Source organism: Pseudophryne corroboree, chromosome 3, assembly GCF_028390025.1.
Source record: "Pseudophryne corroboree isolate aPseCor3 chromosome 3, aPseCor3.hap2, whole genome shotgun sequence".
Lineage (NCBI taxonomy): Eukaryota > Metazoa > Chordata > Amphibia > Anura > Myobatrachidae > Pseudophryne > Pseudophryne corroboree.
In genome coordinates this window covers 63,558,472-63,702,650 of record NC_086446.1, presented here as the reverse complement: position 1 = coordinate 63,702,650, position 144,179 = coordinate 63,558,472, and the positions used below count along the sequence as shown (strand labels likewise).

Below are 144,179 nucleotides of genomic sequence, written 5' to 3'. Positions count from 1 at the left end.
GATCCCCTCCCCTCTCCAGTCATGACTCTATTATTTCTATAGATATGTGATGTCACTGTGACACTCACAGATCCCCTCACCTCCCCAGTCATGTCCCTGTATTATTAATATAGATATAAGTGATGTCACGGTGACACTCCCAAATCCCCTCACCTCCCCAGTCATGTCCCTGTATTATTACTATAGATATAAGTGATGTCACTGTGACACTCACAGATTCCCTCCCCAATCACCAGGGCGAGATTATCCGCTATGTCTTGTGACTTGCTGCCCGTGTCCTTCCTCAGTGAAAATACGGAAAGTGTGACGTGTAATAAAGAGTCTGGATTCTCACAGCTGGAGTGTCTAGGACTAAATACAATACATATCACAGAGAACACAGAAAGGTGTAACACTGAGCAACCAGTAAGTCTCCACGCCATATTGCATAATGTTACACAAATGTTCCTCTCCTGGCCGGTTTCTTATGCCTATCGCACACATATTTGGTGCAATTCACTAAATTTGTTGAGGATTTTTTGATGTTTGTTTTAATATCATTCCACAAAATGAGAGATTTCCTGTGCCCAGATGTACATAAATGATGGGATTCCTGTGTGACAATTCAGTGTGTTGATTGATGACAGCAGACACACTCACTCCCAATCACACTGTACACCTTCTCCTGAGGAGGCAATTATGAGACCCATAGAGGCAGAATATAACCTGTGGTGCGCGCAGCGAGACCGCAATGGGCTTTCTAGTGCTCACCCCACTGCCAATATACTGACGCTCGCCCCTCTGCAGGGACCCCGGCCGCCGGTAACACATAGATTTTCCCCTTCCCTGTAATGGGCACACTTCCTCGTCTTCATGATTACCTTTTCTGCACTGGGATAGAACCCACCAGACATACACAAGTACACGCAGCCCCACGTATGTGTCTGCTGGGTGTACTACACTGTCACCCACCCGCACTGTGATGTGCCTACCGGTCACATGCCCCATTCCCATGTGGCCATCAGTGATACCCCCCTTGCCCAGTAGGTGACAGACCAGAGACACACACCTCCCCCCCAGGTCCCACGCAAATCGCTCGTGTAGGCATTGGTCACAAACTTCTCGCCCATGTAGCCACCCCTCACACACCCCTCAGCCACCCGTCACCCACTCCTCAGCCACCCGTCACCCACTCTTCACACACCCCTCACCCACCTGTCACCCACCCTTCAGCCACCCGTCACCCACCCCTCAGCCACCCGTCACCCACTCTTCACACACCCCTCACCCACCTGTCACCCACTCTTCACACACCCCTCAGCCACTGGTGACTCAATCCTCTCCCATGCAGCCATATGTCGCACACACATCATTTGTGAAGCCACTGGTCGCTTCCCAAATGTAGCTACCATTCACACACCCCTCCTCCGGCGAGAGACAGGCAGGTCACATGATCCAGCAGGTGGGGGTGGCAGCGACATTACCTGGGGCATGAGAGCGGCAAGGGGATCACATCCGGGAGATAGAAAGAGAGAGAGGACTGCAGACCAGTAGTGACGTCAGGGTGGGCGGAGCCCACAGGCCGCAGCGCCCGTCATGCGTTACTACCTGTCTGTCGCTAATTCTGTGGTGAGACCAAGCAAACATGGCGGCGCCCGCAGCGAGTCTGGAAGATGGCGCCTGCAATCTCCTGAGTCTGACTACAAATGTTTCTCTCCAGCTGATGTAATGACTGTGTGACGTGTGCTGTGCAATGACGCTGGGACTGCCCTGTGGGTGTCCAGTCGGGAGGGATCACAAAATCAACTGCGACGTTGCCTTCCTGTTTACAGTAAAAGCTCCCTCCTGGCGGAATTGTCATAGACAATTACAGAGAATTCAAATGATAATCAATAGAAATAGCAGAATTCTGCAGCCGAAAAATATTATTCCACAATCTAATCCTACAGTAGACTGTCCTGAAGGAACAACCACTGACTTGCTATCAACACATCTTGCGATTGTGCATTGTAATAAGGTTACCTCATTTACTACAGGGACACAGGTACAAGAATCAGACCTGGATCCGCTTCCATTGCAAGACGAGCTTCCAGAGAAGATTGTTTTTTCTCATACGGTGACTGACGCAGTGCAGCCTGAGACTACATCTCCAAAGGAGGTGTCCAATTTGAGTGCTTCGCAGAAGTGTAAACGTCTTTTCTCTAAATCTTCAGAGAGTCGTGAGGCTCCTTTGTCTACAGCTGATGGTTGGGATACTTTATTCCAAGTGGATACTCCCACTCCTTGTGGGAGGGATCCTCCGGCTAGTTCTAACATTGGGGTCTCTGTAACGAAGCCGTCCAGATCCAGTAGCTGCGGTTCTGACGAACCTCATGGCCCTCATAGGCCTGCAAAGACTTCTGAGTCTCGTTCTAAGAAGAAGGTTCCTTCTTCTTCAAAGTCAAGACCCAGGGCCTCGAAGGCCTTACTGCTTCTAGGTTTGATGGTATGGAGGTCAAGCGAAAGCTTTTGGCCCGGAAAGGTAATCCGAACGAGGTCATTCCTACCCTGATTCAGGCTAGAAAAGCGGTGACGTCAAAACATTACCATAGAATTTGGCGAAAGTATGTCTCTTGGTGTGAGTCCAACAAGTTCCCTACGGAAGAATTCCGTTTGGGTAGATTACTCCTTTTCCTACAGTCAGGAGTGGATGAAGGCCTAAAGTTAGGCTCTATCAAGGTCCAAATTTCGGCCTTGTCCATATTTTTCCAGAAACAATTGGCTACCCTTTCAGAGGTACTTTTATAAAAGGGGTTCTGCACATCCAACCTCCCTTTGTGCCTCTTACGGAGCCATGGGACCTTAATGTGGTGTTGCAGTTCTTGCAATCGGAGTGGTTTGAACCTTTTATGGAAGGCAGAATTAACATTTCTTACATGGAAGGTAGTCACCTTGTTGGCTTTAGCATCCGCAAGGCGGGTGTCTGAATTAGGGGCCTTGTCTCACAAGAGCCCTTACCTGATTTTTCATGAGGATCGGGCTGAGTTGAGAACGCGTCAGCAGTTGTATCATCTTTTCATATCAATCAACCAATTGTGGTACCCATAGCCACTGATGCTTCTAATACGGGGGAAGTCCTTGGACGTTGTAAGGGCTTTAAAGATATATGTCAAGAGGACTGCTCCTCTTCGAAAGTCAGAAGCTTTGTTCGGGCTTTATGATCCCAATAAAATTGGGTGTCCTGCTTCTAAGCAGACTATTAGTCGCTGGATCTGTTGTACTGTCCAGCATGCTTATTTTTCGGCGGGACTGCCGAAACCAACTTTACTCTACTCATAAAGTGGGTTCTTCCTGGGCGGCTGCCCGGGGTGTTTCGGCACTTCAACTTTGCCGAGCAGCTACATGGTCAGGATCAAACACATTTGCAAAGTTCTACAAGTTTGATACTTTGGCCTCTGATAACCTCCAGTTTGGTCAATCAGTTTTGCAAGGAGCTTCAGCACTTTCCCTCCCCTAGTGGGAGCTATGGTATTGGCCCCATGGTCTATGATGATCTCCAACATCCTCTAGGACGTAAGAGAAAATAGGATTTTAATATACCTACTGGTAAATCCTTTTCTCGTAGTCCGTAGAGGATGTTGGGTGCCCGCTCAGTGCTTCTGTTCCCTGCGCAGTTATTACTTGCTAAGTAATGGCAGCTGTTACTGCCACTCTATGGTTCATGTATATTGACATGTTTTCGTTGAGTTACATGTGGTTGCATGTTACAAGTTCAGTGTGAGTTGGTGTGAATCTCGCCACACAACATTGTAGTATCCTCTCTCGAGGTTGTCTGTCTCCTCGGACACAGTTCCTAAGCTGAGGTCTGGAGGAGGGTCATAGAGGGAGGAGCCAACCACCTCTATTCAAATTTATAGTGCCCAAGGCTCCACAGGACCTGTCTATACCCCATGGTCTATGATGCTCCCCAACATCCTCTACGGACTACGAGAAAAGGATTTACCGGTAGGTATATTAAAATCCTATTTTCAAGTCGGGTTTACCAACTCTGTTGGAGGACAGCACAGTGCTTCAAGACGCTGTCCAAAAGCTGGTTGAGGCACAGGTCATTGTGCCGGTACCACCTCACATGCTGACGAAGGGTTACCAATTCGAACCTTTTCGTAGTATCGAAACCAGATGGTTCAGTCAGTCCCATTCTGAACCTAAAATCGTTGAACCCTTTTCTAAAGGAGTTCAAGATGGAGTATCTTAGGGCGGTGATATCGGGTCTGGAAGAGGGGGAATTCCTGGTATCACTGGATATCAAGGATTCGTACCTTCACATTCCGATTTGGCTGCCGCATCAGGCTTATCTCCACTTTGCATTGCTGGACTGTCATTTTCAGTTGTAGGCCCTACCATTCGGCCTCTCCACAGCACCGAGGGTGTTTACAAAGGTGACGGTAGAAATGATGATGTTACTCCGCAAGCAGGGTGTGAACATCATTCCTTATCTGGACGATCTCCTGATAAAGGCATGGTCCAAGGAGAAGCTGCTGCAATCCATTGTTCTCACAACGCGACTGCTCCAGACTCACGGGTGGATTCTGAATTTTCCAAAGTCACATTTGGAACCAACCCAGAGATTGTCATTTCTGGGAATGATCCTGGATACGGAAGCGCAGCGGGTGTTTCTTCCGCGGGACAAAGCGTTGGTGATTCAATCCATGCTCCGGGATGTCTTGAAGCCTTCCCGGGTGTCGGTTCATCAATGCATTCCCCGATTGGGAAAGATGGTGGCCTCCTACGAGGCTCTCCAGTATGGGAGGTTCCATGCTTGGCCCTTCCAGCTGGATCTCCTGGACAAGTGGTCGGGATCTCACCTCCACATGCATCAGAGAATTCGTCTTTCGCCAAGGGCAAGGATTTCTCTCCTCTGGTGGCTCCAATTGCCTCACCTCCTAGAAGGCCGCAGGTTCGAGATTCAGGACTGGGTCCGGCTAACAACAGATGCGAGCCTCTGGGACTGGGGAGCAGTCACTCAAGGAGCAACCTTCCAAGGACGGTGGTCAAGCCTGGAAGCCGGCCTGCCCATCAACATCCTGGAACTAAGAGCCATCTACAATGGTCTTCTTCAGGCGGCCCCTCTTCTGAAAAATCGGGCCATCCAAGTGCAGTCAGACAACGTAAGAACAGTGGCTTACATAAACGGAACGAAGAGCAGAGCGGCAATGTCAGAGGTGACAAGAATACTGCTCTGGACAGAAAAACACGCGTTGGCACTGTCAGCCATCTTCATTCCGGGAGTAGATAAATGGGAAGCAGACTTCCTCAGCAGACATGATCTCCATCCAGGAGAGTGGGGACTCCATCCAGAGGTTTTTAAGGAAATAACAGATCTTTGGGGATTGCCCCAAATTGATATGATGGCCTCTCATCTCAACAAGAAGCTTCGGCGTTATTGTTCCAGGTTGAGGGACCCACAGGCAGTGGCAGTGCGACGCCCTGGTGTCTCCATGGGTGTTCCAGTCAGTGTACGTGTTTCCACCACTCCCACTCATCCCAAGAATCCTAAAGCTCATAAGGAGAACAAGGGTTCAAGCGATCCTCATTGCCCCAGATTGGCCAAGAAGGGCTTGGTACGCGGACCTACTGAATCTACTGCAAGAAGAACCAAGGCCTCTTCCTCTTCGTGAGGACCTGCTGCAGCAGGGGCCATTCGCCTATCAATACTTATCGCGGCTACGTTTGACGACATGGAAGTTGAGCCCCTGATTCTTGCTCGGAAAGGTATTCCGAAGAAAGTTATTCCTACCCTCATAAGGCTAGGAAAGGGGTAACGTCAAAACATTACCATCGTATTTGGAAGAAATATGTTTCTTGGTGTGAGTCCAAGAAGTTTCCTGTGGTGGAATTTCAACTGGGACATTTCCTCCTCTTCCTGCAGGCAAGAGTGTATATGGGTCTGAGGTTGGGACCTGTGAAGATCCAGATTTCAGCCTTATCCATTTTCTTTCAGAAGCAATGGGCTGCCCTCCCTGAGGTTCAGACCTTTTTGAAGGGAGTTCTGCATATCCAACCTCCCTTTGTACCGCCTACGGCGCCATGGGACCTTAACGTAGTGTTGCAGTTCCTCCAGTCAGATTGGTTCGAGCCTCTACAGGAGGTGGAGCTCAAATTTCTTACATGAAAGGCGGTCACTTTATTTGGCCTTAGCTTCTGCTAGACGTGTCTCCGAGCTGGGGACTTTATCATGCAAAAGCCCTTACTTGATCTTCCATGAAGATAGAGCTGAGCTCCGGACTTGTCAGCAGTTTTTTCCAAAGGTTGTGTCGGCTTTTTATATCAACCAACTTATTGTGGTGCCAGTGGCTACTGACTCCTCAATTACTTCAAAGTCCTTGGATGTCGTCAGGGCTCTGAAGATTTATGTGAAGAGAACTTCTCGTCACAGGAAGTCGGACTCTCTGTTTGTCCTATAGGATCCTAAGAAAATTGGGTGTCCCGCTACTAAGCAGTCTATTTCTCGCTGGATTAGGTTCACTATCCAGCAAGCTTATTCTACGGCAGGACTGCCGTGTCCAAAATCTGTTAAGGCTCACTCTACTTGTAAAGTGGGGTCTTCCTGGGCGGCTGCCCGTGGTGTCTCGGCAGGACAACTTTGCCGAGCTGCAACTTGGTCTGAGTCGAACACGTTTGCAAAGTTCTACAAGTTTGATACTTTGGCCTCTGATGATCTGAAGTTCAGTCAACCAGTTCTGCAGGAGCCTCCGCGCTCTCCCTCCCATTCTGGGAGCTCTGGTACATCCCCATGGTACTAACGTGGACCCCAGCATCCTCTAGGATGTAAGATAAAATAGGATTTTGGTACCTACTGTTAAATCCTTTTCTCGTAGTCCGTAGAGGATGCTGGGAGCCCGCCCAGCGCTTTGTTTTCCTGCTGTTGTTATTTGGTTCAGTACATCTTCATTTTAGTTGAGTACTGCATTGTTACTTGGTAAGTAATGTTTCAGCTGTTGCTGAGTAGTTCAAGCTAGTTGTCTTGACGTGCCTTGTATGTGTGAGCTGGTATGAATCTCTCCACTATCTGTGTTAAGTCCTTCTCTCGAAGTATGTCATCTCCTCGGGCACAGTTTCTAGACTGAGTCTGGTAGGAGGGGCATAGAGGGAGGAGCCAGCCCACACTCTCAAACTCTTAAAGTGCCAATAGCTCCTGGTGGACCCATCTATACCCCCATGGTACTAATGTGGACCCCAGCATCCTCTACGGACTACGAGAAAAGGAATTACTGGCAGGTACCAAAATCCTATTAAATGGTGCCTCAAGGGTTCCTCTGCCCTAACAAATGACATAAACAAATGAGCAAAACAAGAACACAATGATTTATAGTACAAGACACTGTAGGACAAGTACATGGTATATAAACATTGCTGCATCAGGGAACTTGACACTATAATAAGCATCAGGGTGGTAGAAACCAACTTTTAGGTGCTATTGTAGGAAGTATAGAGTAGAAGATAGTCTAAGTAAGAGAAGGAAAGGCATATGAGGGGAGAGGGCCCTGCTCATAAGAGCTTACATTCTAAAGGGTAGGGGCAGACAAATAGGGGTGACACAGATGGGGTAGACAGTGAGCATAGGACAGAGAGTTAGGATGCGCGTTTGCTGGGTTTGAGGAAAAACTGGGTCTTGAGAGCCTGTTTGAAGTTTTGTAGAGAGGTGGAGAATTCCAGAGCTAGGAAGCACTATGGCCTAAACCTTTTGAGGCAGGAATGGGAGAAGTAATCAGTTCGCAGGACAGGCGGCACATATTTGTGGAGTGAAGAGGGTGGGAGTATAAAGGGAGGTAAGATCAGATATGTATATGGGAGAGGAATGGGTGAGGGCTTGTGAGAAGCTTGAGTTGGATTCTGAATGGGAAGGGGAGCCAGTGTAGAGCTTGCAAGAGAGGGGAGGTGTAAGTAATACATTTGGAGATGAATATGAGCCGGGCAGCAGCATTGAGGATAGATTGGAGTGGAGAGAGGCATTTGTCAGGGAAGTCAGATAGAAAAAAATTACAATAGTCCAATCTGGAGATGAACAGTGAGTAGATGAGAGTTTTAGTAGCATCCAGCTAAATACAAAGCCTTTGCGCTAAATACAGATGACATGCGCTTTTTGTCCGACTAGAATGCCTCCTTGACCAATATGCTCCAAGTGGTGAACGCATGTGATATCTTTTTGGGCCTTCATATTAACTGTGATAAATCCCATATCCTTCGAGAATAGACCGGCCTGTTGCTTCAATGTGTGTCCCACTTTAAATACTTGTGCATATGGATCACTAATAACTAGTTGGACTTATATGCAAGTATGTCACTAATGGGCAGAGAAATCCTTAAGATGGTTGTTCATCCCCCAGCAATCCCTGGAGTCCCTTCTGCTACAGGTTTTCCACAAGATTGATAGTTTTGTTCATTTTTGATATGGGTGGACCAAAGTACTATGGTTAGATTAGCCTTGATCTGCAGACCCAGAGGTTGCTTGCATTACCCAATTTTTGCCTTTACTAATATGCACCACAACTAGCAGATCTGAGGACATGGTTGAGGGTTAGTGAGGGTTAGGATCTTCATGCTCTCCTGGTCACTTGTCGAGAGGGAAACTGGGTTTAGACTCCCTATCCTTCACCAGGTGGTTAGAATATGATCAGATTTGCAAGCCTTCGAATGCTAGATTTTTGTGTGGTGTGGAGTAATCTCAGTAGGGCAGTTTTATGCTGGTAGTATTCACAAGTCCTTTGATCAGTTCCGATCTGAGTTTGGGATCCCTAACAAATGTTTTTCGGTACCAGAAGATCAGACATTCCCTGCAAACGCAATTCCCTAATTTTCAGGTCTCCCCTATCAAATAACTATAGGGCCAATAAAGGAAGAGGAATGGGGGAAGATTTTGGGTAGTCCTCAGAAGACTGCAGCCTCTGTCAGATTCCTGCAGGTCCGTTTTAGTTTTATGTAATTTAATAATTTCACCCCTGAGCTTTTATGCAAAGGTGTCCTACATGTCTTGCTCCTGGGGAACAATCTGTTACCTTTAGTGGTCATGGCATTTTGGTCTGTGGTCACTAGAGTGAGCACTCCCACTGGTGTACTTCACCTAGATATCCTGGATGAGGATCTTCTGGAGAAGTACAATAGACAGTAAGTCCACACTGCTTTGTTTTGGCCAAGGTTCCCATTTCATGGGCATTGATGGCACCTCCTCGTTTTCTCTAACATCCTAGTGGATACTGGGTATCTGTACTTTCGTACCATGGGATATAGATCTTGTCCACTGGAGCCTGGCACTTTAAAACCTTTAGTGTGTATGTGTGTGCTGGCTCCTCCCCTCTATGCCCCTCCTACCAGACTCAGTTTAGAAAAATGTACCCAAGGAGCCGGGTGCATCTCTGGAGTTCCAGAGAGTTTCCTTTATTTCTCTGACGTCCTAGTGGATGCTGGGAACTCCGTAAGGACCATGGGGAATAGACGGGCTCCGCAGGAGACTGGACACTCTAAAAGAAAGATTAGGTACTATCTGGTGTGCACTGGCTCCTCCCTCTATGCCCCTCCCCCAGACCTCAGTTAGAATCTGTGCCCGGCCAGAGCTGGATGCTCCTAGTGGGCTCTCCTGAGCTTGCTAGAAAAGAAAGTATTTGTTAGGTTTTTTATTTTCAGTGAGATCTGCTGGCAACAGACTCACTGCTACGTGGAACTGAAGGGAGAGAAGCAAACCTACCTGCTTGCAGCTAGCTTGTGCTTCTTAGGCTACTGGACACCATTAGCTCCAGAGGGTTCGAACACAGGGCCTGACCTCGATCATCCGTTCCCGAAGCCGCGCCGCCGTCCCCTTGCAGAGCCAGAAGACAGAAGAACGACGAAATCGGCGGCTGAAGACTCCTGTCTTCATTAAGGTAGCGCACAGCACCGCAGCTGTAGGCCATTGCTCCCACTGCACACCACACATTCCGGTCACTGTAGGGTGCAGGGCGCTGGGGGGGGGGGGTGCCCTGGGCAGCAATTATTATACCTTTTTTGGAACTAAACATACACATAAACAGTCTAACACTGTATATGTGTAAAAAAACCCGCCATTACTACACGCAAAACGCGGGACAGAAGCCCGCCGCTGAGGGGGCGGGGCCTTCTTCCTCAGCACACCAGCGCCATTTTCCCTTCACTGCTCCGCTGGAAGCAGCTCCCCAGGCTCTCCCCTGCAGTATCCAGGTGCAAGAAGGGTAAAAAAGAGAGGGGGGCACATAAATTTAGGCGCAAATAAGATAAATTAGCAGCTATTGGGTAAATACACTTATTATAAGTGTAATCCCTGTGTTATATAGTGCTGGCATACTCTCTCTCTGTCTCCCCAAAGGACTTTGTGGGGTCCAGTCCTTAGTCTGAGCATTCCCTGTGTGTGTGCGGTGTGTCGGTACGGCTGTGTCGACATGTTTGATGAGGGTTACGTGGAGGCGGAGCAAGGGCAGATAAGTGTGGTATCGCCCCCGACGGGGCCGACACCTGATTAGATGGATATGTGGAAGGTCTTAACCGACAGTGTCAACTCCTTACATAAAAGGTTCGATGACGCAGCAGCCTTGGGACAGCCGGGGTCTCAGCCCGCGCCTGCCCAGACGACTCAGAAGCCGGCAGGGGCTCATAAACGCCCGCTAGCTCAGATGGTGGACACAGATGTCGACACGGAGTCTGACAGGTGACGATGAGACAAATGTACAGTCTTCAAAGGCCATCCGATGCATGATTACTGCAATGAAAGATGTATTGCACATTTCTGACGTGAACCCGGTTACTACCAAGAGGGGTATTATGTTTGGGGAGAAAAAGCAGCCAGTGACTTTTTCCCCATCTGATGAATTAAATGAATTGTGTGAAGAAGCGTGGTGTTCCCCTGATAAGAAACTAGTGATTTCTAAGAGGTTACTGATGGCGTACCCTTTCCCGCCAACGGATAGGTAACGTTGGGAAACATCCCCTAGGGTGGACAAGGCGCTCACACGCTTATCTAAAAGGGTGGCACTGCCGTCTCAGGATACGGCCGCCCTAAAGGAGCCTGCGGATAGAAAGCAGGAAGCTATCCTGAAGTCTGTGTATACACACTCTGGTACTCTACTGAGACCTGCTATTGCTTCAGCCTGGATGTGCAGTGCTGCAGCAGCATGGACTGATACCCTGTCAGACAACATTGATTCCCTCGACAGGGATACTATTTTGCTAACCCTGGAACATATAAAAGACGTCGTCTTATATATGCGAGATGCCCAGAGGGACATTTGCCTGCTGGCATCTAGAATTAATGCAATGTCCATTTCTGCCAGGAGAGTATTATGGACTCGGCAGTGGACGGGGGATGCTGATTCTAAAAAACACATGGAGGTTTTACCCTATAAGGGTGAGGAATTGTTTGGGGACGGTCTCTCGGACCTCGTATCCACAGCAACAGCTGGGAAGTCGACTTTTTTACTTCAGGTTCCCTCACAGCCTAAGAAAGCACCGTATTATCAAGTGCAGTCCTTTCGGCCTCAGAAAGGCAAGCGGGTCAGAGGTGCATCCTTTCTGGCCAGAGGCAGGGGTAGAGGAAAGAAGCTGCACCAGGCAGCCAGTTCCCAGGAACAAAAATCCTCCCCTGCTTCCATTAAGTCCACCGCATGTCATCTATATTCCATTTGCCCCCCTGCATAAATGGCAAAGTTTAAAATGGGTGATCCCTAAAATCCATACAGATGAAATCCTGACAAAAATGGGCCTACCACGATTTACAGAAACCACATGATTTCAAAATCGTGGTTTAGACCATGGGGTTTAAGGCTATTAAATTCATATATATTCCTCATTTCAGCTTTTGCTAACCTATGATCTCTATCCCTTGTTCTCCAATTATTTTGTATCCATTTGATTTGATCAAAAGCTCTTTAGACCCTTAACTGATTTTTCATGTTTTTCTTTAAAGTGTAAAGAAAAGGGATGATTGACATTACCATTTGATAAAGCCTAATATTTATCTTACTTAAAACCCTCTAAAAGGTCAAAGAACACAGTACGCAATTGGCGTATAGGAATGCCGTAAGAGTACGCACGTAGCGTAACAAACGCTTAGCCGTGGTCGAGACGCACGAGCGGCACGTTACGTTCACGGCTAAGAGCGTACAGGCAAGCACGCTATTGGCTGCCGACTAACGTAATGGTACGCTATCAGTGAAGCGAACGCTCGAGACCACGAGGAGATCACAAGCGATGCTGACGCTCACAGAGTTAAACCTTTATGACTATACCATAAACAATATACTTATACTGTAAACCCTTGTGCAGTGATAAGGTGTAAATGCAACACCGTGTAACCTTGTTAGTTTAAAAGCTGCATGAGCGTATGTGACGCTCTGCGAACCCCTTAGCAATATAGTCAAAAAAATGGGGTGACAATTCCTAGCGCTCTAAATAAACAGAAATATGGTGACAGCCTACAAATGACAAAAAAGATACCACCGTTCTTTCAAATACAGATTTCCAAAGATACAAATGTGTCAAATGCAAAATGGCGCTCCTTTCTGTTCAATTTGTTCCTCAAAAAGAAAAAGATAAATATATCATGGTGTAGTATATTTGAAACACTTCCACTTCTTATAACAAAAAGATGAAACGAGGCTATTTCCCAAAAGGTGATAGATCCAGAACACCCAGGTTGGTCACCTTATGGAAATATAATTACCTCTATCAGTCCCTCAAACCAATGAGGTATATACGAGTGGATTAAAATCACCCAGCAGAAAAAAGACCATACAGTTTTCCCAAGGAGTGAGTAGAAGGTGGAGGGAATCCCCTTATGGTGTTGTAATTACCTCTATGCACCCCTCAAATTAATGAGGTATATGCATGTGGTTTATTCACCCAGCAGGGATGAATCTGAAGGGTTATTTAGGATAGTGGATAGATGATAATAAATCCGTTATGCCCATGTGGGTCACCTTATTGTAGTCTAATTACCTCTATATACCCCTCCAATCAATGAGGTATATGCGTATGGATATTTCACCAAGCGAGATCGGAACACAGGAGTTTCTTAAAATCAGATTCTTTTATTAAAATCCTCCCAGTGAGCTTGTAAAAGAGAGGATACTCACATAGCATAATACTGTTTTTTAATATCCATTTTAAAAGACAGACAATAAAAATTACATTTAAAAGGGGGAATCACTGATGAGTCAGAACGCCTACCAGATGTTAAAACACACAGTGCAGGAGATAGGAAAAAACTGGAAGTCCTCTGCGAGTCCCGGTTACTCCATTTGAAAGTCCAGTTCTTTTCTCCAAAAGGTAGGTCCGTCTGAGTCCCAAACAGATAGTCCCCGCCGTCAGCAACGCGTTTCGGTTTCCCTTCCTCAGGCTTCCTGAGACCGGAATGTGTGGTGTGCAGTGGGAGCAATGGCCTACAGCTGCGGTGCTGTGCGCTACCTTAATGAAGACAGGAGTCTTCAGCCGCCGATTTCGTCGTTCTTCTGTCTTCTGGCTCTGCAAGGGGACGGCGGCGCGGCTTCGGGAACGGATGATCGAGGTCAGGCCCTGTGTTCGAACCCTCTGGAGCTAATGGTGTCCAGTAGCCTAAGAAGCACAAGCTAGCTGCAAGCAGGTAGGTTTGCTTCTCTCCCTTCAGTTCCACGTAGCAGTGAGTCTGTTGCCAGCAGATCTCACTGAAAATAAAAAACCTAACAAATACTTTCTTTTCTAGCAAGCTCAGGAGAGCCCACTAGGAGCATCCAGCTCTGGCCGGGCACAGATTCTAACTGAGGTCTGGGGGAGGGGCATAGAGGGAGGAGCCAGTGCACACCAGATAGTACCTAATCTTTCTTTTAGAGTGTCCAGTCTCCTGCGGAGCCCGTCTATTCCCCATGGTCCTTACGGCTCCTTGGGTACATTTTTCTAAACTGAGTCTGGTAGGAGGGGCATAGAGGGGAGGAGCCAGCACACACATACACACTAAAGGTTTTAAAGTGCCAGGCTCCAGTGGACAAGATCTATATCCCATGGTACGAAAGTACAGATACCCAGTATCCACTAGGATGTTAGAGAAAACGAGGAGGTGCCATCAATGCCCATGAAATGGGAACCTTGGCCAAAGCAAAGCAGTGTGGACTTACTGTCTATTGTACTTCTCCAGAAGATCCTCATCCAGGATATCTAGGTGAAGTACACCAGTGGGAGTGCTCACTCTAGTGACCACAGACCAAAATGCCATGACCACTAAAGGTAACAGATTGTTCCCCAGGAGCAAGACATGTAGGACACCTTTGCATAAAAGCTCAGGGGTGAAATTATTAAATTACATAAAACTAAAACGGACCTGCAGGAATCTGACAGAGGCTGCAGTCTTCTGAGGACTACCCAAAATCTTCCCCCATTCCTCTTCCTTTATTGGCCCTATAGTTATTTGATAGGGGAGACCTGAAAATTAGGGAATTGCGTTTGCAGGGAATGTCTGATCTTCTGGTACCGAAAAACATTTGTTAGGGATCCCAAACTCAGATCGGAACTGATCAAAGGACTTGTGAATACTACCAGCATAAAACTGCCCTACTGAGATTACTCCACACCACACAAAAATCTAGCATTCGAAGGCTTGCAAATCTGATCATATTCTAACCACCTGGTGAAGGATAGGGAGTCTAAACCCAGTTTCCCTCTCGACAAGTGACCAGGAGAGCATGAAGATCCTAACCCTCACCAACCCTCAACCATGTCCTCAGATCTGCTAGTTGTGGTGCATATTAGTAAAGGCAAAAATTGGGTAATGCAAGCAACCTCTGGGTCTGCAGATCAAGGCTAATCTAACCATAGTACTTTGGTCCACCCATATCAAAAATGAACAAAACTATCAATCTTGTGGAAAACCTGTAGCAGAAGGGACTCCAGGGATTGCTGGGGGATGAACAACCATCTTAAGGATTTCTCTGCCCATTAGTGACATACTTGCATATAAGTCCAACTAGTTATTAGTGATCCATATGCACAAGTATTTAAAGTGGGACACACATTGAAGCAACAGGCCGGTCTATTCTCGAAGGATATGGGATTTATCACAGTTAATATGAAGGCCCAAAAAGATATCACATGCGTTCACCACTTGGAGCATATTGGTCAAGGAGGCATTCTAGTCGGACAAAAAGCGCATGTCATCTGTATTTAGCGCAAAGGCTTTGTATTTAGCTGGATGCTACTAAAACTCTCATCTACTCACTGTTCATCTCCAGATTGGACTATTGTAATTTTTTTCTATCTGACTTCCCTGACAAATGCCTCTCTCCACTCCAATCTATCCTCAATGCTGCTGCCCGGCTCATATTCATCTCCAAATGTATTACTTACACCTCCCCTCTCTTGCAAGCTCTACACTGGCTCCCCTTCCCATTCAGAATCCAATTCAAGCTTCTCACAAGCCCTCACCCATTCCTCTCCCATATACATATCTGATCTTACCTCCCTTTATACTCCCACCCTCTTCACTCCACAAATATGTGCCGCCTGTCCTGCGAACTGATTACTTCTCCCATTCCTGCCTCAAAAGGTTTAGGCCATAGTGCTTCCTAGCTCTGGAATTCTCCACCTCTCTACAAAACTTCAAACAGGCTCTCAAGACCCAGTTTTTCCTCAAACCCAGCAAACGCGCATCCTAACTCTCTGTCCTATGCTCACTGTCTACCCCATCTGTGTCACCCCTATTTGTCTGCCCCTACCCTTTAGAATGTAAGCTCTTATGAGCAGGGCCCTCTCCCCTCATATGCCTTTCCTTCTCTTACTTAGACTATCTTCTACTCTATACTTCCTACAATAGCACCTAAAAGTTGGTTTCTACCACCCTGATGCTTATTATAGTGTCAAGTTCCCTGATGCAGCAATGTTTATATACCATGTACTTGTCCTACAGTGTCTTGTACTATAAATCATTGTGTTCTTGTTTTGCTCATTTGTTTATGTCATTTGTTAGGGCAGAGGAACCCTTGAGGCACCATTTAATAGGATTTTGGTACCTGCCAGTAATTCCTTTTCTCGTAGTCCGTAGAGGATGCTGGGGTCCACATTAGTACCATGGGGGTATAGATGGGTCCACCAGGAGCTATTGGCACTTTAAGAGTTTGAGAGTGTGGGCTGGCTCCTCCCTCTATGCCCCTCCTACCAGACTCAGTCTAGAAACTGTGCCCGAGGAGATGACATACTTCGAGAGAAGGACTTAACACAGATAGTGGAGAGATTCATACCAGCTCACACATACAAGGCACGTCAAGACAACTAGCTTGAACTACTCAGCAACAGCTGAAACATTACTTACCAAGTAACAATGCAGTACTCAACTAAAATGAAGATGTACTGAACCAAATAACAGCAGGAAAACAAAGCGCTGGGCGGGCTCCCAGCATCCTCTACGGACTACGAGAAAAGGATTTAACGGTAGGTACCAAAATCCTATTTTATCTTACATCCTAGAGGATGCTGGGGTCCACGTTAGTACCATGGGGATGTACCAGAGCTCCCAGAATGGGAGGGAGAGCGCGGAGGCTCCTGCAGAACTGGTTGACTGAACTTCAGATCATCAGAGGCCAAAGTATCAAACTTGTAGAACTTTGCAAACGTGTTCGACTCAGACCAAGTTGCAGCTCGGCAAAGTTGTCCTGCCGAGACACCACGGGCAGCCGCCCAGGAAGACCCCACTTTACAAGTAGAGTGAGCCTTAACAGATTTTGGACACGGCAGTCCTGCCGTAGAATAAGCTTGCTGGATAGTGAACCTAATCCAGCGAGAAATAGACTGCTTAGTAGCGGGACACCCAATTTTCTTAGGATCCTATAGGACAAACAGAGAGTCCGACTTCCTGTGACGAGAAGTTCTCTTCACATAAATCTTCAGAGCCCTGACGACATCCAAGGACTTTGAAGTAATTGAGGAGTCAGTAGCCACTGGCACCACAATAAGTTGGTTGATATAAAAAGCCGACACAACCTTTGGAAAAAACTGCTGACAAGTCCGGAGCTCAGCTCTATCTTCATGGAAGATCAAGTAAGGGCTTTTGCATGATAAAGTCCCCAGCTCGGAGACACGTCTAGCAGAAGCTAAGGCCAAATAAAGTGACCGCCTTTCATGTAAGAAATTTGAGCTCCACCTCCTGTAGAGGCTCGAACCAATCTGACTGGAGGAACTGCAACACTACGTTAAGGTCCCATGGCGCCGTAGGCGGTACAAAGGGAGGTTGGATATGCAGAACTCCCTTCAAAAAGGTCTGAACCTCAGGGAGGGCAGCCCATTGCTTCTGAAAGAAAATGGATAAGGCTGAAATCTGGATCTTCACAGGTCCCAACCTCAGACCCATATACACTCTTGCCTGCAGGAAGAGGAGGAAATGTCCCAGTTGAAATTCCACCACAGGAAACTTCTTGGACTCACACCAAGAAACATATTTCTTCCAAATACGATGGTGATGTTTTGACGTTACCCCTTTCCTAGCCTTATGAGGGTAGGAATAACTTTCTTCGGAATACCTTTCCGAGCAAGAATCAGGGGCTCAACTTCCATGTCGTCAAACGTAGCCGCGATAAGTATTGATAGGCGAATGGCCCCTGCTGCAGCAGGTCCTCACGAAGAGGAAGAGGCCTTGGTTCTTCTTGCAGTAGATTCAGTAGGTCCGCGTACCAAGCCCTTCTTGGCCAATCTGGGGCAATGAGGATCGCTTGAACCCTTGTTCTCCTTATGAGCTTTAGGATTCTTGGGATGAGTGGGAGTGGTGGAAACACGTACACTGACTGGAACACCCATGGAGACACCAGGGCGTCGCACTGCCACTGCCTGTGGGTCCCTCAACCTGGAACAATAACGCCGAAGCTTCTTGTTGAGATGAGAGGCCATCATATCAATTTGGGGCAATCCCCAAAGATCTGTTATTTCCTTAAAAACCTCTGGATGGAGTCCCCACTCTCCTGGATGGAGATCATGTCTGCTGAGGAAGTCTGCTTCCCATTTATCTACTCCCGGAATGAAGATGGCTGACAGTGCCAACGCGTGTTTTTCTGTCCAGAGCAGTATTCTTGTCACCTCTGACATTGCCGCTCTGCTCTTCGTTCCGTTTATGTAAGCCACTGTTCTTACGTTGTCTGACTGCACTTGGATGGCCCGATTTTTCAGAAGAGGGGCCGCCTGAAGAAGACCATTGTAGATGGCTCTTAGTTCCAGGATGTTGATGGGCAGGCCGGCTTCCAGGCTTGACCACCGTCCTTGGAAGGTTGCTCCTTGAGTGACTGCTCCCCAGTCCCAGAGGCTCGCATCGGTTGTTAGCCGGACCCAGTCCTGAATCTCGAACCTGCGGCCTTCTAGGAGGTGAGGCAATTGGAGCCACCAGAGGAGAGAAATCCTTGCCCTTGGCGAAAGACGAATTCTCTGATGCATGTGGAGGTGAGATCCCGACCACTTGTCCAGGAGATCCAGCTGGAAGGGCCAAGCATGGAACCTCCCATACTGGAGAGCCTCGTAGGAGGCCACCATCTTTCCCAATCGGGGAATGCATTGATGAACCGACACCCGGGATGGCTTCAAGACATCCCGGAGCATGGATTGAATCACCAACGCTTTGTCCCGCGGAAGAAACACCCGCTGCGCTTCCGTATCCAGGATCATTCCCAGAAATGACAATCTCTGGGTTGGTTCCAAATGTGACTTTGGAAAATTCAGAATCCACCCGTGAGTCTGGAGCAGTCGCGTTGTGAGAACAATGGATTGCAGCAGCTTCTCCTTGGACCATGCCTTTATCAGGAGATCGTCCAGATAAGGAATGATGTTCACACCCTGCTTGCGGAGTAACATCATCATTTCTACCGTCACCTTTGTAAACACCCTCGGTGCTGTGGAGAGGCCGAATGGTAGGGCCTACAACTGAAAATGACAGTCCAGCAATGCAAAGTGGAGATAAGCCTGATGCGGCAGCCAAATCGGAATGTGAAGGTACGAATCCTTGATATCCAGTGATACCAGGAATTCCCCCTCTTCCAGACCCGATATCACCGCCCTAAGATACTCCATCTTGAACTCCTTTAGAAAAGGGTTCAACAATTTTAGGTTCAGAATGGGACTGACTGAACCATCTGGTTTCGATACTACGAAAAGGTTCGAATTGGTAACCCTGCGTCAGCATGTGAGGTGGTACCGGCACAATGACCTGTGCCTCAACCAGCTTTTGGACAGCGTCTTGAAGCACTGTGCTGTCCTCCAACAGAGTTGGTAAACCCGACTTGAAAATAGGATTTTAATATACCTACCGGTAAATCCTTTTCTCGTAGTCCGTAGAGGATGTTGGGGAGCATCATAGACCATGGGGTATAGACAGGTCCTGTGGAGCCTTGGGCACTATAAATTTGAATAGAGGTGGTTGGCTCCTCCCTCTATGACCCTCCTCCAGACCTCAGCTTAGGAACTGTGTCCGAGGAGACAGACAACCTCGAGAGAGGATACTACAATGTTGTGTGGCGAGATTCACACCAACTCACACTGAACTTGTAACATGCAACCACATGTAACTCAACGAAAACATGTCAATATACATGAACCAAAGAGTGGCAGCAACAGCTGCCATTACTTAGCAAGTAATAACTGCGCAGGGAACAGAAGCACTGAGCGGGCACCCAACATCCTCTACGGACTACGAGAAAAGGATTTACCAGTAGGTATATTAAAATCCTATTTTCTCTTACGTCCTAGAGGATGTTGGAGATCATCATAGACCATGGGGCCAATACCATAGCTCCCACTAGGGGAGGGAAAGTGCTGAAGCTCCTTGCAAAACTGATTGACCAAACTGGAGGTTATCAGAGGCCAAAGTATCAAACTTGTAGAACTTTGCAAATGTGTTTGATCCTGACCACGTAGCTGCTCGGCAAAGTTGAAGTGCCGAAATACCCCGGGCAGCCGCCCAGGAAGAACCCACTTTATGAGTAGAGTAAAGTTGGTTTCGGCAGTCCCGCCGAAAAATAAGCATGCTGGACAGTACAACAGATCCAGCGACTAATAGTCTGCTTAGAAGCAGGACACCCAATTTTATTGGGATCATAAAGCCCGAACAAAGCTTCTGACTTTCGAAGAGGAGCAGTCCTCTTGACATATATCTTTAAAGCCCTTACAACGTCCAAGGACTTCCCCCGTATTAGAAGCATCAGTGGCTATGGGTACCACAATTGGTTGATTGATATGAAAAGATGATACAACTGCTGACGCGTTCTCAACTCAGCCCGATCCTCATGAAAAATCAGGTAAGGGCTCTTGTGAGACAAGGCCCCTAATTCAGACACCCGCCTTGCGGATGCTAAAGCCAACAAGGTGACTACCTTCCATGTAAGAAATGTTAATTCTGCCTTCCATAAAAGGTTCAAACCACTCCGATTGCAAGAACTGCAACACCACATTAAGGTCCCATGGCTCCGTAAGAGGCACAAAGGGAGGTTGGATGTGCAGAACCCCTTTTATAAAAGTACCTCTGAAAGGGTAGCCAATTGTTTCTGGAAAAATATGGACAAGGCCGAAATTTGGACCTTGATAGAGCCTAACTTTAGGCCTTCATCCACTCCTGACTGTAGGAAAAGGAGTAATCTACCCAAACGGAATTCTTCCGTAGGGAACTTGTTGGACTCACACCAAGAGACATACTTTCGCCAAATTCTATGGTAATGTTTTGACGTCACCGCTTTTCTAGCCTGAATCAGGGTAGGAATGACCTCGTTCGGATTACCTTTCCGGGCCAAAAGCTTTCGCTTGACCTCCATACCATCAAACCTAGAAGCAGTAAGGCCTTCGAGGCCTTGGGTCTTGACTTTGAAGAAGAAGGAACCTTCTTCTTAGAACGAGACTCAGAAGTCTTTGCAGGCCTATGAGGGCCATGAGGTTCGTCAGAACCGCAGCTACTGGATCTGGACGGCTTCGTTACAGAGACCCCAATGTTAGAACTAGCCGGAGGATCCCTCCCACAAGGAGTGGGAGTATCCACTTGGAATAAAGTATCCCAACCATCAGCTGTAGACAAAGGAGCCTCACGACTCTCTGAAGATTTAGAGAAAAGACGTTTACACTTCTGCGAAGCACTCAAATTGGACACCTCCTTTGGAGATGTAGTCTCAGGCTGCACTGCGTCAGTCACCGTATGAGATATGAGAAAAAACAATCTTCTCTGGAAGCTCGTCTTGCAATGGAAGCGGATCCAGGTCTGATTCTTGTACCTGTGTCCCTGTAGTAAATGAGGTAACCTTATTACAATGCACAATCGCAAGATGTGTTGATAGCAAGTCAGTGGTTGTTCCTTCAGGACAGTCTACTGTAGGATTAGATTGTGGAATAATATTTTTCGGCTGCAGAATTCTGCTATTTCTATTGATTATCATTTGAATTCTCTGTAATTGTCTATGACAATTCCGCCAGGAGGGAGCTTTTACTGTAAACAGGAAGGCAACGTCGCAGTTGATTTTGTGATCCCTCCCGACTGGACACCCACAGGGCAGTCCCAGCGTCATTGCACAGCACACGTCACACAGTCATTACATCAGCTGGAGAGAAACATTTGTAGTCAGACTCAGGAGATTGCAGGCGCCATCTTCCAGACTCGCTGCGGGCGCCGCCATGTTTGCTTGGTCTCACCACAGAATTAGCGACAGACAGGTAGTAACGCATGACGGGCGCTGCGGCCTGTGGGCTCCGCCCACCCTGACGTCACTACTGGTCTGCAGTCCTCTCTCTCTTTCTATCTCCCGGATGTGATCCCCTTGCCGCTCTCATGCCCCAGGTAATGTCGCTGCCACCCTCACCTGCTGGATCATGTGACCTGCCTGTCTCTCGCCGGAGGAGGGGTGTGTGAATGGTAGCTACATTTGGGAAGCGACCAGTGGCTTCACAAATGATGTGTGTGCGACATATGGCTGCATGGGAGAGGATTGTGTCACCAGTGGCTGAGGGGTGTGTGAAGAGTGGGTGACAGGTGGGTGAGGGGTGTGTGAAGAGTGGGTGACGGGTGGCTGAGGGGTGGGTGACGGGTGGCTGAAGGGTGGGTGACAGGTGGGTGAGGGGTGTGTGAAGAGTGGGTGACGGGTGGCTGAGGAGTGGGTGACGGGTGGCTGAGGGGCGTGTGAGGGGTGGCTACATGGGCGAGAAGTTTGTGACCAATGCCTACACGAGCGATTTGCGTGGGACCTGGGGGGAGGTGCGTGTCTCTGGTCTGTCACCTACTGGGCAAGGGGGGTATCACTGATGGCCACATGGGAATGGGGCATGTGACCGGTAGGCACATCACAGTGCGGGTGGGTGACAGTGTAGTACACCCAGCAGACACATACGTGGGGCTGCGTGTACTTGTGTATGTCTGGTGGGTTCTATCCCAGTGCAGAAAAGGTAATCATGAAGACAAGGAAGTGTGCCCATTACAGGGAAGGGGAAAATCTATGTGTTACCGGCGGCCGGGGTCCCTGCAGAGGGGCGAGCGTCAGTATATTGGCAGTGGGGTGAGCACTAGAAAGCCCATTGCGGTCTCGCTGCGCGCACCACAGGTTATATTCTGCCTCTATGGGTCTCATAATTGCCTCCTCAGGAGAAGGTGTACAGTGTGATTGGGAGTGAGTGTGTCTGCTGTCATCAATCAACACACTGAATTGTCACACAGGAATCCCATCATTTATGTACATCTGGGCACAGGAAATCTCTCATTTTGTGGAATGATATTAAAACAAACATCAAAAAATCCTCAACAAATTTAGTGAATTGCACCAAATATGTGTGCGATAGGCATAAGAAACCGGCCAGGAGAGGAACATTTGTGTAACATTATGCAATATGGCGTGGAGACTTACTGGTTGCTCAGTGTTACACCTTTCTGTGTTCTCTGTGATATGTATTGTATTTAGTCCTAGACACTCCAGCTGTGAGAATCCAGACTCTTTATTACATGTCACACTTTCCGTATTTTCACTGAGGAAGGACACGGGCAGCAAGTCACAAGACATAGCGGATAATCTCGCCCTGGTGATTGGGGAGGGAATCTGTGAGTGTCACAGTGACATCACTTATATCTATAGTAATAATACAGGGACATGACTGGGGAGGTGAGGGGATTTGGGAGTGTCACCGTGACATCACTTATATCTATATTAATAATACAGGGACATGACTGGGGAGGTGAGGGGATCTGTGAGTGTCACAGTGACATCACATATCTATAGAAATAATAGAGTCATGACTGGAGAGGGGAGGGGATCAGTAAATGTAAACAGTGATATTTAGTGTCTGCTTCAATACAAAAGAATACACAGTAGTGAAGAAGACATCCGGTGAGTATGGAGCACTCGGCAACCATCTGCATGTGTCAGAAGGACTGAGCAGGACCCAGACCCCCATCACAGTATCTCCACCTCACTCATTGCTACATGAGATAGACCGTGACCAGAAGACCCTGTAACTCACCAACAAGATCATTCAGCTGCTGACTGGAGAGGTGACTGCTGGGAATGGGACATTATACAGTAACACCAGGAGATGTGTCTGGGTGATGACTGGAGAGGTGACTGCTGGGAATGGGACATTATACAGTAACACCAGGGGATGTGTCTGGGTGATGACTGTATCATTGTGTGTGTCAGGTTCCTATAAGGTGTCAGGATGTCACTGTCTATCTCTCCATGCAGGAGGGGGAGTATATAGAGGAACACAGGGGTCTGTACAAGAACGTGATGATGGAGAATCACCGGCCCCTCACATCGCTGGGTAAGAGGAGACTGTCATGTTGGGGGCCCCTATATACACACATCATCTGATAATCACATATATACACTGTACTCAGTCACTGTGTGTCTCCTACAGATGGTCCCAGTAACAGAGATACCCCAGAGAGATGTCCCCATCCTCTGTATTCCCAGGATTGTACAGAGGAGAATCACAGGATCCCACAGGAGGATCAGGTAGGTGGGATTTAGGGTATCACTCATATACCAAAGTCACTCACTGTATGATCTGTAGAACAGCTGTGTCATTTTGTTATGATGGTTTATTAGGAGGAAGAACTGACTGATTTTATGGCAGAAGACACAGAGGGAGAAGAAGCGACGTATGTGATTGATAATGAGGCAGAAGATATAGAGGGAGAAGAGCTGTATATGTCTAATATGAAGGGAGAAGAGCAGACGTATATGACTGATATGAATGCAGATGATACAGAGGGAGAAGAAGCGACATATGTGACTGATAATGAGGCAGAAGATACAGAGGGAGAAGAAGAGACGCATGTGAGTGATCTGAAGGCAGAAGATATAGCGGGAAAAGAAGAGACACATGTTACTGATATGAAGGCAGAAGATACAGAGGGAGAAGAAGCGACGTATGTGAGTGATATGAAGGCGAAGATATAAAGGGAGAAGAAGAGACGTATGTAAGTGATATGAAGGTAGAAGATCTAGAGAGAGAAGAGACGTATGTGACTAATATGAGGGCAGGAGATACAAAGGAAGAAGAGATGTATGTGAGGGATGCTAAACAGGAAGAGGAAAAGCCTTCAGATATCAGCACAGGTGAATAATAAGCAATTATTACAGAAACGAGTCACACATTCTCCCTACTAAATTTTGTCTTGCGTCCTAGAGGATGCTGGGGACTCCGTAAGGACCATGAGGATAGACGGGCTCCGCAGGAGACATGGGCACTTTAAGAAAGACTTTAGGTATGGGTGTGCACTGGCTCCTCCCTCTGTGTCCCTCCTCCAGACCTCAGTTTGCTACTGTGCCCAGAGGAGACTGGGTGCATTACAGGGAGCTCTCCTGAGTTTCCCGTCAGAAAGTATTTTGTTAGGTTTTTTATTTTCAGGGAGCCTGCTGGCAACAGACTCCCTGCATCGAGGGACTGAGGGGAGAGAAGCAGACCTACTTCTGTGAGTTTCAAGGCTCTGCTTCTTAGGCTACTGGACACCATTAGCTCCAGAGGGATCGGTACGCAAGTCTCACCCTCGCCGTCCGTCCCAGAGCCGCGCCGCCGTCCTCCTCACAGAGCCGGAACATAGAAGCCTTCAAAGGCGGCAGAGTACTTCATGATCTTCACTGAGGTAATGCATAGCGATGAAGCTGTGCGCCATTGCTCCCATACACCTCACACACGGCAGTGACTGTAAGGGTGCAGGGCGGGCACCCTGGGCAGCATATAAACCTCTTTCTGGCAAAAATAGGTATATATACAGTTGGGCACTGTGTATATATAATGAGCCCCCGCCAGTTTTCAGTATATTTGAGCGGGACAGAAGCCCGCCGCAGAGGGGGCGGGGCTTCTCCCTCAGCACTCACTAGCGCCATTTTCTCTACAGCACAGCGCTGAGAGGAAGCTCCCCGGACTCTCCCCTGCTTAACCACGGTGAAAGAGGGTTTTGAAGAAGGGGGGGGCACATAATTTGGCGCATTTATATATGTACAAACAGCGCTACTGGGTAAACATATATTTATATAGTGTTTTTTCCTGGGTCATATAGCGCTGGGTGTGTGCTGGCATACTCTCTCTCTGTCTCTCCAAGGGCCTTGTGGGGGAACTGTCTTCAGATAAGAGGATTTCCTGAGTGTGTGGTGTGTCGGTACGCGTGTGTCGACATGTCTGAGGTAGAAGGCTTTCAGGGGGGAGGAGGAGGAGAGAATGAGTGTGGTGTCTCCGTCGACAACGCCGACACCTGACTGGATGGATATGTGGAAGGTTTTCAGTGCTAATATAAATTTATTGCACAAAAGATTAGACAAAGCTGAAGCTAAGGAACAGCCAGGGAGTCAACCCATGTCTGTCCCTATGTCGCAGGGACCTTCGGGGTCTCAAAAGCGCCCACTATCCCAAATTGTAGATACAGATACCGACACGGATTCTGACTCCAGTGTCGACTACGATGATGCAAAATTACAGCCAAAGGTGGCAAAATGTATTCGATATATGATCATTGCAATAAAAGATGTTTTGCATATCACAGAGGAACCCCCTATCCCTGACACGAGGGTACACATTTATAAGGGAAAGAAACCTGAGGTAACCTTTCCCCCCTCGAATTATGTGAAAAAGCTTGGGAATCTCCAGACAAAAAACTGCAGATTCCCAAAAGGATTCTTATGGCGTATCCTTTCCCGCCAACGGACAGGATACGGTGGGAATCCTCCCCTAGGGTGGACAAGGCATTAACACGCTTATCCAAAAAGGTAGAGCTGCCATCCCAAGATACGGCTACCCTCAGGGACCCTGCTGACCGCAAGCAGGAGGTTATCTTGAAGTCCATTTACACACATTCTGGTACCTTACTCAGACCGGCGATTGCGTCGGCCTGGGTTTGTAGCGCGGTAGCAGCATGGACAGATACCTTATCAGCGGATATTGAGACCCTAGATAAGGATACCATTTTATTGACCCTAGGGCATATAAAAGATGCGGTCTTATATATGAGAGATGCTCAAAGAGACATTAGTCTACTGGGTTCTAGAATCAACGCGATGTCCATTTCTGCTAGACGAGTCCTATAGACCCGGCAATGGACAGGTGATGCCGACTCAAAGAGGCATAGGGAGGTTTTACCTTACAAGGGTGAGGAATTGTTTGGGGAAGGTCTCTCGGACCTGGTCTCCACAGCTACAGCTGGTAAATCAAATTTTCTACCTTAAATTCCCTCACAGCCTAAGAAAGCGCCACATTATCAAATGCAGTCCTTTCGATCACAAAGAAACAAGAAAGTACGAGGTGCGTCCTTTCTTGCCAGTGTTAAGGGCAGAGGAAAAAAGCTGTACAACACAGCTAGTTCCCAGGAACAGTAGTCCTCCCCAGCCTCTACAAAATCCACCGCATGACGCTGGGGCTCCGCTACAGGAGTCCGCCCCAGTGGGGGCACGTCTTCGAGTTTTCAGCCACATCTGGGTTCACACTCAGGTGGATCCCTGGGCAATAGAAATTGTTTCCCAGGGTTACAAGCTGGAATTCGAAGAGGTGCCTCCTCGCCGGTTTTTCCAATCAGCCTACCAGCTTCTCGCCCGGAAAGGGAGAGGGTGTTAAATGCAATTCACAAATTGTATCTTCAACGGGTGGTGGTCAAGGTTCCCCTGCTTCAACAAGGGAAGGGATATTACTCAACACTATTTGTGGTCCCGAAACCGGACGGTTCGGTCAGACCCATTTTAAATTTAAAATCCCTGAACCTATACTTGAAGAGGTTCAATTTCAAGATGAAATCGCTCAGAGCGGTCATCGCCAGCCTGGAAGGGGGGGATTTTATGGTATCTCTGGACATAAAGGATGCATACCTTCATGTTCCCATTTATCCACCTCATCAGGCGTACCTGAGATTTGCGGTACAGGATTGTCATTACCAATTTCAGAAGTTGCCGTTTGGGCTTTCCACGGCCCGAGGATTTTCACCAAGGTAATGGCGCAAATGATGGTGCTCCTGCGCAAGCAAGGTGTCACAATTATCCCGTACTTGGACGATCTCCTCATAAAAGCGAGATCAAGAGAGCAGTTACTGAACAGCATGTCATTTTCACTGAAGGTGTTACAGCAACACGGCTGGATTCTTAATATCCCGAAATCGCAGTTGGTTCCTACGACTCGTCTGACTTTTTTGGGCATGATTCTGGATACAGACCAGAAAAGGGTTTATCTTCCAATAGAAAAAGCTCAGGAACTCATGACTCTAGTCAGGAACTTATTGATGCCAAAACAGGTGTCAGTGCATCACTGCACTCGAGTCCTGGGAAAGATGGTGGCATCATACGAAGCCATTCCCTTCTGCAGGTTCCATGCAAGGACTTTCCAATGGGACCTATTGGACAAGTGGTCCGTGTCACATCTACAAATGTATCGGTTGATCACCCTGTCCCCCAGACCCAGGGTATCTCTCCTGTGGTGGCTGCAGAGTGCTCACCTTCTAGAAGGCCGCAGGTTCGGCATTCAGGACTGGATCCTGGTGACCACGGATGTGAGCCTCCGAGGTTGGGGAGCAGTCACGCAGGGAAGAAACTTCCAAGGTCTTTGGTCAAGTCAAGAGACTTGTCTTCACATCAACATCCTGGAACTGAGGGCCATATACAACGCCCTACGTCAAGCGGAGACCTTACTGTGCGACTGACCAGTTCTGATCCAGTCAGACAACATCACCGCAGTGGCTCATGTAAACCGCCAAGGCGGCACAAGGAGCAGAGTGGCAATGGCGGAAGCCACCAGGATTCTTCGCTGGGCGGAAAATCATGTAAGCGCACTGTCAGCAGTGTTCATTCCGGCAGTGGACAACTGGGAAGCAGACTTTCTCAGCAGACACGACCTGCATCCAGGAGAGTGGGGACTTCATCAGGAGGTCTTCGCACAGATTGCAAGTCAGTGGGGACTGCCCCAGATAGACATGATGGTATCCCGCCTCAACAAAAAGCTGCAGAGGTATTGCGCCAGATCAAAAGACCCTCAGGCGGTAGCTGTAGACGCCTTAGTGACACCGTGGGTGTTCCAGTCGGTCTATGTGTTTCCTCCTCTTCCTCTTATCCCAAAGGTGTTGAGAATAATAAGGAAAAGAGGAGTACAGACAATTCTCATTGTTCCAGATTGGCCACGAAGGACCTGGTATCCGGATCTACTGGAAATGCTCACCGAAGATCCATGGCCTCTTCCTCTATGACAGGACCTGTTGCAACAGGGGCCCTGTCTGTTCCAAGACTTACCGCGGCTGCGTTTGACGGCATGGCGGTTGAACGCCGGATCCTAGCGGAAAAGGGCATTCCGGATGAGGTCATTCCTACTATAAAAGGCTAGGAAGGACGTGACAGCTAAACATTATCACCGTATATGGCGAAAATATGTTGCTTGGTGTGAGGCCAGGAATGCTCCTCCGGAAGAATTCCATCTGGACCGTTTCCTTCACTTCCTACAAACTGGAGTGAATTTGGGCCTAAAATTAGGCTCCATTAAGGTTCAGATTTCGGCCTTATCCATTTTCTTTCAAAAGGAATTGGCTTCTCTCCCAGAAGTACAGACTTTTGTAAAGGGAGTGCTGCATATTCAGCCTCCTTTTGTACCTCCGATGGCGCCTTGGGACCTTAACGTGGTGTTGAGTTTCCTTAAGTCGCACTGGTTTGAACCACTTAAAACAGTGAAACTAAAATATTTCACTTGGAAAATGGTCATGTTGTTAGCCTTGGCTTCGGCTAGGCGAGTGTCGGAATTGGCGGCTTTGTCTCATAAAAGCCCCTATCTAGTTTTCTATATGGATAGAGCGGAATTGCGGACCCGCCCTCAATTCTTGCCTAAGGTGGTGTCATCTTTTCATATGAACCAAGCTATTGTGGTGCCTGTGGCTACGCGCGACTTGGAGGATTCCGAGTCCCTTGATGTAGTCAGGGCTTTGAAAATTTACGTGGCCAGAACGGCTAGAGTCAGATAAACAGAAGCACTGTTTGTCCTATATGCGGCCAACAAGGTTGGCGCCCCTGCTTCAAAGCAGACTATTGCTCGCTGGATCTGTAACACGATTCAGCAGGCTCATTCTACGGCTGGATTGCAGTTACCAAAATCGGTCAAGGCCCATTCCACTAGGAAGGTGGGCTCTTCTTGGGCGGCTGCCCGAGGGGTCTCGGCACTACAGCTGTGCCGAGCTGCTTCTTGGTCGGGTTCAAACACCTTTGCAAAATTCTATAAGTTTGATACCCTGGCTGAGGAGGACCTCCTGTTTGCTCAATCGGTGCTGCAGAGTCATCCGCACTCTCCCGCCCGTTTGGGAGTTTTGGTATAATCCCCATGGTCCTTACGGAGTCCCCAGCATCCTCTAGGACGTAAGAGAAAATAAGATTTTAAACCTGCCGGTAAATCTTTTTATCGTAGTCCGTAGAGGATGCTGGGCGCCCGTCCCAAGTGCGGACTACTTCTGCAAGACTTGTATATAGTTTTGCTTAAATAAGGGTTATGTTATAGTTTTCATCGGTCTTGGACTGATGCTATGTTGTTTTCATACTGTAAACTGGTTAGTATATCACAAGTTATACGGTGTGATTGATGTGGCTGGTATGAATCTTGCCCTTGGATTAACAAAAATCCTTCCCTCGTACTGTCCGTCTCCTCTGGGTACAGTTTCTCTAACTGAGGTCTGGAGGAGGGGCATAGAGGGAGGAGCCAGTGCACACCCATACCTAAAGTCTTTCTTAAAGTGCCCATGTCTCCTGCGGAGCCCGTCTATCCCCATGATCCTTACGGAGTCCCCAGCATCCTCTACGGTCTACGAGAAAAAGATTTACCGGTAGGTTTAAAATCTTATTATTACAACAATCTTTCCTCCTTCATCCACAGGGGACACTGGAGGCTAATGACAGTGGGCTGTAGACGGGGGCATAAGTAGAGTCAGCACTTTAAATTTATAAGTGTGACTGGCTCCTCCTCCTCTATGCCCCCTCTCCAGTTATAAAATGTGCCAGAGGGAGCTGGTTGCTCTCTTGGCTTTCTCTAGATTTTTTTTTTTTTATCAAAGCTGCAATCTCAAGCAGGGGATGGGCAGACAGCACTGATCCTGTCTGCCTGCGATGTGGGAGCTGTCAGGGGAACCCGTTCCCACCTCTTGAGGTTGGTGCCCAGGTTCCCGGCTGCAGAGACATCAGTCTCTGTGTCAGTCCCAACATGGCCGCTTGCATTCGGATCACCCCCAGGCCACCGACCAGCACGGCAGCCGTGAGTATACCCAGGCTCCCTGACTAGCGGAGAGTCTAGGGGTCAGTAAACAGCCCGTTGCACGCTCTACACCATGGCACTGCTGGGCGCATACACAGATTCCTACACAGCGACAGCGCTGATATGTAAAACATTTGTTAAATGTGCCAACTTGGACATTGAAGGTGCAAAGCTTAGCTCAGTGCAGACTTAGGTACCCAGGAGGTGTCTCTGTTCTGTTACTCAAGTAAGGCTGGTATTCAGTTTCACAAGCTCCAGCAGTGTTCATGCCACAGAAATCGTGTCAGCTTTATCCTCTTGAAGGATAGAGAGGCCTCCAGATCACAGAGGGCAGCGTAGATGCCTACATCAGGACCGGCTTGGGCGCAGGCTCTGTCAGTGGCGGGTATAACCAAGATATTGGGTCCTACAGGAGAGGCCCTTTTACCGTCTGTTGTGTTATCAGATGTCTCTTTGATGGAGGAACAGTCTTCCACACTTGAGACAGGAAATCTCTGACGAAAGTCACTCCCTAGAAGCACTCGGAGGTCAATTACAAGGACATAGAGCCAATGATCCTGGCAGTGGTTCAGGCACCTGAGGTCACCAACCACGGACCTTCGCAACCTTCCCTTTTTGGGAAGAAACAAGGATCTTTGGTCATTTCCCAACAGGAATTAGATGACCAGATAACATTACCTTGGAAATATAAAAAGTTTCATGGCTTCTGCTTGCCTCTTCCTTTTTTTTTTTTCTCCCACAGAAAGCAGAGTACGGTAGGAGACTCCTCCAACAGGGGAACTATACGCGTCACGTCTGTCAAAGACAACTGTACTACCAGTTTGGTGCTACTTCCCTAAAGGAACCATCAAATTGTAAGTTGGAGACTACGCTTGAGTCTAATTTCACTGTGGGAGGGGTAATCTTTCGCCCTGCTCTTGTTGGTTCCTGGATTTACATGGCTATTGATGCCTGGGCCAAGGGGCTGTCAACAGGGTAGCAAGCTGGTCTCCCAGGAGCTGATCTTGTCACTTGCAGTACTTATTTGTTAATCTGCTCTTGGTTTAGAGGATGCTTTTAGAGATGTGCTCTCTCCTGTTCTACATTGGCAATCTCAGCCCATAGAGCCCTATGGCTTCGCCATTGGCAGACAGATGCAGAATCTGTAGAAACTCATTTTCAGGTGACTCCACAGAGAACATATTCTGACCCGTTTTTGTGGTCCTTTCATGTACCTGAGGTAGAGGTTGAACCGCAGCAGTCTCTTGAACCAGGATCTTAAGACTACCAGCAGACCAGCTGCATGACTGGCTACCCTCTCACCTGGGGAAGCCTGGTCTCCCAGGAGTACATAATAGATTTCCTTTTCCAAACCGTTCATCGTTTCTTCACCTCTGGTTGTAAGTGCAGATATCTGCTTTCTTAATGTTTTTTCCAGAGCATTCTGGTCTTAATACAGGAACTGTAGAATTTTTTTCTCAAGGCGGTGATTTGTCTTCAGCCTCCCTTTGTTCCTCCCACTGCACCTTGGGACCTAAACCTGGTTCTGTTTTTCCTCCAGTCCTCCTTCTTCGAGCTGTTGAAGACGGCTGACTTCAAATTTCTCTCCTGGAAGACTGTGATTCTTCTCGCTTTGGCTTCAGCCAGACGGGTCTTGGAACTGAGAGCTCTCTTGCGTCGCTCTGCTTATCTAATCTTCCAGAGGGTTAGCGTGAAACTCTGCACAATGCAGGAATTTCTGCCTCAGGTGTTTTCTTTCCAATTAACCAGACCATAGTGTTACCTGATCTTTTGGAGGATTCTACATCCTCACAATCCTTGGAGGTGGTACAGGCCCTGCACATCTCTGTAGACCAGACGGCTCAGCTGAGGAAATCAGAGACACTTTGTCCTCTATGTTGTTGATACGCCGTGTTGGCCTGCGTCAACGCTGACATCTCGCTGTATTTGCCTGCCTATTCAGCAGGCCTATTTGGCTTCCTCTCAAACTCCACCTTCATCCAATTCTGCACACTCCACAGGTTTGGGACCTTCAGGGGCAGCTGCCCGAGGGGTTTCAACTATGCAACCTGTGTCGTGCGGCTACCTGGTCTGGCCAAACGACTTTGGTCAGATTCTACTGGTTTGAGATCTTTGCAGCTCTATGTTGCAGGTTTCACAGCGCTCACCTACCTGTGTAGAGTGCTCTGGGGTGTCCCCAATGTCATTGGCCTCCAGTGTCCCCTAGTGGATGAAGGAGAAAATTGGATTTTGGTTCTTACCGGTAAATCCATTTCTCTGATTCCACAGAGGACACTGGATGCCTGTCCTGCGCTGCTTTTCCTGTCATTGCATGTGTGGTGTTATGTTGTGACTGCATCTGTTTATGCATATTGTTCTATGAATTATCAGATTCTGTTTCATATGTTTAACCTCCCCTAGAGTTGTGTTCTCTCTGTCTCTCCTCTGGCTCAGTTTCTCTTAACTGGTCTGGAGGGGGGCATAGAGGCGTAGGAACTAGTCACATGTATAAATTTAAAGGGCCGGCTCCACTTATTCACCCATCTATACCCCACGGTCATTAGCCTCCACTGTCCCCTGTGGAATCAGAGAAATTGATTTACCGGTAAGTACCAAAATCCTGTTTTCTCTGTCAGTCTAAACTAATGAGGGAGTTAAAAGCCATCAGCCCCTATTATACTCCGTCTCTACCCCTCACATCATGTCACTGTGTTACCAGCCCAGAGTTCTGACCAGTCTCCTCCCCACACTCTCTGGTGTATCTCATACATCAGGAGCCATCAACCGCTATTATACTCCTGCTCTCCCCCTCACATCATCTCACTCTGTGTTACCAGCCCAGAGATCTGACCAGTCTCCTCCCCACACTCTCTGGTGTATCTCGTACATCAGAATCCATCAGCCCCTATTATACTCCTGCTCTCCCCCTCACATCATGTCACTGTGTGTGTTACCAGCCCAGAGATCTGACCAGTCTCCCCACCACACTCTCTGGTGTATATCGTACATCAGGAGCCATCAGCCCCTATTATACACTCCTGCATGGGGGATTGGAACATAAAACTAAGGCATTCATTTTCCTCCATGTGATAGGGGAGCATGTGCGGGACATGTATAACAGTCATTATATATGGTCTTCCCCAGTATTATGTGGCACACTCAAAGTATTTATGGTGTACTAAGTACAAACCTATGGGAATAGGAGTGAGATTATAATAAGAATTTACTTACCGATAATTCTATTTCTCGTAGTCCGTAGTGGATGCTGGGACTCCGTCAGGACCATGGGGAATAGCGGCTCCGCAGGAGACTGGGCACAAAAGTAAAAGCTTTAGGACTACCTGGTGTGCACTGGCTCCTCCCCCTATGACCCTCCTCCAAGCCTCAGTTAAGATACTGTGCCCGGACGAGCGTACACAATAAGGAAGGATTTTTGAATCCCGGGTAAGACTCATACCAGCCACACCAATCACACCATATAACTTGTGATCTAAACCCAGTTAACAGTATGATAACATGAGGAGCCTCCAGAACAGATGGCTCACTACAACAAAACCCGAATTTTTGGCAACAATAACTATGTACAAGTATTGCAGACAATCCGCACTTGGGATGGGCGCCCAGCATCCACCACGGACTACGAGAAATAGAATTATCGGTAAGTAAATTCTTATTTTCTCTGACGTCCTTGTGGATGCTGGGACTCCGTCAGGACCATGGGGATTATACCAAAGCTCCCAAACGGGCGGGAGAGTGCGGATGACTCTGCAGCACCGAATGAGAGAACTCCAGGTCCTCCTTAGCCAGGGTATCAAATTTGTAGAATTTTACAAACGTGTTTTCCCCTGACCACGTAGCTGCTCGGCAAAGTTGTAAAGCCGAGACCCCTCGGGCAGCCGCCCAAGATGAGCCCACCTTCCTTGTGGAATGGGCATTGACAGATTTTGGCTGTGGCAGGCCTGCCACAGAATGTGCAAGCTGAATTGTACTACAAATCCAACGAGCAATAGTCTGCTTAGAAGCAGGAGCACCCAGCTTGTTGGGTGCATACAATATAAACAGCGAGTCAGATTTCCTGACTCCAGCCGTCCTGGTAACATATATTTTCAGGGCCCTGACTACATCCAGTAACTTGGAGTCCTCCAAGTCCCCAGTAGCCGCAGGCACCACAATAGGTTGGTTTAGGTGAAACGCTGAAACCACCTTAGGGAGAAATTGAGGGCGAGTCCTCAATTCCGCCCTATCCGAATGAAATATCAGGTAAGGGCTTTTATAGGATAAAGCTGCCAATTCTGATACGCGCCTGGCTGAAGCCAGGGCCAATAGCATTACCACTTTCCATGTGAGATATTTTAAATCCACTGTGGCAAGTGGTTCGAACCAATGTGATTTTAGGAATCCCAAAACCACATTTAGATCCCAGGGTGCCACTGGAGGCACAAAGGGAGGCTGTATATGCAGTACCCCCTTTACAAAAAAGTCTGGACTTCAGGAACTGAAGCCAATTCTTTCTGGAAGAAAATCGACAAGGCCGAAATTTGAACCTTAATGGATCCTAATTTTAGGCCCATGGACAGTCCTGTTTGCAGGAAATGCAGGAAACGACCTAGTTGAAATTCCTCTGTCGGGGCCTTCCTGGCCTCGCACCACGCAACATATTTCCTCCAAATACGGTGATAATGTTGTGCAGTTACATCCTTCCTGGCTTTGATCAAGGTAGGGATGACTTCATCTGGAATGCCTTTTTCCTTCAGGATCCGGCGTTCAACCGCCATGCCGTCAAACGCAGCCGCGGTAAGTCTTGGAACAGACAGGGTCCTTGCTGAAGCAGGTCCCTTCTTAGAGGTAGAGGCCACTGATCCTCCGTGAGCATCTCTTGAAGTTCCGGGTACCAAGTCCTTCTTGGCCAATCCGGAGCCACGAGTATAGTTCTTACTCCTCTCCGTTTTATAATCCTCAGTACCTTTGGTATGAGAGGCAGAGGAGGGAACACATACACTGACTGGTACACCCACGGTGTTACCAGAGCGTCCACCGCTATTGCCTGAGGGTCCCTTGACCTGGCGCAATACCTGTCTAGTTTTTGGTTGAGGCGGGACGCCATCATGTCCACCTTTGGTTTTTCCCAACGGTTTACAATCACTTGGAAGACTTCTGGATGAAGTCCCCACTCTCCCGGGTGGAGATCGTGTCTGCTGAGAAAATCTGCTTCCCAGTTGTCCACTCCGGGAATGAACACTGCTGACAGTGCTATCACATGATTTTCCGCCCAGCGAAGAATCCTTGCAGCTTCTGCCATCGCTCTCCTGCTTCTTGTGCCGCCCTGTCTGTTTACGTGGGCAACTGCCGTGATGTTGTCCGACTGGATCAACACCGGCTGACCCTGAAGCAGAGGCCTTGCTTGACTTAGGGCATTGTAAATGGCCCTTAGTTCCAGGATATTTATGTGAAAAGACGTTTCCATGCTTGACCATAAGCCTTGGAAATTTCTTCCCTGTGTGACTGCTCCCCAGCCTCTCAGGCTGGCATCCGTGGTCACCAGGACCCAGTCCTGAATGCCGAATCTGCGGCCCTCTAGAAGATGAGCACTCTGCAACCACCACAGGAGAGACACCCTTGTCCTCGGAGACAGGGTTATCTGCTGATGCATCTGAAGATGCGATCCGGACCATTTGTCCAGCAGATCCCACTGAAAAGTTCTTGCATGGAATCTGCCGAATGGAATCGCTTCGTAAGAAGCCACCATTTTTCCCAGGACCCTTGTGCATTGATGCACTGACACTTGGCCTGGTTTTAGGAGGTTCCTGACTAGCTCGGATAACTCCCTGGCTTTCTCTTCCGGGAGAAACACCTTTTTCTGGACTGTGTCCAGAATCATCCCTAGGAACAGAAGACGTGTCGTTGGAATCAGCTGCGATTTTGGAATATTTAGAATCCACCCGTGCTGTCGTAGCACTACCTGAGATAGTGCTACTCCGACCTCTAACTGTTCCCTGGACCTTGCCCTTATTAGGAGATCGTCCAAGTAAGGGATAATTAAGACGCCTTTTCTTCGAAGAAGAATCATCATTTCGGCCATTACCTTGGTAAAGACCCGGGGTGCCGTGAACAATCCAAACGGCAGCGTCTGAAACTGATAATGACAGTTCTGTACCACAAACCTGAGGTACCCTTGGTGAGAAGGGCAAATTGGGACATGGAGGTAAGCATCCTTGATGTCCAGAGACACCATATAGTCCCCTTCTTCCAGGTTCGCTATCACTGCTCTGAGTGACTCCATCTTGAATTTGAACCTTTGTATGTAAGTGTTCAAGGATTTCAGATTTAAAATAGGTCTCACCGTGCCGTCCGGCTTCGGTACCACAAACAGCGTGGAATAATACCCCTTTCCCTGTTGTAGGAGGGGTACCTTTATTATCACCTGCTGGGAATACAGCTTGTGAATGGCTTCCAATACCGCCTCCCTGTCGGAGGGAGACGTTGGTAAAGCAGACTTCAGGAACCGGCGAGGGGGAGACGTCTCGAATTCCAATTTGTACCCCTGAGATACTACCTGCAGGATCCAGGGGTCCACTTGCGAGTGAGCCCACTGCGCGCTGAAATTCTTGAGACGGCCCCCCACCGTACCTGAGTCCGCTTGTAAGGCCCCAGCGTCATGCTGAGGACTTGGCAGAAGCGGGGGAGGGCTTCTGTTCCTGGGAAGAGGCTGCCTGCTGCAGTCTTTTTCCCCTTCCTCTGCCCCGGGGCAGAAATGAGTGGCCTTTTGCCCGCTTGCCCTTATGGGGACGAAAGGACTGAGCCTGAAAAGACGGTGTCTTTTTCTGCTGAGAGGTGACCAGGGGTAAAAAGGTGGATTTCCCAGCCGTTGCCGTGGCCACCAGGTCCGATAGACCGACCCCAAATAACTCCTCCCCTTTATACGGCAATACTTCCATATGCCGTTTGGAATCCGCATCACCTGACCACTGTCGCGTCCATAACCCTCTTCTGGCAGAAATGGACAGCGCACTTACTCTTGATGCCAGGGTGCAAATATCCCTCTGTGCATCTCGCATATATAGAAATGCATCCTTTAAATGCTCTATAGTCAATAATATACTGTCCCTGTCCAGGGTATCAATATTTTCAGTCAGGGAATCCGACCAAGCCACCCCAGCACTGCACATCCAGGCTGAGGCGATTGCTGGTCGCAGTATAACACCAGTATGTGTGTATATACTTTTTAGGATATTTTCCAGCTTCCTATCAGCTGGCTCCTTGAGGGCGGCCGTATCAGGAGACGGTAACGCCACTTGTTTTGATAAGCGTGTGAGCGCCTTATCTACCCTAGGGGGTGTTTCCCAACGCGCCCTAACCTCTGGCGGGAAAGGGTATAATGCCAATAATTTTTTAGAAATTAGCAGTTTTTTATCGGGGGAAACCCACGCTTCATCACACACCTCATTTAATTTATCTGATTCAGGAAAAACTACGGGTAGTTTTTTCACACCACACATAATACCCTTTTTTGTGGTACTTGTAGTATCAGAAATGTTCAAAACCTCCTTCATTGCCGTGATCATCTAACGTGTGGCCCTACTGGAAATCACGTTTGTTTCCTCACCGTCGACACTGGAGTCAGTATCCGTGTCTGGGTCTGTGTCGACCATCTGAGGTAACGGGCGCTTTAGAGCCCCTGACGGTGTTTGAGACACCTGAACAGGCACTAACTGATTTGCCGGCTGTCTCATGTCGTCAACAGTCTTTTGTAAAGTGCTGACGCTATCACGTAATTCCTTCCATAAGACCATCCAGTCAGGTGTCGACTCCCTAGGGGGTGACATCACTATTACAGGCAATTGCTCCGCCTCCATATCATTTTCCTCCTCATACATGTCGACACAAACGTACCGACACACAGCACACACACAGGGAATGCTCTGATAGAGGACAGGACCCCACTAGCCCTTTGGGGAGACAGAGGGAGAGTTTGCCAGCACACACCAGAGCGCTATATATATACAGGGATAACCTTATATAAGTGTTTTTCCCTTATATAGCTGCTGTATAGATTAAACTGCCAATTTAGTGCCCCCCCCTCTCTCTTGTTTTACCCTGTTTCTGTAGTGCAGGACTGCAGGGGAGAGTCAGGGAGACGTCCTTCCAGCGGAGCTGTGAGGGAAAATGGCGCTTGTGTGCTGAGGAGATAGGCTCCGCCCCCTTCTCGGCGGCCTTTCTCCCGCTTTTTTAAGGAAAACTGGCAGGGGTTAAATGCATCCATATAGCCCAGGAGCTAAATGTGATGTATTTTTCGCCATCTAAGGTGTTTTTATTGCGTCTCAGGGCGCCCCCCCCCCAGCGCCCTGCACCCTCAGTGACCGGAGTGTGAAGTGTGCTGAGAGCAATGGCGCACAGCTGCGGTGCTGTGCGCTACCTTATTGAAGACAGGACGTCTTCTGCCGCCGATTTCCCGGACCTCTTCAGTCTTCTGGCTCTGTAAGGGGGCCGGCGGCGCGGCTCTGGGACCCATCCATGGCTGGGCCTGTGATCGGTCCCTCTGGAGCTAATGTCCAGTAGCCTAAGAAGCCAATCCATCCTGCACGCAGGTGAGTTCACTTCTTCTCCCCTAAGTCCCTCGTAGCAGTGAGCCTGTTGCCAGCAGGACTCACTGAAAATAAAAAACCTAACTTAAACTTTTACTCTAAGCAGCTCAGGAGAGCCACCTAGTATGCACCCTTCTCGTTCGGGCACAAAAATCTAACTGAGGCTTGGAGGAGGGTCATAGGGGGAGGAGCCAGTGCACACCAGGTAGTCCTAAAGCTTTTACTTTTGTGCCCAGTCTCCTGCGGAGCCGCTATTCCCCATGGTCCTGACGGAGTCCCAGCATCCACAAGGACGTCAGAGAAATAAAGATGAATTATGCCTTTGCTATGGGGATACTTAGTTATCTTCTTTATTTCTACCAGGTGGAAACAATACAAGGAATACCTCGGAGGGACATGTCGTTTCATTTCCAGATTTTAAATTCAAAGATGAGAACATCACACGAGGCTCTCCAGACGGAAACCTAAATATACATCCAGCATTTCACAGTGCAGATATATCTTCTGATCCCTATATTCCTGAGGAATGTTCTCCTAGTAACTCAAATATCGCTGCACATAGTACAGATCGTAACAGTGATAGAATAAACAAATATGATCGAAGTCACACAGGAAAGAAACTATTAAAGTGTTCTGAGTGTGGGGAATTGTTTACACGGAGTCACTTCTTGTTATACATCAGGGATATCACACAGGTGAGAAACCATTTCCACATTCTGAGCGTGGGAAATGTTTTACACAGAAATCACATCAAGTTAAACATAAGAGAAGTCACACAGGGGTGAATCCATTTTCGTGTTATGAGTGTGGGGAATGGTTTCCACGGAAAACACTTCTTGTTAGACATCGGGGATATCACACAGCTGAGAAACCATCTCTGTGTTACGAGCGTGGAGATTTTTTTACACAGAAATCAGATCTTGTTGCACATGAGTGAAAGTCACACAAGTGAGAATATATTTCCATGTTATGAGTGTGGGGAATTGTTTACACGAAAATCACTTCTTAATCATACTTGCCTACCTGACCCTCTCCATGAGGGAGAAAATGCTCTGTTCCTGGACTTTCCTGGTAATGTATGATTGCCATCACCTGTGTTGAGCTAGTTAATTGATAATAAAGGTGTTTCACCACAGGTGATGGCAATCATACATTACCAGGAAAGTCCAGGAACAGAGCACTTTCTCCCTCATGGAGAGGGTCAGGTAGGCAAGTATGTTCTTAATAGACATCAGAACTCACACAGGTGAGAAACCATTTCCGTGCTCTGAGTGTGGGAAATGTTTTACATGGAAATCAGGTCTGGTTACACATCAGAGAACTCACACAGATGAGAGGCCATTTTCTTGTTCTGAGTGTGAGAAATGTTATACCACGAATACACGCCTAGCTAGACATCAGAGAGCTCAGCACAGGTAAGAACCTGTGTAAGACGTCAGAAATACCCATTTGAATTTCCTCTAATTGGCAGATTGGAAATGGTTGCATAAATGTTTTGCATATTTGAAAACCAATAACATTTGTGTTTAGCCCCTTTCTCCCAGAAGGATTTAAAGCATTTTACATATTTGTATAAGGTGAGACAGCCATCTTGGTTGTGCACAATTGCTGTCCTGAGTAATAACTCACATCCTTTCGTGCTCCAATGAAGCTTTTAGTCTAATTCCGTATCGCACCCCAGGTTTCATTCTTGTCAGAACCCGCTTAATCTACCAGTCTGCTTTTGATCTTTGTGGGAGGAAAGCAGTGGAAAACCATGCAAGTGTAACGGGGGTAATCCACGCTAGATTTTGAATAACTGTATTGTGCTATTATGCTAGTGCCTCCACCCAAGCCTCAAAGGTTATGTTCCCCAGGAGTAGGCTTGGGAAAAATCCACTGAGGTCAGATAATATGCAATAACAATCGGTCTAGCAAGACTCATGTAACATCAATTACTATAGTAAAAGAATTAATCCCATATTGAAGAAAAAATTAAGTTTTATTATCTCAGGAACCCTTGTTAGTTCTTGACTCCTTTTAAATGAAATCAGAGGTTAAACAAAAAAAAAACAGTAAATGGACAATAACAGCATTTGTCAAAGAACTGACTTTTATACACAATGTAGTAATTATTCTGTTGCAGACAAACCTTCCCGATCTTTGTCCCCTTTCTGACACTGAACCATCTAGTAACCACCTTGTTCCTTTCTTGAAGGTATTTCTCTTACGGTCACTTGCAGGGCTATCTAGCTACATGGCTTCCATTTTGTAGCTTCTCTATACCTATATCACCTCCCCCAACTCTCCACTCTCACACACCCAATATTAGTTTTCTGAGAATATAATTTAACAACAGAGTAATTATATTTCAACATATTTGAGATCTCAAATTACCCCTTTTTATTTTTGTAAGAGTGCACTTTAAATGTTAACTCAAGCCCGGGCTGAGGATGTCCTGAAGGAGTTAATTCAATGGATGATGGTTATCAGTTAAATTCAAGGCAAACGATGGTTATATGTCTAGAATCCTGCTAATTAGCTGTATTTTATAGATGCTAGAAGTTTATCTCGGCTCATAGAAAGTTATCATCTGAAATTAGTACAATACATTTCTTAATGCTGGTTGCTGGTTAGATAACTTAAACAGCTGGTGAGGTATTTTATTGCCTTGTGGAGAAGGAATAGGCCATCCAGTACTTTTAGTGACAATAACCTGTATAACTCCTGTAGTTCTCAGTCTCTAACACTTAACGGGCAGATTCAAGTGATATAAAGCTGATGGCTGTAAGAATATGTATATGAGTTTCCTCCTGTCCCAGTGCTCTCTGATCAAGAACTGTCAGGGGTACTAAGGCTATGCCAGGGTTTTCATATAGAAATAATATCCAATAGTATTAACCAAATGGTTTAGGGCTGCAGAAAAGGGAGACTTTCCCTGGCAGGTAGCAGTCTTGTATAATTACTAGTTTTACACAGCTGAAGAGTTTGCCTCAGTCAGGGCGAATTGTAGAATCAGCAGTACATTATATCATCCCTTATATGCTATACTTCTTCACAGAATACACTATCCAGCATGCATATAAGCTGTGTATGGCTCTTTGTGCTAGAGGAAGCCTTTTAGTATCTCAGTTAATGAGGGGGGGGTTCATTTTAACTTAGGATCCATTCACTGGGAAAAGCTCTATATGTGAATGAACAGTCTACATAGACAGAGGGATGGCTAACAGTCTTGTTGGTAGAAGAGACTGCTGATAAAACCCTAGCCAGTGTGCTGTGTTGTGAGGGTGACCTTTAAGATCCTCTTGTCACCTCTGGAATATCTCTCTGCGGGCAGCCACACTCACAGTCTCTCCTCCAGACTCGGCCCCACAAACTCAGTCACTGTATACTGGCTCTGGTAATGATTTTAGGACTGAACAGCTGCTACAATCAGGCAGATAAAGGGTGTGGATCGGGACCTTCTCCTCAGCTGGATGCACCTCACTGCTTCCCTGTCAACCAGATGTCACTACAGCCTCCTCAGATAATGTCTCATCCTCCAAATCTGTCCTTTCACTAGTGAGAGATGGCGCTGCGTTTACCACACAGCAGCCCCTGTCAGTGCCTCACTATTCTCCTCACAGCTGTTTCTGTCAGGGCTTCCCGCCTAAGGTAAGCCCCACCCACTCTGGCTTTTCTCTGACTGACCTCCTTGATGAGGGGAGGGGCTGGGTTTGTTTGTTTTTCTACCCAGGATGTTTGCTGCCCCGCTCTCATTCTCCAACAGCTTTTTCATAGTTGCAGCTCATAAGGGGGGCCTTAAAGTTATTAAGTCAGGCACCAGTCACATAGTGACCTTTATTTCATAGGAAAAATACTATAATAATGTTAAACGGATCACATATTTTCATCTGTATCCCCCAACTTTGTATATACCTCCTTTCACATGTTTACATATGTAATGTATATATTTTTCTGACTGTAAACCAAACATTGATAAACTCATATAATAAGAATTTACTTACCGATAATTCTATTTCTCGGAGTCCGTAGTGGATGCTGGGGTTCCTGAAAGGACCATGGGGAATAGCGGCTCCGCAGGAGACAGGGCACAAAAGTAAAGCTTTCCGATCAGGTGGTGTGCACTGGCTCCTCCCCTATGACCCTCCTCCAAGCCAGTTAGGTACTGTGCCCGGACGAGCGTACACAATAAGGGAGGAATTTTGAATCCCGGGTAAGACTCATACCAGCCACACCAATCACACCGTAGAACTTGTGATCTAAACCCAGTTAACAGTATGATAACAGCGGAGCCTCTGAAAAGATGGCTCACAACAATAATAACCCGATTTTTGTAACTATGTACAAGTATTGCAGATAATCCGCACTTGGGATGGGCGCCCAGCATCCACTACGGACTCCGAGAAATAGAATTATCGGTAAGTAAATTCTTATTTTCTCTATCGTCCTAGTGGATGCTGGGGTTCCTGAAAGGACCATGGGGATTATACCAAAGCTCCCAAACGGGCGGGAGAGTGCGGATGACTCTGCAGCACCGAATGAGAGAACTCCAGGTCCTCCTTAGCCAGGGCATCAAATTTGTAGAATTTAGCAAACGTGTTTGCCCCTGACCAAGTAGCTGCTCGGCAAAGTTGTAAAGCCGAGACCCCTCGGGCAGCCGCCCAAGATGAGCCCACCTTCCTTGTGGAATGGGCATTTACATATTTTGGCTGTGGCAGGCCTGCCACAGAATGTGCAAGCTGAATTGTATTACACATCCAACTAGCAATAGTCTGCTTAGAAGCAAGAGCACCCAGTTTGTTGGGTGCATACAGGATAACAGCAAGTCAGTTTTCCTGACTCCAGCCGTCCTGGAACATATTTTCAGGGCCCTGACAACATCTAGCAACTTGGAGTCCTCCAAGTCCCTAGTAGGTGCAAGGCACCACAATAAGCTGGTTCAGGTGAAGCATTGACACCACCTTAGGGAGAGAACTGGGGACGAGTCCGCAGCTCTGCCCTGTCCGAATGGACAAACAGATATGGGCTTTTTTGAGAAAAAACCACCAATTTGACACTCGCCTGGTCCAGGCCAGGGCCAAGAGCATGGTCACTTTTCATGTGATATGCTTCAAATCCACAGATTTGACTGGTTTTAAACCAATGTGATTTGAGGAATCCCAGAACTACGTTGAGATCCCACAGTGCCACTGGAGGCACAAAAGGGGGTTGTATATGCAATACTCCCTTGACAAACTTCTGGACTTCAGGAACTGAAGCCAATTCTTTCTGGAAGAAAATCGACAGGGCCGAAATTTGAACCTTAATGGACCCCAATTTGAGGCCCATAGACACTCCTGTTTGCAGGAAATGCAGGAAACGACCGAGTTGAAATTTCTTTGTGGGGCCTTCCTGGCCTCACACCACGCAACATATTTTCGCCACATGTGGTGATAATGTTGTGCGGTCACCTCCTTTCTGGCTTTGACCAGGGTAGGAATGACCTCTTTCGGAATGCCTTTTTCCCTTAGGATCCGGCTTTCCACCGCCATGCCGACAAACGCAGCTGCGGTAAGTCTTGGAACAGATATGGTACTTGCTGAAGCAAGTCCCTTCTTAGCGGCAGAGGCCATAAGACCTCTGTAAGCATCTCTTGAAGTTCCGGGTACCAAGTCCTTCTTGGCCAATCCGGAGCCATGAGTATAGTTCTTACTCCTCTACGTCTTATAATTCTCAGCACCTTAGGTATGAGAAGCAGAGGAGGGAACACATACACCGACTGGTACACCCACGGTGTTACCAGAACGTCCACAGCTATTGCCTGAGGGTCTCTTGACCTGGCGCAATACCTGTCCCGTTTTTTTTTTTTTTTTTTTATAGACGGGACGCCATCATGTCCACCTTTGGTATTTCCCAACGGTTTACAATCATGTGGAAAAAACTTCCCGATGAAGTTTCCACTCTCCCGGGTGGAGGTCGTGCCTGCTGAGGAAGTCTGCTTCCCAGTTTCCATTCCCGGGATGAAACACTGCTGACAGTGCTATTACATGATTTTCCGCCCAGCGAAAAGTCCTTGCAGTTTTTGCCATTGCCCTCCTGCTTCTTGTGTCGCCCTGTCTGTTTACGTGGGCGACTGCCGTGATGTTTTTCCCACTGGATCAATACCGGCTGACCTTGAAGCAGAGGTCTTGCTAAGCTTAGAGCATTATAAATTTACCCTTAGCTCCAGTATATTTATGTGGAGAAAAGTCTCCAGACTTGATCACACTCCCTGGAAATTTTTTCCTTGTGTGACTGCTCCCCAGCCTCTCGGGCTGGGCTCCGTGGTCACCAACATCCAATCCTGAATGCCGAATCTGCGGCCCTCTAGAAGATGAGCACTCTATAACCACCACAGGAGAGACACCCTTGTCCTTGGATATAGGGTTATCCGCTTATGCATCTGAAGATGCGATCCGGACCATTTGTCCAGCAGATCCCACTGAAAAGTTCTTGCGTGAAATCTGCCGAATGGAATTGCTTCGTAGGAAGCCACCATTTTTACCAGGACCCTTGTGCAATGATGCACTGTTTTTAGGAGGTTCCTGACTAGCTCGGATAACTCCCTGGCTTTCTCTTCCGGGAGAAACACCTTTTTCTGGACTGTGTCCAGAATCATCCCTAGGCACAGCAGACGTGTCGTCGGGATCAGCTGCGATTTTGGAATATTTTGAATCCACCCGTGCTGTTGTAGCAGTATCCGAGATAGTGCTACTCCGACCTCCAACTGTTCCCTGGACTATGCCCTTATCAGGAGATCGTCCAAGTAAGGGATAATTAAGACGCCTTTTCTTCGAAGAAGAATCATCATTTCGGCCATTACCTTGGTAAAGACCCGGGGTGCCGTGGACAATCCAAACGGCAGCGTCTGAAACTGATAGTGACAGTTCTGCACCACGAACCTGAGGTACCCTTAGTGAGAAGGGCAAATTTGGGACATAGAGGTAAGCATCCCTGATGTCCCGGGACACTATATAGTCCCCTTCTTCCTGGTTCGTTATCACTGCTCTGAGTGACTCCATCTTGATTTGAACCTTTGTAAGTGTTCAAAAAATTTTTTAGAATAAGTCTCACCTAGCCTTCTGGCTTCAGTACCACAATATAGTGTGGAATAATACCCCTTTTCTTGTAGTAGGAGGGGTAATTTAATTATCACCTGCTGGGAATACAGCTTGTGAATTTTTTCCCATACTGCCTCCTTGTCGGAGGGAGACCTTGGTAAAGCAGACTTCAGGAGCCTGCGAAGGGGAAACGTCTCGACATTCCAATCTGTACCCCTGGGATACTACTTGTAGGATCCAGGGGTCCTGTACGGTCTCAGCGCCATGCTGAGAACTTGTCAGAAGCGGTGGAACGCTTCTGTTCCTGGGAATGGGCTGCCTGCTGCAGTCTTCTTCCCTTTCCTCTATCCCTGGGCAGATATGATCTTATAGGGACGAAAGGACTGAGGCTGAAAAGACGGTGTCTTTTTCTGCAGAGATGTGACTTAGGGTAAAAACGGCGGATTTTCCAGCAGTTGCCGTGGCCACCAGGTCCGATGGACCGACCCCAAATAACTCCTCTTCCTTTATACGGCAATACACCTTTGTGCCGTTTGGAATCTGCATCACCTGACCACTGTCGTGTCCATAACATCTTCTGGCAGATATGGACATCGCATTTACTCTTGATGCCAGAGTGCAAATATCCCTCTGTGCATCTCGCATATATAGAAATGCATCCTTTAAATGCTCTATAGTCAATAAAATACTGTCCCTGTCAAGGGTATCAATATTTTTAGTCAGGGAATCCGACCAAGCCACCCCAGCTCTGCACATCCAGGCTGAGGCGATCGCTGGTCGCAGTATAACACCAGTATGTGTGTATATACTTTTTATGATATTTTCCAGCCTCCTGTCAGCTGGTCCTTGAGGACGGCCCTATCTATAGACGGTACCGCCACTTGTTTTGATAAGCGTGTGAGCGCCTTATCCACCCTAAGGGGTGTTTCCCAACGCGCCCTAACTTCTGGCGGGAAAGGGTATACCGCCCATAATTTTCTATCGGGGGGAACCCACGCATCATCACACACTTTATTTAATTTATCTGATTCAGGAAAAACTATGGTAGTTTTTTCACATCCCACATAATACCCTCTTTTGTGGTACTTGTAGTATCAGAAATATGTAACACCTCCTTCATTGCCTTTAACGTGTGGCCCTAATAAGGAATACGTTTGTTTATTCACCGTCGACATTGGATTCAGTGTCCCTGTCTGTGTCTGTGTCGACCGACTAAAGTAAACGGGCGTTTTAAAACCCCTGACTGTGTTTTTGAGACGTCTGGACCGGTACTAATTGTTTGTCGGCCGTCTCATGTCGTCAACCGACCTTGCAGCGTGTTGACATTATCACGTAATTCCCTAAATAAGCCATCCATTCCGGTGTCGACTCCCTAGAGAGTGACATCACCATTACAGGCAATTGCTCCGCCTCCTCACCAACATCGTCCTCATACATGTCGACACACACGTACCGACACACAGCACACACACAGGGAATGCTCTGATAGAGGACAGGACCCACTAGCCCTTTGGAGAGACAGAGGGAGAGTTTACCAGCACACACCAAAAACGCTATAATTATATAGGGACAACCTTATATAAGTGTTTTCCCTTATAGCATCTTTTTTATATATTTCTAACGCCAAATTAGTGCCCCCCCTCTCTGTTTTAACCCTGTTTCTGTAGTGCAGTGCAGGGGAGAGCCTGGGAGCCTTCCCTCCAGCCTTTCTGTGAGGGAAAATGGCGCTGTGTGCTGAGGAGATAGGCCCCGCCCCTTTTTCGGCGGCCTCGTCTCCCGCTCTTAACGGATTCTGGCAGGGGTTAAATATCTCCATATAGCCTCCGGAGGCTATATGTGAGGTATTTTTAGCCAAAATAGGTATTCATTTGCCTCCCAGGGCGCCCCCCTCCCAGCGCCCTGCACCCTCAGTGACTGCCGTGTGAAGTGTGCTGAGAGGAAAATGGCGCACAGCTGCAGTGCTGTGCGCTACCTTTAGAAGACTGAGGAGTCTTCTGCCGCCGATTCTGGACCTCTTCTTACTTCAGCATCTGCAAGGGGGCCGGCGGCAAGGCTCCGGTGACCATCCAGGCTGTACCTGTGATCGTCCCTCTGGAGCTGATGTCCAGTAGCCAAGAAGCCAATCCATCCTGCACGCAGGTGAGTTCACTTCTTCTCCCCTAAGTCCCTCGTTGCAGTGATCCTGTTGCCAGCAGGACTCACTGTAAAATAAAAAACCTAAGCTAAACTTTTCTAAGCAGCTCTTTAGGAGAGCCACCTAGATTGCACCCTTCTCGTCCGGGCACAAAAATCTAACTGGCTTGGAGGAGGGTCATAGGGGGAGGAGCCAGTGCACACCACCTGATCGGAAAGCTTTACTTTTGTGCCCTGTCTCCTGCGGAGCCGCTATTCCCCATGGTCCTTTCAGGAACCCCAGCATCCACTAGGACGATAGAGAAAAGGTGTTACACAAGCATGAAGAGAACATGCAGATGCACACAATTAGCGCCTTGTGAATCATATCTGGCATCCCAGCACAGCGAGTCTGCAACACTGACCACTGTGCCACCATACATACAGACACCATCTAGTAACGTGTAGGTCCTTCCACTCAGATTACAGCAGCAGCACAACGGAGCATGGACACCACAAGCTCTCTGAAGTACTGTGTTCTGTACACCATGCCTCCTGAGGGATGCTCCGCAATTCCCTAATATTCACCAGTGATCATTCCATGCCATTGATGGCATATTGTACTGTATCCCACGTGTGTTATATTGGGTATATATCTGGGGAATGAGAGCGGCTGACTCAGGAACGCTCCACCAGCCATAATATGTTGGCTAGGGATCTGTGCGGTGGCACATTGTTGTGCCCACTCCCATCTGAGTGACTGCATGCCATGTATGGGTGTAACTGATCCACAATGATGGTTACATACAGTAGTGTCCTTCGGGCAGTGATGTCTGCAGATCTATGTGGGTCCTAATGGACAGCACAGTTGTTAAAATATTTAGCACTGCTCCCTCACATGACTGAGGTCTTAGGTTAGATTCCCTCCATGGGCCTAACTGTGGATTTTGTATATTCATCCTTGTGCCTGCATGGTTTTTGTCCAGGTACTCTGGTTTCATCCCATATTCCAAAATATACTGGTAGGTTAGATGTCTCCCAATAAAAATTGAACTGTTACATATAGGTGTTTGTACATATACAGATGAAGATGTATGAGGTTAGCTATATAGATTGTAATCTCCACAGGAGCAGGGACTGATGTGAATGGACAAGTGTCCTTTGTAATGTTCTGTGGAATATGTGTATGTTTTATAACGAACTGGTAATAAATAACAAAAGACTCCACAACGTAACAGCCATTGTCTCCCTCGAGTTTCCTTTGTTGGGATGAAGCCATCATTGCCTTGTGGGGTTTTCTCATCCATCTGCGTTAAATGTTTGAAACCTCAACTCGTCAGACCAGGCTACACGTTTCCAGTCCTCTTGTGCGCAGTGGTGGTGTTTACGAGGCCAGGCAATGCCCAGAGCATTGTGCCGTGGGTCTGCAATCGGACACGAGTGACCATTGGCTACTGTACCACAATCTGCGAGATGACACTGTCCACGATCATCCACAGTTCTCCGTTGGACACAGTGGTTACACCCTGTAGGTCTTCTTTGATTTGTAGTCGTCGTATACACTAGATATACGCGGTCGAGTCGCATTATTATGACCACCGGTCACCTGCGACCCCTGTGTCCAGTGCCCAGTCTAAGAAACAACAGGCCAGAGCCCGAAACTGGTGCCAGGGGGTCCCTTGTGGCCCCTACATCTAGTGCCCAGTCTAACAAATAATAGGCCGGAACCTGAAACTGGTGCCAGGGGGTCCTTTGTGGTCCCTAAGTCTAGTGCCCAGTCTAACAAATAATAGGCCGGAGCCTGAAACTGGTGCCAGGGGGTCACCTGCGACCCCTATGTCTAGTGCCCAGTCTAAAAAACAAAAGGCTGGAGACCGAAACTGGTGCCAGGTGGTCCCTTGTGGCCCCTACAACTAGTGACCAGTCTAACAAACAACAGGCCGGTGCCTGAAACTGGTTCAAAGGGGTCACCTGTTACCCCCGTGTCTAAAGCCCAGTCTAAAAAACAACAGGGCGGAGCCTGAAACTGGTGCCAGGGGGTCCTTTGCGGCACCTACGTCTAGTGCCCAGTCTAACAAATAATAGGCCAGAGCCTGAAACTGGTGCCAGGGGGTCACCTGTGACCCCTGCATCTAGAGCCCAGTCTAACAAACAACAGGCCGGAGCCTGAAACTGGTGCCAGGGGGTCACCTGCGACCCCTGCGTCTAGAGCCCAGTCTAACAAACAACAGGCCGGAGCCTGAAACTGGTGCCAGGAGGTCCCTTGCGACCCCTACGTCCAGTGCCCAGTCTAAGAAACAGCAGGCCGGGGTATGGAACTGGTGCCAGGGGGTCACCTTAGGCCCCTACATCTAGTGCCCAGTCTAACAAACAACAGGCCTGAGCAGGAAATTGGTGCCAGGGGGTCACATGCGACCCTGATCTCTAGTGCCCAATCTAACAAACAAAAGGCCGGAGCCTGAAACTGGTGCCATGGGGTCCCTTGCGACCTCTACGTATAGTGCCCAGTCTAACTAACAACATGCCTGAGTACGAAACTGGTGCCAGGGGGTCACCTGCGGCCCCTATATCTAGTGCCCAGTCTAACAAACAACAGGCCGGAGCCTGAAACTGGTGCCAAGGGGTCACCTGTTACCCCTGCGTCTTAAGCCCAGTCTAACAAACAACAGGCCGAAGACTGAAACTGGTGCCAGGGGGTCCCTTGTGGCCCCTACGTCTAGTTCCCAGTCTAACAAATAATAGGCCGGAGCCTGAAACTGGTGCAAGGGGGGTCACCTGTGACCCCTGTGTCTAGTGCCCAGTCTAAGAAACAACAGGTCGGGCCCAAAACTGGTGCCAGGGGGTCACCTGCGACCCCTGCTTCTAGAGCCCAGTCTAACAAACAACAGGCCGGAGCCTGAAACTGGCGCCAGGAGGTCCCTTGCGACCCCTACGTCAAGTGCCCAGTCTAAGAAACACCAGGCCGGGGTTTGTATCTATTGGCTGGTGCCCAGTCTAACAAACAACAGGCCTGAGCAGGAAATTGGTGCCAGGGGGTCACATGCGACCCTGATCTCTAGTGCCCAATCTAACAAACAAAAGGCCGGAGCCTGAAACTGGTGCCAGGGGGTCCCTTTCGACCTCTACGTATAGTGCCCAGTCTAAGAAACACCTGGCCGGTGTTTGTATCTATTGGCTGGTGCCCAGTCTAACAAATAACAGGCCTGAGCAGGAAATTGGTGCCAGGGGGTCACATGCGACCCTGATCTCTAGTGCCCAATCTAACAAACAAAAGGCCGGAGCCTGAAACTGGTGCCAGGGGGTCCCTTTCGACCTCTACGTATAGTGCCCAGTCTAACTAACAACATGCCTGAGTACGAAACTGGTGCCAGGGGGTCACCTGCGACCCCTATGTCTAGTGCCCAGTCTAAAAAACAAAAGTCTGGAGACCGAAACTGGTGCCAGGGGGTCCCTTGTGGCCCCTACGTCTAGTTCCCAGTCTAACAAATAATAGGCCGGAGCCTGAAACTGGTGCAAGGGGGTCACCTGTGACCCCTGTGTCTAGTGCCTAGTCTAACAAACAACAGGATGAAGAATGAAACTGGTGCCAGGGGTCCTTTGTGGCCCCTACTTCTAGTGCCCAGTCTAACAAATAATAGGCCGGAGCCTAAAACTGGTGCCAGGGGGTCACCTGTGACCCCTGTGCCTAGTGCCCAGTATAAGAAACAACAGGTCGGGCCCAAAACTGGTGCCAGGGGGGCACCTGCGACCCCTGCTTCTAGAGCCCAGTCTAACAAACAACAGGCTGGAGCCTGAAACTGGTGCCAGGAGGTCCCTTGCGACCCCTACGTCCACTGCCCAGTCTAAGAAACAGCAGGCCGGGGTTTGGAACTGATGCCATTTGGTCCTTTATGGCCCCTACAACTAGTGCCCAGTTTAACAAACAACAGGCCGGAGCCTGAAACTGGTTCAAAGGGGTCACCTGTTACCCCTGTGTCTAAAGCCCAGTCTAACAAACAAAAGGCCGAAGCCTGAAACTGGTGCCAGGGGGTCCTTTGTGGCCCCTACGTCTAGTGCCCACTCTAACAAATAAAAGTCCGGAGCCTGAAACTGGTGCCAGGGGGTCACCTGTGACCCCTGTGTCTAGTGCCCAGTCTAAGAAACAACAGGTCGGGCCCAAAACTGGTGCCAGGGGGTCACCTGCAACCCCTGCGTCTAGAGCCCAGTCTAACAAACAACAGGCCGGAGCCTGAAACTGGTGCCAAGAGGTCCCTTGCGAACCCTAAGTCCAGTGCCCAGTCTAAGAAACAGCAGGCCGGGGTATGGAACTGGTGCCAGGGGGTCACCGTAGGCCCCTACACATAGTGCCCAGTCTAACAAACAACCGGCCTGAGCAGGAAACTGGTGCCAGGGGGTCACATGCAAACCTGATCTCTAGTGCCCAATCTAACAAACAAAAGGCCGGAGCCTGAAACTGGTGCCAGGGGGTCCCTTTCAACCTCTACGTATAGTGCCCAGTCTAACTAACAACATGCCTGAGTATGAAACTGGTGCCAGGGGGTCACCTGCGGCCCCTATGTCTAGTGCCCAGTCTAAAAAACAAAAGGCTGGAGACCAAAACTGGTGCCAGGTGGTCCCTTGTGGCCCCTACAACTAGTGACCAGTCTAACAAACAACAGGCCGGAGCCTGAAACTGGTTCAAAGGGGTCACCTGTTACCCCTGTGTCTAAAGCCCAGTCTAACAAACAACAGGCCAGAGCCTGAAACTGGTGCCAGGGGGTCCTTTGTGGCACCTACGTCTAGTGCCCAGTCTAACAAATAATAGGCCGGAGCCTGAAACTGGTGCCAGGGGGTCCCTTGTGGCCCCTACGTCTAGTGCCCAGTCTAGCAAATAATAGGCAGAAGCCTGAAACTGGCGCCAGGGGGTCACCTGCGACCCCTGTGTCTAGTGCCCAGTCTAAGAAACAACAGGCCAGAGCCCGAAACTGGTGCCAGGGGGTCCCTTGTGGCCCCTACATCTTGTGCCCAGTCTAACAAATAATAGGCCGGAACCTGAAACTAGTGCCAGGGGGTCCCTTGTGGCCCCTAAGTCTAGTGCCCAGTCTAACAAATAATAGGCCGGAGCCTGAAACTGGTGCAAGGGGGTCACCTGTGACCCCTGTGTCTAGTGCCCAGTCTAAGAAACAACAGGTCGGGCCCAAAACTGGTGCCAGGGGGTCACCTGCGACCCCTGCGTCTAGAGCCCAGTCTAACAAACAACAGGCCGGAGCCTCAAACTGGTGCCAGGAGGTCCCTTGCGACCCCTACGTCCAGTGCCCAGTCTAAGAAACAGCAGGCCGGGGTTTGGAACTGGTGCCAGGGGGTCACCTTAGGCCCCTACATCTAGTGCCCAGTCTAACAAACAACAGGCCTGAGCAGGAAATTGATGCCAGGGGGTCACTTGCGACCCTTATCTCTAGTGCCCAATCTAACAAACAAAAGGCCGGAGCCTGAAACTGGTGCCAGGAGGTCCCTTTCGACCTCTACGTATAGTGCCCAGTCTAACTAACAACATGCCTGAGTACGAAACTGGTGCCAGGGGGTCACCTGCGGCCCCTATATCTAGTGCCCAGTCTAACAAACAACAGGCCGGAGCCTGAAACTTGTGCCAAGGGGTCACATGTGACCCCTGTGTCTAGTGCCTAGTCTAACAAATAATAGGCCGGAGCCTGAAACTGGTGCAAGGGGGTCACATGTGACCCCTGTGTCTAGTGCCTAGTCTAACAAACAACAATCCGGAGCCTGAAACTGGTGCCAGGGGGTCCCTTGTGGCCCCTACAACTAGTGCCCAGTCTAACAAACAACAGTCCAGAGCCTGAAACTGGTGCCAGGAGGTCCAGTGCGACACCTACGTCCAGTGCCCAGTCTAAAAAACAATAGGCTGGAGACCGAAACTGGTGCCAGGGGGTCCCTTGTGGCCCCTACGTCTAGTGCCCAGTCTAACAAATAATAGGCCGGAGCCTGAAACTGGTGCAAGGGGGTCACATGTGACCCCTGTGTCTAGTGCCTAGTCTAACAAACAACAATCCGGAGCCTGAAACTGGTGCCAGGGGGTCCCTTGTGGCCCCTACAACTAGTGCCCAGTCTAACAAACAACAGTCCAGAGCCTGAAACTGGTGCCAGGAGGTCCAGTGCGACACCTACGTCCAGTGCCCAGTCTAAAAAACACCAGGCCGGAGCTCGGAACTGGTGCCAGGGCGTCACCTGCGGACCCTACATCTAGTGCCCAGTCTAACAAACAATAGGCCTTAGCAAGAAATTGTTTCAAGGGGGTCACCTGCGACCCTGATGTCTAGTGCCCAGTCTATAAAACAAAAGGTTGGAGACCGAAACTGGTGCCAGGGGGTCCCTTGTGGCCCCTACATCTAGTGCCCAGTCTAACAAACAATAGGCCTTAGCAAGAAATTGTTTCAAGGGGGTCACCTGCGACCCTGATGTCTAGTGCCCAGTCTATAAAACAAAAGGTTGGAGACCGAAACTGGTGCCAGGGGGTCCCTTGTGGCCCCTACATCTAGTGCCCAGTCTAACTAATCACATGCCTGAGTACGAAACTGGTGCCAGGGGGTCACCTGCGACCCCGAGGTCTAGTGCCCAGTCTATAAAACAAAAGGTTGGAGACCGAAACCCCTACATCTAGTGCCCAGTCTAACAAATAATAGGCCGGAGACTGAAACTGGTGCCAGGGGGTCCCTTGTGGCCCCTACGTCTAGTGCCCAGTCTAACAAATAATAGGCCGGAGCGTGAAACTGGTGCAAAGGTTTCACCTGTGACCCCTGTGTCGAGAGCCCAGTCTAAGAAACAACAGGTCAGGCCCAAAACTGGTGCCAGGGGGTCACCTGTGACCTCTGCGTCTAGTGCCCAGTCTAACAAACAACAGGCCGGAGCCTGAAACTGGTGCCAGGCGGTCCCTTGCGACCCCTACGTCCAGTGCCCAGTCTAAGAAAGAGCAAGCCGGGGTTTGGAACTGGAGCCAGGGGGTCACCTTAGGCCCCTACATCTAGTGCCCAGTCTAACAAACAACAGGCCTGAGCAGGAAATTGGTGCCAGGGGGTCACGTGAACCTGATCTCTAGTGCCCAATCTAACAATCAAAAGGCCGGATCCTGAAACTGGTGCCAGGGGGTCCCTTTCGACCTCTACATATAGTGCCCAGTCTAACTAACAACATGCCTGAGTACGAAACTGGTGCCAGGGGGTCCCTTGTGGCCCCTACGTCTAGTGCCCAGTCTAACAAATTATAGGCCGGAGCCTGAAACTGGTGCAAGGGGGTCACCTGTGACCCCTGTGTCTAGTGCCTAGTCTAACAAACAACAGGACGGAGCCTGAAACTGGTGCCAGGGGGTCCTTTGTGGCCCCTACGTCTAGTGCCCAGTCTAACAAATAATAGGCCGGAGCCTGAAACTGGTGCCAGGGGTTCACCTCTGACCCCTGTGTCTAGTGCCCAGTATAAGAAACAACAGGTCGGGCCCAAAACTGGTGCCAGGGGGTCACCTGCGACCACTGCTTCTAGAGCCCAGTCTAACAAACAACAGGCTGGAGCCTGAAACTGGTGCCAGGAGGTCCCTTGCGAGTCTAATACAACGGACTCGGAGAGGACGCCAGTCACGTCCTCTCCCGATCACTCTCAATGCACGTGTGAAAATGGCGGCGACGCGCGGCTCCTTATATAGAATCCGAGTCTCGCGAGAATCCGACAGCGGGATGATGACGTTCGGGCGTGCTCGGGTTAACCGAGCAAGGCGGGAGGATCCGAGTCGCTCGGACCCGTGTAAAAAAAAGGTGAAGTTCGGGCGGGTTCGGATTCCGAGGAACCGAACCCGCTCATCACTACTTGCGACCCCTACGTACACTGCCCAGTCTAAGAAACAGCAGGCCGGGGTTTGGAACTGATGCCATTTGGTCCTTTGTGGCCCCTACAACTAGTGCCCAGTTTAACAAACAACAGGCCGGAGCCTGAAACTGGTTCAAAGGGGTCACCTGTTACCCCTGTGTCTAAAGCCCAGTCTAACAAACAACAGGCCGGAGCCTGAAACTGGTGCCAGGGGGTCCTTTGTGGCCCCTGTGTCTAGTGCCCAGTCTAAGAAACAACAGGTCGGGCCCAAAACTGGTGCCAGGGGATCACCTGCGACCCCTGCTTCTAGAGCCCAGTCTAACAAACAACAGGCTGGAGCCTGAAACTGGTGCCAGGAGGTCCCTTGCGACCCCTACGTCCACTGCCCAGTCTAAGAAACAGCAGGCCGGGGTTTGGAACTGGTGCCAGGGGGTCACCTTATGCCCCTACATCTAGTACCCAGTCTAACAAACAACAGGCCTGAGCAGGAAATTGGTGCCAGGGGGTCACATGCGACCCTGATCTCTAGTGCCCAATCTAACAAACAAAAGGCCGGAGCCTGAAACTGGTGCCAGGGGGTCCCTTTCGACCTCTACGTATAGTGCCCAGTCTAACTAACAACATGCCTGAGTACGAAACTGGTGCCAGTGGGTCACCTGCGGCCCCTATATCTAGTGCCCAGTCTAACAAACAACAGGCCAGAGCCTGAAACTGGTGTCAAGGGGTCACCTGTTACCGCTGCGTCTAAAGCCCAGTCTTACAAACAACAGGCCGAAGACTGAAACTGGTGCCAGGGGGTCCCTTGTGGCCCCTAGGTCTAGTGCCCAGTCTAACAATTAATAGGCAGAAGCCTGAAACTGGTGCCTCATCCCGGGGGCAGAGAGTCTTAACCAGGCATTCCCAACCACGGTCCTCAAGGCACACCAACCGTGCAGGTTTTAGTGATAACCAGGCTACAGCACAGATGGTTAAATCAAAATAACTGAGCTACTAATTAAGTCACCTGTGCTGAATCCTGGATATCACTAAAACCTGCACTGTTAGTGTCCCTTGAGGACCGTGGTTGGGAATGCCTGGTCTAAATGATCAATAACAGAATCAGACCACTTTACCATTGCCCTGGAAATCCACCCACAAACTATTGTGAGGAGCTGTGCTACACCCGCTGCCATATAAATTGCCTTGAGAGTGGTCTCAATTTTATGGTCAGCTGGTTCTTTTAGGGATATAGTCCCTGGCACAGGCAGTACAAAATTCTTAGACAGTCTGGACACAGATGTATCGACCAATGGGGGGAGGGAATTTCCCGGACCTTCCTGTCCTCAGCAGGGAGGGGAAAGGTAGTTAAAAACCTCTGAGGAACTTAACATTTCTTGTCCAGGTTTAACCATGCTTCCCTGGCTAGGGAGTTTAACTCTTTAGACATGGTAAAAGTTTCTAAAAGTTTCTGAGGTCTTTGCTCGAACATTAAAGTACAACTCCTCATCTGGTTCTGACTCCTGATCCGGAATGTGAAGAACCTCTCTAACAGCAAAAATGAGGGCCTCCACCCCTGGGGACAGAGAAATGTCTTAATCCATATCATCATCATCCACATCAGGCTGACCAGAATCAGACTGGAGCACCTGTGGCAGTGAGCGATTATGTGAAACCAACAGAGGGGGCTGAGAAGCCTTTCTGGTATCTGCTGCTTTAGCCATACAAACAATAGACTGCTTCAACACCTGTCTCTCCTTTTTAGCTGCAGCTAATTCTGTATTGACATTCTGAATCATGCATTTAAAATTGTCTAACCAGTCAGGTGTTTGTGAACTGTGCCCCTGTGGAGATAAGGAGCATTATTCACACATGAGGTACCCGCTGATGAAGGGGTAGAGTTACAAGCAGTACACATAACCGTGTCCACAGACATATTGACACAACTGTAATACAGCGCAGCTCCCTGGAAAACACCCCCACACAGACCCTAAAGAGCCCCTGGAGTGACACTGAGGAACAGAGACCAGCACACAAACACAGCAGCCCAATGTTGGAATGTAAGCGTATATATCTGATATAAGTGCAGCGGCGCTGTCGCTAGAGAGCTTCCCCCTGCTATGACCCTCTGGTACCAGGTCAGAAGTCTGTAACCGCGTGGGTCCCCGGAGGAGCAGCGTACATGCAGCCTTGATATGCAGCAGCAAAAAATGGCGCCTTCCCGCCTCTAATCCCACTCTGGGAAGCCCCATCTCTTGCAATGGCGCGTGGTCCCTGTGATTTGAGTTAATTATACTGGCTGTTATACAAAGTAAAAACTTTATATAAAGAACAAGCATCTGTTATGGTAACCAATTTTGCAGACAAAGGGTATAATATCTCTAAATTATCCAAAGTATCAGAAGAAGTTGGTAGTATTGATAGACTCACATTACAAAAACCTAAAGAATCCAAAAAGAATAACATCACAAACTTCAAGGTCTCTTTCCATACACAGTTCAACAAACAACATAAAAGGATAGAAGGAATAGTTAGAAAGAACTGGAACATTCTATTGAAAGATGATATCTTGAGCAAAGTGTTACCCAAAAAACCCAAATTTACATATAGGAGGGCACCAAATATCAAAAACAGCACAAGAGAACAATTCAAGAAAAAATCCACCTTCTATCCGAAATACCTGAAGGGAAGTCTCATGGACAGTTTCCACAAATCAGTCTTAGAGGATATGGAAGGACTAGACAAAGTTAAAACGAAAAAGTGGAACCTGTCGAAAAAAGAACGTCTGGCTTTAAAGGCACTTCAGAAAGATGATAATATTGTAATCAAACCATGCGACAAAGGAGGAGGAGTGGCCATACTGAATAAAGAAGATTACATGAAAGAAATTTACCGTCAATTAGAAGATGGAGGCACATATTCAAAACTGAGAAGCGATCCCACCAATAGAATGAAAAATGCCCTCAGTCAACTGCTAAAAACATACTTTGACAAAAAAACTATCACCGAGAAAGAATTTGAGTACCTTAACGTTCTAGATCCTGTTATACCAACCATCTATGTGTTACCCAAGGTACATAAGAACCCCACGGAACCACCAGGATGTTAGGCGCCGGGGTCCGCTCGGCCGTGCGGCCCGGCGCCTAGCAACCAGGGACGCCGTGCGCGTTCAGCCGCCGGCTCCCTGGCAACGCTAAGACGCCGGGCGCACGGAGCCGCTCTGACCTTAGCAACGGGGACGCCACGTTCAGCCGCGTTCCCCGTTGCTGGGTCTATTCTCATTACCCTGATTATGTGCTGGCCGTGCAGCATGCAAGCTGCACGGCATTTCTATTTGATTGTCCTGTCTGGATCCTGATTGGAGGGTGCCTGAATAAAGGCACCCTCAGGACTTCTTACAGACGCCGGTGATAGCTTCCTGTTTGCCTGTGTCTGCTGCAGAGAGTTCCCAGTCCCGGTCTTTTCGGTTGTTCCTGTCCTCAGAGATCCTGTACTCGGAAGTTACCATCTGTTCCTGGAGTCTGACCGAGCACCTTTAACATCTGGTGGTGTTCGTGAGTCGCGGCGCAGCCGTGTGTTGCGGCTTGTCCGCTTCTGTTTATTATTTTGTTTAATTGTGTTCTGGAGCTTTGCGGAGGATTCCGCTTCCACAGATCCACTCTGGTGTCCGGCGGTGCCGGATAGGAGTGTCGGATCAGTGGATCCTTGGTTGTCCTTTTTCCTGGCGGCTAGTCCGCACATACCTTTTGATTTAGTTAGTTAGCTTGTAACCCCTGGCCTGGTTGCTTAGTCAGAGGGCCCCTTGTTATCACCCTGTCTCGGACTTCCCCTTGTCTCCCATTAAGACCTGCGGGGGCATCGGGGTTGGGCAGACATAATCCGCCCTTCGAACGCGGCTGCCATGGGCTCAAGCAACCATAGTCTCGCAGGGGATTTCTGATAACACGGGCGAGACAACGGAGTTAGGGCGCCAGGGGTTACTAGGCTATCCAGCTCCCACAACCAGCTTATTTTCCTGTACTCAGATCCCTGCCATAAGATCTCCTCCGGTCTGGAGTACAGGAATCATAACATTATCACCGGCCTACAAAAAAAGATTTAACTTACAGTAAATTTTTTCACTTTTTAGTTGGGAGATTTTTGTCGGCCTTATGAATCCCACCGGTGTTGGGCCAAACCCTGGCCAGCTTCTTGTTAGTCAGATTCAGGAACTTACTCAGATGGTTCAGGATCTGTCCCTCCGGGTGAGGTCACAGGAAGATCTGTTACGGACTTCCCCGAGGGTCATCCCTGAACCAAAAATGCATCTGCCTGACCGTTTTTCTGGGGATAGAAAACTGTTTTTTAATTTTAAAGAATCTTGCAAACTGTATTTTCGTTTAAGACCAGTTACCTCAGGTACAGAGGCTCAGCGGGTTGGGATTATTATTTCTCTACTTCAGGGGGATCCTCAGACCTGGGCTTTTGGTTTAAAGACAGACGATCCGGCCTTATCGTCTGTAGACGCCTTTTTAAAATCTTTAGGGCTATTGTATGACGACCCTGATAGAGAGGCGTCCGCAGAAAGTCAGTTGCGTGCTCTTAGACAGGGTAGGAATCCCGCAGAGAATTATTGTACGGAGTTTCGCCGTTGGTCGAACGACTGTGGCTGGAATGACCCAGCCCTGCGCAGTCAGTTTCGCCTCGGCTTATCGGAATCTATAAAAGACAGTCTCCTCCAGTATCCCGCTCCTGAGACCCTCGATAACCTCATGGAGCTATCTATTAAAATAGATCGTCGGCTCAGAGAGCGGAGGGCTGAAAAAGGGGCATCTGTCGGGTCCTCTCCCTGGGTTCCTTCCATTCCTGTAGACATAGAGGAGCCTATGCAGATTGGTCTCTCCAAATTGTCTCCGGAAGAAAGAACCAGGAGGCAAAATTATGGTCTGTGTTTATACTGCGGAGGTAAGGGACATTTTGCCCGTAGTTGTCCAAACAAGTTGGGAAACTTCCTGACCAAGTGAATTGTGAGGGGGTTCACTTTGGTCTGCAGCTCATCTCCTCAAATAATTCACTGTTGGTTCCTGCTAAAGTTTCCTATGGCAGCCTCTGTTCCTCGGTCTCTGCTTTTGTGGACAGTGGAGCTGCAGGAAACTTTATGGATTTAACATGGGCCAAGGCCTTAGGTATTCCTCAGCTAACCTTAGGTAAGTGTATCACCATGCATGGTTTAGATGGGAGTCCTTTATCCAATGGGGTTATTTCTCTATGTACACCTCCTGTTTTGCTCTCGGTGGGAGCTCTGCATTCTGAAAAAATTGAGTTTTTCCTTACCCATTGTCCAGCAGTTCCTGTGGTTCTGGGTCATCCTTGGCTGGCCTTTCATAATCCCGTCATTGATTGGCAGTCTGGGGAGATCCTACAATGGGGTACCATCTGTGATAAAGAATGTATTACGCTTCCTATCCGAGTAGCTGCCGCCAGTTCCGCACATATTCCTGGGGAATACCAGGATTTTGTTGATGTGTTTTCCAAGGGCAATGCGGATATTTTGCCTCCCCATAGGCCTTATGATTGTGCCATTGAGTTAATTCCTGGTGCCACGTTGCCTAAAGGAAGGTTATATGCATTGTCTGGTCCTGAAACTGTGGCCATGAATGAGTATGTGAAAGAAAGCCTTGGGAAAGGGTTTATCAGGCCATCTAAATCCCCTTTAAGTGCAGGTTTCTTCTTCGTAGAGAAGAAGGATGGTTCACTCAGACCCTGCATTGACTTTAGAGCTTTGAATAAAATCTCAGTAAAGAATACTTACCCTCTGCCGCTGATCTCTGTCCTCTTTGATCAGCTACGTTCGGCTGTTATTTTTTCTAAGATTGATCTTAGAGGAGCATATAACCTCATCAGAATCAGGTCAGGGGATGAGTGGAAAACGGCATTTAGTACTCAGTCGGGCCACTATGAGTATCTGGTCATGCCATTCGGCCTATCTAACGCTCCGGCAGTTTTCCAGGATCTCATTAATGATGTGCTCCGTGAGTTTCTGGGAAGATTCGTCGTGGTCTATTTAGACGATATTTTGATATATTCTGACTCCGTGGAACAACATGTTACCCAGGTGCGTCAGGTGCTAAAGAGATTACGTGAAAATCACTTATATGCCAAGCTGGAGAAGTGTGAATTTCATGTCACGGAAGTATCCTTTTTAGGGTACATTATTTCCCCTCGGGGATTCCGAATGGAACCAAAAAAGCTCCAAGCCATCCTTAGTTGGGCGCAACCCACCAATTTAAAAGCAATTCAGCCCTTTTTAGGGTTTGCAAACTACTATAGAAGATTTATTCACTCTTTCTCTGACCTAGTTGCTCCCATTGTGGCACTTACTAAGAAGGGAGCAGATCCTACCAATTGGTCATGTGAAGCGGAGTTATCTTTTCAGGCCTTAAAACAAGCCTTTGTCTCAGCCCCTGTCCTTAGACATCCCAACCCAGAATTACCTTTCATTATTGAGGTGGATGCCTCGGAGGTTGGAGTAGGGGCTATCCTTTCTCAGAAGGATCCAGATTCCCTTGAGTTACATCCTTGTGCCTTTATGTCCAGGAAATTCTCATCTGCAGAATCCAACTACGATGTTGGTAACCGGGAATTGCTGGCTATTAAATGGGCTTTCGAGGAGTGGAGAAATTGGCTTGAAGGAGCTACCCACACCATTTCAGTTTTGACTGATCACAAAAATCTTCAATACATTGAATCGGCTAAACGACTGAATGCCCGACAGGCTCGTTGGGCTTTATTTTTTACTCGTTTCAAATTCATTATCACCTTCAGACCAGGTTCCAAGAATACCAAGGCAGATGCCCTGTCACGCAGTTTCCTTCCGGTTCAAGACAACAGTCCTGTTACTCCCATACTTCCGCCTTCAGTCATTCAGGCAGGTCTCACACAGGATGTATTTTCCCAATTAAAGCTGCTTCAACATCAAGCTCCGGGAAATACTCCTGCTAGTCGTCTTTTTGTTCCTGAGTTTTTGAGAGCAACTGTTTTGGCGGAATTTCATGATAGCAAAGTTGCAGGGCATCCGGGAATCGCTAAGACTTTGGAATTAGTATCCCGCTCAGTATGGTGGCCTGGTCTTTCCAAAGACATTAAAGAGTTTGTTTTTTCGTGTCAGGTCTGTGCACAGCATAAAGTTCCCCGTTCTTTGCCTATTGGTCAACTTATGCCCTTGAAAGTTCCTCTTAGGCCATGGTCGCATATCTCCATGGATTTTGTGGTGGATCTCCCTCTGTCAGCCGGATGCCGAGTCATATGGGTGGTAGTGGACCGTTTTAGCAAGATGGCCCATTTTATTGCTCTTCCCCGATTGCCATCTGCCCAGGGATTGGCAGTCTTGTTCCTCCGTCATGTTTTCAGACTCCATGGGTTACCCACTGATATTGTTTCTGACAGGGGTCCACAATTCATTGCGCAATTTTGGAAGTCTTTTTGTGCTTCATTAAAGATGAAATTATCATTAACCTCCGGCTATCATCCACAATCCAATGGACAGACTGAGCGAGTTAACCAATCTCTAAAACAATATTTGCGTTTGTACTCGGCCAAACTCCAAAATGACTGGTCTGAGTTTCTTCCATTGGCGGAGTTTGCTTATAATAATGCCTGTCATTCCTCCACCAATGTGTCTCCATTTTTTGCAGTTTCTGGTTTCCACCCCAGAGCTAATTCATTTTTTCAACATTCCTCTGTCTCCTCTCTGGCCCTGACCTCTCATCTTAAACTTATTTGGAAAAAAGTGCACCTGGCTCTCAGAAAAGCAGCTTTCCGGGAAAAAAATTTTTCTGACAGGCTCCGGCGGCCGTGCACTTTTAAAGTAGGAGACAGGGTGTGGTTGTCGACTCGCAACATCAAACTTCGACAAACCTCAGCCAGATTGGGTCCTAGATATATTGGACCATTTCTCATTATCAAAAAAGTCAATCCAGTTGCTTTCCGGTTACGTTTACCAAAAACTTTACGGATCGGAAATACCTTCCATTGCTCATTGCTTAAACCATATGTTTCGTCCAGCAGATTTCCTCGTAAAAAATCTCAGGGGAGATCACCAGTTAATGTACAGGGTCAGCAAGAGTTCTTGGTTGAGAAGGTTCTCGATTCCAAGTTGTCCCGGGGTCGGCTTTATTTTTTGGTGCATTGGAGAGGTTATGGGCCAGAGGAAAGGTCGTGGGTCCTGGATGAACACCTTCATGCCCCAAAGCTCAAAAGGGCATTTTTTCGTGAATTTCCTCGGAAACCTGGCTTTAGGGGTTCCTTGACCCCTCCTCAAGGGGGGGGTACTGTTAGGCGCCGGGGTCCGCTCGGCCGTGCGGCCCGGCGCCTAGCAACCAGGGACGCCGTGCGCGTTCAGCCGCCGGCTCCCTGGCAACGCTAAGACGCCGGGCGCACGGAGCCGCTCTGACCTTAGCAACGGGGACGCCACGTTCAGCCGCGTTCCCCGTTGCTGGGTCTATTCTCATTACCCTGATTATGTGCTGGCCGTGCAGCATGCAAGCTGCATGGCATTTCTATTTGATTGTCCTGTCTGGATCCTGATTGGAGGGTGCCTGAATAAAGGCACCCTCAGGACTTCTTACAGACGCCGGTGATAGCTTCCTGTTTGCCTGTGTCTGCTGCAGAGAGTTCCCAGTCCCGGTCTTTTCGGTTGTTCCTGTCCTCAGAGATCCTGTACTCGGAAGTTACCATCTGTTCCTGGAGTCTGACCGAGCACCTTTAACATCTGGTGGTGTTCGTGAGTCGCGGCGCAGCCGTGTGTTGCGGCTTGTCCGCTTCTGTTTATTATTTTGTTTAATTGTGTTCTGGAGCTTTGCGGAGGATTCCGCTTCCACAGATCCACTCTGGTGTCCGGCGGTGCCGGATAGGAGTGTCGGATCAGTGGATCCTTGGTTGTCCTTTTTCCTGGCGGCTAGTCCGCACATACCTTTTGATTTAGTTAGTTAGCTTGTAACCCCTGGCCTGGTTGCTTAGTCAGAGGGCCCCTTGTTATCACCCTGTCTCGGACTTCCCCTTGTCTCCCATTAAGACCTGCGGGGGCATCGGGGTTGGGCAGACATAATCCGCCCTTCGAACGCGGCTGCCATGGGCTCAAGCAACCATAGTCTCGCAGGGGATTTCTGATAACACGGGCGAGACAACGGAGTTAGGGCGCCAGGGGTTACTAGGCTATCCAGCTCCCACAACCAGCTTATTTTCCTGTACTCAGATCCCTGCCATAAGATCTCCTCCGGTCTGGAGTACAGGAATCATAACACGGGAAGACCAATTGTGGCAGGGGTGGGCAGCCTAACAGCCAACCTTTCGGAATTCATTGATGCCCACCTACAACCATTGGTAACAAAAACGGATTTTCATCTTAAGGAAACTACCGACATACTACAAAAGATCAACACGTTTAAATGGGCTGAGGGAATGTGGATGGCAACGGCCGATGTGGAAGCACTATACACTAACATACCACACGAAAAGGGATTAGAAGCCATCAAATATTATCTGGATAAGACAGACTATTCGGTGGATAAAAAAGAATTCCTTTTGGAAGGAATAAGGGCCCTCATTCCGAGTCGTTCGCTCGTTATTTTTCATCGCATCGCAGTGAAAATCCGCTTAGTACGCATGCGCAATATTCGCACTGCGACTGCGCCAAGTAATTGTACAATGAAGATAGTATTTTTACTCACGGCTTTTTCTTCGCTCCGGCGATCGTAGTGTGATTGACAGGAAATGGGTGTTACTGGGCGGAAACACAGCGTTTTATGGGCGTGTGGATGAAAACGCTACCGTTTCCGGAAAAAACGCAGGAGTGGCTGGAGAAACGGGGGAGTGTCTGGGCGAACGCTGGGTGTGTTTATGACGTCAAACCAGGAACGACAAGCACTGAACTGATCGCAGATGCCGAGTAAGTGTGGAGCTACTCTGAAACTGCTAAGTAGTTTGTAATCGCAATATTGCGAATACATCATTCGCAATTTTAAGAAGCTAAGATTCACTCCCAGTAGGCGGTGGCTTAGCGTGTGTAACTCTGCTAAAATCGCCTTGCGACCGATCAACTCGGAATGAGGGCCATGATTCATACTCAAAAACAATTACTTCTATTTTGATGGGACATACTATAACCAACTTGTCGGAACCGCAATGGGGACTAAATTTGCCCCAAGTTTTGCGAACCTATTTATGTCCCACTGGGAAGAAAAAAACATCAAAACATTTGGAAAAGATCTCGCCCTTTGGTATCGTTATATCGACGACATTATCTTTTTTTGGAAAGGCATGGAAGAAGCCCTCAAGACTTTTTCAGAAGATCTCAATTCTAATGATCTCAACATCAAACTAAGTATCACCATCAGCCGAACAGAACTAAGCTTCCTGGATTTAATGCTATATATCGAAGACGACAAATTGGAGACAAAATGCTTCAAAAAACCAACAGACGCCAATAATTATATTGCAGCTACTAGCGAACATCATTCCAACTGGCTCACCAGCATCCCGAAAAGTCAGTTTCTAAGATTGAGACGAAATTGCAGCAAGAAAACAGTATGTGAAGAACAAATTGACACCATGAAAATGGGTTTTATAAACAAAGGTTATGATGAAAATAAGCTAGAAAAATTTAAAAACGAAGCCCTCCAACAAGATCGCATGAAACTCTTGGAAGGGACTCAGAAAATAAAAGAAAAGGAGGATAAAATCCAATTTGCTTTCATTACCCAGTATAACAGCCAACATAGGAAAATGGAAGCCATTGTTCGGAGACATTGGCATCTTTTATTGAAAGACCCTGTGTTGAAAGGAGTGCTACCACAACTTCCGCGCTTTATCTACAGAAAAGCCCCCAATTTGAAAGACAAACTCCTTAGGAGTGCCTTACCATACCAGGTTCACCATCCTATAAGGAACAAAGGTTTTTTCAGATGTGGAACGTGCCAATCTTGTCGTGAGATCAAATCAAAAGAATCCAAATATGAGGAATTCACTGTGAAGGGAAATAAATACAAACTACACCAATTCATGACATGTCACACTACTAATGTGGTGTACTTAATTGAATGTAGTTGCAACCTGGTATATATAGGCCGGACCAGTAGAGCCCTGAAGACTAGGTTAAGCGAACACCTCCGTAACATTAAGAAGGGCCTAACCACACACTCCTTATCCAATCATTTCAAAGAAGTCCACAACTGCTCCACTAAGAACATCGTCCGTTTTCTAGCGATCGAGAATGTAAGGAATAACTGGAGATACAGAGACGAAGCTACGCGTCTGGCCAAAAGCGAAATGAAATGGATTCACAAAGTAAAAAGCCTCACCCCGTATGGACTCAATACAGACTTCGAGTTAAAATGGTTCCTCTAATCCCATTGTCACTTTCACCATTTCTTGTCATAACTCACGTTTCTCTTCCTTCAACCACCTATTTCTTTCATTTCCCACACTATAATAGTTCGGATATCCTTTATATTCAAATATGTTCATTTCAATATGCATTTTAATGATACAATTTATTGTCTCTAATATCAAACCAGGAGTAAGGGCAATGTTGCCCATTATCAAAATGGAGCCGTAATCCAGTAAGCATCTGATTTTAAGATCCTGACAGCATGCTTTACATAAAGGAAAGAGACAATGGTACCACCTGCGATCCTCGCTAGTGAACTGGCTGCTGGAACTTTTAAGTGACTACACCAATCACAAAAGAACAATCAAAAAAGGGGGAAAAAGTTCCTGCGCACTGGAAAGGGTATATAGCACACCTTATTTGGTGTGATAAACCTTAATCAATTTTTCTGTTTATATGCAAGTTGATATTTCTTTTCTATCAAACAATTCTCCACGGCTAATATGTATAAATACAGATGTTTCTCTTAAATTCTGGAGAAAATGTGTAGACCACCTTAATAGGGGTTTTTAAATTTTAACATTCATCTTATTTCTCTCAGTTTAGGTACATGCAAAACAAATAATAGGGAATCATGGTGCAGACTTCTACAAATTTATTCAAAAAGCAATATTTTACACTTAAAATGCGTACCACAAATGACCTTCCAGGAAGGCACAGTAAATAGCGTACAAGGGTATTTGTGAAGCTCCCCCTATAGAGCTGTACCTTCACCAGGTCCTGGGCAGCCAAGAGCACCTACCTAAACTGAGGAGCTAGACAAAGAATCATATACGGTGGGGACGATTTACTACAAACAATAAGGAGGATACCAGATAAGAGACTTATTGCTTGTTCATTGATTCGGATTATTGGACTTTGATTGGACTTTATATATTTCATGATATCATCACGAAACTTTGTTTTACTTTTTCTGTGAGAAATAAGATGAATGTTAAAATTTAAAAACCCCTATTAAGGTGGTCTACACATTTTCTCCAGAATTTAAGAGAAACATCTGTATTTATACATATTAGCCGTGGGGAATTGTTTGATAGAAATATCAACTTGCATATAAACAGAAAAATTGATTAAGGTTTATCACACCAAATAAGGTGTGCTATATACCCTTTCCAGTGCGCAGGAACTTTTTCCCCCTTTTTTGATGCTTTACATAAAGGAATGCTTCCTGTTTAGATTCACTATATTCAAAGATTTTTACATTAGTAACTGAACTAAAAAGTATTATGGACAATACGAGATTCTGCACAAGATAAGACTTTACAATTCCATTTTATCTGAATGCGGGTGACCGTGACCGGAAGTACGATACCGGAAGCGATTGTGCGCTTCAAGTGCGTCTCACTCGATGAATCACCAGAAGCTCCGCCAAAGACAGACCGGAAGAACGTCACCGGAAGTGTCTATGCGTTCCACGGGCGATCCACCTGAAAGACACGCTAAAACGCCCCGCCGTTCCACGATCAAGATCATTTTACAGTAATGTTACACAGACTGACAGGACTGTTATGCATTGCAAACGAACAGTTTAAAGGACTGGTTGGGAGAATACACGCAAACACTTATTCCAGCCGGGACCGGAAGTCATATAGATGTCACTTCCGGAAATCATGACGGGATTTTAAAATTTATAAGATGTTTATCTAAGTTGTGTTTGTATGAAATCCACCATTTAGTGGTATGTTGTCAACATTCATTTATAAGATATTTAGGTAGATTTATCACTGTTGAGACATGACCTTTGAACCGGAAGTAATGGGAATCTAAGGTTTAAAAAGGATATCCTGTTTACTTCACTCTCACTGCCTGATGAAGGGTGATTCCCGAAACGCGTAGCAGCAGGAGAGTGGTATATTCACGGTACCCCAAACAGGTGAAAGGCTAACCAGACAATTGGAACGTGGACGAGGGAACCCGGTTCCGGAGCCAGTTACCCTAAGGTTACATCTTATACGCCCACTTTACACTTTCATCTGGTAATCCTCCACCTTTTTTTTACCCCTCATTTGGGAGAAAAGAACTTTTACTAATCCAGATCTGCATTTTATGTGTGTTATTCTTGTTTTATTCTGTATTCGATCATTTATTGTATTAAAACTTCCCCTATTCAAATATACTACACTATATGCTTTATATCCTTTTTTTACATGTGGAATGAATTCAAGAGCATATGCATATAGGGAGTATTAAGGGAAGTATTATCTTTTTATTACACTCTCCATGTGTATTTCACGCATTTAGCGCACCCTATTACACCTACTTTATATATTCACCAATTCACAACGGTACAAGGGAATACCATTGGTGCAAAGGGGTAGCTGCTTTTGCTATTTGGCGCCATACTCGTTCTCTATACTTTCTCTATACCACTGTCCCAGTAATGAGTCTAAAGTTACCAATTTTGGCTGGGAGAAAAAGACCATCAAGATAGACGAGTTTATCACTTGTCATACGGATTATGTCATTTATGGCATAATATGTAAATGCAATTTATTGTATATAGGTAAAACTAAACGACAAGTCAAAATTCGATGGGCAGAACATGTCCGCAACATCATTAATGGTAATGTCAATCATCCCTTTTCTTTACACTTTAAAGAAAAACATGAAAAATCGGTTAAGGGTCTAAAGAGCTTTTGATCAATCAAATGGATACAAAATAATTGGAGAACAAGGGATAGAGGCCCTCATTCCGAGTTGTTCGCTCGGTATTTTTCATCGCATCGCAGTGAAAAACCGCTTAGTACGCATGCGCAATGTTCGCACTGCGACTGCGCCAAGTAACTTTACTATGAAGATAGTATTTTTACTCACGGCTTTTTCTTCGCTCCGGCGATCGTAATGTGATTGACAGGAAATGGGTGTTACTGGGCGGAAACACGGCGTTTCAGGGGCGTGTGGCTGAAAACGCTACCGTTTCCGGAAAAAACGCAGGAGTGGCCGGAGAAACGGTGGGAGTGCCTGGGCGAACGCTGGGTGTGTTTGTGACGTCAACCAGGAACGACAAGCACTGAAATGATCGCACAGGCAGAGTAAGTCTGGAGCTACTCTGAAACTGCTAAGTAGTTAGTAATCGCAATATTGCGAATACATCGTTCGCAATTTTAAGAAGCTAAGATTCACTCCCAGTAGGCGGCGGCTTAGCGTGTGTAACTCTGCTAAATTCGCCTTGCGACCGATCAACTCGGAATGAGGGCCAGAGATCATAGGTTAGCAAAAACTGAAATTAGGAATATATATGAATTTAATAGCCTTAAACCCCATGGTCTAAACCACGATTTTGAAATCAGGTGTTTTCTGTAAATCGTGGTAGGCCCATTTTTGTCAGGATTTCATCTGTATGGATTTTAGGGATCACCCATTTTAAACTTTGCCATTTATACAGGGGGGCAAATGGAATATAGATGACATGCGGTGGACTTAATGGAAGCAGGGGAGGATTTTTGTTCCTGGGAACTGGCTGCCTGGTGCAGCTTCTTTCCTCTACCCCTGCCTCTGGCCAGAAAGGATGCACCTCTGACCCGCTTGCCTTTCTGAGGCCGAAAGGACTGCATTTGATAATACGGTGCTTTCTTAGGCTGTGAGGGAACCTGAAGTAAAAAAGTCGACTTCCCAGCTGTTGCTGTGGATACGAGGTCCGAGAGACCGTCCCCAAACAATTCCTCACCCTTATAGGGTAAAACCTCCATGTGTTTTTTAGAATCAGCATCCCCCGTCCACTGCCGAGTCCATAATACTCTCCTGGCAGAAATGGACATTGCATTAATTCTAGTTGCCAGCAGGCAAATGTCCCTCTGGGCATCTCGCATATATAAGACGACGTCTTTTATATGTTCCAGGATTAGCAAAATAGTATCCCTGTCGAGGGAATCAATGTTGTCTGACAGGGTATCAGTCCATGCTGCTGCAGCACTGCACATCCAGGCTGAAGCAATAGCAGGTCTCAGTAGAGTACCAGAGTGTGTATACACAGACTTCAGGATAGCTTCCTGCTTTCTATCCGCAGGCTCCTTTAGGGCGGCCGTATCCTGAGACGGCAGTGCCACCCTTTTAGATAAGCGTGTGAGCGCCTTGTCCACCCTAGGGGATGTTTCCCAACGTTACCTATCCGTTGGCGGGAAAGGGTACGCCATCAGTAACCTCTTAGAAATCACTAGTTTCTTATCAGGGGAACACCACGCTTCTTCACACAATTCATTTAATTCATCAGATGGGGGAAAAGTCACTGGCTGCTTTTTCTCCCCAAACATAATACCCCTCTTGGTAGTAACCGGGTTCACGTCAGAAATGTGCAATACATCTTTCATTGCAATAATCATGCATCGGATGGCCTTTGAAGACTGTACATTTGTCTCATCGTCATCTGTCAGACTCCGTGTCGACATCTGTGTCCACCATCTGAGCTAGCGGGCGTTTATGAGCCCCTGCCGGCTTCTGAGTCGTCTGGGCAGGCGCGGGCTGAGACCCCGGCTGTCCCAAGGCTGCTGCGTCATCGAACCTTTTATGTAAGGAGTTGACACTGTCGGTTAAGACCTTCCACATATCCATATAATCAGGTGTCGGCACCGTCGGGGGCGATACCACACTTATCTGCCCTTGCTCCGCCTCCACGTAACCCTCATCAAACATGTCGACACAGCCGTACCGACACACCGCACACACACAGGGAATGATCAGACTGAGGACAGGACCCCACAAAGTCCTTTGGGGAGACAGAGAGAGAGAGTATGCCAGCACACACCACAGCGCTATATAACACAGGGATTACACTTATAATAAGTGATTTACCCAATAGCTGCTAATTTATCTTATTTGCGCCTATATTTATGTGCCCCCCCCTCTCTTTTTTACCCTTCTTGCACCTGGATACTGCAGGGGAGAGCCTGGGGAGCTGCTTCCAGCGGAGCTGTGAAGGGAAAATGGCGCTGGTGTGCTGAGGAAGAAGGCCCCGCCCCCTCAGTGGCGGGCTTCTGTCCCGCGTTTTGCGTGTAGTATTGGCGGCTTTTTTTTACACATACACAGTGCTAGACTGTATATGTGTATGTTTAGTGCCAAAAAAGGTATAATAATTGCTGCCCAGGGCGCCCCCCCCCCCAGCGCCCTGCACCCTACAGTGACCGGAGTGTGTGGTGTGCAGTGGGAGCAATGGCGCACAGCTGCGGTGCTGTGCGCTACCTTAATGAAGACAGGAGTCTTCAGCCGCCGATTTCGTCGTTCTTCTGTCTTCTGGCTCTGCAAGGAGGACGGCGGCGCGGCTTCGGGAACGGATGATCGAGGTCACGCCCTGTGTTCGAACCCTCTGGAGCTAATCGTGTCCAGTAGCCTAAGAAGCACAAGCTAGCTGCAAGCAGGTAGGTTTGCTTCTCTCCCTTCAGTTCCACGTAGCAGTGAGTCTGTTGCCAGCAGATCTCACTGAAAATAAAAAACCTAACAAATACTTTCTTTTCTAGCAAGCTCAGGAGAGCCCACTAGGAGCATCCAGCTCTGGCCGGGCACAGATTCTAACTGAGGTCTGGAGGAGGGGCATAGAGGGAGGAGCCAGTGCACACCAGATAGTACCTAATCTTTCTTTTAGAGTGCCCAGTCTCCTGCGGAGCCCGTCTATTCCCCATGGTCCTTACGGAGTTCCCAGCATCCACTAGGACGTCAGAGAAATAAAGGAAACTCTCTGGAACTCCAGAGATGCACCCGGCTCCTTGGGTACATTTTTCTAAACTGAGTCTGGTAGGAGGGGCATAGAGGGGAGGAGCCAGCGCACACATACACACTAAAGGTTTTAAAGTGCTAGGCTCCAGTGGACAAGATCTATATCCCATGGTACGAAAGTACAGATACCCAGTATCCACTAGGATGTTAGAGAAAACGAGGAGGTGCCATCAATGCCCATGAAATGGGAACCTTGGCCAAAACAAAGCAGTGTGGACTTACTGTCTATTGTACTTGTCCAGAAGATCCTCATCCAGGATATCTAGGTGAAGTACACCAGTGGGAGTGCTCACTCTAGTGACCACAGACCAAAATGCCATGACCACTAAAGGTAACAGATTGTTCCCCAGGAGCAAGACATGTAGGACACCTTTGCATAAAAGCTCAGGGGTGAAATTATTAAATTACATAAAACTTAAACGGACCTGCAGGAATCTGACAGAGGCTGCAGTCTTCTGAGGACTACCCAAAATCTTCCCCCATTCCTCTTCCTTTATTGGCCCTATAGTTATTTGATAGGGGAGACCTGAAAATTAGGGAATTGCGTTTGCAGGGAATGTCTGATCTTCTGGTACCGAAAAACATTTGTTAGGGATCCCAAACTCAGATCGGAACTGATCAAAGGACTTGTGAATACTACCAGCATAAAACTGCCCTACTGAGATTACTCCACACCACACAAAAATCTAGCATTCGAAGGCTTGCAAATCTGATCATATTCTAACCACCTGGTGAAGGATAAGGAGTCTAAACCCAGTTTCCCTCTCGACAACAGTGACCAGGAGAGCATGAAGATCCTAACCCTCACCAACCCTCAACCATGTCCTCAGATCTGCTAGTTGGGGTGCATATTCGTAAAGGCAAAAATTGGGTAATGCAAGCAACCTCTGGGTCTGCAGATCAAGGCTAATCTAACCATAGTACTTTGGTCCACCCATATCAAAAATTAGAGATGAGCGGGTTCGGTTTCTCTGAATCCGAACCCGCCAGAACTTCATGTTTTTTTTCACGGGTCCGAGCGACTCGGATCTTCCCGCCTTGCTCGGTTAACCCGAGCGCGCCCGAACGTCATCATGACGCTGTCGGATTCTCGCGAGGCTCGGATTCTATCGCGAGACTCGGATTCTATATAAGGAGCCGCGCGTCGCCGCCATTTTCACACGTGCATTGAGATTGATAGGGAGAGGACGTGGCTGGCGTCCTCTCCGTTTAGAATAGATTAGAGAGACACTTGATTTACTAATTTTGGGGAGCATTAGGAGTACTCAGTACAGTGCAGAGTTTTGCTGATAGTGACCACCAGTTTTATTTATAATCCGTTCTCTGCCTGAAAAAAGCGATACACAGCACACAGTGACTCAGTCACATACTATATCTGTGTGCACTGCTCAGGCTCAGGCCAGTGTGCTGCATCATCTATTATCTATATATAATATTATATATATCTGTCTGACTGCTCAGCTCACACAGCTTATAATTGTGGGGGAGACTGGGGAGCACTACTGCAGTGCCAGTTATAGGTTATAGCAGGAGCCAGGAGTACATAATATATTATATAGTGAGTGACCACCAGACACACAGTGCAGTTTATTTAATATATCCGTTCTCTGCCTGAAAAAAGCGATACACACAGTGACTCAGTCAGTCACATACCATATCTGTGTGCACTGCTCAGGCTCAGGCCAGTGTGCTGCATCATCTATATAATATATATTATATATCTGTCTGACTGCTCAGCTCACACAGCTTATAATTGTGGGGGAGACTGGGGAGCACTACTGCAGTGCCAGTTATAGGTTATAGCAGGAGCCAGGAGTACATAATATTATATTAAAACAGTGCACACTTTTGCTGCAGGAGTGCCACTGCCAGTGTGACTAGTGACCAGTGACCTGACCACCAGTATATATAATATTAGTAGTATACTATCTCTTTATCAACCAGTCTATATATTAGCAGCAGACACAGTACAGTGCGGTAGTTCACGGCTGTGGCTACCTCTGTGTCGGCACTCGGCAGCCCGTCCATAATTGTATATACCACCTAACCGTGGTTTTTTTTTCTTTCTTTATACATACATACTAGTTACGAGTATACTATCTCTTTATCAACCAGTCTATATATTAGCAGCAGACACAGTACAGTGCGGTAGTTCACGGCTGTGGCTACCTCTGTGTCGGCACTCGGCAGCCCGTCCATAATTGTATATACCACCTAACCGTGGTTTTTTTTTCTTTCTTTATACATACATACTAGTTACGAGTATACTATCTCTTTATCAACCAGTCTATATATTAGCAGCAGACACAGTACAGTGCGGTAGTTCACGGCTGTGGCTACCTCTGTGTCGGCACTCGGCAGCCCGTCCATAATTGTATATACCACCTAACCGTGGTTTTTTTTTCTTTCTTTATACATACATACTAGTTACGAGTATACTATCTCTTTATCAACCAGTCTATATATTAGCAGCAGACACAGTACAGTGCGGTAGTTCACGGCTGTGGCTACCTCTGTGTCGGCACTCGGCAGCCCGTCCATAATTGTATATACCACCTAACCGTGGTTTTTTTTTCTTTCTTTATACATACATACTAGTTACGAGTATACTATCTCTTTATCAACCAGTCTATATATTAGCAGCAGACACAGTACAGTGCGGTAGTTCACGGCTGTGGCTACCTCTGTGTCGGCACTCGGCAGCCCGTCCATAATTGTATATACCACCTAACCGTGGTTTTTTTTTCTTTCTTTATACATACATACTAGTTACGAGTATACTATCTCTTTATCAACCAGTCTATATATTAGCAGCAGACACAGTACAGTGCGGTAGTTCACGGCTGTGGCTACCTCTGTGTCGGCACTCGGCAGCCCGTCCATAATTGTATACTAGTATCCAATCCATCCATCTCCATTGTTTACCTGAGGTGCCTTTTAGTTGTGCCTATTAAAATATGGAGAACAAAAATGTTGAGGTTCCAAAATTAGGGAAAGATCAAGATCCACTTCCACCTCGTGCTGAAGCTGCTGCCACTAGTCATGGCCGAGACGATGAAATGCCAGCAACGTCGTCTGCCAAGGCCGATGCCCAATGGCATAGTACAGAGCATGTCAAAACCAAAACACCAAATATCAGTAAAAAAAGGACTCCAAAACCTAAAATAAAATTGTCGGAGGAGAAGCGTAAACTTGCCAATATGCCATTTACCACACGGAGTGGCAAGGAACGGCTGAGGCCCTGGCCTATGTTCATGGCTAGTGGTTCAGCTTCACATGAGGATGGAAGCACTCAGCCTCTCGCTAGAAAACTGAAAAGACTCAAGCTGGCAAAAGCACCGCAAAGAACTATGCGTTCTTTGAAATCCCAAATCCACAAGGAGAGTCCAATTGTGTCGGTTGCGATGCCTGACCTTCCCAACACTGGACGTGAAGAGCTTGCGCCTTCCACCATTTGCACGCCCCCTGCAAGTGCTGGAAGGAGCACCCGCAGTCCAGTTCCTGATAGTCAGATTGAAGATGTCAGTGTTGAAGTACACCAGGATGAGGAGGATATGGGTGTTGCTGGCGCTGGGGAGGAAATTGACCAGGAGGATTCTGATGGTGAGGTGGTTTGTTTAAGTCAGGCACCCGGGGAGACACCTGTTGTCCGTGGGAGGAATATGGCCGTTGACATGCCAGGTGAAAATACCAAAAAAATCAGCTCTTCGGTGTGGAGGTATTTCACCAGAAATGCGGACAACAGGTGTCAAGCCGTGTGTTCCCTTTGTCAAGCTGTAATAAGTAGGGGTAAGGATGTTAACCACCTCGGAACATCCTCCCTTATACGTCACCTGCAGCGCATTCATAATAAGTCAGTGACAAGTTCAAAAACTTTGGGTGACAGCGGAAGCAGTCCACTGACCAGTAAATCCCTTCCTCTTGTAACCAAGCTCACGCAAACCACCCCACCAACTCCCTCAGTGTCAATTTCCTCCTTCCCCAGGAATGCCAATAGTCCTGCAGGCCATGTCACTGGCAATTCTGACGAGTCCTCTCCTGCCTGGGATTCCTCCGATGCATCCTTGCGTGTAACGCCTACTGCTGCTGGCGCTGCTGTTGTTGCCGCTGGGAGTCGATGGTCATCCCAGAGGGGAAGTCGTAAGCCCACTTGTACTACTTCCAGTAAGCAATTGACTGTTCAACAGTCCTTTGCGAGGAAGATGAAATATCACAGCAGTCATCCTACTGCAAAGCGGATAACTGAGTCCTTGACAACTATGTTGGTGTTAGACGTGCGTCCGGTATCCGCCGTTAGTTCACAGGGAACTAGACAATTTATTGAGGCAGTGTGCCCCCATTACCAAATACCATCTAGGTTCCACTTCTCTAGGCAGGCGATACCGAGAATGTACACGGACGTCAGAAAAAGACTCACCAGTGTCCTAAAAAATGCAGTTGTACCCAATGTCCACTTAACCACGGACATGTGGACAAGTGGAGCAGGGCAGGGTCAGGACTATATGACTGTGACAGCCCACTGGGTAGATGTATGGACTCCCGCCGCAAGAACAGCAGCGGCGGCACCAGTAGCAGCATCTCGCAAACGCCAACTCTTTCCTAGGCAGGCTACGCTTTGTATCACCGCTTTCCAGAATACGCACACAGCTGAAAACCTCTTACGGCAACTGAGGAAGATCATCGCGGAATGGCTTACCCCAATTGGACTCTCCTGTGGATTTGTGGCATCGGACAACGCCAGCAATATTGTGTGTGCATTAAATATGGGCAAATTCCAGCACGTCCCATGTTTTGCACATACCTTGAATTTGGTGGTGCAGAATTTTTTAAAAAACGACAGGGGCGTGCAAGAGATGCTGTCGGTGGCCAGAAGAATTGCGGGACACTTTCGGCGTACAGGCACCACGTACAGAAGACTGGAGCACCACCAAAAACTACTGAACCTGCCCTGCCATCATCTGAAGCAAGAAGTGGTAACGAGGTGGAATTCAACCCTCTATATGCTTCAGAGGTTGGAGGAGCAGCAAAAGGCCATTCAAGCCTATACAATTGAGCACGATATAGGAGATGGAATGCACCTGTCTCAAGTGCAGTGGAGAATGATTTCAACGTTGTGCAAGGTTCTGATGCCCTTTGAACTTGCCACACGTGAAGTCAGTTCAGACACTGCCAGCCTGAGTCAGGTCATTCCCCTCATCAGGCTTTTGCAGAAGAAGCTGGAGGCATTGAAGAAGGAGCTAAAAGGGAGCGATTCCGCTAGGCATGTGGGACTTGTGGATGCAGCCCTTAATTCGCTTAACAAGGATTCACGGGTGGTCAATCTGTTGAAATCAGAGCACTACATTTTGGCCACCGTGCTCGATCCTAGATTTAAAGCCTACCTTGGATCTCTCTTTCCGGCAGACACAGGTCTGCTGGGGTTGAAAGACCTGCTGGTGACAAAATTGTCAAGTCAAGCGGAACGCGACCTGTCAACATCTCCTCCTTCACATTCTCCCGCAACTGGGGGTGCGAGGAAAAGGCTCAGAATTCCGAGCCCACCCGCTGGCGGTGATGCAGGGCAGTCTGGAGCGACTGCTGATGCTGACATCTGGTCCGGACTGAAGGACCTGACAACGATTACGGACATGTCGTCTACTGTCACTGCATATGATTCTCTCAACATTGATAGAATGGTGGAGGATTATATGAGTGACCGCATCCAAGTAGGCACGTCACACAGTCCGTACTTATACTGGCAGGAAAAAGAGGCAATTTGGAGGCCCTTGCACAAACTGGCTTTATTCTACCTAAGTTGCCCTCCCACAAGTGTGTACTCCGAAAGAGTGTTTAGTGCCGCCGCTCACCTTGTCAGCAATCGGCGTACGAGGTTACATCCAGAAAATGTGGAGAAGATGATGTTCATTAAAATGAATTATAATCAATTCCTCCGCGGAGACATTGACCAGCAGCAATTGCCTCCACAAAGTACACAGGGAGCTGAGATGGTGGATTCCAGTGGGGACGAATTGATAATCTGTGAGGAGGGGGATGTACACGGTGATATATCGGAGGGTGAAGATGAGGTGGACATCTTGCCTCTGTAGAGCCAGTTTGTGCAAGGAGAGATTAATTGCTTCTTTTTTGGGGGGGGTCCAAACCAACCCGTCATATCAGTCACAGTCGTGTGGCAGACCCTGTCACTGAAATGATGGGTTGGTTAAAGTGTGCATGTCCTGTTTTGTTTATACAACATAAGGGTGGGTGGGAGGGCCCAAGGACAATTCCATCTTGCACCTCTTTTTTCTTTTCTTTTTCTTTGCATCATGTGCTGATTGGGGAGGGTTTTTTGGAAGGGACATCCTGCGTGACACTGCAGTGCCACTCCTAGATGGGCCCGGTGTTTGTGTCGGCCACTAGGGTCGCTAATCTTACTCACACAGCTACCTCATTGCGCCTCTTTTTTTCTTTGCGTCATGTGCTGTTTGGGGAGGGTTTTTTGGAAGGGACATCCTGCGTGACACTGCAGTGCCACTCCTAGATGGGCCCGGTGTTTGTGTCGGCCACTAGGGTCGCTAATCTTACTCACACAGCTACCTCATTGCGCCTCTTTTTTTCTTTGCGTCATGTGCTGTTTGGGGAGGGTTTTTTGGAAGGGACATCCTGCGTGACACTGCAGTGCCACTCCTAGATGGGCCCGGTGTTTGTGTCGGCCACTAGGGTCGCTTATCTTACTCACACAGCGACCTCGGTGCAAATTTTAGGACTAAAAATAATATTGTGAGGTGTGAGGTATTCAGAATAGACTGAAAATGAGTGTAAATTATGGTTTTTGAGGTTAATAATACTTTGGGATCAAAATGACCCCCAAATTCTATGATTTAAGCTGTTTTTTAGTGTTTTTTGAAAAAAACACCCGAATCCAAAACACACCCGAATCCAACAAAAAAAATTCGGTGAGGTTTTGCCAAAACGCGTTCGAACCCAAAACACGGCCGCGAACCCAAAACCAAAACACAAAACCCGAAAAATTTCAGGCGCTCATCTCTATCAAAAATGAACAAAACTATCAATCTTGTGGAAAACCTGTAGCAGAAGGGACTCCAGGGATTGCTGGGGGATGAACAACCATCTTAAGGATTTCTCTGCCCATTAGTGACATACTTGCATATAAGTCCAACTAGTTATTAGTGATCCATATGCACAAGTATTTAAAGTGGGACACACATTGAAGCAACAGGACGGTCTATTCTCGAAGGATATGGGATTTATCACAGTTAATATGAAGGCCCAAAAAGATATCACATGTGTTCACCACTTGGAGCATATTGGTCAAGGAGGCATTCTAGTCGGACAAAAAGCGCATGTCATCTGTATCTAGCGCAAAGGCTTTGTATTTAGCTGGATGCTACTAAAACTCTCATCTACTCACTGGTCATCTCCAGATTGGACTATTGTAATTTTTTTCTATCTGACTTCCCTAACAAATGCCTCTCTCCACTCCAATCTATCCTCAATGCTGCTGCCCGGCTCATATTCATCTCCAAATGTATTACTTACACCTCCCCTCTCTTACAAGCTCTACACTGGCTTACAAGCTTCTCACAAGCCCTCACCCATTCCTCTCCCATATACATATCTGATCTTACCTCCCTTTATACTCCCACCCTCTTCACTCCACAAATATGTGCCGCCTGTCCTGCGAACTGATTACTTCTCCCATTCCTGCCTCAAAGGTTTTGGCCATAGTGCTTCCTAGCTCTGGAATTCTCCACCTCTCTACAAAACTTCAAACAGGCTCTCAAGACCCAGTTTTTCCTCAAACCCAGCAAACGCGCATCCTAACTCTCTGTCCTATGCTCACTGTCTACCCCATCTGTGTCACCCCTATTTGTCTGCCCCTACCCTTTAGAATGTAAGCTCTTATGAGCAGGGCCCTCTCCCCTCATATGCCTTTCCTTCTCTTACTTAGACTATCTTCTACTCTATACTTCCTACAATAGCACCTAAAAGTTGGTTTCTACCACCCTGATGCTTATTATAGTGTCAAGTTCCCTGATGCAGCAATGTTTATATACCATGTACTTGTCCTACAGTGTCTTGTACTATAAATCATTGTGTTCTTGTTTTGCTCATTTGTTTATGTCATTTGTTAGGGCAGAGGAACCCTTGAGGCACCATTTAATAGGATTTTGGTACCTGCCGGTAATTCCTTTTCTCGTAGTCCGTAGAGGATGCTGGGGTCCACATTAGTACCATGGGGGTATAGATGGGTCCACCAGGAGCCATTGGCCCTTTAAGAGTTTGAGAGTGTGGGCTGGCTACTCCCTCTATGCCCCTCCTACCAGACTCAGTCTAGAAACTGTGCCCGAGGAGATGACATACTTCGAGAGAAGGACTTAACACAGATAGTGGTGAGATTCATACCAGCTCACACATACAAGGCACGTCAAGACAACTAGCTTGAACTACTCAGCAACAGCTGAAACATTACTTACCAAGTAACAATGCAGTACTCAACTAAAATGAAGATGTACTGAACCAAATAACAACAGCAGGAAAACGAAGCGCTGGGCGGGCTCCCAGCATCCTCTACAGACTACGAGAAAAGGATTTACCGGTAGGTACCAAAATCCTATTTTATCTTACATCCTAGAGGATGCTGGGGTCCACGTTAGTACCATGGGGATGTACCAGAGCTCCCAGAATGGGAGGGAGAGCGCGGAGGCTCCTGCAGAACTGATTGACTGAACTTCAGATCATCAGAGGCCAAAGTATCAAACTTGTAGAACTTTGCAAACGTGTTCGACTCAGACCAAGTTGCAGCTCGGCAAAGTTGCCCTGCCGAGACACCACGGGCAGCCGCCCAGGAAGACCCCACTTTACAAGTAGAGTGAGCCTTAACAGATTTTGGACACGGCAGTCCTGGATAGTGAACCTAATCCAGCGAGAAATAGACTGCTTAGTAGCGGGACACCCAATTTTCTTAGGATCATATAGGACAAACAGAGAGTCCGACTTCCTGTGACGAGAAGTTCTCTTCACATAAATCTTCAGAGCCCTGACGACATCCAAGGACTTTGAAGTAATTGAGGAGTCAGTAGCCACTGGCACCACAATAAGTTGGTTTATATAAAAAGCCGACACAACCTTTGGAAAAAACTGCTGACAAGTCCGGAGCTCAGCTCTATCTTCATGGAAGATCAAGTAAGGGCTTTTGCATGATAAAGTCCCCAGCTCGGAGACACGTCTAGCAGAAGCTAAGGCCAAAAAAAGTGACCGCCTTTCATGTAAGAAATTTGAGCTCCACCTCCTGTAGAGGCTCGAACCAATCTGACTGGAGGAACTGCAACACTACGTTAAGGTCCCATGGCGCCGAAGGTGGTACAAAGGGAGGTTGGATATGCAGAACTCCCTTCAAAAAGGTCTGAACCTCAGGGAGGGCAGCCAATTGCTTCTGAAAGAAAATGGATAAGGCTGAAATCTGGACCTTCACAGCTCCCAACCTCAGACCCATATACACTCCTGCCTGCAGGAAGAGGAGGAAATGTCCCAGTTGAAATTCCACCACAGGAAACTTCTTGGACTCACACCAAGAAACATATTTCTTCCAAATACAATGGTAATGTTTTGACGTTACCCCTTTCCTAGCCTTATGAGGGTAGGAATAACTTTCTTCGGAATACCTTTCCGAGCAAGAATCAGGGGCTCAACTTCCATGTCGTCAAACGTAGCCGCGATAAGTATTGATAGGCGAATGGCCCCTGCTGCAACAGGTCCGCACGAAGAGGAAGAGGCCTTGGTTCTTCTTGCAGTAGATTCAGTAGGTCCGCGTACCAAGCACTTCTTGGCCAATCTGGGGCAATGAGGATCGCTTGAACCCTTGTTCTCCTTATGAGCTTTAGGATTCTTGGGATGAGTGGGAGTGGTGGAAACACGTACACTGACTGGAACACCCACGGAGACACCAGGGCGTCGCACTGCCACTGCCTGTGGGTCCCTCAACCTGGAACAATAACGCCGAAGCTTCTTGTTGAGATGAGAGGCCATCATATCAATTTGGGGCAATCCCCAAAGATCTGTTATTTCCTTAAAAACCTCTGGATGGAGTCCCCACTCTCCTGGATGGAGATCATGTATGCTGAGGAAGTCTGCTTCCCATTTATCTACTCCCGGAATGAAGATGGCTGACAGTGCCAACGCGTGTTTTTCTGTCCAGAGCAGTATTCTTGTCACCTCTGACATTGCCGCTCTGCTCTTCGTTCCGTTTATGTAAGCCACTGTTCTTACGTTGTCTGACTGCACTTGGATGGCCCGATTTCTCAGAAGAGGGGCCGCCTGAAGAAGACCGTTGTAGATGGCTCTTAGTTCCAGGATGTTGATGGGCAGGCCGGCTTCCAGGCTTGACCACCGTCCTTGGAAGGTTACTCCTTGAGTGACTGCTCCCCAGTCCCAGAGGCTCGCATCGGTTTTTAGCCGGACCCAGTCCTGAATCACGAACCTGCGGCCTTCTAGGAGGTGAGGCAATTGGAGCCACCAGAGGAGAGAAATCCTTGCCCTTGGCGAAAGACGAATTCTCTGATGCATGTGGAGGTGAGATCCCGACCACTTGTCCAGGAGATCCAGCTGGAAGGGCCAAGCATGGAACCTCCCATACTGGAGAGCCTCGTAGGTGGCCACCATCTTTCCCAATAGGGGAATGCATTGATGAACCGACACCCGGGATGGCTTCAAGACATCCCGGAGCATGGATTGAATCACCAACGCTTTGTCCCGCGGAAGAAACACCCGCTGCGCTTCCGTATCCAGGATTATTCCCAGAAATGACAATCTCTGGGTTGGTTCCAAATGTGACTTTGGAAAATTCAGAATCCACCCGTGAGTCTGGAGCAGTCGCGTTGTGAGAACAATGGATTGCAGCAGCTTCTCCTTGGACCATGCCTTTATCAGGAGATCGTCCAGATAAGGAATGATGTTCACACCCTGCTTGCGGAGTAACATCATCATTTCTACCGTCACCTTTGTAAACACCCTCGGTGCTGTGGAGAGGCCGAATGGTAGGGCCTAGAACTGAAAATGACAGTCCAGCAATGCAAAGTGGAGATAAGCCTGATGCGGCAGCCAAATCGGAATGTGAAGGTACGAATCCTTGATATCCAGTGATACCAGGAATTCCCCCTCTTCCAGACCCGATATCACCGCCCTAAGAGACTCCATCTTGAACTCCTTTCGAAAAGGGTTCAACGATTTTAGGTTCAGAATGGGACTGACTGAACCATCTGGTTTCGATACTACGAAAAGGTTCGAATTGGTAACCCTTCGTCAGCATGTGAGGTGGTACCGGCACAATGACCTGTGCCTCCACCAGCTTTTGGACAGCGTCTTGAAGCACTGTGCTGTCCTCCAACAGAGTTGGTAAACCCAACTTGAAAATAGGATTTTAATATACCTACCGGTAAATCCTTTTCTCGTAGTCCGTAGAGGATGTTGGGGAGCATCATAGACCATGGGGTATAGACAGGTCCTGTGGAGCCTTGGGCACTATAAAATTAAATGTCACAGTGACATCACTTATATCTATAGTAATAATACAGGGACATGACTGGGGAGGTGAGGGGATTTGGGAGTGTCACCGTGACATCACTTATATCTATAGTAATAATACAGGGACATGACTGGGGAGGTGAGGGGATCTGAGTGTCACAGTGACATCACATATCTATAGAAATAATAGAGTCATGACTGGAGAGGTGAGGGGATCAGTAAATGTAAACAGTGATATTTAGTGTCTGCTTCAATACAAAAGAATACACAGTAGTGAAGAAGACATCCGGTGAGTATGGAGCACTCGGCAACCATCTGCATGTGTCAGAAGGACTGAGCAGGACCCAGATCCCCATCACAGTATCTCCACCTCACTCATTGCTACATGAGATAGACCGTGACCAGAAGACCCTGTAACTCACCAACAAGATCATTCAGCTGCTGACTGGAGAGGTGACTGCTGGGAAAGGGACATTATACAGTAACACCAGGAGATGTGTCTGGGTGATGACTGGAGAGGTGACTGCTGGGAATGGGACATTATACAGTAACACCAGGGGATGTGTCTGGGTGATGACTGTATCATTGTGTGTGTCAGGTTCCTATAAGGTGTCAGGATGTCACTGTCTATCTCTCCATGCAGGAGGGGGAGTATATAGAGGAACACAGGGGTCTGTACAAGGACGTGATGATGGAAAATCACCGGCCCCTCACATCGCTGGGTAAGAGGAGACTGTCATGTTGGGGGCCCCTATATACACACATCATCTGATAATCACATATATACACTGTACTCAGTCACTGTGTGTCTCCTACAGATGGTCCCAGTAACAGAGATACCCCAGAGAGATGTCACCATCCTCTGTATTCCCAGGATTGTACAGAGGAGAATCACAGGATCCCACAGGAGGATCAGGTAGGTGGGATTTAGGGTATCACTCATATACCAAAGTCACTCACTGTATGATCTGTAGAACAGCTGTGTCATTTTTTTATGATGGTTTATTAGGAGGAAGAACTGACTGATTTTATGGCAGAAGACACAGAGGGAGAAGAAGAGACGCATGTGAGTGATCTGAAGGCAGAAGATACAGAGGGAGAAGAAGCGACGTATGTGAGTGATATGAAGGCTGAAGATATAAAGGGAGAAGAAGAGACGTATGTAAGTGATATGAAGGCAGAAGATCTAGAGAGAGAAGAGACGTATGTGACTAATATGAGGGCAGGAGATACAAAGGAAGAAGAGATGTATGTGAGGGATGCTAAACAGGAAGAGGAAAAGCCTTCAGATATCAGCACAGGTGAATAATAAGCAATTATTACAGAAACGAGTCACACATTCTCCCTACTAAATTTTGTCTTGCGTCCTAGAGGATGCTGGGGACTCCGTAAGGACCATGAGGATAGACGGGCTCCGCAGGAGACATGGGCACTTTAAGAAAGACTTTAGGTATGGGTGTGCACTGGCTCCTCCCTCTGTGTCCCTCCTCCAGACCTCAGTTTGCTACTGTGCCCAGAGGAGACTGGGTGCATTACAGGGAGCTCTCCTGAGTTTCCTGTCAGAAAGTATTTTGTTAGGTTTTTTATTTTCAGGGAGCCTGCTGGCAACAGACTCCCTGCATCGAGGGACTGAGGGGAGAGAAGCAGACCTACTTCTGTGAGTTTCAAGGCTCTGCTTCTTAGGCTACTGGACACCATTAGCTCCAGAGGGATCGGTACGCAAGTCTCACCCTCGCCGTCCGTCCCAGAGCCGCGCCGCCGTCCTCCTCACAGAGCCGGAACATAGAAGCCTTCAAAGGCGGCAGAGTACTTCATGATCTTCACTGAGGTAATGCACAGCGATGAATCTGTGCGCCATTGCTCCCATACACCTCACACACGGCAGTGACTGTAAGGGTGCAGGGCGGGCACCCTGGGCAGCATATAAACCTCTTTCTGGCAAAAATAGGTATATATACAGTTGGGCACTGTGTATATATAATGAGCCCCCGACAGTTTTCAGTATATTTGAGCGGGACAGATGCCCGCCGCAGAGGGGGTGGGGCTTCTCCCTCAGCACTCACCAGCGCCATTTTCTCCACAGCACAGCGCTGAGAGGAAGCTCCCCGGACTCTCCCCTGCTTAACCATGGTGAAAGAGCGTTTTGAAGAAAGTGGGGGGGGGGGCACATAATTTGGCGCATTTATATATGTACAAACAGCGCTACTGGGTAAACATATATTTATATAGTGTTTTTTCCTGGGTCATATAGCGCTGGGTGTGTGCTGGCATACTCTCTCTCTGTCTCTCCAAAGGGCCTTGTGGGGGAACTGTCTTCAGATAAGAGGATTTCCTGAGTGTGTGGTGTGTCGGTACGCGTGTGTCGACATGTCTGAGGTAGAAGGCTTTCAGGGGGAGGAGGAGGAGAGAATGAGTGTGGTGTCTCCGTCGACAACGCCGACACCTGACTGGATGGATATGTGGAAGGTTTTCAGTGCTAATGTAAATTTATTGCACAAAAGATTAGACAAAGCTGAAGCTAAGGAACAGCCAGGGAGTCAAACCATGTCTGTCCCTATGTCGCAGGGACCTTCGGGGTCTCAAAAGCGCCCACTATCCCAAATTGTAGATACAGATACCGACACGGATTCTGACTCCAGTGTCGACTACAATGATGCAAAATTACAGCCAAAGGTGGCAAAATGTATTCGATATATGATCATTGCAATAAAAGATGTTTTGCATATCACAGAGGAACCCCCTGTCCCTGACACGAGGGTACACATTTATAAGGGAAAGAAACCTGAGGTAACCTTTCCCCCTTCACATGAGTTGAACGAATTATGTGAAAAAGCTTGGGAATCTCCAGACAAAAAAATGCAGATTCCGAAAAGGATTCTTATTGCGTATCCTTTCCAGCCAACGGACAGGATACGGTGGGAATCCTCCCCTAGGGTGGACAAGGCATTAACACGCTTATCCAAAAAGGTAGAGCTGCCATCCCAAGATACGGATACCCTCAGGGACCCTGCTGACCGCAAGCAGGAGGTTATCTTGAAGTCCATTTACACACATTCTGGTACCTTACTCAGACCGGCGATTGCGTCGGCCTGGGTTTGTAGCGCGGTAGCAGCATGGACAGATACCTTATCAGTGGATATTGAGACCCTAGATAAGGATACCATTTTATTGACCCTAGGGCATATAAAAGATGCGGTCTTATATATGAGAGATGCTCAAAGAGACATTAGTCTACTGGGTTCTAGAATCAACGCGATGTCCATTTCTGCTAGACGAGTCCTATAGACCCGGCAATGGACAGGTGATGCCGACTCAAAGAGGCATAGGGAGTTTTTACCTTACAAGGGTGAGGAATTGTTTGGGGAAGGTCTCTCGGACCTGGTCTCCACAGCTACAGCTGGTAAATCAAATTTTCTACCTTAAATTCCCTCACAGCCTAAGAAAGCGCCACATTATCAAATGCAGTCCTTTCGATCACAAAGAAACAAGAAAGTACGAGGTGCGTCCTTTCTTGCCAGTGTTAAGGGCAGAGGAAAAAAGCTGTACAACACAGCTAGTTCCCAGGAACAGTAGTCCTCCCCAGCCTCTACAAAATCCACCGCATGACGCTGGGGCTCCGCTACAGGAGTCCGCCCCAGTGGGGGCACGTCTTCGAGTTTTCAGCCACATCTGGGTTCACATCAGGTGGATCCCTGGGCAATAGAAATTGTTTCCCAGGGTTACAAGCTGGAATTCGAAGAGGTGCCTCCTCGCCGGTTTTTCCAATCAGCCTACCAGCTTCTCGCCCGGAAATGGAGATAGTGTTAAATGCAATTCACAAATTGTATCTTCAACGGGTGGTGGTCAAGGTTCCCCTGCTTCAACAAGGGAAGGGATATTACTCAACACTATTTGTGGTCCCGAAACCGGACGGTTCGGTCAGACCCATTTTAAATTTAAAATCCCTGAATCTATACTTGAAGAGGTTCAAGTTCAAGATGAAATCGCTCAGAGCGGTCATCGCCAGCCTGGAAGGGGGGGATTTTATGGTATCTCTGGGCATAAAGGATGCATACCTTCATGTTCCCATTTATCCACCTCATCAGGCGTACCTGAGATTTGCGGTACAGGATTGTCATTACCAATTTCAGAAGTTGCCGTTTGGGCTTTCCACGGCCCCGAGGATTTTCACTAGAGATGAGCGGCTGAAATTTTTCGGGTTTTGTGTTGTGGTTTTGGGTTCGGTTCCGCGGCCGTGTTTTGGGTTCGAACGCGTTTTGGCAAAACCTCACCGAATTTTTTTTGTCGGATTCGGGTGTGTTTTGGATTCGGGTGTTTTTTTCAAAAAACACTAAAAAACAGCTTAAATCATAGAATTTGGGGGTCATTTTGATCCCAAAGTATTATTAACCTCAAAAAACATAATTTACACTCATTTTCAGTCTATTCTGAATACCTCACACCTCACAATATTATTTTTAGTCCTAAAATTTGCACCGAGGTCGCTGTGTGAGTAAGATAAGCGACCCTAGTGGCCGACACAAACACCGGGCCCATCTAGGAGTGGCACTGCAGTGTCACGCAGGATGTCCCTTCCAAAAAACCCTCCCCAAACAGCACATGACGCAAAGAAAAAAAGAGGCGCAATGAGGTAGCTGACTGTGTGAGTAAGATTAGCGACCCTAGTGGCCGACACAAACACCGGGCCCATTTAGGAGTGGCACTGCAGTGTCACGCAGGATGTCCCTTCCAAAAAACCCTCTCCAATCAGCACATGATGCAAAGAAAAAGAAAAGAAAAAAGAGGTGCAAGATGGAATTGTCCTTGGGCCCTCCCACCCACCCTTATGTTGTATAAACAAAACAGGACATGCACACTTTAACCAACCCATCATTTCAGTGACAGGGTCTGCCACACGACTGTGACTGATATGACGGGTTGGTTTGGACCCCCCCCAAAAAAAAAGCAATTAATCTCTCCTTGCACAAACTGGCTCTACAGAGGCAAGATGTCCACCTCATCCTCACCCTCCGATATATCATCGTGTACATCCCCCTCCTCACAGATTATCAATTCGTCCCCACTGGAATCCACCATCTCAGCTCCCTGTGTACTTTGTGGAGGCAATTGCTGCTGGTCAATGTCTCCGCGGAGGAATTGATTATAATTCATTTTAATGAACATCATCTTCTCCACATTTTCTGGATGTAACCTCGTACGCCGATTGCTGACAAGGTGAGCGGCGGCACTAAACACTCTTTCGGAGTACACACTTGTGGGAGGGCAACTTAGGTAGAATAAAGCCAGTTTGTGCAAGGGCCTCCAAATTGCCTCTTTTTCCTGCCAGTATAAGTACGGACTGTGTGACGTGCCTACTTGGATGCGGTCACTCATATAATCCTCCACCATTCTATCAATGTTGAGAGAATCATATGCAGTGACAGTAGACGACATGTCCGTAATCGTTGTCAGGTCCTTCAGTCCGGACCAGATGTCAGCATCAGCAGTCGCTCCAGACTGCCCTGCATCACCGCCAGCGGGTGGGCTCGGAATTCTGAGCCTTTTCCTCGCACCCCCAGTTGCGGGAGAATGTGAAGGAGGAGATGTTGACAGGTCGCGTTCCGCTTGACTTGACAATTTTCTCACCAGCAGGTCTTTCAACCCCAGCAGACTTGTGTCTGCCGGAAAGAGAGATCCAAGGTAGGCTTTAAATCTAGGATCGAGCACGGTGGCCAAAATGTAGTGCTCTGATTTCAACAGATTGACCACCCGTGAATCCTTGTTAAGCGAATTAAGGGCTCCATCCACAAGTCCCACATGCCTAGCGGAATCGCTCCGTGTTAGCTCCTCCTTCAATGTCTCCAGCTTCTTCTGCAAAAGCCTGATGAGGGGAATGACCTGACTCAGGCTGGCAGTGTCTGAACTGACTTCACGTGTGGCAAGTTCAAAGGGCATCAGAACCTTGCACAACGTTGAAATCATTCTCCACTGCGCTTGAGACAGGTGCATTCCACCTACTATATCGTGCTCAATTGTATAGGCTTGAATGGCCTTTTGCTGCTCCTCCAACCTCTGAAGCATATAGAGGGTTGAATTCCACCTCGTTACCACTTCTTGCTTCAGATGATGGCAGGGCAGGTTCAGTAGTTTTTGGTGGTGCTCCAGTCTTCTGTACGTGGTGCCTGTACGCCGAAAGTGTCCCGCAATTCTTCTGGCCACCGACAGCATCTCTTGCACGCCCCTGTCGTTTTTAAAAAAATTCTGCACCACCAAATTCAAGGTATGTGCAAAACATGGGACGTGCTGGAATTTGCCCATATTTAATGCACACACAATATTGCTGGCGTTGTCCGATGCCACAAATCCACAGGAGAGTCCAATTGGGGTAAGCCATTCCGCGATGATCTTCCTCAGTTGCCGTAAGAGGTTTTCAGCTGTGTGCGTATTCTGGAAAGCGGTGATACAAAGCGTAGCCTGCCTAGGAAAGAGTTGGCGTTTGCGAGATGCTGCTACTGGTGCCGCCGCTGCTGTTCTTGCGGTGGGAGTCCATACATCTACCCAGTGGGCTGTCACAGTCATATAGTCCTGACCCTGCCCTGCTCCACTTGTCCACATGTCCGTGGTTAAGTGGACATTGGGTACAACTGCATTTTTTAGGACACTGGTGAGTCTTTTTCTGACGTCCGTGTACATTCTCGGTATCGCCTGCCTAGAGAAGTGGAACCTAGATGGTATTTGGTAACGGGGGCACACTGCCTCAATAAATTGTCTAGTTCCCTGTGAACTAACGGCGGATACCGGACGCACGTCTAACACCAACATAGTTGTCAAGGCCTCAGTTATCCGCTTTGCAGCAGGATGACTGCTGTGATATTTCATCTTCCTCGCAAAGGACTGTTGAACAGTCAATTGCTTACTGGAAGTAGTACAAGTGGGCTTACGACTTCCCCTCTGGGATGACCATCGACTCCCAGCGGCAACAACAGCAGCGCCAGCAGCAGTAGGCGTTACACGCAAGGATGCATCGGAGGAATCCCAGGCAGGAGAGGACTCGTCAGAATTGCCAGTGACATGGCCTGCAGGACTATTGGCATTCCTGGGGAAGGAGGAAATTGACACTGAGGGAGTTGGTGGGGTGGTTTGCGTGAGCTTGGTTACAAGAGGAAGGGATTTACTGGTCAGTGGACTGCTTCCGCTGTCACCCAAAGTTTTTGAACTTGTCACTGACTTATTATGAATGCGCTGCAGGTGACGTATAAGGGAGGATGTTCCGAGGTGGTTAACGTCCTTACCCCTACTTATTACAGCTTGACAAAGGGAACACACGGCTTGACACCTGTTGTCCGCATTTCTGGTGAAATACCTCCACACCGAAGAGCTGATTTTTTTGGTATTTTCACCTGGCATGTCAACGGCCATATTCCTCCCACGGACAACAGGTGTCTCCCCGGGTGCCTGACTTAAACAAACCACCTCACCATCAGAATCCTCCTGGTCAATTTCCTCCCCAGCGCCAGCAACACCCATATCCTCCTCATCCTGGTGTACTTCAACACTGACATCTTCAATCTGACTATCAGGAACTGGACTGCGGGTGCTCCTTCCAGCACTTGCAGGGGGCGTGCAAATGGTGGAAGGCGCATGCTCTTCACGTCCAGTGTTGGGAAGGTCAGGCATCGCAACCGACACAATTGGACTCTCCTTGTGGATTTGGGATTTCGAAGAATGCACAGTTCTTTGCTGTGCTGCTTTTGCCAGCTTGAGTCTTTTCATTTTTCTAGCGAGAGGCTGAGTGCTTCCATCCTCATGTGAAGCTGAACCACTAGCTATGAACATAGGCCAGGGCCTCAGCCGTTCCTTGCCACTCCGTGTCGTAAATGGCATATTGGCAAGTTTACGCTTCTCCTCCGACAATTTTATTTTAGGTTTTGGAGTCCTTTTTTTTCTGATATTTGGTGTTTTGGATTTGACATGCTCTGTACTATGACATTGGGCATCGGCCTTGGCAGACGACGTTGCTGGCATTTCATCGTCTCGGCCATGACTAGTGGCAGCAGCTTCAGCACGAGGTGGAAGTGGATCTTGATCTTTCCCTAATTTTGGAACCTCAACATTTTTGTTCTCCATATTTTAATAGGCACAACTAAAAGGCACCTCAGGTAAACAATGGAGATGGATACTAGTATACAATTATGGACTGCCTGCCGAGTGCAGACACAGAGGTAGCCACAGCCGTGAACTACCGTACTGTACTGTGTCTGCTGCTAATATAGACTGGTTGATAAAGAGATGTCTATGTAACTATGTATGTATAAAGAAGAAAGAAAAAAAAACCACGGTTAGGTGGTATACAATTATGGACGGACTGCCTGCCGAATGCAGACACAGAGGTAGCCACAGCCGTGAACTACCGTACTGTACTGTGTCTGCTGCTAATATAGACTGGTTGATAAAGAGATGTCTATGTAACTATGTATGTATAAAGAAGAAAGAAAAAAAAACCACGGTTAGGTGGTATACAATTATGGACGGACTGCCTGCCGAGTGCAGACACAGAGGTAGCCACAGCCGTGAACTACCGTACTGTACTGTGTCTGCTGCTAATATAGACTGGTTGATAAAGAGATGTCTATGTAACTATGTATGTATAAAGAAGAAAGAAAAAAAAACCACGGTTAGGTGGTATACAATTATGGACGGACTGCCTGCCGAGTGCAGACACAGAGGTAGCCACAGCCGTGAACTACCGTACTGTACTGTGTCTGCTGCTAATATAGACTGGTTGATAAAGAGATGTCGTAGTAGTATGTATGTATAAAGAAGAAAAAAAAACCACGGTTAGGTGGTATACAATTATGGACGGACTGCCTGCCGAGTGCAGACACAGAGGTAGCCACAGCCGTGAACTACCGTACTGTGTCTGCTGCGACTGGATGATAAATGATATAAAAAATATATATATATCACTACTGCAGCCGGACAGGTATATATTATATATTATATAATGACGGACCTGCTGGACACTGTCTGTCAGCAGAATGAGTTTTATTTTTATAGAATAAAAAAAACAACAACACACAAGTGAAGTCACACGACGAGTGTTTAACTTTTTCAGGCAATCACAATATAAGTATACTACTAACTATACTGGTGGTCAGTGTGGTCAGGTCACTGGTCAGTCACACTGGCAGTGGCACTCCTGCAGCAAAAGTGTGCACTGTTTAATTTTAATATAATATTATGTACTCCTGGCTCCTGCTATAACCTATAACTGGCACTGCAGTGCTCCCCAGTCTCCCCCACAATTATAAGCTGTGTGAGCTGAGCAGTCAGACAGATATATAATATATATAGATGATGCAGCACACTGGGCTGAGCCTGAGCAGTGCACACAGATATGGTATGTGACTGAGTCACTGTGTGTATCGCTTTTTTCAGGCAGAGAACGGATATATTAAATAAACTGCACTGTCTGGTGGTCACTCACTAGTAAACTCTCTGCACTCTCTACACTTCTACAGTACTCCTCCTAGTCCTAAGCTCCAGTAAATCTCTCTCTCTTATAATCTAAATGGAGAGGACGCCAGCCACGTCCTCTCACTATCAATCTCAATGCACGTGTGAAAATGGCGGCGACGCGCGGCTCCTTATATAGATTCCGAGTCTCGCGAGAATCCGACAGCGTCATGATGACGTTCGGGCGCGCTCGGGTTAACCGAGCAAGGCGGGAGGATCCGAGTCTGCTCGGACCCGTGAAAAAACCATGAAGTTCGGGCGGGTTCGGATTCAGAGAAACCGAACCCGCTCATCTCTAATTTTCACCAAGGTAATGGCGGAAATGATGGTGCTCCTGCGCAAGCAAGGTGTCACAATTATCCCGTACTTGGACGATCTCCTCATAAAAGCGAGATCAAGAGAGCAGTTACTGAACAGCGTGTCACTTTCACTGAAGGTGTTACAGCAACACGGCTGGATTCTTAATATCCTGAAATCGCAGTTGGTTCCTACGACTCGTCTGACTTTTTTGGGCATGATTCTGGATACAGACCAGAAAAGGGTTTATCTTCCGATAGAAAAAGCTCAGGAACTCATGACTCTAGTCAGGAACTTATTGATGCCAAAACAGGTGTCAGTGCATCACTGCACTCGAGTCCAGGGAAAGATGGTGGCATCATACGAAGCCATTCCCTTCTGCAGGTTCCATGCAAGGACTTTCCAATGGGACCTATTGGACAAGTGGTCCGGGTCACATCTACAAATGTATCGGTTGATCACCCTGTCCCCCAGACCCAGGGTATCTCTCCTGTGGTGGCTGCAGAGTGCTCACCTTCTAGAAGGCCGCAGGTTCGGCATTCAGGACTGGATCCTGGTGACCACGGACGTGAGCCTCCGAGGTTGGGGAGCAGTCACGCAGGGACGAAACTTCCAAGGTCTTTGGTCAAGTCAAGAGACTTGTCTTCACATCAACATCCTGGAACTGAGGGCCATATACAACGCCCTACGTCAAGCGGAGACCTTACTGCGCGACTGACAAGTTCTGATCCAGTCAGACAACATCACTGCAGTGGCTCATGTAAACCGCCAAGGCGGCACAAGGAGAAGAGTGGCAATGGCGGAAGCCGCCAGGATTCTTCGCTGGGCGGAAAATCATGGAAGCGCACTGTCAGCAGTGTTCATTCCGGCAGTGGACAACTGGGAAGCAGACTTTCTCAGCAGACACGACCTGCATCCAGGAGAGTGGGGACTTCATCAGGAGGTCTTCGCACAGATTGCAAGTCAGTGGGGACTGCCCCAGATAGACATGATGGCATCCCGCCTCAACAAAAAGCTGCAGAGGTATTGCGCCAGATGAAAAGACCCTCAGGCGGTAGCTGTAGACGCCTTAGTGACACCGTGGGTGTTCCAGTCGGTCTATGTGTTTCCTCCTCTTCCTCTTATCCCAAAGGTGTTGAGAATAATAAGGAAAAGAGGAGTACAGACAATTCTCATTGTTCCAGATTGGCCACGAAGGACCTGGTATCCGGATCCACTGGAAATGCTCACCGAAGATCCATGGCCTCTTCCTCTACGACAGGACCTGTTGCAACAGGGGCCCTGTCTGTTCCAAGACTTACCGCGGCTGCGTTTGACGGCATGGCGGTTGAACGCCGGATCCTAGCGGAAAAGGGCATTCCGGATGAGGTCATTCCTACTCTGATAAAGGCTAGGAAGGACGTGACAGCTAAACATTATCACCGTATATGGCGAAAATATGTTGCTTGGTGTGAGGCCAGGAATGCTCCTCCGGAAGAATTCCATCTGGGCCGTTTCCTTCACTTCCTACAAACTGGAGTGAATTTGGGCCTAAAATTAGGCTCCACTAAGGTTCAGATTTCGGCCTTATCCATTTTCTTTCAAAAGGAATTGGCTTCTCTCCCAGAAGTACAGACTTTTGTAAAGGGAGTGCTGCATATTCAGCCTCCTTTTGTACCTCCGGTGGCGCCTTGGGACCTTAACGTGGTGTTGAGTTTCCTTTAGTCGCACTGGTTTGAACCACTTAAAACAGTGAAACTAAAATATTTCACTTGGAAAATTGTCATGTTGTTAGCCTTGGCTTCGGCTAGGCGAGTGTCGGAATTGGCGGCTTTGTCTCATAAAAGCCCCTATCTAGTTTTCTATATGGATAGAGCGGAATTGCGGACCCGCCCTCAATTTTTGCCTAAGGTGGTGTCATCTTTTCATATGAACCAAGCTATTGTGGTGCCTGTGGCTACGCGCGACTTGGAGGATTCCGAGTCCCTTGATGTAGTCAGGGCTTTGAAAATTTACGTGGCCAGAACGGCTAGAGTCAGATAAACAGAAGCACTGTTTGTCCTATATGCGGCCAACAAGGTTGGCGCCCCTGCTTCAAAGCAGACTATTGCTCGCTGGATCTGTAACACGATTCAGCAGGCTCATTCTACGGCTGGATTGCAGTTACCAAAATCGGTCAAGGCCCATTCCACTAGGAAGGTGGGCTCTTCTTGGGCGGCTGCCCGAGGGGTCTCGGCACTACAGCTGTGCCGAGCTGCTTCTTGGTCGGCTTCAAACACCTTTGCAAAATTCTATAAGTTTGATACCCTGGCTGAGGAGGACCTCCTGTTTGCTCAATCGGTGCTGCAGAGTCATCCGCACTCTCCCGCCCGTTTGGGAGTTTTGGTATAATCCCCATGGTCCTTACGGAGTCCCCAGCATCCTCTAGGACGTAAGGGAAAATAAGATTTTAAACCTGCCGGTAAATCTTTTTCTCGTAGTCCGTAGAGGATGCTGGGCGCCCGTCCCAAGTGCGGACTACTTCTGCAAGACTTGTATATAGTTTTGCTTACATAAGGGTTATGTTATAGTTTTCATCGGTCTTGGACTGATGCTATGTAGAGATGAGCGGGTTCGGTTTCTCTGAATCCGAACCCGCCAGAACTTCATGTTTTTTTTCACGGGTCCGAGCGACTCGGATCTTCCCGCCTTGCTCGGTTAACCCGAGCGCGCCCGAACGTCATCATGACGCTGTCGGATTCTCGCGAGGCTCGGATTCTATCGCGAGACTCGGATTCTATATAAGGAGCCGCGCGTCGCCGCCATTTTCACACGTGCATTGAGATTGATAGGGAGAGGACGTGGCTGGCGTCCTCTCCGTTTAGAATAGATTAGAGAGACACTTGATTTACTAATTTTGGGGAGCATCAGGAGTACTCAGTACAGTGCAGAGTTTTGCTGATAGTGACCACCAGTTTTATTTATAATCCGTTCTCTGCCTGAAAAAAGCGATACACAGCACACAGTGACTCAGTCACATACCATATCTGTGTGCACTGCTCAGGCTCAGGCCAGTGTGCTGCATCATCTATATATATTATATATCTGTCTGACTGCTCAGCTCACACAGCTTATAATTGTGGGGGAGACTGGGGAGCACTACTGCAGTGCCAGTTATAGGTTATAGCAGGAGCCAGGAGTACATAATATTATAGTAAAATTAAACAGTGCACACTTTTGCTGCAGGAGTGCCACTGCCAGTGTGACTAGTGACCAGTGACCTGACCACCAGTATATATAATATTAGTAGTATACTATCTCTTTATCAACCAGTCTATATTAGCAGCAGACACAGTACAGTGCGGTAGTTCACGGCTGTGGCTACCTCTGTGTCGGCACTCGGCAGCCCGTCCATAATTGTATATACCACCTAACCGTGGTTTTTTTTTCTTTCTTTATACATACATACTAGTTACGAGTATACTATCTCTTTATCAACCAGTCTATATTAGCAGCAGACACAGTACAGTGCGGTAGTTCACGGCTGTGGCTACCTCTGTGTCGGCACTCGGCAGCCCGTCCATAATTGTATATACCACCTAACCGTGGTTTTTTTTTCTTTCTTTATACATACATACTAGTTACGAGTATACTATCTCTTTATCAACCAGTCTATATATTAGCAGCAGACACAGTACAGTGCGGTAGTTCACGGCTGTGGCTACCTCTGTGTCGGCACTCGGCAGCCCGTCCATAATTGTATATACCACCTAACCGTGGTTTTTTTTTCTTTCTTTAAACATACATACTAGTTACGAGTATACTATCTCTTTATCAACCAGTCTATATATTAGCAGCAGACACAGTACAGTGCGGTAGTTCACGGCTGTGGCTACCTCTGTGTCGGCACTCGGCAGCCCGTCCATAATTGTATATACCACCTAACCGTGGTTTTTTTTTCTTTCTTTATACATACATACTAGTTACGAGTATACTATCTCTTTATCAACCAGTCTATATATTAGCAGCAGACACAGTACAGTGCGGTAGTTCACGGCTGTGGCTACCTCTGTGTCGGCACTCGGCAGCCCGTCCATAATTGTATATACCACCTAGCCGTGGTTTTTTTTTCTTTCTTTATACATACATACTAGTTACGAGTATACTATCTCTTTATCAACCAGTCTATATTAGCAGCAGACACAGTACAGTGCGGTAGTTCACGGCTGTGGCTACCTCTGTGTCGGCACTCGGCAGCCCGTCCATAATTGTATATACCACCTAACCGTGGTTTTTTTTTCTTTCTTTATACATACATACTAGTTACGAGTATACTATCTCTTTATCAACCAGTCTATATTAGCAGCAGACACAGTACAGTGCGGTAGTTCACGGCTGTGGCTACCTCTGTGTCGTCACTCGGCAGCCCGTCCATAATTGTATACTAGTATCCAATCCATCCATCTCCATTGTTTACCTGAGGTGCCATTTAGTTGTGCCTATTAAAATATGGAGAACAAAAATGTTGAGGTTCCAAAATTAGGGAAAGATCAAGATCCACTTCCACCTCGTGCTGAAGCTGCTGCCACTAGTCATGGCCGAGACGATGAAATGCCAGCAACGTCGTCTGCCAAGGCCGATGCCCAATGTCATAGTACAGAGCATGTCAAATCCAAAACACCAAATATCAGTAAAAAAAGGACTCCAAAACCTAAAATAAAATTGTCGGAGGAGAAGCGTAAACTTGCCAATATGCCATTTACCACACGGAGTGGCAAGGAACGGCTGAGGCCCTGGCCTATGTTCATGGCTAGTGGTTCAGCTTCACATGAGGATGGAAGCACTCAGCCTCTCGCTAGAAAAATGAAAAGACTCAAGCTGGCAAAAGCAGCACAGCAAAGAACTGTGCATTCTTCGAAATCCCAAATCCACAAGGAGAGTCCAATTGTGTCGGTTGCGATGCCTGACCTTCCCAACACTGGACGTGAAGAGCATGCGCCTTCCACCATTTGCACGCCCCCTGCAAGTGCTGGAAGGAGCACCCGCAGTCCAGTTCCTGATAGTCAGATTGAAGATGTCAGTGTTGAAGTACACCAGGATGAGGAGGATATGGGTGTTGCTGGCGCTGGGGAGGAAATTGACCAGGAGGATTCTGATGGTGAGGTGGTTTGTTTAAGTCAGGCACCCGGGGAGACACCTGTTGTCCGTGGGAGGAATATGGCCGTTGACATGCCAGGTGAAAATACCAAAAAAATCAGCTCTTCGGTGTGGAGGTATTTCACCAGAAATGCGGACAACAGGTGTCAAGCCGTGTGTTCCCTTTGTCAAGCTGTAATAAGTAGGGGTAAGGACGTTAACCACCTCGGAACATCCTCCCTTATACGTCACCTGCAGCGCATTCATAATAAGTCAGTGACAAGTTCAAAAACTTTGGGTGACAGCGGAAGCAGTCCACTGACCAGTAAATCCCTTCCTCTTGTAACCAAGCTCACGCAAACCACCCCACCAACTCCCTCAGTGTCAATTTCCTCCTTCCCCAGGAATGCCAATAGTCCTGCAGGCCATGTCACTGGCAATTCTGACGAGTCCTCTCCTGCCTGGGATTCCTCCGATGCATCCTTGCGTGTAACGCCTACTGCTGCTGGCGCTGCTGTTGTTGCCGCTGGGAGTCGATGGTCATCCCAGAGGGGAAGTCGTAAGCCCACTTGTACAACTTCCAGTAAGCAATTGACTGTTCAACAGTCCTTTGCGAGGAAGATGAAATATCACAGCAGTCATCCTACTGCAAAGCGGATAACTGAGTCCTTGACAACTATGTTGGTGTTAGACGTGCGTCCGGTATCCGCCGTTAGTTCACAGGGAACTAGACAATTTATTGAGGCAGTGTGCCCCCGTTACCAAATACCATCTAGGTTCCACTTCTCTAGGCAGGCGATACCGAGAATGTACACGGACGTCAGAAAAAGACTCACCAGTGTCCTAAAAAATGCAGTTGTACCCAATGTCCACTTAACCACGGACATGTGGACAAGTGGAGCAGGGCAGGGTCAGGACTATATGACTGTGACAGCCCACTGGGTAGATGTATGGACTCCCGCCGCAAGAACAGCAGCGGCGGCACCAGTAGCAGCATCTCGCAAACGCCAACTCTTTCCTAGGCAGGCTACGCTTTGTATCACCGCTTTCCAGAATACGCACACAGCTGAAAACCTCTTACGGCAACTGAGGAAGATCATCGCGGAATGGCTTACCCCAATTGGACTCTCCTGTGGATTTGTGGCATCGGACAACGCCAGCAATATTGTGTGTGCATTAAATATGGGCAAATTCCAGCACGTCCCATGTTTTGCACATACCTTGAATTTGGTGGTGCAGAATTTTTTAAAAAACGACAGGGGCGTGCAAGAGATGCTGTCGGTGGCCAGAAAAATTGCGGGACACTTTCGGCGTACAGGCACCACGTACAGAAGACTGGAGCACCACCAAAAACTACTGAACCTGCCCTGCCATCATCTGAAGCAAGAAGTGGTAACGAGGTGGAATTCAACCCTCTATATGCTTCAGAGGTTGGAGGAGCAGCAAAAGGCCATTCAAGCCTATACAATTGAGCACGATATAGTAGGTGGAATGCACCTGTCTCAAGTGCAGTGGAGAATGATTTCAACGTTGTGCAAGGTTCTGATGCCCTTTGAACTTGCCACACGTGAAGTCAGTTCAGACACTGCCAGCCTGAGTCAGGTCATTCCCCTCATCAGGCTTTTGCAGAAGAAGCTGGAGGCATTGAAGAAGGAGCTAAAAGGGAGCGATTCCGCTAGGCATGTGGGACTTGTGGATGCAGCCCTTAATTCGCTTAACAAGGATTCACGGGTGGTCAATCTGTTGAAATCAGAGCACTACATTTTGGCCACCGTGCTCGATCCTAGATTTAAAGCCTACCTTGGATCTCTCTTTCCGGCAGACACAGGTCTGCTGGGGTTGAAAGACCTGCTGGTGACAAAATTGTCAAGTCAAGCGGAACGCGACCTGTCAACATCTCCTCCTTCACATTCTCCCGCAACTGGGGGTGCGAGGAAAAGGCTCAGAATTCCGAGCCCACCCGCTGGCGGTGATGCAGGGCAGTCTGGAGCGACTGCTGATGCTGACATCTGGTCCGGACTGAAGGACCTGACAACGATTACGGACATGTCGTCTACTGTCACTGCATATGATTCTCTCAACATTGATAGAATGGTGGAGGATTATATGAGTGACCGCATCCAAGTAGGCACGTCACACAGTCCGTACTTATACTGGCAGGAAAAAGAGGCAATTTGGAGGCCCTTGCACAAACTGGCTTTATTCTACCTAAGTTGCCCTCCCACAAGTGTGTACTCCGAAAGAGTGTTTAGTGCCGCCGCTCACCTTGTCAGCAATCGGCGTACGAGGTTACATCCAGAAAATGTGGAGAAGATGATGTTCATTAAAATGAATTATAATCAATTCCTCCGCGGAGACATTGACCAGCAGCAATTGCCTCCACAAAGTACACAGGGAGCTGAGATGGTGGATTCCAGTGGGGACGAATTGATAATCTGTGAGGAGGGGGATGTACACGGTGATATATCGGAGGGTGAAGATGAGGTGGACATCTTGCCTCTGTAGAGCCAGTTTGTGCAAGGAGAGATTAATTGCTTCTTTTTTGGGGGGGGTCCAAACCAACCCGTCATATCAGTCACAGTCGTGTGGCAGACTCTGTCACTGAAATGATGGGTTGGTTAAAGTGTGCATGTCCTGTTTTGTTTATACAACATAAGGGTGGGTGGGAGGGCCCAAGGACAATTCCATCTTGCACCTCTTTTTTCTTTTCTTTTTCTTTGCATCATGTGCTGATTGGGGAGGGTTTTTTGGAAGGGACATCCTGCGTGACACTGCAGTGCCACTCCTAGATGGGCCCGGTGTTTGTGTCGGCCACTAGGGTCGCTAATCTTACTCACACAGTCAGCTACCTCATTGCGCCTCTTTTTTTCTTTGCGTCATGTGCTGTTTGGGGAGGGTTTTTTGGAAGGGACATCCTGCGTGACACTGCAGTGCCACTCCTAGATGGGCCCGGTGTTTGTGTCGGCCACTAGGGTCGCTAATCTTACTCACACAGCTACCTCATTGCGCCTCTTTTTTTCTTTGCGTCATGTGCTGTTTGGGGAGGGTTTTTTGGAAGGGCCATCCTGCGTGACACTGCAGTGCCACTCCTAGATGGGCCCGGTGTTTGTGTCGGCCACTAGGGTCGCTTATCTTACTCACACAGCGACCTCGGTGCAAATTTTAGGACTAAAAATAATATTGTGAGGTGTGAGGTATTCAGAATAGACTGAAAATGAGTGTAAATTATGGTTTTTGAGGTTAATAATACTTTGGGATCAAAATGACCCCCAAATTCTATGATTTAAGCTGTTTTTTAGTGTTTTTTGAAAAAAACACCCGAATCCAAAACACACCCGAATCCGACAAAAAAAATTCGGTGAGGTTTTGCCAAAACGCGTTCGAACCCAAAACACGGCCGCGGAACCGAACCCAAAACCAAAACAGAAAACCCGAAAAATTTCAGGTGCTCATCTCTAATGCTATGTTGTTTTCATACTGTAAACTGGTTAGTATATCACAAGTTATACGGTGTGATTGGTGTGGCTGGTATGAATCTTGCCCTTGGATTAACAAAAATCCTTTCCTCGTACTGTCCGTCTCCTCTGGGCACAGTATCTCTAACTGAGGTCTGGAGGAGGGGCATAGAGGGAGGAGCCAGTGCACACCCATACCTAAAGTCTTTCTTAAAGTGCCCATGTCTCCTGCGGAGCCCGTCTATCCCCATGATCCTTACGGAGTCCCCAGCATCCTCTACGGTCTACGAGAAAAAGATTTACCGGTAGGTTTAAAATCTTATTATTACAACAATCTTTCCTCCTTCATCCACAGGGGACACTGGAGGCTAATGACAGTGGGGTGTAGACGGTGGCATAAGTAGAGTCAGCACTTTAAATTTATAAGTGTGACTGGCTCCTCCTCCTCTATGCCCCCTCTCCAGTTATAAAATGTGCCAGAGGGAGCTGGTTGCTCTCTTGGCTTTCTCTAGATTTTTTTTTTTTATCAAAGCTGCGATCTCAAGCAGGGGATGGGCAGACAGCACTGCTCCTGTCTGCCTGCGATGTGGGAGCTGTCAGGGGAACCCGTTCCCACCTCTTGAGGTTGGTGCCCAGGTTCCCGGCTGCAGAGACATCAGTCTCTGTGTCAGTCCCAACATGGCCGCTTGCATTCGGATCACCCCCAGGCCACCGACCAGCACGGCAGCCGTGAGTATACCCAAGCTCCCTGACTAGCGGAGAGTCTAGGGGTCAGTAAACAGCCCATTGCACGCTCTACACCATGGCACTGCTGGGCGCATATACAGATTGCTACACAGTGACAGCGCTGATATGTAAAACATTTGTTAAATGTGCCAACTTGGACATTGAAGGTGCGAAGATTAGCTCAGTGCAGACTTAGGTACCCAGGAGGTGTCTCTGTTCTGTTACTCAAGTAAGGCTGGTATTCAGTTTCACAAGCTCCAGCAGTGTTCATGCCACAGAAATCGTGTCAGCTTTATCCTCTTGAAGGATAGAGAGGCCTCCAGATCACAGAGGGCAGCGTAGATGCCTACATCAGGTCCGGCTTGGGCGCAGGCTCTGTCAGTGGCGGGTATAACCACGATATTGGGTCCTACAGGAGAGGCCCTTTTACCGTCTGTTGTCTTATCAGATGACTCTTTGATGGAGGAACAGTCTTCCACACTTGAGACAGGAAATCTCCGACGAAAGTCACTCCCTAGAAGCACTCGGAGGTCAATTACAAGGACATAGAGCCAATGATCCTGGCAGTGGTTCAGGCACCTGAGGTCACCAACCACGGACCTTCGCAACCTTCCCTTTTTGGGAAGAAACAAGGATCTTTGGTCATTTCCCAACAGGAATTAGATGACCAGATAACATTACCTTGGAAATATAAAAAGTTTCATGGCTTCTGCTTGCCTCTTCCTTTTTTTTTTTCTCCCACAGAAAGCAGAGTACGGTAGGAGACTCCTCCAACAGGGGAACTTTATGCGTCACGTCTGTCAAAGACAACTGTACTACCAGTTTGGTGCTACTTCCCTAAAGGAACCATCAAATTGTAAGTTGGAGACTACGCTTGAGTCTAATTTCACTGTGGGAGGGGTAATCTTTCGCCCTGCTCTTGTTGGTTCCTGGATTTACATGGCTATTGATGCCTGGGCCAAGGGGCTGTCAACAGGGTAGCAAGCTGGTCTCCCAGGAGCTGATCTTGTCACTTGCAGTACTCATTTGTTAATCTGCTCTTGGTTTAGAGGATGCTTTTAGAGATGTGCTCTCTCCTGTTCTACATTGGCAATCTCAGCCCATAGAGCCCTATGGCTTCGCGATTGGCAGACAGATGCAGAATCAGTAGAAACTCATTTTCAGGTGACTCCACACAGAACATATTCTGACCCGTCTTTGTGGTCCTTTCATGTACCTGAGGTAGAGGTTGAACTGCAGCAGTCTCTTGAACCAGGATCTTAAGACTACCAGCAGACCAGCTGCATGACTGGCTACCCTCTCACGGAGAAGCCTGGTCTCCCAGGGGTACATAATAGATTTCCTTTTCCAAACCGTTCATCGTTTCTTCACCTCTGGTTGTAAGTGCAGATATCTGCTTTCTTAATGTTTTTTCCAGAGCATTCTGGTCTTAATACAGGAACTGCAGAATTTTTTTCTGAAGGCGGTGATTTGTCTTCAGCCTCCCTTTGTTCCTCCCACTGCACCTTGGGACCTAAACCTGGTTCTGTTTTTCCTCCAGTCCTCCTTCTTCGAGCTGTTGAAGATGGCTGACTTCAAATTTCTCTCCTGGAAGACTGTGATTCTTCTCGCTTTGGCTTCAGCCAGACGGGTCTTGGAACTGAGAGCTCTCTTGCGTCGCTCTGCTTATCTAATCTTCCAGAGGGTTAGCGTAAAACTCTGCACAATGCAGGAATTTCTGCATCAGGTGTTTTCTTTCCAATTAACCAGACCATAGTGTTACCTGATCTTTTGGAGGATTCTACATCCTCACAATCCTTGGAGGTGGTACAGGCCCTGCACATCTCTGTAGACCAGACGGCTCAGCTGAGGAAATCAGAGACACTTTGTCCTCTATGTTGTTGATACGCTGTGTTGGCCTGCGTCAACGCTGACATCTCGCTGTATTTGCCTGCCTATTCAACAGGCCTATTTGGCTTCCTCTCAAACTCCACCTTCATCCAATTCTGCACACTCCACAGGTTTGGGACCTTCAGGGGCAGCTGCCCGAGGGGTTTCAACTATGCAACCTGTGTCGTGCGGCTACCTGGTCTGGCCAAACGACTTTGGTCAGATTCTACTGGTTTGAGATCTTTGCAGCTCTATGTTGCAGGTTTCACAGCGCTCACCTACCTGTGTAGAGTGCTCTGAGGTGTCCCCAATGTCATTGGCCTCCAGTGTCCCCTAGTGGATGAAGGAGAAAATTGGATTTTGGTTCTTACCGGTAAATCCATTTCTCTGATTCCACAGAGGACACTGGATGCCTGTCCTGCGCTGCTTTTCCTGTCATTGCATGTGTGGTGTTATGTTGTGACTGCATCTGTTTATGCATATTGTTCTATGAATTATCAGATTCTGTTTCATATGTTTAACCTCCCCTAGAGTTGTGCTCTCTCTGTCTCTCCTCTGGCTCAGTTTCTCTTAACTGGTCTGGAGGGGGGCATAGAGGCGTAGGAGCTAGTCACACGTATAAATTTAAAGGGTCGGCTCCACTTATTCACCCATCTATACCCCACGGTCATTAGCCTCCACTGTCCCCTGTGGAATCAGAGAAATGGATTTACCGGTAAGTACCAAAATCCTGTTTTCTCTGTCAGTCTAAACTAATGAGGGAGTTGAGAGCCATCAGCCCCTATTATACTCCGGCTCTACCCCTCACATCATGTCACTGTGTTACCAGCCCAGAGTTCTGACCAGTCTCCTCCCCACACTCTCTGGTGTATCTCATACATCAGGAGCCATCAGCCCCTATTATACTCCTGCTCTCCCCCTCACATCATGTCACTGTGTGTTACCAGCCCAGAGATCTGACCAGTCTCCTCTCCACACTCTCTGGTGTATCTCGTACATCAGAAGCCATCAACCGCTATTATACTCCTGCTCTCCCCCTCACATCATATCACTCTGTGTTACCAGCCCAGAGATCTGACCAGTCTCCTCCCCACACTCTCTGGTGTATCTCGTACATCAGAATCCATCAGCCCCTATTATACTCCTGCTCTCCCCCTCACATCATGTCCCTGTGTGTGTTACCAGCCCAGAGATCTGACCAGTCTCCCCACCACACTCTCTGGTGTATATCGTACATCAGGAGCCATCAGCCCCTATTATACACTCCTGCATGGGGGATTGGAACATAAAACTAAGGCATTCATTTTCCTCCATGTGATAGCAGAGCATGTGCGGGACATGTATAACAGTCATTATATATGGTCTTCCCCAGTATTATGTGGCACACTCAAAGTATTTATGGTGTACTAAGTACAAACCTATGGGAATAGGAGTGAGATTATATAAAGATGAATTATGCCTTTGCTATGGGGATACTTAGTTATCTTCTTTATTTCTACCAGGTGGAAACAATACAAGGAATACCTCGGAGGGACATGTCGTTTCATTTCCAGATTTTAAATTCAAAGATGAGAACATCACACGAGGCTCTCCAGACGGAAACCTAAATATACATCCAGCATTTCACAGTGCAGATATATCTTCTGATCCCTATATTCCTGAGGAATGTTCTCCTAGTAACTCAAATATCGCTGCACATAGTACAGATCGTAACAGTGATAGAATAAACAAATATGATCGAAGTCACACAGGAAAGAAACTATTAAAGTGTTCTGAGTGTGGGGAATTGTTTACACGGAAATCACTTCTTGTTATACATCAGGGATATCACACAGGTGAGAAACCATTTCCACATTCTGAGCGTGGGAAATGTTTTACACAGAAATCACATCAAGTTAAACATAAGAGAAGTCACACAGGGGTGAATCCATTTTCGTGTTATGAGTGTGGGGAATGGTTTCCACGGAAAACACTTCTTGTTAGACATCGGGGATATCACACAGCTGAGAAACCATCTCTGTGTTACGAGCATGGAGATTTTTTTACACAGAAATCAGATCTTGTTGCACATGAGTGAAAGTCACACAAGTGAGAATATATTTCCATGTTATGAGTGTGGGGAATTGTTTACACGAAAATCACTTCTTAATAGACATCAGAACTCACACAGGTGAGAAACCATTTCCGTGCTCTGAGTGTGGGAAATGTTTTATATGGAAATCAGGTCTGGTTACACATCAGAGAACTCACACAGATGAGAGACCATTTTCTTGTTCTGAGTGTAAGAAATGTTATGCCACGAATACACGCCTAGCTAGACATCAGGGAGCTCAGCACAGGTAAAAACCTGTGTAAGACGTCAGAAATACCCATTTGAATTTCCTCTAATTGGCAGACTGGAAATGGTTGCATTAATGTTTTGCATATTAGAAAACCAATAACATTTGTGTTTAGCCCCTTTCTCCCAGAAGGATTTAAAGCATTTTACATATTTGTACAAGGTGAGACAGCCATCTTGGTTGTGCACAATTGCTGTCCTGAGTAATAACTCACATCCTTTCGTGCTCCCATGAAGCTTTTAGTCTAATTCCGTATCGCACCCCAGGTTTCATTCTTGTCAGAAACCGCTTAATCTACCAGTCTGCTTTTGATCTTTTTGGGAGAAAAGCAGTGGAAAACCATGCAAGTGTAACGGGGGTAATCCACGCTAGATTTTGAATAACTGTATTGTGCTATTATGCTAGTGCCTCCACCCAAGCCTCAAAGGTTATGTTCCCCAGGAGTAGGCTTGGGAAAAATCCCCTGAGGTCAGATAATATGCAATAACAATCGGTCTAGCAAGACTCATGTAACATCAATTACTATAGTAAAAGAATTAATCACATATTGAAGAAAAAAATAAGAATTTACTTACCGATAATTCTATTTCTCATAGTCCGTAGTGGATGCTGGGAACTCCGTAAGGACCATGGGGAATAGCGGCTCCGCAGGAGACTGGGCACAAAAGTAAAGCTTTAGGACTACCTGGTGTGCACTGGCTCCTCCCCCTATGACCCTCCTCCAAGCCTCAGTTAGGATACTGTGCCCGGACGAGCGTACACAATAAGGAAGGATTTATGAATCCCGGGTAAGACTCATACCAGCCACACCAATCACACCGTACAACCTGTGATCTGAACCCAGTTAACAGCATGATAACAGAGGAGCCTCTGGAAAGATGGCTCACAATCACAATAACCCGATTTTTGTAACAATAACTATGTACAAGTATTGCAGACAATCCGCACTTGGGATGGGCGCCCAGCATCCACTACGGACTATGAGAAATAGAATTATCGGTAAGTAAATTCTTATTTTCTCTGACGTCCTAGTGGATGCTGGGAACTCCGTAAGGACCATGGGGATTATACCAAAGCTCCCAAACAGGCGGGAGAGTGCGGATGACTCTGCAGCACCGAATGAGAGAACTCCAGGTCCTCCTCAGCCAGGGTATCAAATTTGTAGAATTTAGCAAACGTGTTTGCCCCTGACCAAGTAGCTGCTCGGCAAAGTTGTAAAGCCGAGACCCCTCGGGCAGCCGCCCAAGATGAGCCCACTTTCCGTGTGGAATGGGCTTTTACAGATTTTGGCTGTGGCAAGCCTGCCACAGAATGTGCAAGCTGAATTGTACTACAAATCCAACGAGCAATAGTCTGCTTAGAAGCAGGAGCACCCAGCTTGTTGGGTGCATACAGGATAAACAGCGAGTCAGATTTTCTGACTCCAGCCGTCCTGGAAACATATATTTTCAGGGCCCTGACTACGTCCAGCAACTTGGAGTCCTCCAAGTCCCTAGTAGCCGCAGGTACCACAATAGGCTGGTTCAAGTGAAACGCTGAAACCACCTTAGGGAGAAATTGAGGACGAGTCCTCAATTCTGCCCTGTCCGTATGAAAAATTAGGTAAGGGCTTTTATATGACAAAGCCGCCAATTCTGAGACACGCCTGGCTGAAGCCAGGGCCAACAGCATTACCACTTTCCATGTGAGATATTTTAAGTCCACAGTGGTGAGTGGTTCAAACCAATGTGATTTTAGGAACCCCAAAACTACATTGAGATCCCAAGGTGCCACTGGAGGCACAAAAGGAGGCTGTATATGCAGTACCCCTTTGACAAACGTCTGAACCTCAGGAACTGAAGCCAGTTCTTTCTGGAAGAAAATCGACAGGGACGAAATTTGAACCTTAATGGACCCTAATTTTAGGCCCATAGACAGTCCTGTTTGCTGGAAATGCAGGAAACGACCCAGTTGAAATTCCTCTGTAGGGGCCTTCCTGGCCTCGCACCACGCAACATATTTACGCCAAATGCGATGATAATGTTTTGCGGTTACATCCTTCCTGTCTTTGATCAGGATAGGGATGACTTCATCCGGAATGCCTTTTTCCTTCAGGATCCGGCGTTCAACCGCCATGCCGTCAAACGCAGCCGCGGTAAGTCTTAGAACAGACAGGGTCCTTGCTGGAGCAGGTCCCTTCTTAGAGGTAGAGGCCACGGATCCTCCGTGAGCATCTCTTGAAGTTCCGGGTACCAAGTCCTTCTTGGCCAATCCGGAGCCACGAATATAGTGCTTACTCCTCTCCATCTTATAATTCTCAGTACCTTGGGTATGAGAGGCAGAGGAGGGAACACATACACTGACTGGTACACCCACGGTGTTACCAGAGCGTCTACAACTATTGCCTGAGGGTCCCTTGACCTGGCGCAATACCTGTCGAGTGTTTTGTTGAGGCGGGACGCCATCATGTCCACCTTTGGTTTTTCCCAACGGTTTATAATCATGTGGAAGACTTCTGGGTGAAGTCCCACTCTCCCGGGTGGAGGTCTTGTCTGCTGAGGAAGTCTGCTTCCCAGTTGTCCACTCCCGGAATGAATACTGCTGACAGTGCTATCACATGATTTTCCGCCCAGCGAAGAATCCTTGCAGCTTCTGCCATTGACTGCTTCTTGTGCCACCCTGTCTGTTTACGTGGGTGACTGCCGTGATGTTGTCCGACTGGATCAACACCGGCTGACCTTGAAGCAGAGGTCTTGCTAAGCTTAGAGCATTGTAAATGGCCGTTAGCTCCAGGATATTTATGTGAAGTGATGTCTCCAGGATTGACCATAAGCCCTGGAAATTTCTTCCCTGTGTGACTGCTCCCCAGCCTCGCAGGCTGGCCTCCGTGGTCACCAGGACCCAGTCCTGAATGCCGAATCTGCGGCCCTCTAGAAGATGAGCACTCTGCAACCACCACAGGAGGGACACCCTTGTCCTTGGTGACCGGGTTATCCGCTGATGCATCTTAAGATGCGACCCGGACCATTTGTCCAGCAGGTCCCACTGGAAAGTTCTTGCGTGGAATCTGCCGAATGGCTTTGCTTCGTAGGAAGCCACCATTTTTCCCAGAACCCTTGTGCATTGATGCACTGAGACTTGGCTCGGTTTTAGGAGGTTCCTGACTAGCTCGGATAACTCCCTGGCTTCCTCCTCCGGGAGAAACACCTGTTTCTGAACTGTGTCCAGAATCATCCCTAGGAACAGAAGACGAGTCGTCGGAACCAGCTGCGATTTTGGAATATTGAGAATCCAACCGTGCTGTCGCAACACTACCTGAGATAGTGCTACACCGACCTCCAACTGTTCCCTGGATCTTACCCTTATCAGGAGATCGTCCAAGTAAGGGATAACTAAAACTCCCTTCCTTCGAAGGAGTATCATCATTTCGGCCATTACCTTGGTAAAGACCCGGGGTGCCGCGGACCATCCAAACGGCAGCGTCTGAAACTGATAGTGACAGTTCTGTACCACAAACCTGAGGTACCCTTGGTGAGAAGGGTAAATTGGGACATGAAGGTAAGCATCCTTGATGTCCAGAGACACCATGTAGTCCCCTTCTCTTGAATTTGAACCTCTGTATGTAAGTGTTCAAAGATTTTAGATTTAAAATCGGTCTCACCGAGCCGTCCGGCTTCGGTACCACAACAGTGTGGAATAATACCCCTTTCCCTGTTGCAGGAGGGGTACCTTGATTATCACCTGCTGGGAATACAGCTTGTGAATGGCTTCCAAAACTGCCTCCCTGTCTGCTTGTAAAGCCCCAGCGTCATGCTAAGGGCTTGGCAGAGGCGGGAGAGGGCTTCTGTTCCTGGGAACTGGCTGATTTCTGCAGCCTTTTTCCTCTCCCTCTGTCACGGGGCAGAAATGAGGAACCTTTTGCCAACTTGCCCTTATGGGAACGAAAGGACTGCGCCTGATAATATGGCGTCTTATGTTGAGAGGCCACCTGGGGTAAAAACGTGGATTTCCCAGCTGTTGCCGTGGCCACCAGGTCTGAAAGACCGACCCCAAATAACTCCTCCCCTTTATAAGGCAATACTTCCATATGCCATTTGGAATCCGCATCACCTGACCACTGTCGTGTCCATAACACTCTTCTGGCAGAAATGGACAGCGCACTTACTCTTGATGCCAGTCGGCAAATATCCCGCTGTGCATCACACATATATAGAAATGCATCTTTTAAATGCTCTATAGGCAATAATATACTGTCCCTATCTAGGGTATCAATATTTTCAGTCAGGGAATCAGACCACGCCAACCCAGCACTGCACATCCAGGCTGAGGCGATTGCTGGTCGCAGTATAACACCAGTATGTGTGTAAATACCTTTTAGGATACCCTCCTGCTTTCTATCAGCAGGATCCTTAAGGGCGGCCATCTCAGGAGAGGGTAGAGCCCTTGTTTTGACAAGCGTGTGAGCGCTTTATCCACTCTAGGGGGTGTTTCCCAACGCACCTTAACCTCTGGCGGGAAAGGATATAATGCCAATAACTTTTTAGAAATTATCAGTTTTTTTATCGGGGGAAACCCACGCTTCATCACACACCTCATTTAATTTCTCAGATTCAGGAAAACTACAGGTAGTTTTTCCTCACCGAACATAATACCCCTATTGGTGGTACTCGTATTATCAGAAATGTGTAAAACATTTTTCATTGCCTCAATCATGTAACGTGTGGCCCTACTGGAAGTCATATTTGTCTCTTCACCGTCGACACTGGAGTTAGTATCCGTGTCGGCGTCTGTATCTGCCATCTGAGGTAACGGGCGCTTTAGAGCCCCTGACGGCCTATGAGACGTCTGGACAGGCACAAGCTGAGTAGCCGGCTGTGTCAATCATTGTCTTTTGTAAAGAGCTGACACTGTCACGTAATTCCTTCCAACAGTTCATCCACTCAGGTGTCGACCCCCTAGGGGGTGACATCCCTATTACATGCAATTTGCTCAGCCTCCACATCATTTTCCTCCTCATACATGTCGACACAAACGTACCGACACACAGCACACACACAGGGAATGCTCTGATAGAGGACAGGACCCCACTAGCCCTTTGGGGAGACAGAGGGAGAGTTTGCCAGCACACACCAGAGCGCTATATATATATACAGGGATAACCTTATATAAGTGTTTTTCCCCTTATAGCTGCTGTATTGTTAATACTGCGCCTAATTAGTGCCCCCCTCTCTTTTTTAACCCTTTCTGTAGTGTAGTGACTGCAGGGGAGAGCCAGGGAGCTTCCCTCCAACTGAGCTGTGAGGGAAAATGGCGCCAGTGTGCTGAGGAGATAGGCTCCGCCCCCTTCTCTGCGGCCTTTTCTCCCGTTTTTCAGTGTAATCTGGCAGGGGTTAAAATTCATCCATATAGCCCTGGGGGCTATATGTGATGTATTTTCGCCAGCCAAGGTGTTTTTATTGCTGCTCAGGGCGCCCCCCCCTAGCGCCCTGCACCCTCAGTGACCGAAGTGTGAAGTGTGCTGAGGAGCAATGGCGCACAGCTGCAGTGCTGTGCGCTACCTTGGTGAAGACAGGATGTCTTCTGCCGCCGATTTTCCGGACCTCTTCTTGCTTCTGTCTCTGTAAGGGGGCCGGCGGCGTGGCTCTGGGACCGGACTCCATGGCTGGGCCTGTGTTCGATCCCTCTGGAGCTAATGGTGTCCAGTAACCTAAGAAGCCCAATCCACTCTGCACGCAGGTGAGTTCGCTTCTTCTCCCCTTAGTCCCTCGATGCAGTGAGCCTGTTGCCAGCAGGTCTCACTGAAAATAAAAAACCTAAAACTAAACTTTTCACTAAGCAGCTCAGGAGAGCCCCTAGTGTGCACCCTTCTCGTTCGGGCACAAAAATCTAACTGAGGCTTGGAGGAGGGTCATAGGGGGAGGAGCCAGTGCACACCAGGTAGTCCTAAAGCTTTACTTTTGTGCCCAGTCTCCTGCGGAGCCGCTATTCCCCATGGTCCTTACGGAGTTCCCAGCATCCACTAGGACGTCAGAGAAATTAAGTTTTATTATCTCAGGAACCCTTGTTAGTTCTTGACTCCTTTAAATGAAATCAGAGGTTAAACAGAAAAAAACAGTAAATGGACAATAACAGCATTTGTCAAAGAACTGACTTTTATACACACAAGTGTTACTTGTAGTAATTATTCTGTTGCAGACAAACCTTCCCGATCTTTGTCCCCTTTCTGACACTGAACCATCTAGTAACCACCTTGTTCCTTTCTTGAAGGTATTTCTCTTACGGTCACTTGCAGGGCTATCTAGCTACATGGCTTCCATTTTGTAGCTTCTCTATACCTATATCACCTCCCCCAACTCTCCACTCTCACACACCCAATATTAGTTTTCTGAGAATATAATTTAACAACAGAGTAATTATATTTCAACATATTTGAGATCTCAAATTACCCCTTTTATTTTTGTAAGAGTGTACTTTAAATGTTAACTCAAGCCCGGGCTGAGGATGTCCTGAAGGAGTTAATTCAATGGATGATGGTTATCAGTTAAATTCAAGGCAAACGATGGTTATATGTCTAGAATCCTGCTAATTAGCTGTATTTTATAGATGCTAGAAGTTTATCTCGGCTCATAGAAAGCTATCATCTGAAATTAGTACAATACATTTCTTAATGCTGGTTGCTGGTTAGATAACTTAAACAGCTGGTGAGGTATTTTATTGCCTTGTGGAGAAGGAATAGGCCATCCAGTACTTTTAGTGACAATAACCTGTATAACGCCTGTAGTTCTCAGTCTCTAACACTTAACGGGCAGATTCAAGTGATATAAAGCTGATGGCTGTAAGAATATGTATATGAGTTTCCTCCTGTCCCAGTGCTCTCTGATCAAGAACTGTCAGGGGTACTAAGGCTATGCCAGGGTTTTCATTAGAGATGAGCGCCTGAAATTTTTCGGGTTTTGTGTTTTGGTTTTGGGTTCGGTTCCGCGGCCGTGTTTTGGGTTCGAACGCGTTTTGGCAAAACCTCACCGAATTTTTTTTGTCGGATTCGGGTGTGTTTTGGATTCGGGTGTTTTTTTCAAAAAACACTAAAAAACAGCTTAAATCATAGAATTTGGGGGTCATTTTGATCCCAAAGTATTATTAACCTCAAAAACCATAATTTACACTCATTTTCAGTCTATTCTGAATACCTCACACCTCACAATATTATTTTTAGTCCTAAAATTTGCACCGAGGTCGCTGTGTGAGTAAGATAAGCGACCCTAGTGGCCGACACAAACACCGGGCCCATCTAGGAGTGGCACTGCAGTGTCACGCAGGATGTCCCTTCCAAAAAACCCTCCCCAAACAGCACATGACGCAAAGAAAAAAAGAGGCGCAATGAGGTAGCTGTGTGAGTAAGATTAGCGACCCTAGTGGCCGACACAAACACCGGGCCCATCTAGGAGTGGCACTGCAGTGTCACGCAGGATGGCCCTTCCAAAAAACCCTCCCCAAACAGCACATGACGCAAAGAAAAAAAGAGGCGCAATGAGGTAGCTGACTGTGTGAGTAAGATTAGCGACCCTAGTGGCCGACACAAACACCGGGCACATCTAGGAGTGGCACTGCAGTGTCACGCAGGATGTCCCTTCCAAAAAACCCTCCCCAAACAGCACATGACGCAAAGAAAAAAAGAGGCGCAATGAGGTAGCTGTGTGAGTAAGATTAGCGACCCTAGTGGCCGACACAAACACCGGGCCCATCTAGGAGTGGCACTGCAGTGTCACGCAGGGTGTCCCTTCCAAAAAACCCACCCCAATCAGCACATGATGCAAAGAAAAAGAAAAGAAAAAAGAGGTGCAAGATGGAATTATCCTTGGGCCCTCCCACCCACCCTTATGTTGTATAAACAAAACAGGACATGCACACTTTAACCAACCCATCATTTCAGTGACAGGGTCTGCCACACGACTGTGACTGATATGACGGGTTGGTTTGGACCCCCCCCAAAAAAGAAGCAATTAATCTCTCCTTGCACAAACTGGCTCTACAGAGGCAAGATGTCCACCTCATCTTCACCCTCCGATATATCACCGTGTACATCCCCCTCCTCACAGATTATCAATTCGTCCCCACTGGAATCCACCATCTCAGCTCCCTGTGTACTTTGTGGAGGCAATTGCTGCTGGTCAATGTCTCCGCGGAGGAATTGATTATAATTCATTTTAATGAACATCATCTTCTCCACATTTTCTGGATGTAACCTCGTACGCCGATTGCTGACAAGGTGAGCGGCGGCACTAAACACTCTTTCGGAGTACACACTTGTGGGAGGGCAACTTAGGTAGAATAAAGCCAGTTTGTGCAAGGGCCTCCAAATTGCCTCTTTTTCCTGCCAGTATAAGTACGGACTGTGTGACGTGCCTACTTGGATGCGGTCACTCATATAATCCTCCACCATTCTATCAATGTTGAGAGAATCATATGCAGTGACAGTAGACGACATGTCCGTAATCGTTGTCAGGTCCTTCAGTCCGGACCAGATGTCAGCATCAGCAGTCGCTCCAGACTGCCCTGCATCACCGCCAGCGGGTGGGCTCGGAATTCTGAGCCTTTTCCTCGCACCCCCAGTTGCGGGAGAATGTGAAGGAGGAGATGTTGACAGGTCGCGTTCCGCTTGACTTGACAATTTTGTCACCAGCAGGTCTTTCAACCCCAGCAGACCTGTGTCTGCCGGAAAGAGAGATCCAAGGTAGGCTTTAAATCTAGGATCGAGCACGGTGGCCAAAATGTAGTGCTCTGATTTCAACAGATTGACCACCCGTGAATCCTTGTTAAGCGAATTAAGGGCTGCATCCACAAGTCCCACATGCCTAGCGGAATCGCTCCGTGTTAGCTCCTCCTTCAATGCCTCCAGCTTCTTCTGCAAAAGCCTGATGAGGGGAATGACCTGACTCAGGCTGGCAGTGTCTGAACTGACTTCACGTGTGGCAAGTTCAAAGGGCATCAGAACCTTGCACAACGTTGAAATCATTCTCCACTGCACTTGAGACAGGTGCATTCCACCTACTATATCGTGCTCAATTGTATAGGCTTGAATGGCCTTTTGCTGCTCCTCCAACCTCTGAAGCATATAGAGGGTTGAATTCCACCTCGTTACCACTTCTTGCTTCAGATGATGGCAGGGCAGGTTCAGTAGTTTTTGGTGGTGCTCCAGTTTTCTGTACGTGGTGCCTGTACGCCGAAAGTGTCCCACAATTCTTCTGGCCACCGACAGCATCTCTTGCACGGCCCTGTCGTTTTTTAAAAAATTCTGCACCACCAAATTCAAGGTATGTGCAAAACATGGGACGTGCTGGAATTGGCCCAGATTTAATGCACACACAATATTGCTGGCGTTGTCCGATGCCACAAATCCACAGGAGAGTCCAATTGGGGTAAGCCATTCCGCGATGATCTTCCTCAGTTGCCGTAAGAGGTTTTCAGCTGTGTGCGTATTCTGGAAAGCGGTGATACAAAGCGTAGCCTGCCTAGGAAAGAGTTGGCGTTTGCGAGATGCTGCTACTGGTGCCGCCGCTGCTGTTCTTGCGGCGGGAGTCCATACATCTACCCAGTGGGCTGTCACAGTCATATAGTCCTGACCCTGCCCTGCTCCACTTGTCCACATGTCCGTGGTTAAGTGGACATTGGGTACAGCTGCATTTTTTAGGACACTGGTGACTCTTTTTCTGAGGTCTGTGTACATTTTCGGTATCGCCTGCCTAGAGAAATGGAACCTAGATGGTATTTGGTACCGGGGACACTACCTCCAACAAGTCTCTAGTTGGCTCTGCAGTAATGATGGATACCGGAACCACGTTTCTCACCACCCAGGATGCCAAGGCCTCAGTTATCCGCTTTGCAGTAGGATGACTGCTGTGATATTTCATCTTCCTCGCAAAGGACTGTTGAACAGTCAATTGCTTACTGGAAGTAGTACAAGTGGGCTTACGACTTCCCCTCTGGGATGACCATCGACTCCCAGCGGCAACAACAGCAGCGCCAGCAGCAGTAGGCGTTACACGCAAGGATGCATCGGAGGAATCCCAGGCAGGAGAGGACTCGTCAGACTTGCCAGTGACATGGCCTGCAGGACTATTGGCATTCCTGGGGAAGGAGGAAATTGACACTGAGGGAGTTGGTGGGGTGGTTTGCGTGAGCTTGGTTACAAGAGGAAGGGATTTACTGGTCAGTGGACTGCTTCCGCTGTCACCCAAAGTTTTTGAACTTGTCACTGACTTATTATGAATGCGCTGCAGGTGACGTATAAGGGAGGATGTTCCGAGGTGGTTAACGTCCTTACCCCTACTTATTACAGCTTGACAAAGGGAACACACGGCTTGACACCTGTTGTCCGCATTTGTGGTGAAATACCTCCACACCGAAGAGCTGATTTTTTTGGTATTTTCACCTGGCATGTCAACGGCCATATTCCTCCCACGGACAACAGGTGTCTCCCCGGGTGCCTGACTTAAACAAACCACCTCACCATCAGAATCCTCCTGGTCAATTTCCTCCCCAGCGCCAGCAACACCCATATCCTCCTCATCCTGGTGTACTTCAACACTGACATCTTCAATCTGACTATCAGGAACTGGACTGCGGGTGCTCCTTCCAGCACTTGCAGGGGGCATGCAAATAGTGGAAGGCGCATGCTCTTCACGTCCAGTGTTGGGAAGGTCAGGCATCGCAAACGACACAATTGGACTCTCCTTGTGGATTTGGGATTTCAAAGAACGCACAGTTCTTTGCGGTGCTTTTGCCAGCTTGAGTCTTTTCAGTTTTCTAGCGAGAGGCTGAGTGCTTCCATCCTCATGTGAAGCTGAACCACTAGCCATGAACATAGGCCAGGGCCTCAGCCGTTCCTTGCCACTCCGTGTGGTAAATGGCATATTGGCAAGTTTACGCTTCTCCTCCGACAATTTTATTTTAGGTTTTGGAGTCCTTTTTTTTCTGATATTTGGTGTTTTGGATTTGACATGCTCTGTACTATGACATTGGGCATCGGCCTTGGCAGACGACGTTGCTGGCATTTCATCGTCTCGGCCATGACTAGTGGCAGCAGCTTCAGCACGAGGTGGAAGTGGATCTTGATCTTTCCCTAATTTTGGAACCTCAACTTTTTTGTTCTCCATATTTTATAGGCAGAACTAAAAGGCACCTCAGGTAAACAATGGAGATGGATGGATTGGATACTAGTATACAATTATGGACGGACTGCCACGGTTAGGTGGTATAAAAAAACCACGGTTAGGTGGTATATATTATAATAATAATACAATTATGGATGGACGGACTGCCTGCCGACTGCCGACACAGAGGTAGCCACAGCCGTGAACTACCGCACTGTACACTGGTTGATAAAGAGATAGTAGTATACTCGTAACAATTAGGATGACACTATGACGGTATAAAGAATGAAAAAAAAACCACGGTTAGGTGGTAGGTATATAATAATAAATAATACAATTCTGGTCGGACGGACTGCCTGCCGTGTGCCGACACAGAGGTAGCCACAGCCGTGAACTACCGCACTGTACACTGGTTGATAAAGAGATAGTAGTATACTCGTAACAATTAGGATGACACTATGACGGTATAAAGAATGAAAAAAAAAACCACGGTTAGGTGGTAGGTATATAATAATAAATAATACAATTCTGGTCGGACGGACTGCCTGCCGTGTGCCGACACAGAGGTAGCCACAGCCGTGAACTACCGCACTGTACACTGGTTGATAAAGAGATAGTAGTATACTCGTAACAATTAGGATGACACTATGACGGTATAAAGAATGAAAAAAAAACCACGGTTAGGTGGTAGGTATATAATAATAAATAATACAATTCTGGTCGGACGGACTGCCTGCCGTGTGCCGACACAGAGGTAGCCACAGCCGTGAACTACCGCACTGTACACTGGTTGATAAAGAGATAGTAGTATACTCGTAACAATTAGGATGACACTATGACGGTATAAAGAATGAAAAAAAAACCACGGTTAGGTGGTAGGTATATAATAATAAATAATACAATTCTGGTCGGACGGACTGCCTGCCGTGTGCCGACACAGAGGTAGCCACAGCCGTGAACTACCGCACTGTACACTGGTTGATAAAGAGATAGTAGTATACTCGTAACAATTAGGATGACACTATGACGGTATAAAGAATGAAAAAAAAACCACGGTTAGGTGGTAGGTATATAATAATAAATAATACAATTCTGGTCGGACGGACTGCCTGCCGTGTGCCGACACAGAGGTAGCCACAGCCGTGAACTACCGCACTGTACACTGGTTGATAAAGAGATAGTAGTATACTCGTAACAATTAGGATGACACTATGACGGTATAAAGAATGAAAAAAAAAACCACGGTTAGGTGGTAGGTATATAATAATAAATAATACAATTCTGGTCGGACGGACTGCCTGCCGTGTGCCGACACAGAGGTAGCCACAGCCGTGAACTACCGCACTGTACACTGGTTGATAAAGAGATAGTAGTATACTCGTAACAATTAGGATGACACTATGACGGTATAAAGAATGAAAAAAAAAACCACGGTTAGGTGGTAGGTATATAATAATAAATAATACAATTCTGGTCGGACGGACTGCCTGCCGTGTGCCGACACAGAGGTAGCCACAGCCGTGAACTACCGCACTGTACACTGGTTGATAAAGAGATAGTAGTATACTCGTAACAATTAGGATGACACTATGACGGTATAAAGAATGAAAAAAAAACCACGGTTAGGTGGTAGGTATATAATAATAAATAATACAATTCTGGTCGGACGGACTGCCTGCCGTGTGCCGACACAGAGGTAGCCACAGCCGTGAACTACCGCACTGTACACTGGTTGATAAAGAGATAGTAGTATACTCGTAACAATTAGGATGACACTATGACGGTATAAAGAATGAAAAAAAAACCACGGTTAGGTGGTAGGTATATAATAATAAATAATACAATTCTGGTCGGACGGACTGCCTGCCGTGTGCCGACACAGAGGTAGCCACAGCCGTGAACTACCGCACTGTACTGTGTCTGCTGCTAATATAGACTGGTTGATATTTAAAGAGATATTAGTAGTATACAACAATACTATACTGGTAGTCAGGCACTGGTCACCACTCCTGCAGCAAAAGTGTGCACTGTTAATTAATATAATTGTACTCCTGGCTCCTGCTAACAACCTGCAGTGCTCCCCAGTCTCCCCCACAATTAATTATAAGCTTTTAATTTATACATTGATGACTGTGCAGCACACTGGGCTGAGCTGAGTGCACACAGACTGAGTCACACTGTGTGACTGACTGTGCTGTGTATCGTTTTTTTTTTTCAGGCAGAGAACGGATATAGCAGAGAGAAGTGAACGGATATATTATATTAAATAAAAGTTAACTAGCAACTGCACTGGTCACTGACTGTGGTAAACTAACTCTGTCTGCGACTCTGCACAATCTCTCTCTCTCTATCTAATCTATCTCTATTCTAATGGAGAGGACGCCAGACACGTCCTCTCCCTATCAATCTCAATGCACGAGTGAAAATGGCGGCGACGCGCGGCTCCTTATATAGAATCCGAGTCTCGCGATAGAATCCGAGCCTCGCGAGAATCCGACAGCGTCATGATGACGTTCGGGCGCGCTCGGGTTAACCGAGCAAGGCGGGAAGATCCGAGTCGCTCGGACCCGTGAAAAAAAACATGAAGTTCGGGCGGGTTCGGATTCCGAGGAACCGAACCCGCTCATCTCTAGTTTTCATAGAAATAATATCCAATAGTATTAACCAAATGGTTTAGGGCTGCAGAAAAGGGTGACTTTCCCTGGCAGGTAGCAGTCTTGTATAATTACTAGTTTTACACAGCTGAAGAGTTTGCCTCAGTCAGGGCGAATTGTAGAATCAGCAGTACATTATATCATCCCTTATATGCTATACTTCTTCACAGAATACACTATCCAGCATGCATATAAGCTGTGTATGGCTCTTTGTGCTAGAGGAAGCCTTTTAGTATCTCAGTTAATGAGGGGGGTTCAATTTAACTTAGGATCCATTCACTGGGAAAAGCTCTATATGTGAATGAACAGTCTACATAGACAGAGGGATGGCTAACAGTCTTGTTGGTAGAAGAGACTGCTGATAAAACCCTAGCCAGTGTGCTGTGTTGTGAGGGTGACCTTTAAGATCCTCTTGTCACCTCAGGAATATCTCTCTGCGGGCAGCCACACTCACAGTCTCTCCTCCAGACTCGGCCTCACAAACTCAGTCACTGTATACTGGCTCTGGTAATGATTTTTAGAGATGAGCGCCTGAAATTTTTCGGGTTTTGTGTTTTGGTTTTGGGTTCGGTTCCGCGGCCGTGTTTTGGGTTCGAACGCGTTTTGGCAAAACCTCACCGAATTATTTTTGTCGGATTCGGGTGTGTTTTGGATTCGGGTGTTTTTTTCCAAAAACACTAAAAAACAGCTTAAATCATAGAATTTGGGGGTCATTTTGATCCCAAAGTATTATTAACCTCAAAAACCATAATTTACACTCATTTTCAGTCTATTCTGAATACCTCACACCTCACAATATTATTTTTAGTCCTAAAATTTGCACCGAGTTCGCTGTGTGAGTAAGATAAGCGACCCTAGTGGCCGACACAAACACCGGGCCCATCTAGGAGTGGCACTGCAGTGTCACGCAGGATGTCCCTTCCAAAAAACCCTCCCCAAACAGCACATGACGCAAAGAAAAAAAGAGGCGCAATGAGGTAGCTGTGTGAGTAAGATTAGCGACCCTAGTGGCCGACACAAACACCGGGCCCATCTAGGAGTGGCACTGCAGTGTCACGCAGGATGGCCCTTCCAAAAAACCCTCCCCAAACAGCACATGACGCAAAGAAAAAAAGAGGCGCAATGAGGTAGCTGACTGTGTGAGTAAGATTAGCGACCCTAGTGGCCGACACAAACACCGGGCCCATCTAGGAGTGGCACTGCAGTGTCACGCAGGATGGCCCTTCCAAAAAACCCTCCCCAAACAGCACATGACGCAAAGAAAAAAAGAGGCGCAATGAGGTAGCTGACTGTGTGAGTAAGATTAGCGACCCTAGTGGCCGACACAAACACCGGGCCCATCTAGGAGTGGCACTGCAGTGTCACGCAGGATGTCCCTTCCAAAAAACCCTCCCCAAACAGCACATGACGCAAAGAAAAAAAGAGGCGCAATGAGGTAGCTGACTGTGTGAGTAAGATTAGCGACCCTAGTGGCCGACACAAACACCGGGCCCATTTAGGAGTGGCACTGCAGTGTCACGCAGGATGTCCCTTCCAAAAAACCCTCCCCAATCAGCACATGATGCAAAGAAAAAGAAAAGAAAAAAGAGGTGCAAGATGGAATTATCCTTGGGCCCTCCCACCCACCCTTATGTTGTATAAACAAAACAGGACATGCACACTTTAACCAACCCATCATTTCAGTGACAGGGTCTGCCACACGACTGTGACTGATATGACGGGTTGGTTTGGACCCCCCCCAAAAAAGAAGCAATTAATCTCTCCTTGCACAAACTGGCTCTACAGAGGCAAGATGTCCACCTCATCTTCACCCTCCGATATATCACCGTGTACATCCCCCTCCTCACAGATTATCAATTCGTCCCCACTGGAATCCACCATCTCAGCTCCCTGTGTACTTTGTGGAGGCAATTGCTGCTGGTCAATGTCTCCGCGGAGGAATTGATTATAATTCATTTTAATGAACATCATCTTCTCCACATTTTCTGGATGTAACCTCGTACGCCGATTGCTGACAAGGTGAGCGGCGGCACTAAACACTCTTTCGGAGTACACACTTGTGGGAGGGCAACTTAGGTAGAATAAAGCCAGTTTGTGCAAGGGCCTCCAAATTGCCTCTTTTTCCTGCCAGTATAAGTACGGACTGTGTGACGTGCCTACTTGGATGCGGTCACTCATATAATCCTCCACCATTCTATCAATGTTGAGAGAATCATATGCAGTGACAGTAGACGACATGTCCGTAATCGTTGTCAGGTCCTTCAGTCCGGACCAGATGTCAGCATCAGCAGTCGCTCCAGACTGCCCTGCATCACCGCCAGCGGGTGGGCTCGGAATTCTGAGCCTTTTCCTCGCACCCCCAGTTGCGGGAGAATGTGAAGGAGGAGATGTTGACAGGTCGCGTTCCGCTTGACTTGACAATTTTGTCACCAGCAGGTCTTTCAACCCCAGCAGACCTGTGTCTGCCGGAAAGAGAGATCCAAGGTAGGCTTTAAATCTAGGATCGAGCACGGTGGCCAAAATGTAGTGCTCTGATTTCAACAGATTGACCACCCGTGAATCCTTGTTAAGCGAATTAAGGGCTGCATCCACAAGTCCCACATGCCTAGCGGAATCGCTCCCTTTTAGCTCCTTCTTCAATGCCTCCAGCTTCTTCTGCAAAAGCCTGATGAGGGGAATGACCTGACTCAGGCTGGCAGTGTCTGAACTGACTTCACGTGTGGCAAGTTCAAAGGGCATCAGAACCTTGCACAACGTTGAAATCATTCTCCACTGCACTTGAGACAGGTGCATTCCATCTCCTATATCGTGCTCAATTGTATAGGCTTGAATGGCCTTTTGCTGCTCCTCCAACCTCTGAAGCATATAGAGGGTTGAATTCCACCTCGTTACCACTTCTTGCTTCAGATGATGGCAGGGCAGGTTCAGTAGTTTTTGGTGGTGCTCCAGTCTTCTGTACGTGGTGCCTGTACGCCGAAAGTGTCCCGCAATTTTTCTGGCCACCGACAGCATCTCTTGCACGCCCCTGTCGTTTTTTAAAAAATTCTGCACCACCAAATTCAAGGTATGTGCAAAACATGGGACGTGCTGGAATTTGCCCATATTTAATGCACACACAATATTGCTGGCGTTGTCCGATGCCACAAATCCACAGGAGAGTCCAATTGGGGTAAGCCATTCCGCGATGATCTTCCTCAGTTGCCGTAAGAGGTTTTCAGCTGTGTGCGTATTCTGGAAAGCGGTGATACAAAGCGTAGCCTGCCTAGGAAAGAGTTGGCGTTTGCGAGATGCTGCTACTGGTGCCGCCGCTGCTGTTCTTGCGGCGGGAGTCCATACATCTACCCAGTGGGCTGTCACAGTCATATAGTCCTGACCCTGCCCTGCTCCACTTGTCCACATGTCCGTGGTTAAGTGGACATTGGGTACAACTGCATTTTTTAGGAGACTGGTGAGTCTTTTTCTGACGTCCGTGTACATTCTCGGTATCGCCTGCCTAGAGAAGTGGAACCTAGATGGTATTTGGTAACGGGGGCACACTGCCTCAATAAATTGTCTAGTTCCCTGTGAACTAACGGCGGATACCGGACGCACGTCTAACACCAACATAGTTGTCAAGGCCTCAGTTATCCGCTTTGCAGTAGGATGACTGCTGTGATATTTCATCTTCCTCGCAAAGGACTGTTGAACAGTCAATTGCTTACTGGAAGTAGTACAAGTGGGCTTACGACTTCCCCTCTGGGATGACCATCGACTCCCAGCGGCAACAACAGCAGCGCCAGCAGCAGTAGGCGTTACACGCAAGGATGCATCGGAGGAATCCCAGGCAGGAGAGGACTCGTCAGACTTGCCAGTGACATGGCCTGCAGGACTATTGGCATTCCAGGGGAAGGAGGAAATTGACACTGAGGGAGTTGGTGGGGTGGTTTGCGTGAGCTTGGTTACAAGAGGAAGGGATTTACTGGTCAGTGGACTGCTTCCGCTGTCACCCAAAGTTTTTGAACTTGTCACTGACTTATTATGAATGCGCTGCAGGTGACGTATAAGGGAGGATGTTCCGAGGTGGTTAACGTCCTTACCCCTACTTATTACAGCTTGACAAAGGGAACACACGGCTTGACACCTGTTGTCCGCATTTCTGGTGAAATACCTCCACACCGAAGAGCTGATTTTTTTGGTATTTTCACCTGGCATGTCAACGGCCATATTCCTCCCACGGACAACAGGTGTCTCCCCGGGTGCCTGACTTAAACAAACCACCTCACCATCAGAATCCTCCTGGTCAATTTCCTCCCCAGCGCCAGCAACACCCATATCCTCCTCATCCTGGTGTACTTCAACACTGACATCTTCAATCTGACTATCAGGAACTGGACTGCGGGTGCTCCTTCCAGCACTTGCAGGGGGCGTGCAAATGGTGGAAGGCGCATGCTCTTCACGTCCAGTGTTGGGAAGGTCAGGCATCGCAACCGACACAATTGGACTCTCCTTGTGGATTTGGGATTTCAAAGAACGCACAGTTCTTTGCGGTGCTTTTGCCAGCTTGAGTCTTTTCAGTTTTCTAGCGAGAGGCTGAGTGCTTCCATCCTCATGTGAAGCTGAACCACTAGCCATGAACATAGGCCAGGGCCTCAGCCGTTCCTTGCCACTCCGTGTGGTAAATGGCATATTGGCAAGTTTACGCTTCTCCTCCGACAATTTTATTTTAGGTTTTGGAGTCCTTTTTTTACTGATATTTGGTGTTTTGGTTTTGACATGCTCTGTACTATGCCATTGGGCATCGGCCTTGGCAGACGACGTTGCTGGCATTTCATCGTCTCGGCCATGACTAGTGGCAGCAGCTTCAGCACGAGGTGGAAGTGGATCTTGATCTTTCCCTAATTTTGGAACCTCAACATTTTTGTTCTCCATATTTTAATAGGCACAACTAAAAGGCACCTCAGGTAAACAATGCAGATGGATGGATTGGATACTAGAGATGAGCGCCAGAAATTTTTCGGGTTTTGTGTTTTGGTTTTGGGTTCGGTTCCGCGGCCGTGTTTTGGGTTCGACCGCGTTTTGGCAAAACCTCACCGAATTTTTTTTGTCGGATTCGGGTGTGTTTTGGATTCGGGTGTTTTTTTTCAAAAAACCCTAAAAAACAGCTTAAATCATAGAATTTGGGGGTAATTTTGATCCCAAAGTATTATTAACCTCAAAAAACATAATTTACACTCATTTTCAGCCTATTCTGAACACATCACACCTCACAATATTATTTTTAGTCCTAAAATTTGCACCGAGGTCGCTGTGTGAGTAAGATAAGCGACCCTAGTGGCCGACACAAACACCGGGCCCATCTAGGAGTGGCACTGCAGTGTCACGCAGGATGTCCCTTCCAAAAAACCCTCCCCAAACAGCACATGATGCAAAGAAAAAAAGAGGCGCAATGAGGTAGCTGTGTGAGTAAGATTAGCGACCCTAGTGGCCGACACAAACACCGGGCCCATCTAGGAGTGGCACTGCAGTGTCACGCAGGATGTCCCTTCCAAAAAACCCTCCCCAAACAGCACATGACGCAAAGAAAAAAAGAGGCGCAATGAGGTAGCTGACTGTGTGAGAAAGATAAGCGACCCTAGTGGCCGACACAAACACCGGGCCCATCTAGGAGTGGCACTGCAGTGTCACGCAGGATGTCCCTTCCAAAAAACCCTCCCCAAACAGCACATGACGCAAAGAAAAAAAGAGGCGCAATGAGGTAGCTGACTGTGTGAGAAAGATAAGCGACCCTAGTGGCCGACACAAACACCGGGCCCATCTAGGAGTGGCACTGCAGTGTCACGCAGGATGTCCCTTCCAAAAAACCCTCCCCAAACAGCACATGACGCAAAGAAAAAAAGAGGCGCAATGAGGTAGCTGACTGTGTGAGAAAGATAAGCGACCCTAGTGGCCGACACAAACACCGGGCCCATCTAGGAGTGGCACTGCAGTGTCACGCAGGATGTCCCTTCCAAAAAACCCTCCCCAAACAGCACATGACGCAAAGAAAAAAAGAGGCGCAATGAGGTAGCTGTGTGAGAAAGATAAGCGACCCTAGTGGCCGACACAAACACCGGGCCCATCTAGGAGTGGCACTGCAGTGTCACGCAGGATGTCCCTTCCAAAAAACCCTCCCCAAACAGCACATGACGCAAAGAAAAAAAGAGGCGCAATGAGGTAGCTGTGTGAGTAAGATTAGCGACCCTAGTGGCCGACACAAACACCGGGCACATCTAGGAGTGGCACTGCAGTGTCACGCAGGATGTCCCTTCCAAAAAACCCTCCCCAAACAGCACATGACGCAAAGAAAAAAAGAGGCGCAATGAGGTAGCTGACTGTGTGAGTAAGATTAGCGACCCTAGTGGCCGACACAAACACCGGGCACATCTAGGAGTGGCACTGCAGTGTCACGCAGGATGTCCCTTCCAAAAAACCCTCCCCAAACAGCACATGACGCAAAGAAAAAAAGAGGCGCAATGAGGTAGCTGTGTGAGTAAGATTAGCGACCCTAGTGGCCGACACAAACACCGGGCCCATCTAGGAGTGGCACTGCAGTGTCACGCAGGATGTCCCTTCCAAAAAACCCTCCCCAATCAGCACATGATGCAAAGAAAAAGAAAAGAAAAAAGAGGTGCAAGATGGAATTATCCTTGGGCCCTCCCACCCACCCTTATGTTGTATAAACAAAACAGGACATGCACACTTTAACCAACCCATCATTTCAGTGACAGGGTCTGCCACACGACTGTGACTGATATGACGGGTTGGTTTGGACCCCCCCCAAAAAAGAAGCAATTAATCTCTCCTTGCACAAACTGGCTCTACAGAGGCAAGATGTCCACCTCATCTTCACCCTCCGATATATCACCGTGTACATCCCCCTCCTCACAGATTATCAATTCGTCCCCACTGGAATCCACCATCTCAGCTCCCTGTGTACTTTGTGGAGGCAATTGCTGCTGGTCAATGTCTCCGCGGAGGAATTGATTATAATTCATTTTAATGAACATCATCTTCTCCACATTTTCTGGATGTAACCTCGTACGCCGATTGCTGACAAGGTGAGCGGCGGCACTAAACACTCTTTCGGAGTACACACTTGTGGGAGGGCAACTTAGGTAGAATAAAGCCAGTTTGTGCAAGGGCCTCCAAATTGCCTCTTTTTCCTGCCAGTATAAGTACGGACTGTGTGACGTGCCTACTTGGATGCGGTCACTCATATAATCCTCCACCATTCTATCAATGTTGAGAGAATCATATGCAGTGACAGTAGACGACATGTCCGTAATCGTTGTCAGGTCCTTCAGTCCGGACCAGATGTCAGCATCAGCAGTCGCTCCAGACTGCCCTGCATCACCGCCAGCGGGTGGGCTCGGAATTCTGAGCCTTTTCCTCGCACCCCCAGTTGCGGGAGAATGTGAAGGAGGAGATGTTGACAGGTCGCGTTCCGCTTGACTTGACAATTTTGTCACCAGCAGGTCTTTCAACCCCAGCAGACCTGTGTCTGCCGGAAAGAGAGATCCAAGGTAGGCTTTAAATCTAGGATCGAGCACGGTGGCCAAAATGTAGTGCTCTGATTTCAACAGATTGACCACCCGTGAATCCTTGTTAAGCGAATTAAGGGCTGCATCCACAAGTCCCACATGCCTAGCGGAATCGCTCCGTGTTAGCTCCTTCTTCAATGCCTCCAGCTTCTTCTGCAAAAGCCTGATGAGGGGAATGACCTGACTCAGGCTGGCAGTGTCTGAACTGACTTCACGTGTGGCAAGTTCAAAGGGCATCAGAACCTTGCACAACGTTGAAATCATTCTCCACTGCACTTGAGACAGGTGCATTCCATCTCCTATATCGTGCTCAATTGTATAGGCTTGAATGGCCTTTTGCTGCTCCTCCAACCTCTGAAGCATATAGAGGGTTGAATTCCACCTCGTTACCACTTCTTGCTTCAGATGATGGCAGGGCAGGTTCAGTAGTTTTTGGTGGTGCTCCAGTCTTCTGTACGTGGTGCCTGTACGCCGAAAGTGTCCCGCAATTTTTCTGGCCACCGACAGCATCTCTTGCACGCCCCTGTCGTTTTTTAAAAAATTCTGCACCACCAAATTCAAGGTATGTGCAAAACATGGGACGTGCTGGAATTTGCCCATATTTAATGCACACACAATATTGCTGGCGTTGTCCGATGCCACAAATCCACAGGAGAGTCCAATTGGGGTAAGCCATTCCGCGATGATCTTCCTCAGTTGCCGTAAGAGGTTTTCAGCTGTGTGCGTATTCTGGAAAGCGGTGATACAAAGCGTAGCCTGCCTAGGAAAGAGTTGGCGTTTGCGAGATGCTGCTACTGGTGCCGCCGCTGCTGTTCTTGCGGCGGGAGTCCATACATCTACCCAGTGGGCTGTCACAGTCATATAGTCCTGACCCTGCCCTGCTCCACTTGTCCACATGTCCGTGGTTAAGTGGACATTGGGTACAACTGCATTTTTTAGGACACTGGTGAGTCTTTTTCTGACGTCCGTGTACATTCTCGGTATCGCCTGCCTAGAGAAGTGGAACCTAGATGGTATTTGGTAACGGGGGCACACTGCCTCAATAAATTGTCTAGTTCCCTGTGAACTAACGGCGGATACCGGACGCACGTCTAACACCAACATAGTTGTCAAGGACTCAGTTATCCGCTTTGCAGTAGGATGACTGCTGTGATATTTCATCTTCCTCGCAAAGGACTGTTGAACAGTCAATTGCTTACTGGAAGTAGTACAAGTGGGCTTACGACTTCCCCTCTGGGATGACCATCGACTCCCAGCGGCAACAACAGCAGCGCCAGCAGCAGTAGGCGTTACACGCAAGGATGCATCGGAGGAATCCCAGGCAGGAGAGGACTCGTCAGACTTGCCAGTGACATGGCCTGCAGGACTATTGGCATTCCTGGGGAAGGAGGAAATTGACACTGAGGGAGTTGGTGGGGTGGTTTGCGTGAGCTTGGTTACAAGAGGAAGGGATTTACTGGTCAGTGGACTGCTTCCGCTGTCACCCAAAGTTTTTGAACTTGTCACTGACTTATTATGAATGCGCTGCAGGTGACGTATAAGGGAGGATGTTCCGAGGTGGTTAACGTCCTTACCCCTACTTATTACAGCTTGACAAAGGGAACACACGGCTTGACACCTGTTGTCCGCATTTCTGGTGAAATACCTCCACACCGAAGAGCTGATTTTTTTGGTATTTTCACCTGGCATGTCAACGGCCATATTCCTCCCACGGACAACAGGTGTCTCCCCGGGTGCCTGACTTAAACAAACCACCTCACCATCAGAATCCTCCTGGTCAATTTCCTCCCCAGCGCCAGCAACACCCATATCCTCCTCATCCTGGTGTACTTCAACACTGACATCTTCAATCTGACTATCAGGAACTGGACTGCGGGTGCTCCTTCCAGCACTTGCAGGGGGCATGCAAATAGTGGAAGGCGCATGCTCTTCACGTCCAGTGTTGGGAAGGTCAGGCATCGCAAACGACACAATTGGACTCTCCTTGTGGATTTGGGATTTCAAAGAACGCACAGTTCTTTGCGGTGCTTTTGCCAGCTTGAGTCTTTTCAGTTTTCTAGCGAGAGGCTGAGTGCTTCCATCCTCATGTGAAGCTGAACCACTAGCCATGAACATAGGCCAGGGCCTCAGCCGTTCCTTGCCACTCCGTGTGGTAAATGGCATATTGGCAAGTTTACGCTTCTCCTCCGACAATTTTATTTTAGGTTTTGGAGTCCTTTTTTTTCTGATATTTGGTGTTTTGGATTTGACATGCTCTGTACTATGACATTGGGCATCGGCCTTGGCAGACGACGTTGCTGGCATTTCATCGTCTCGGCCATGACTAGTGGCAGCAGCTTCAGCACGAGGTGGAAGTGGATCTTGATCTTTCCCTAATTTTGGAACCTCAACTTTTTTGTTCTCCATATTTTATAGGCAGAACTAAAAGGCACCTCAGGTAAACAATGGAGATGGATGGATTGGATACTAGTATACAATTATGGACGGACTGCCACGGTTAGGTGGTATAAAAAAACCACGGTTAGGTGGTATATATTATAATAATAATACAATTATGGATGGACGGACTGCCTGCCGACTGCCGACACAGAGGTAGCCACAGCCGTGAACTACCGCACTGTACACTGGTTGATAAAGAGATAGTAGTATACTCGTAACAACTAGTATGACACTATGACGACGGTATAAAGAATGAAAAAAAAACCACGGTTAGGTGGTATATATTATAATAATAATACAATTATGGATGGACGGACTGCCTGCCGACTGCCGACACAGAGGTAGCCACAGCCGTGAACTACCGCACTGTACACTGGTTGATAAAGAGATAGTAGTATACTCGTAACAACTAGTATGACACTATGACGACGGTATAAAGAATGAAAAAAAAACCACGGTTAGGTGGTATATATTATAATAATAATACAATTATGGATGGACGGACTGCCTGCCGACTGCCGACACAGAGGTAGCCACAGCCGTGAACTACCACACTGTACACTGGTTGATAAAGAGATAGTAGTATACTCGTAACAACTAGTATGACACTATGACGACGGTATAAAGAATGAAAAAAAAACCACGGTTAGGTGGTATATATTATAATAATAATACAATTATGGATGGACGGACTGCCTGCCGACTGCCGACACAGAGGTAGCCACAGCCGTGAACTACCGCACTGTACACTGGTTGATAAAGAGATAGTAGTATACTCGTAACAACTAGTATGACACTATGACGACGGTATAAAGAATGAAAAAAAAACCACGGTTAGGTGGTATATATTATAATAATAATACAATTATGGATGGACGGACTGCCTGCCGACTGCCGACACAGAGGTAGCCACAGCCGTGAACTACCGCACTGTACACTGGTTGATAAAGAGATAGTAGTATACTCGTAACAACTAGTATGACACTATGACGACGGTATAAAGAATGAAAAAAAAACCACGGTTAGGTGGTATATATTATAATAATAATACAATTATGGATGGACGGACTGCCTGCCGACTGCCGACACAGAGGTAGCCACAGCCGTGAACTACCGCACTGTACACTGGTTGATAAAGAGATAGTAGTATACTCGTAACAACTAGTATGACACTATGACGGTATAAAGAATGAAAAAAAAACCACGGTTAGGTGGTATATATTATAATAATAATACAATTATGGATGGACGGACTGCCTGCCGACTGCCGACACAGAGGTAGCCACAGCCGTGAACTACCGCACTGTACACTGGTTGATAAAGAGATAGTAGTATACTCGTAACAACTAGTATGACACTATGACGACGGTATAAAGAAAGAAAAAAAAATACCACGGTTAGGTGGTATATATTGTAATACAATTATGGATGGACGGACTGCCTGCCGAGTTCCGACTGCCGACACAGAGGTAGCCACAGCCGTGAACTACCGCACTGTACTGTGTCTGCTGCTAATATAGACTGGTTGATAAAGAGATAGTATACAATACATACAACAATATACTACTATACTGGTGGTCAGGCACTGGTCACCACTAGTCACACTGGCAGTGGCACTCCTGCAGCAAAAGTGTGCACTGTTTAATTTTAAATTAATATAATATTATGTACTCCTGGGGGCTCCTGCTATAACAACCTGCAGTGCTCCCCAGTCTCCCCCACAATTATTATAAGCTTTGCCTTTTATACATTGATGTGCAGCACACTGGGCTGAGCTGAGTGCACACAGACTGAGTCACACTGTGTGACTGGCTGCTGCTGTGTATCGTTTTTTTTCAGGCAGAGAACGGATATAGCAGAGAACGGATATATTATATTAAAATAAATAAAAGTTAACTAACAACAACTGCACTGGTCACTGTGGTAAACTCTGTCTGACTCTGCACAATCTCTCTCTCTCTTCTAATCTAATTTCTAATGGAGAGGACGCCAGCCACGTCCTCTCCCTATCAATCTCAATGCACGTGTGAAAATGGCGGCGACGCGCGGCTCCTTATATAGAATCCGAGTCTCGCGAGAATCCGACAGCGTCATGATGACGTTCGGGCGCGCTCGGGTTAACCGAGCAAGGCGGGAGGATCCGAGTCTGCTCGGACCCGTGAAAAAAACATGAAGTTCGTGCGGGTTCGGTTTCAGAGAAACCGAACCCGCTCATCTCTATTGGATACTAGTATACAATTATGGACGGGCTGCCGAGTGCCGACACAGAGGTAGCCACAGCCGTGAACTACCGCACTGTACTGTGTCTGCTGCTAATATATAGACTGGTTGATAAAGAGATAGTATACTCGTAACTAGTATGTATGTATAAAGAAAGATAAAAAAACCACGGTTAGGTCACTGGTATATACAATTATGGACGGGCTGCCGAGTGCCGACACAGAGGTAGCCACAGCCGTGAACTACCGCACTGTACACTGGTTGATAAAGAGATAGTAGTATACTCGTAACAACTAGTATGACGACGGTATAAAGAATGAAAAAAAAAACCACGGTTAGGTGGTATATAATACAATTATGGTTGGACGGACTGCCTGCCGAGTGCCGACACAGAGGTAGCCACAGCCGTGAACTACCGCACTGTGCACTGGTTGATAAAGAGATAGTAGTATACTCGTAACAACTAGTATGACGACGGTATAAAGAATGAAAAAAAAACCACGGTTAGGTGGTATATAATACAATTATGGTTGGACGGACTGCCTGCCGAGTGCCGACACAGAGGTAGCCACAGCCGTGAACTACCGCACTGTACACTGGTTGATAAAGAGATAGTAGTATACTCGTAACAATTAGTATGACGACGGTATAAAGAACGAAAAAAAAACCACGGTTAGGTGGTATATATTATAATACAATTATGGATGGACGGACTGCCTGCCGAGTTCCGACACAGAGGTAGCCACAGCCGTGAACTACCGCACTGTACACTGGTTGATAAAGAGATAGTAGTATACTCGTAACAACTAGTATGACGACGGTATAAAGAACGAAAAAAAAACCACGGTTAGGTGGTATATATTATAATACAATTATGGATGGACGGACTGCCTGCCGAGTTCCGACACAGAGGTAGCCACAGCCGTGAACTACCGCACTGTACACTGGTTGATAAAGAGATAGTAGTATACTCGTAACAACTAGTATGACTATGACGACGGTATAAAGAAAGAAAAAAAAAACCACGGTTAGGTGGTATATAATACAATTATGGATGGACGGACTGCCTGCCGAGTGCCGACACAGAGTTAGCCACAGCCGTGAACTACCGCACTGTACTGTGTCTGCTGCTAATATAGACTGGTTGATAAAGAGATAGTATACAATACTACTAATATACTGGTGGTCAGGCACTGGTCACCACTAGTCACACTGGCAGTGGCACTCCTGCAGCAAAAGTGTGCACTGTTTAATTTTAATATAATATTATTTATCATGTACTCCTGGCTCCTGCTATAACAACCTGCAGTGCTCCCCAGTCTCCCCCACAATTATAAGCTTTATATACAATACATTGATGTGCAGCACACTGGGCTGAGCAGTGCACACAGACTGAGTCACTGTGTGACTGTGTATCGTTTTTTTCAGGCAGAGAACGGATATATTAAATAAAACAAACAACTGCACTGTCTCTGGTGGTCACTGGTCACTGTGGTCGTCAGTCACTAAACTCTGTCTGCACTCTGCACTCTCTTCTAATCTACAGTATCACAGCAATCTCTCTCTCTCTCTTCTAAATCTAATCTAAATGGAGAGGACGCCAGCCACGTCCTCTCCCTATCAATCTCAATGCACGTGTGAAAATGGCGGCGACGCGCGGCTCCTTATATAGAATCCGAGTCTCGCGAGAATCCGACAGCGTCATGATGACGTTCGGGCGCGCTCGGGTTAACCGAGCAAGGCGGGAAGATCCGAGTCGCTCGGACCCGTGAAAAAAAAAGTGAAGTTCGTGCGGGTTCGGATTCAAAGAAACCGAACCCGCTCATCTCTAATGATTTTAGGACTGAACAGCTGCTACAGTCAGGCAGATAAAGGGTGTGGATCGGGACCTTCTCCTCAGCTGGATGCACCTCACTGCTTCCCTGTCAACCAGATGTCACTACAGCCTCCTCAGATAATGTCTCATCCTCCAAATCTGTCCTTTCACTAGTGAGAGATGGCGCTGCGTTTACCACACAGCAGCCCCTGTCAGTGCCTCACTATTCTCCTCACAGCTGTTTCTGTCAGGGCTTCCCGCCTAAGGTAAGCCCCACCCACTCTGGCTTTTCTCTGACTGACCTCCTTGATGAGGGGAGGGGCTGGGTTTGTTTGTTTTTCTACCCAGGATGTTTGCTGCCCCGCTCTCAATCTCCAACAGCTTTTTCATAGTTGCAGCTCATAAGGGGGGCCTTAAAGTTATTAAGTCAGGCACCAGTCACATAGTGACCTTTATTTCATAGGAAAAATACTATAATAATGTTAAACGGATCACATATTTTCATCTGTATCCCCCAACTTTGTATATACCTCCTTTCACATGTTTACATATGTAATGTATATATTTTTCTGACTGTAAACCAAACATTGATAAACTCATATAAGGCGTTACACAAGCATGAAGAGAACATGCAGATGCACACAATTAGCGCCTTGTGAATCATATCTGGCATCCCAGCACAGCGAGTCTGCAACACTGACCACTGTGCCACCATACATACAGACACCATCTAGTAACGTGTAGGTCCTTCTACTCAGATTATAGCAGCAGCACAACGGAGCATGGACACCACAAGCTCTCTGTAGTACTGTGTTCTGTACACCATGCCTCCTGAGGGATGCTCCGCAATTCCCTAATATTCACCAGTGATCATTCCATGCCATTGATGGCATATTGTACTGTATCCCACGTGTGTTATATTGGGTATATATCTGGGGAATGAGAGCGGCTGACTCAGGAACGCTCCACCAGCCATAATATGTTGGCTAGGGATCTGTGCGGTGGCACATTGTTGTGCCCACTCCCATCTGAGTGACTGCATGCCATGTATGGGTGTAACTGATCCACAATGATGGTTACATACAGTAGTGTCCTTCGGGCAGTGATGTCTGCAGATCTATGTGGGTCCTAATGGACAGCACAGTTGTTAAAATATTTAGCACTGCTCCCTCACATGACTGAGGTCTTAGGTTAGATTCCCTCCATGGGCCTAACTGTGGATTTTGTATATTCATCCTTGTGCCTGCATGGTTTTTGTCCAGGTACTCTGGTTTCATCCCATATTCCAAAATATACTGGTAGGTTAGATGTCTCCCAATGAAAATCGAACTGTTACATATAGGTTATAGGAATTGGTGACAATAAGCGCCCAAGAGTGTGATTTATATAACAAGGTAAGTATAAATGAAGGTATCAAGGGTGGGTATATTGAAACTAGTTAAAATAACTTATCTGAAAACCAGAGAAGCTAATTTCAGGCGATGCTTCTTGGATGCTTAATACATGTTGAAAAAAAGAAGAGCAAACATAGTGTGTACTGTTTTGTACAATATCAAAGTAAAACACTGACAATAAAATCCTTAGGCTTAATTAGGGAAATAGCATATTCCCAAGTATGTAATCAGTATAAAGCCTAGGCAGTGTATATATAAAAACTTAAATTATTTAATACAGAAAATGACATAAAAATACATAAAAATGCATAAAAATATGTGAATAGCTGTATATCATGCGTACAGAATGAAAGATTATATCTAGCTTATCTGTCCATAAACAACTGGAATGCATGCGTACAGAATTCAAATAGATGAAATGGCTTATCTGTCCATAAGAGGAAGTGTCAGCAGGTAATACCAACGCGTTTCGTCCGTCTTCAACAGGACTTCATCAAGGGAATAGACAAACAGAGCAAGCATGCTTTATTTTTTTTTTAATATTAAATTTTTATTGAGTTTTCAAACAGATTGCATGTACCTTATACAATGAAATCGGTAAATAAAAAAAACAGGAGGAGGGAGGGCAGATACATACAAAACAGAACTAATAAAGACATGGGGGAGGGGAAAGGTACGTATCAGGAATATCGTAATACATCAATGGAATGTTAGTATAGTGAAAAGTAGGAGGTCTGCATCACTTAGTAAATCGGTGTCAGGTGTGTACTGGGGAACAGAGTACAGAGAGGTCTGGAATGTCTGCTGGAGCTCTGTCTGCACCCTTCTGGCCTAAACTCTCTTTATATATGGACCATTTAATCCATTTCTTACTAATAGAGGAACTTCCTGGAGCATAGTTGCCCTCCGCTGTCTCAAACACATAATGTTGATGGACGCTATTTTCTATCATTGAAATATTAGGGATGACCGCAGACTTCCATTTGGAGGCAATGGCGGCTTTAGAAGCTATAAGGATATGTTCTAGAATATATCTGTCACTGCTGGACATCTCCTTCCCACAGTAGTGAAAGAGTGCCAAGAGGGGGTCAGGGACAAGGACCATTCCCAATATATGGGAAATGAAAAGGAACACTTCACTCCATAGTGCCCGGATTATCGGGCATAACCAAAAAATGTGTAAAATATCGCCCACCATCCCACAGTTTCTCCAACAACTAGCGGAGACATCAGGCCAGATTTTGTGTAAACGGTCCGGTGTTAAATATACCCTATGGACCAGTTTATAATACATTTCACAGTGATTTACACATTGAGAAATTCTAAAACAAGATTTAAAGATATATTTCCAGATATCCTCCGTAAAGACTGCTGGGAGGTCTCTTTCCCATTTAGTCTGTGCAGGGAAGACCCCATGATGAGACTCGGTTACAAGGTGCTGATACCATCTGGAAATGCCTCCCCTGTTGCCTCTGGGCATTAGGAGTGACATCAGTATTTTAGGGGGATCAGTATGTGGGGCCCGACTTGGAGAGCAACTTTGAAGCCAATGCCTTAATTGTAGATATTTATGAAAGTCTTGTTTGGGTACCTGAAATTGATCTTGGAGTAGGGAGAAGGGGACTAAGGCACCATCTCGGAGGACATCCTTCAGAGTGTTGAGACCCAAGGTTCGCCAGTGGTGTAATTGCAAATCTGGGATCAATAAGGCTATAGTATGGAGGGATAGCTTGGGGGAGGGCAAAGCACCAGGAGGGAGAGACTTTAATACTTCCTTCCATGCCAGTAAAGTTGCGTGAACTGCTGGGCACTCGGCAACTCTGGCTGGGATTGATTTAAAGGGCAGCCATAACAGATCCGATAGTGTGTAGGGGGATATTGCGTCTTGTTCCAGGGATACCCACGGTTTAACATTGCCCTGGGTGAACCAATCTTTAATTTGGGTGAGCAGACAGGCGATGTGGTATCTTTCCAAGTCTGGATATGCTACTCCCCCGGAACCTTTTGACGCAGTCAACGTGGATTTCGCTACTTTCGGCTTTAAGCCCCCCCATATATATTTAGTCAATAGACGATTGAATCTATTACAAACGTCTTTAGGGAAAATCCTAGGGATGGTACGAAAGAGGTACATCAATTTTGGTAAAAGGACCATCTTTGCTGCCGCCACCCGTCCGACCCAGGAGACCTCCTGCATCATCCAATCTTTAATTAACAATTCAAATGCGCGAAAAAGCGGGTCATAGTTGCACCCCATTAAGTCTCGCCCTCTAGAAAGATGAACACCCAGATATTTAAGCGATCTAAGTTGCCACGCATATTTATAGTCATTCTTTAGACGGCTGAGAGCGCTGTCAGAAATATTTAAGGGTAGGGCCTCAGTCTTAGTAGCGTTCAGTTTGTAGTAAGAGACCGCTGCATAAGAGTTTAAAAGGGAATGTAAGTGGGGTAGGGACGTTTCGGGCTCTCTAAGACACACCAGAATATCATCTGCAAAAAGACATATTTTATGTGGTGTCCCTCCCACCTCTGGACCTACAATTGAGTCTGACACCCTGATTCGTTCTGCCAGCGGTTCCACAGCTAGTACAAAGATAAGGGGTGATAGTGGGCATGCCTGTCGGGTCCCATTAGTGATATTAAATATAGAGGAGCTGCACCCATAGGTGAAAACCGAAGCCGACGGGGAGGAGTACAAGGCAAAGATAGAGTCTAGTATCCTACCCGCAAATCCAAAATGACCTAGGGTAACCCTCAAATAATCCCAATGGAGCCTATCGAATGCTTTTTCTGCATCCAGGGAAAGAAGCAAGAGAGGTTCGCTCCGGGCCTGGCAGCCGTCAATCAGGTTAATAACCCTACGTGTGTTATCTGACGCTTGCCTGCCCAGAACAAAGCCCACCTGGTCCGGGTTAATTAAACTAGGCAAGAGAGGGGAAATCCTATTTGCAACCATTTTGGCGAACAATTTAAGGTCGGTGTTCAGCAATGCTATTGGGCGGTAATTCTGAACTACCGTAGGAGATTTTCCTGGCTTAGGGATGGTAACTATTCGAGCCTCTAACATCTCTTTCGGGAAACATGTGGAGTCAGTGGCTTCATTATAGACTGACTGTAAGAGTGGGGCAAGGGTAGATTTAAATGTTTTGTAGAAGCTGGAGGGGTACCCATCCGGGCCGGGGGCTTTATTTACTGGGCAGGAGTCAATGGTTGCTTCGACTTCGTCAAGTGACCAAGGAATATTAAGGGATTCGCGGGTCTGGGAGTCTATGTTGGGGAGCGACAACCCATCCAAGAATCCGGTAATGTCTGCCAGGGTGGGTTGAGGGGTACCAGAGTCATCTCTTAGGTTATACAGCCGCGAGTAATATTCAGCAAACGCATTTGCTATCTCAACTGGATCAGTTACTTTGACTCCAGAAGATGTATGAATCGCATGTATGCGTTCCTTGGCTCTACGCCCTCTCAATTTACGCGCCAGTAACCGTCCCGCCCTATTACCCAGCCTATAATATTTTTGATTTAGCCGCTGCAGGTTGCGGTGAACTTCGGTTAGGGCAAAGGAGTTTACTTTGTCACGGGCACTGAGAAGTTGTTTATAAAGGGATTTATTATCGGGGCTAATTTTATGTGCAGCTTCTAACCGGGCGGCCTCTCTTTCGGCCGAGGCTTGTCTCTTCCTATAATCGCGTTTAAGTCTAGCCGCACTTTGAATTGCAGAACCTCTAATCACGGCTTTCAGAGAACACCAATGGGTGAAGACAGATGTGTCCTCGGGGCGGTTAGTGGACAGATACAAATTCAGAGATTGCTGGATGGCCTGAAGAGCCTCAGGGTGGGTCAGCAAGTATTGGCCCATCCGCCAGGGGGCATGAGGGACTACCCTTTTACTGGTATCCCAAACAACCATAAGCGGTGAGTGATCCGACCAGGACATGGGTAGTATGTCTATTTTGCTAACAGCCGCTAGCTTCCATTTATCAGCTAGCGCTAAGTCTATTCGTGAGTACGAACTGTGTACGTGAGAATAGAAAGTGTAATCCCGTTCTGTCGGGTGTTTAGCCCTCCAAACGTCATACAGTGCGTACTCAGCTAGCAGTTGACTAAATTTGCCTGTGGGTTCTTGGGGTGGACTGTTACGGAGGGTCCGGGTCGGACGGGAGCGGTCAACAGTAGGGTCCAGTACCATATTAAAGTCACCTAAAATCAAAAGGGCTCCCTTAGTATGTTCCTTAAGAGTTCTACAGAAGGTTCTAAGAAACGGAATTTGTTTGGCATTAGGTGCATAGCACGAGACCAAGGTGGTTTCTACATTATCCAGTTTGCCCACTAAGATTAAATATCTCCCGTCTGGGTCCTCATATTTATCGGACAGAACAAACGAGCAGTGTTGTGCTATAAGAAGAGCCACGCCAGCTTTCTTGGCGGGTCCGTTTGCCATATAACAGTGGGGATAGCGTGAATTAGTGAAGGAGGGGGGGTTTTGACTCTGAAAGTGGGTCTCTTGTACTGCTACCACCTGTGCCTTGAGTTTATGAAAAAAATTCAGGGCTACTCTTCGTTTATGGGGAGAATTGAGCCCTTTGGCATTAATAGAGATTATATTAACCATAATCTATTGCCACTAAGACTGATAATTCCTTTGAGCAATTTCCGTGTTTAAACTGATGTACCTGAAAGGGGGGGGGAAACATATCTGGGAACAGGAAGGAAGACAGAAAAAAAATTAGAAAAACAAAACTGAATTGATCTCTCGTGAGATCATAACCAGTCGCCATAATAAGGCGGCTGTGTAGTCTAGAGGGGGGGTTAGTGGCATAGCACCTACCCATTGCCATACTTTTATACTGTAAACTATGCAGAACACATGAACATCTCGCTACTATTAGGGCATGTAAATACCCATGTTAGTAAATAGAACATAAAGAACATAAAATGCATAACAAAAACAGTCCAACCTGGAATTAGGGCATAGAAACCAAGAATGAAATCAATAGAATCATTAGGGACTCTCCAGTGGCTCGCCCTACATATCGAGTACCTGGGTTATATCAACAGATTAATTTTGGTATGGGTCCGCCCTGTCCAGGGAAGCTCCATGCACCTTGCTTATGAGAAAAAGAAAAGAACAAACTAGGCAGCCAGTAAAATACAGTATACAAATCTATGAATACTTCTGAAACACGGACTGATCGCCCGCTACATTCAATGCCTCTCCCGGCACATAACGTTCCCCCGGACAAGGGTAGGGGTACAGCAGTCAATATCATCATCATAACCTGAGAGCCATCAGAGAAAAGTAGAGAGGTAGCGTATTTGGGAGCTTTCCGATCCCCCGCAGGCCGCCTCACTTCACCGAAGACCAGTCCTGCTGGAGTCGACGGGGTGAGGAGTCCGCAGAGGGTTCTACAATGTTCCAGGATTTGAGCAGCTTTGCTCCTTCATCTGCGGTAGAAATAGAGACAGTGGAGCCATCTCGGTGAATCAGCAGCTTGGTGGGGAAACCCCAGCGATAAGGGATATCCGCCTTCCTGAGAGCTGTCGTGATAGAGTGAAAGGACCGCCGTTTATAGAGGGTGGCTGCTGACAAGTCTCCGAAGAGTTGAAGGCCTTTAAGGGCTGAAGATGTGTCTGACGTTGGTCTTGATGCTTTTAGCAAGGCCTCCTTCACGTGGAAGTAGTGCATTTTCATCAGGACATCTCTAGGCGCGTCTCCAGGTGCTGCTCTAGCCTTTGGTAGTCGATGTATTCGGTCGATGAGGAGATCAGTCGAAGGGGACTGGGGTAATAGAGCTTTAAATAGGGCCACGGCATAGTCGTGTAAACTGCTATGTGACACAGACTCGGGGACTCCTCGCAATTTAAGATTGCTTCGACGCGATCTGTCCTCCAGATCCGTGACTTTGTCCCGCAGAAGCTTTACCTCTGCTTCCAAAGCGTCATGGGCGTCTAGGAGGTTGTTATGGGATCCCACGACCTCCTCCATTTTAATTTCCAGATGGTCAGTGCGGCCACCTAGGTCATCTATGGATTGTTGACACGCCGTTAGTGTGGTGCGAAATTCCGCTGCCACGTCTTCCTTGAAGCGAGACAGAAGTAGTTTCATCGTGCCCACTGTTAGAGCATCTCCATCTTTGACATTGTCCAGGCTTGTGGCAGCTTTGGGTGTGGAAGGGGGCACCTCCAGGGAGGGGGGAGTTTGCGGGATCGTATCTGTCGTGGAGGGTCCGGTGGTTTTAGAGCCCGACATCCTTGTAGATGATTTGAAAAATGAAAGCTGCTGTGCGGGCTTTGATGGCTTGTTGCGTCTGGCAGGCATACTAATGCCTAAGAGAAATAGGTCGACGGTTCCGATCACTTAAATAAGAAAATTCAGAGGCTCCGCTGTCTCCTAGATCATCGAGATGTTACGTAGATATTGGCATGGGTAGAAGAAACTGCTTGTTTTACATTGGCATGGGCAGGGCCAGTATGGCTAAGCGACTAGACATCCTCTTCTGTGTGCTCACGAAGCATTGGGGGGAGCTCCAGTCCCGCACTTCAGGCCCCTTAGGTACCATCGGGGTCGGGCCACCAGTTGTAGAGGGTTTAGATCCAGCCCAGGGAACTCCGGAGGAGAATTATAACTTGGAGGTAGAAGGTACTGGGTGTTTCAATGTGCAGTTGAATGACCCTGTCAGTCGTGTTCGCCTCCACCGCTGCGCCTGTCTCTGCCTCTTTGTCACGGCTTCCAGGTCTAACGTGGGGCACCCGTAGATCGTAGGACTCCCCCGGCGACCACCCGTACTATCCAATGAGCCACCTAC

General features: G+C 47.6%; 1 protein-coding gene across 1 annotated transcript; it reads left to right on the top strand.

Moving 5' to 3' along the window:
• Nucleotides 1-40,440: 40,440 nt before the first annotated feature.
• On the top strand, nt 40,441-107,900 carry LOC135057164 (zinc finger protein 436-like). Its single transcript, XM_063963063.1, has 5 exons — nt 40,441-40,651; nt 85,531-85,609; nt 85,706-85,803; nt 85,897-86,188; nt 107,326-107,900. Exons 2-5 carry the CDS (start codon nt 85,576-85,578, stop codon nt 107,898-107,900), a joined length of 999 nt encoding a protein of 332 aa, XP_063819133.1. The 5' UTR covers nt 40,441-40,651; nt 85,531-85,575.
• Nucleotides 107,901-144,179: the final 36,279 nt, after the last annotated feature.

Excerpts from the sequence above, each read along its gene's own strand:
- LOC135057164 (XM_063963063.1), top strand. The coding sequence starts at position 85,576 with ATGATGGAAAATCACCGGCCCCTCACATCGCTGG. Across the intron at positions 85,610-85,705 it reads CCGGCCCCTCACATCGCTGG|ATGGTCCCAGTAACAGAGAT; the intron begins GTAAGAGGAGAC and ends TGTCTCCTACAG. Across the intron at positions 86,189-107,325 it reads GCCTTCAGATATCAGCACAG|GTGGAAACAATACAAGGAAT; the intron begins GTGAATAATAAG and ends TATTTCTACCAG.